The sequence below is a fragment of the Halichoeres trimaculatus genome, unplaced genomic scaffold, assembly GCF_033239565.1.
Source record: "Halichoeres trimaculatus isolate MK-OKI-2021-1 unplaced genomic scaffold, fHalTri1.1 fHalTri1_scaffold_13, whole genome shotgun sequence".
Taxonomy (NCBI): Eukaryota; Metazoa; Chordata; class Actinopteri; order Labriformes; family Labridae; genus Halichoeres; species Halichoeres trimaculatus.
Window position 1 is genome coordinate 29,703,055 of NW_027437191.1, and position 123,361 is coordinate 29,826,415.

Consider the following 123,361-nt stretch of genomic DNA (forward strand, 5'->3'; position numbering starts at 1 on the left):
TTTAAGTGTTGAGCTGAATTATGTAAAACAGTGTTGAAGCAAAATATACTGCCATCCAGAAAATGCCCTTTTCAGGAAAGATCTTACATCTGTCTGTAAGACACAACTCCCAAAGTGCTTTTTGCTCATGTTAGCTCTTAATGGCTCTGTAATAGAAGAGCCCAGCTGGCTTCACTGAAGTCTCAAATTTTTGCCCAATGAAAATCTGTTGCAGGATGATAACAAATATATAACAAAGAATACCTTGAACTGTTGAGCCGCTAAAATATCAAGCAAAAAAGGGAAAACATTATCTTTTATAACTTCAGAGACTATTCTAATTCCCTGAAAGGTTATGAATCATTGTTAAAGCTATGGTCTTCGATCTGAAACCCCATTTGGCTGACGAGACACATTTGAAAAACGCATGGTAACGCTAAAGATCTGTGGCTAACTTATGCTAAAATCTGTTGACAGAGCCGACCTGTTCCGACCAGCAGCGTTCAGTCATTAGCCAGTATAGGCACAGACTAACCAGAGTTATTCAGCTGACATCTCTCACTGTAGTGAACAAATTCATTACCTGTTCAACAAAAACTCATCTGTCTCAGAGTCCGTCTTCAGTTCCGAATCCCTCCGCAGCTTTTTCCACTGGTCATACATTTCTCCAATATTCAGTCTCTGTTGGCACCTGTATCGCTCGTACTTCCTCCTTGCTTCAGCCTTTTCCTTGAAACTTTTTCGTTTTCTTCCCTTCGCTGTGGAGGGTAACAGTAACAGCTTCCTGGTTTCGGTCTTCTCTGGCTCCATGATGCTTCGGTAGCTGAGCAGCTAGCTGACGTGAGAGGGGTAGTGGGGAAGGACGAGGTGGGCCATGGGCAGGACGGTGCTGAGCAGGGGAGACAGGGGATTGAATGGACTCACGCACAAACCCTAAATGAGGGGAATGGCGGTTCTGATTGGTTAATTATTATGCCGTTTTGCAACTGATGTAATGAATGTTTTTTTTTGGTTCTTTTTATATTGCGTGGATCGGACCATCGGACCATAACGGCCTCATAAACGATGTTATTAATAGTTACCAAGCTTCCATATCATAGACCATAGCTTTAAGAGAAGAGGTAATGCCATGTAATGGTAAATATGCAAAGGTACCAACTTTTTAAGGATGTCTTAAAGGAAAATTTTCCAGATTCAGGATCATTACATGAAAAGCATACAGTCATCACGGGTCACATTCTTTCACAATGTTTCTTTTCTTTTTCTGTCTTCTTTTATATAAAATCAATACACATCTTATTACAGCACAAATAAGAGCAGAACATGAGGCGTAATATAAAAATACAAAGAAAGAAAATAAGCAAAATACTTTTTTTGTAAATAAAAAAAAGAAGATGGGCAATTTGGGGAAATACTTGTTTTAGTCTTTCTCCAAATTTACTCAAATGCACTGTCTCTTTTACATTGATTTAATACATGATATCATTCTCCTTCTTGCAGTTTCCACATCAATATGTTGTCATTTGACTAATTTTCTGTTCCATTTTACAAAGTACTTCCAACTTTTTGGCATCTGGGTTGCAGAAGCTCTGCAAAAACACAGTCAGGTCCGTCTGATTTTCCTCTTGAAAGAGCGTTGTGTTTATGTCGTAGAACCTTCAAATCTAAAATCACACACTGTTTTCATCCTAAGAATCTTCTGTAGAGAAATTGCAGTATAAGATAATTTTCTTGTGTGTGCAACATCAAAACAACCACCTTTAGTGATTTTTAGGGGCTTGGATGATACAGAATGACAAAAACAAAATCTAACTGGGCACATTTTGTCCTTCACAGCTGCTGCTGATACAAAAGAAAAAGCCAAAGCTGGAGCTGCAAAGAAAGGTGAAAACACACCAGAACAAACTGATTTTACCTGAATCAGTATGAACAGTAATCTCAGGAAAGATGTTGTAATTATTGTTTTGTTTTCTTAATGGTTACAGAAGCAACAGTGAAAAAAGACAAACCAAAAAGTGTTGCAGTGGCCAAGAAAGGTAAAGACCAGAGGAAGAAAAGATGGCAGCTATTGTATTTTACTGGAGTAGCTTCAATGTTTAAAGGTCAAATTAGTTCATATTTGGTTTTGTTGTCAATTATATTTGTGTTTTCGTACAGAGCCAGCTGCAAAAGAGAAAACAAAAGCTTCTGCAGCTGCTAAGAAAGGTAAGAAACATCAGGCCAGAGGAGAATAGAGAAACAGCAAAAATAAAAACACACCAATACCCTCCAGCCTTCAAGTGAAGAAGCAGCTTAAATTTGACTTACCCCCCCTCTTCCCAATGATTCAGGCCGGTAATCACGTCTTTTTCCTCATTATATCAGAGCCCGCGGCTACTCGACAGAAGAGGAAAGCAGCCTCTGAAAAGACAGGTACATGCACACGCTGACTTTCTTCATTAGCATAAAGTCAATCATTTGAATAAGTGACATGAAAGATGATTGCAAACTAATTGGTTTTGCGTCTCTCAGAAGCAGCACCTGTCAAGAGTAAAGCCAAGGTGTCTGCAGCCAAGAGAGGTAAAACCTCACATGCACAAAGTCTCTGTTAGGAATTCTAGGATGTTTTCTCGCTTGCCTCAGTCGTCACTTTTTAAGCAGATGCTTGTAACCAATTTAGCGTGAGTAATTTCACAAGTTTGTCCTGAGCAGATGCAGAGCCCCGTCTACAGCCGATCCGCCTGAGACCGAGGCTGGAAGCTGTGAGGAGGGCGAATGTAACCTCTCAAGCGAAGGAAGAGAAATCTGTAAAATCTGCATCTGAAGCAGGTAAAATGTTGGCGTCCTCCAGGCTGTTTACGGTCCACAGAACGTTAATGATCCCTCATGAGCATTGAGCTGCGTCCTGCACCAAAAACCTACAGTTTTCAAATCTGTGTTTCCTCACTTTCAGCCAAAACAAGATCCAAATCATCAGCAGAGAAGAAAAGTAAGTTCATATTTACATAGATTAAAGCTTATATGTAGAGATATTGTGTGGCTTTATCTTTTGTCTCTTAAGGGCCTGTGTCCACCAACAGCATTATTCTTGCTTGCAGCACCTACAGGCTGTACAACCAATGCAGTTTAGAATTTTCAGTGCTCACCGTCTAAAGTGAAAAACCAAAGTCTCTTGTTGTAATAGAAAGTTCAACGTTTGGAGCTCCCGTGTGCATTTCAAAGTCAATTTACTAAACCAGTTAAAAAAAAAAACGGGCAGGACTTTGAATATCAGCTTTGTGGTGGAGGTAAAAATGACCAGTCTCATATAAAACTTGGAAATTTGAAGGGATAATTTATGGGCCCAGAGTTCTTTCTAACTCTAATCACATTTGATCTCTAACTAAGCCCCGCCCCCAATGAACATTCAGTGATAGGCGCTATGGCAGGTGTAGGAGAGTAGGAGACCATTTTTGAAGACAAAAAGATCAGATATCATCAAGAAGTCATCAAAAGGGTCTAAACTACTCTTTTGAGGGATAAATGAATGTTTCATTGGTGAGAAGGTCAATAAAAAAGCTTCAGTTACAAGACAAAAGAGCAAACATGGTCAGCCCCTTCTTGTTGCCATCACCAAGACCACTGGAGTTAAGGTTTTTGGCTCAGAATATGAGAAAAATATAACATCCTTTTTACCATCTTTATTAAGCGTGAGCCTCTGTGAGTTAGGTTTCCCAGTATTTACAATAAATCATTCAGCCTAATGTTAGCCAACTTTCTCTCAGCTATTACAGACAAGCTAATGGAGCTAAGCTCCAGATGTTAACATTAGTTTGACTGGAGCCCTTTGGACAACAGCTAACAATGATGTGCGATCACTAAAGTACAAAATTCACTTTGAGTTGATGTTGTGGTCTACAACACAACTTTATCCAAAGCAGACCCTTTTTTTTGGTTGAGATGTGTTTAAGGAAATGGGAAAAAATTACACTCTGTCGTACATTATCTCAAACAACTTGTGTTGGAGTTGCATAAACACCATTTGACTGTATTTAAACTAAAAATTAAAGAAAAACTGAAAAACTGACTTTTTTTGATACATTTTAATGGACGTCTAGGCAGAGGATGTTTTACGAATGGGGCATGACTGTACGCCCTGTGATTGGCTCATTACACTTGAGGGCGGGACTTAGCTGCTGGTCAATTGTTTACCAATATTTTGGAATTTCTTTGCCAAACTTCCTTGAATCAAAGCAGTTTTAGAAAACAGAGACAAAAATTTAGTTTAGTTTAGTTTATTGGTTTAATATACAGAGAAAATGCACATTGATAACTATTTATTGTAAATATGCCGGTTTTGCCAAGTTGGCTAAATTTCTTTTTTTTTCCTCTCTTTTTTTCAATTTGGCTAAATTTCTTTTTCTTTTTTATTCTTTGAATTGGCTAATTTTCTTTCTTTTATTTCTTCTTTTTTTCTTTCTTTTTCTTCTTTTTTTCCCCAAGTTCAACCACAGCCTCTGGGGCAGGTGACATGAGCACTACCATAAAATGCAGTGAAAAACAGTACTGTGAAAAAACATTACAAAAATTCAAAAAAAGTGAATTACATTAAATTTAAATTTAATTTTAATTTAATACATTTAATTATTTTTATCTTTATTTATTATTATTATTTTTTAAATATTTCAATTAAAATTATCAAATGTAGAAAAACATTTAACATTTAAAACTCAAGACAACTCTTTTATTATTAACTTGGAAAAGACAGGGCTCTGGACAGTACTGTTAGCACAAACAATGTTAGTGGACACAGGCTCTTAAAAATTAATATTGTTAGACTGTAAAAGCACCAAGAATGAAAAAAGCAAATCTGTTGAAAAATAGACAAGGGGGTTTCCTCTGTCTGTTTTTTGAGTACAGAACTACAATACTGCCTAAGCCAGTTGTTCCCTGCCTTTTCTAAATTTTTCGCGGCCCACAAGAGGTGCATGGTCCACAGGTTGGGAATCACCGGCATAAACTACTCTGAAGAAACTGGACCTCAGCTCTTGAATGCATCTGAGCCAAAACCAGTCATATTGACCATACCAAAAGTTTTTTTATTGGCAATTCATGGTCAAAAACTTCTTTTACACCTTAACCAAAGGTGATTTGAGGGGAGAATAAATCTACATGTGTTAAAGGGCTTATGGGAACGTTTCGGCAGCAGACTGGCTCTTTTTCACTGTTGGATGCGCATGGACAGTGTTTTGATTTCATCAGTATTCATAACATCTGTGTGGAGCTGCATTACAACAAATTAGAATCAATTATCCGCTCATGTTTGCTCAGCAGCATGTGAAGCAGATTTATGAAGCTTTTACCACTCATGGGGAAAAGGAACACCAGTCACAATGTGACGGAGTTAATTCTCTGCCGACATCTTTCAGGAGAAACGACACATGTTGGAAACATAGTCGCAGATTAGAGATTAAATGAGCTGTTTAATGCTTGATAAACGTTGTAATTAGGGACATGTCGAGCTGTATTACCCTGAGAGTGGGATCATTTTTGCAGGAATATTAAACGCACAGTGCAGTTATGGAGAGTTGTTTGGCAGGCTGTAATAGGGCTGTCTCTCCTCCGCAGGCAAAGCCGAGAAGGCTGACAAGAAATCTGTCAAAGAGGCTCAAGGTTCGTATGAGCTCTGAATAGGAAAGTGAATCTAACATGAGTGTGTGTGTCCGCTTGGTTCTGATCAGTTCCTCTCCCTGTCTTCTGCTCATTTTTCAGATAAAGAGAAACAACCAGTACAAGCCAGTGAGTATAAGAGCATCGTGCTCATTTCACTTTAGAGCAAATTCATCCAGAGAAACATGAGGACTGCTCACAATTCAGGGTCCACACAAATGATGGAGATGGATGGTGTTTTTATTTTCATGTTGCTTTTATTTTATCTGAAAGTATTTTCAGTGACAGTGGCTCTGGGAGTTGATAACAAGGATTGGAAATGGAAGGAAAATACAGAAACATCTTTGTTGGTTAGATTGGAAATGCACGCTTGAATGCTGCTCACCATGCTGGGTTTTAACTTGCATAACCAACCATTCATTATCCAGTGTTCAAACTATTACCTGGTAAACAACAAAATGCATAAATCAAGACAGAAGACTGATAACAGTTTCTAAAATGAGCTTTTCCTGTGGCTAAAAAAGTACCTCCAATTCCACCATCGATGACAAATAAAAAAAAAATATATGACACAAAACTGAGATTTTCATAATAAAGATGTGAATTAAAAAGTCTCCCTTCTAGATATATGCCTGATCATAATCCACACTTTAAAATGAGATTATCAGCACCAATATTACTAGTTACAGCTTATTTCAAAACACTACTTCTGAGAACAACTTTTTGAATTAATTTTGTAGTGATGGTGGACACTGGAGCCTAACTGTCAGACAGAAAAAGGACAGAAGAGCAGAAGAAAGATAAACAGGAGGGAGCTAGCACATTGGCTAAAAGCTAACACAGGGGCTAAACTGTTTGTGCTAATGTTGATTCCAACCCACAGTCAGCAGTTATTCTGCAGTGGTCTGTTCAAACTTGAGAGTCTATCAATAAAATGAAGAGTGAGGTTACGTTAGCTCTGATTGGTAGATGACTGACAGGACATAACGTTTCACATTACAGACATGTCTAAGAGCACCGGGCTGCTAGCTGCGCTAAATATAAACAGCTACTAACCGACAGTGTTTAGTCGTTGTCACATTAGCCTACAGATACATTGGGGCACCGGGCTGCCAATAGCACTACATATAGCCAGCTAATAAAGTGTTTGCTTGTATCATATTTCAAACCGTAGCGCTATGTAACTGTACTGATAAATACCTTACCTTGGAGCGTTGTATCCAGTAAAAAGTTGTCTTGAACAAAGAAAATTTGTTTCAATCTGATCTCCATTTAATTCCAAAACAAACACACACCTCGCTTAAAGTAATTTACGACAGTGTGACTCTGGACAGATCCTCCTCATAGCATCTTTAATAAAGATGGCCTTGAAATAAAGTCACAAATTTATAAGAATGAAGTCACAATCTGTTTATGTCATAGACTGTGGAAAACATGGACGTAGTCTCGCCGATGTTACCCGTCTGTTTCTGAAACGGAAAATGAAGCACATTGGCTATAGCGGCCATATTGGTAGTGGCAAGGGCTTTGTGTATAGCTTTAGGGTGTCTGTCGGTCACGTGACCCTCAGCTGTGCCTCTGATTGGGGGAGCTTGCGATCTTAATATCCTCTGAACAGCCAAGTTAGAAAAAAATTCACCCCCTGTACAGTGGGAGCCGGTAGTAAAATGAGCGACTCAGACAGGAGGCGTTTTTTGAACCAGGCTGTAAATAGGTTAATTTCTAATTTGAAAATGGCTTTTTTTGGCTTGGTGTGTTTGTGACTTCCGCTACTTCTGGAGCCAGCCTCATTCGAACACTCGAGAAACAGCAGATTTTAGCACTTTCACAAGTGTCTCATATTCTTAGACCGGAGGTTGCCGCTTGGTTTGTGTACTCATTTTATTCTCATATAATGACAGGTTTACTCTAACACTCATGTCTGAAATCTTTTTTGGATTCAAGCTAAGTTTCTACCTTTAATGTGAAAAATAAAGAAAATTTCACATTTTTTTCATATTTCCACATATATCACTTCTGTTTCTGGTTAAAGTTACTTTGTAACTTGAAGAAACTCAGAGCCACTGTCATGACTATTAAGACCAGCCCGTGGTGGACGCTAATGTTTTTGCCACAGTGTCAACAGGCAGAAAGGAAATATGCTGGGCTCTGTGTGTGATCAGGTTGTTGCTTTGCTTTCGCTGCAAAGAGCTAATAAGGATCACAGCTGGATAAAGACCAAAACGATAACTTTCAGCTTTTACACCAAAACTGTGACTGAGATTCAACACACTGTACAAAAAGAGACATTTGTCTGATGTGATGTTTAACACCATATGCTTGTTCCTAGAGAGAGGAAATAGAGCCTCCAGAAAAGCCTGAAGGTATTCAGTCATTTTCACCATCTTTCCACTGGTTCACTCATTATGAAATGGCGTCTGCTTTAAGGACATTATGAACAGAAAAAGACTTTAATAAGCTGACCTGATTGAGACAAGATTACTGTCCTTTTGAACCGCTCTGAGTCATACAGGGAGATTATGGCCTTTGATGAATACAGCAACAATAATACTTAGCTGGACTGATTAAATCCATGAACCAAAACCTATTAAATTAGGGTATTAGTTCTGTTCTTAATGAGTCATCCAGCGGAGAATCAACACTTCCCCCTCCCCACCCACAGCACAGAGTGACTCCACACTTTCCTCATCTTAGAGCCAGACGCAGAAGGTCAAAAAGGCTGTTTTCTCTCTTTCTAGTTTGATACATAGACTTTTCACTTTGCCACAGACACCACAAATCCTTAATCCTGGTCAGCATTGGCTCTATCCAGAGATGGATGGTGCTCCTATCACCTCTTGTTGCACAAAAGTGAAGCCAAAATCATCCACACCCTCCACATTATACCACATTTACAGCATGAAAATACATACACCAGGGTTTGAATCTGCATAATTACAAGTGTAGAGCAAAAATAAAGCTCAGTTTGCAGTTAGCCCTAGGTTGATTTGCAAGGTGCATCTACAAATCATTCGAAGCTAATCATGGCTAGCAACCGTGGCATAAAAGTCTGAAGAAAATGTGCCCTCCAAAAAAAGGTCAAAAGTCCATTTAATGTTGTTTGGCATCATTTTAACCCCCCACAAATATTTTCAAGTCATGGTGGTGGTGACTTTTCAACATCAGGTAGCCATGCCTCTGTTTAGCCCTTATTTTGCTCCCAATCGATACATAAGTCACTAAAAGATCATGACGGTGTATAGGAGACTTTGGATTTAGACTATGAGATCATCGGGAAAATGCTAACAATTCCATAGACTGTACATAAAGTAGACAGCGTGGCTGTCATTTACTATTTTACGGTTTTGAAGCCAAAAAAAACGTGTCACAGTTGCCGCCATTGGCCGCCAGCGCAGTAAAGACTGTGAGGGACTCATGGGAAATATGAGTGGAGTTGGGTGACCAAAATGAAAAAGATTTCTTTCTTTTTGCGAGTCTAATCAATTCTTGACTCTACCTCCAGTCATATTTTACAATCCCCGACAAAAATACAAAAGAATGGCGGATGTCAATCATTATTAAACGTAACGTAAAACCTCGTTTTTAACCTCTTATAACTAATAAAAACGAAACTTTTCAGAAAAAAATGAGGACTTGAATACAAGGCAGCGAAATAAAGTCTTCAAATCACCACAACAATCAGACGTGAGAAACATTTCTCCGAGGTGTATTAATTTCTTTTAAGTTTGACCACAGCCCAGTGGGGACCTCACTTCAAGCTAAGCCGATGACGTCCAATTTTTTTAAACAGTCTATGAATGATTCATAGACTTCTTGGCATCCTTGCTTCATTTTGCTAACTAGCTGAGTCGCCCCCTTCTGGTTGTTGCTTAAAATGCAGGTTTACAACACTTCCCAATTGGCTTTATTTTTAGAGTTGAAACAAACCTAGGGTAAAATGTTGTAATAATTTGGCAAAATGAAGTCCAGCTCAAGCTGAAAACAAAGAGGAAAAGAACGCCACCGCTTGCTGTTTGAATGTGACCTTTCTTTCACTTTCTGAACTGTCCTGCCTCTTCCCCTCACTCACATGCATGAAATCACTCGCCATCTCTCTTTAGAGGCAAAACACAACAGCTTGTTTGACCCTGCATGTTTTGTTCTTGCAGAAGAGCCCCAAAAAGAGGAAAATATAACAGAAAAGAAGAAACCGGGTAAGAGACGCTGGAATTTTGTCACACTAAAACAGGTTGCTTTTTAACGATTAAATTTGTTTTTGAGAAATGAAGAGATACTGAGACTGACAAAGTATAATTCCCCCACTCTGAGCCACTTTCCCATTTTATCTTTTTGTCTTTCCAGGCCAGAGATACTTCCAGTGTGTTTATGTCCCTGGTAAAAATGCACAGTACCCGTTACGACCTTTCACCCCGGCCATGTCCCCCGCCATGATGTCCAGCCCCATGATGTCTCCTGCCATCAAAGCCATGTTGGAGCAGCAGAGAGCAGCGAGGGCGGCAGGACAATAAAGCAGCCTGAAATAATTTCACCTCATTTCTGAACGCACTGTACTGTATCCTCTAGTCCAGCAGGGGGCGATATTCAATTCTGTGGAGTCCTTCAACTTTGAGGAGAAACACAGACACAGATAAGAGTGGACACAACTATTTTGTCTTTAATTTATTGATGTATTTTTTCTCTTGATGTGGTCGAGCTCCTGGGGTTTTTGTTAATATTTTTCCTCTCTGCAAAGGCTTTGCTGTTTTTTGCTTTGTCAGTCGTCGGGGAGGGCTCAGCTGTTATACATTATCACCATTAAAACAAGGAAGTATTATGTGAATATTCTTTCCTCAGTATGATGTACATAATATTTTGAATCCAGTATGGAATATATGAACACAAACTGGGATGTTTTTCAGTTAACTTTAGAGGTCCAGTTTATCGTTAGCTTGATGGGATTCATGTTTCTAATCAAGCAGAAGTCACAAATGAGTCACTTGTTGAAAGCCCTGAAAAATCTTGGACAGCCATATTGAAATAAAAAAGGTATCAAATAGTTGTCGGGTATGTTGCCAATTTAAGAGGTTGTTTCAAATAAAAACAAAACTGTTTTGGTAAAGGAGACAGCTATTCAATTTTTTTTCACTCTTCTATTAAGTCACAAAAATATCTCACTATTTACCTGCGTCACATGACAAGGCCAGTCGTATTTTGCTGCTTAGCTACGCTTGCTCCAGATTAGCATGCTAACAATGATAGGGGCTAACATCCCAGGAGCTCCCACAGATGATCCAAACAGCCTCCCTGTCTCTGATCATGACTGTTAAAGGATGAATGGAGATGAGACACTTTCTTATTAAATGAACGCTGCAGGGCAAGCTACTGTTAGCATGCTAATGACATCATCTGACTTTATTTTGTTTTTCAAAATATGTCTTCAAGAAACATTTCCAATTGAAAACTTAATTTCTTCTAAGTTAAAGATCAAAAAAACTTTAGCTCTACAATTTATGGAAGTCAAAATCCAAGTTATGTTAAAGCTAGGACCCCTAGTGGCTATGGTAAGTACAACAAGAGAAAAGACAGAAGCTAGCTGCTGAAATTTCATGTGTTTTTTTCTTCTTTATTTACCATTAATTGCCATCTGGTTTGACTAATCGGGAAAAAAAAAACAGATATTTGTGTGGAATGACTCAACTACAGGTATCTTTACTCAAACATCAACGTTTTCAAAATTTAGATGACATTTACTTTTCTTACCTGAAAAACTGAAACACTCAACATGCTGTTTGGCAGTAGGGGTAAATGAAAACAGTTACATGAAGTGGTTGCAATCAAGACTGAGTCAGTGCTGTATGAAATCCATGCCTTAACCCAATAATCATTCAATACTTGAATAAATTATTTTAGCTTTGCCTTTTGTTTCTGTTGTGTTAAAACCTGAAAAGTCCTTCGTGGCATTTCATCTTTCTCATTTTTTGTTATTTTTTTATTTTTTTAAAGTTAGCATGTTGAGAGACAGGGAGTCATGACAGGATACCTTTAACGTGACCAACTGATGAGACATTGTAATGTCCGCTACAGTGGATAAATGTCATTTTATGTCAGACTTATCATCAGCTTGTTCTTTTTTTTTTTTTTTTAAATCAAGCTTGATGTTTTGTCAAAAGTCAAGATACCTCACTTATTCACAGCTCTGGTTTGTGCTGTAAGATCAAGGCCTGATGCCTTGTTATAGCTGCAAAACAGGTTCTGTGTGCTATCAGCAGTTTACTGTTGTCTTACTGAAAGAAAAGTGAAGAGGGTTTTCACACCGGGCTTAATCCTGGGATAAGACCCACAATTAAGTCTCACTTACTGCTCCTTTGGAGTTTATTAACCCTAAGAAGTCCTAAAATACTTTAAGATGTCTTTTTTTTATTATTTACTATTTTGGGTCGGTCTCACCTCAGAGTAAGTAGTCACACAGCATTTGGAAGATAATCTTACAGTTACACACCTTTCTGACTTACCTGGAGCTGTTATTTTCCTGAAGATTAATGTCTGAGATGTAGTAGCAATCTGGGGCTACCTCATGTTTACTGGTCTTCATTGCACTGCAGGTACAGAGTGTTTAAAAGTCTTAAGGTGTGTTCAGAAACAAATGGTACATTCAGTTACAACACAGGTCAATAAACGATAAGGAATATAAATGGTTTTAAATTCAGATTTAGCGAACATTGGTTTACTGGTAGAAACTGAGATAAACTGTTGCATAATGAGCAGCATAACCTTTATTTACAGCCTCTGCTACTGCAACAACAACCAAAAAATCATGTCTTGAGTTGCTACATCAACTGCTAATGCTTTAACTGTGTTACTTTGCTGCTAAATTCATTTTAATTTGGCCAGTAACTCAGTAAACAATGTAGCTTGGCTGCCTCAGCTAGCTACCACAACATAAGATGCTAATTCCAGACATAAAAAGTATAACTCACTCTAACAGAATATAACTGTCACCAACACTGCACATAAAAATCTAATAAGCATCTTACATGTGAACAACACAGTCAGTCATATCAGTTAAGTGACGCTATGTTAAGCTAGCAGGTAATAACTACTGTAGGTTAGCTACAGATGCTAGCGCCAGTTAGTTTCCTTGTTTTTCCATCTTAAAAACGCTTTTAACTTGTGAATATGATTTTAAAAATAAAGATAAATGTCACCTAAACTCTTTGTGATAACAGAACGACAGCTTGTGCTAACACATGAAGTATACTGCTGCTCTATTGACTGAGTTAGCTACCAGAGCTATTCTGCTGCTAACACTTGACGGCAACAATGTGTTTGCAGCTACTTCTGACAAAACAGGTGTCGTTCTCCTATTTTTAAGACACAAAATAATCCTTACCAGATAAATAACCATGCAGGGGACCACTGTAACACCCACAAAGGTTGCTAGCAAGTTACAGTACAGTAGCTAGCCTCTGGAGAGCTCGTAAGGATCCATCTGCTTCCACTAACTGCACAATAAAAGAGACACTGCTTCTCTTCTCTAACTTTTCTGCACCTTTAAAGTCGGGGGTGTGAGTCTGAGCTGGCACCAAATAACCGTAATGTCCACTCAGATCTCAGCTGTTAGCGTAATGAAGCACCACAGGCTCTGGTTTTTAAACCGAGGTTTGATGATAAACAAGTCTGAGTGTGAAGAGATGCTTTCTGAGGCCTGCAGGCTTTAGGTCAACAAAGTGTGAATAGTCCCAAAATTTTATGGACAAACAAGACACACTGAGTGTTGTTGTCATGGCATTTAGACGCCGAATGTTGGTGTAGATGAGTTATATTTAAGATTGAACCTGAGTTTTATGATTGAAGCAGAAAGTTTCTGCTTTGTGACGTGTGAAGGACCCGGAATATGAAATGTCAGCCTCAGGAACAAAACACTGAGTTCATGCTTTAAGAGCAAGTAAGATTTTCCTGCAGCAGTTTCTAAAAGGTACACGGAGATGCTGAAAAGTTTTGCAAACAAGTTTGTTTTCAAAAGTTGAATTTTTGCTGAAAGTTACAGTTATTGATTCTCTGCAGAAAAAAAAAAATATGGCACATTTTTTTCTCAGCGACCAAGTGGACTGACAGTCCTCAGTCCTTTGAGTGAAGCTTGGAGGAAACTGAAGTTGCTGTAGGAAATGAAAAAAGTAGAAGAGCTGTGACTGAAATTCTCTTCACCTCTTCACCAAACAGCTCCAGTTATCCTCGGCTCATTTTTTTTACAAATAGTCACAGAAGTGTCTCAAGATTGAAAATCCTTGAGATTTACAGTGATTAAAAGATCTCAAAAAGGAAAGAGCGATTACAGAAGGTGAACTTTGATAGTTTTGTTTTTGAAGCAGGTTTATCCGCTGAACAAATACTGCTGGGAGTGTTGACTTCTTTTACAAGGATCTCTTTTTGTTAGATCTTTGGTTTCTTGTGTAATTTGCATGATGCTGTACTTTCATTTAAAGGCATTGACACAAGCTTTAGTTGGATCTGATGCAGCTCCGGTGTAAACTTAACATTACAGTGATGCAGAGACTGAGTTTTTTTTTTTATTTGTTGCACTCTGGAGCCTCGATGGACCTCACGTCTGAGGAAATCAGATTTAAACCAGAGGAAGTGTGCTAAAAATGTAATTTATTTCAGTTGACACATTTTGTCTTTGTTCATAATCACCAGACTGTATAATGAGCAGTAATGTTTCTCTAAAAAGCCAGTATTAATGACTTGTTGCATGTGTTAGAAAGCAGAAGGGTACAATAAAGTGACAGCAGCCTCGTCCAGAGACAGTTTTAACATTTCAGCAGCTGATTAAATGTCCTGAGAGCCTTTCAGGCCGCTTTAACGACACTGAAGGGACTCGTGTGAGAGTGTCTGCTGTGGTAACGAGGAGGAAACAGAAAATCACAGATGTGCATTTTGTGAGACGTGGTTTCAATAAATGTTTGCTGAAATTTTTAAGGAGTGTACTGTCTTTGTTACATTTAAATTAAAGGTGGAATCCAGCCAGCAATCCACTGTCCACAAGGCATTAAAAGCCCTAAAAATAACTTAGAAAATTCTGCAATTTCACTGGATTTAGCTGACAAACTTTAGAGTTCATAACATGGGAACAAAAAAAAAAAAATTGTAATTTTGTTGTACTTATATCAGCTGTGAAATTCGTACTCTAGCTTGCCGGAGGATTTGAGGGTCGCAGGGAACATCGATATTTTTGAAGCAGGCTTAAGACCCACTTATTTTATTTGGATTTTAACTAAGAGCTTCTTTTTATTTTACTGTTAGATTTATTTATTGAATTTATTTACTTTCTTAGCCTTGTAGCTTTGAGTTTCTACTTTTTATTTCCAGCGGTGTTATGTTTTTGTTTTTGCCACATGTTTTTAAAGCCACGGTATCTTTGAGTGTCTGTGTGTGCGTGTGGGTCATAGACTAAAAAAAATGTCATCTTGCTCAGCTTGAAGTAAAGTTGCTACAAAAACTCCCCCTGGTGGTTGGCTGCAGTGTAGGTCAAAAAAATTAATCTCCCCAGTCATTCCAGATGGGCTGTGGTCAAACTTTAAAAAATTGATACACCTCATAGAAATGTTTCTCACGTCCGATTGTTGTGGTGATTTGAAGATATCATTTGGCTGCCTTATATTCAAGTTTTCTTATATATTTTGAAAAGTTTTATTTTCATCAGTTATAAGAGGCTAAAAACAAGGCTTTACATCACAATTAACAATGATTGACAGCCGCAGTTCTTGTGTATTTTTTTCTAGGATCGTAAAATATGTCGGGAGGTAGAGTCAAGAAGTGATTAGACTCTGGAAAGAAAAAAAAATATATATTTTAGTCCCTCTGCTCCACTCAGACTCTCTCCTAGAGTGGATAGGCAAGTATGTGTGTATGTGCTGGGGTGGGGGTCTGGGTGGGAAGCACTTTGTGCTACCTTTTTAATGTATGAAAAATGCTCTATAAATAAAACTTGATTTTATTTGATTACATGACTACTAAAACTAGCTGCACGCATTTACAGACGATACAGAATCTAATGTTAACAAAAGGTCAAAGGGCGAAAACCATCGACTGTATATAGAGTGGACGGTGTGGCTCCGCCATTAACCATTGTACGGTTTTGAAGCCAAAATACCCTGTCAAAGATGTAGCCACAGTCTGCACAGTAGAGACGATGAGGGATTCTGAGAGAATCTGAGTGGAGCTGGGTGACAAAAAAAAAATAATATATATATATATATATATATATGTTTTTTCTTTCTAGAGTCTAACCTCTTCTTGACTTTACCTCCTGACATATTTTACGATCCCCCCCCAAAAAATACACAAGTCAATCATTATTAAACGTTACGTAAAACCTCATTTGTGACCTCTTATAACTAATGAAAACAAAACTTTTCAGAAAAAAAGAGGACTTGAATACAAGGCAGCCAAATTATATCTTCAAGTCACCAAAACAATCGGACGTTAGAAACATTTCTACAAGGTGTAGCAATTTTTTTAAAGCCCATCTGGAATGACTGGGGAGATGGATTTTTGACCTATACTGCAGCTAGCCACCAGGGGGAGCAGTTTTTGTGGAGACCTCACTTCGAGCCGAGCAAGCGGACGTCCATTTTTTTTACAGTCTATGGTGAGAACAGGGGCTCACTTCATGAATCCTCAGGGACTTTACAAAGACTCTGGTTTGCTTCAGACTCCAGGTTTAGTGACTGAACTATTTTGTTGTAATTTCCATTTTGAGATATAATTTTCCTAATGCAACATGTAGACATCATGAGAGTACAGGACAAGCTCTCCCCTGCTGATTCTCTGCAGCTGCCAACAGCAGCATTTTCATCCAAGTTTGGATCCCTCCTGTGAAACATCATGTTGATGTTAAAGGAGAGCATCACTGATCCAGTCAGACAAAAAAAAAAAAAAAGAAGAGAACTGTGAGCAGTGAGAAACCTACATGTGTCCGTATTTATTTTGCTCGTTTTACATGATGCATTTCAGCGAACTGTCTCTGAGGACATTTATACATTAAACACCTGCTAACTGAACAGCTTCTGCTCCTATAATAAACCAGCTCTTCATAATAACGTCACGATTCAGTTTGGTCTCCCAACAGCTCCTACTTCACTGGAACTATACAATCAAAGAAGAGTGATATGAAAATCAAATCCATACATCAACATCTGAGAAATCTGCATCCACGTCAGGAAATTAAACATCATTCACTGTCCAAATCCTCGAAACACGTGTGATAAAGAAATACATTTCTTACGGAAGAGGAGGCTTTGGCTGAGGAAATATCGAACACAAGTCAGAGTCAGCGAGGAATGAATGTCATTAGTTCAATCTCTGCAGAAAATCAATCATAATTAAACCGCGGCACACTGACTAAGCTCCTGATGGAGCCTAATTAGAAAATTATGCATTATCATGGAGACAAGTGCATGGAAATTTATAAATAAATCAGATAAAGATGACTTATTACTTTAATTTTCCATGTCTGATTTCTTCGCAGGTTAATCAGCTCAGTCTTGTGACATTTAAAGTAACGACATGGTGTATCTAATGTCATCCGTCTGATTAAAAATATATTCATTAGTGCTGTTCAGGCGGCCTGGGAATGTAAAGAACATTTACAAAATATAAATAAAACATCTATAGCTCATCTGTTTCTTTTTTTATACAGTCATTTAGTGATAAACAGAAGAACGAGGTGAATTCAAACAACACATGCATCCCAGAATACTGAAATTAAGTCAAACTGAAAGACAGAAAATTAACATTTTTCTGAGTTTCTGCCGTGTGTTCAAGAGCATGCACATATAAAACAACTTTAAAATGCTTTACTGGATGTGGTGTCTGCTCTGTTTTCCTCCCACACAAGGTGATTTATTCACACAGAGGGTTTGATGCTGGAGCTGCAGTTTAAACTATGCCAATGCTCCAGTGTGAAGCAGTCAAAAAGTTTGATTTCATTAAGCAGATTTTATGCACATTTCAAACTGGGCAGAGGGATAGCCGAGTGGAAAAGCTGTGATTTAAAAAACAAGGTGAGAGATGAAAATTAAACAGACTAAGGGCCTGTTTATACGACGTTAAAAACCCAAAATGCAGTGGAAAACTAGAAAAGCACTCAGGGAGCACAGACCTCCACCAAGCATATTGTGATTGTCACCAACACTTTAGTCCTACTTTAATGTTATACTTCCTGTCAGCAGATTGTCTGCTAGAATTTGGTGTTAGTTGCAGGTTTGTATGATAATTTGTTTCCTGACAGTGTTGAAAATTATGATGACCCAGTACATATTTCATATTCCAGATCTTAGGATCCAGAATATTGCCAGGATCTGGATCGTACTTTAACACCTGTCAGAAATTATGGTGACCTTGTCTTGTATTGTTTAGCAAAGCAATCTGACCATTTATGGTGGAGTTATATACACATATGGTGAAAACAGCCCTATCTCACAATGATAAAGAATCCTTTAAAAAAGTCCTGAATCCAGACGGTGATCCAGATCACCTCCAGAATTAAATCACTTCTTTCTCATCCCATTTTGGACATTTCCTGAAAATTTCCTCAAGATCTTTTTTTTTTTTTTTAAGTTATGTTGTTCACAAAAGTTTGCCTTTTTGGTCGGCTTAAATGCTGTTTCAGTATAAACGAAGGGCTGAAGCACAACAATACTTTTGTGGTTCATCCTAAAATCATTGTCCTGTAATTAGCCCCTGAGAGCACCTCCCATAGATACTTTCTGTTACTAGATCATGAAAGTTTTCTCAGATCACTTCAGCTTTTCTTGGTCCTGATCATTGAATCTTTTTGAAATAGCCCTATCTGCTTTCAGGTTCTTTGCAGACATTTGTTTCTGGACATTTTTTAGAGTCACAGAAACGTAAGTAATAGTGATTGGCTGAAGGTAGAGTACAATTTCATGGGCAGCCAATCACAGCAAGGGTCGGGTACACTGTAAAAGTGATTTTGCACATTCATTGTTGTAACATGTTATTTTAAGTAATGTTGTGATAACACATAATTAGAAGTTGGCATCATCTCAACTACAAAATATGTTTCAACTTAAAATTCAAAGTCCACAAAAATCTTTTTTTTTTTTTTTGTGATGGTGTTTTATAACCATGAGTGAGGAGGAAACACTGTGGATTTTAGACCCTGCTGTATGTTGATATGTTACACTGCAAGGGAAACGGTCTGTCTGTGCTCCACGTGGCACAGTCAGGTAATCTGTACTCCACATGGCATGGGCCCATGTACTTAATGATTTTTACAGTGTTTTTATTGTTTATGCTAATAAATGAGATAAGGACAGACAAGACAGCAGATCCGGCCATGCAGCATAAACAGCTTCGTCTGTGCCACATACAGCCTATGCCCTCTGTGGAACAACTCAATGTACAACAGGGTCTTATATCCACTGTGTTCCCTCCTCACTCATGGTTAAAAAACACTATCACAACAAAAATTACTTTTCTGATAAAACTTGATGAATTAAGTTCAACCAACATCTTTTGTAGTTCTCTTAACCTTTTTTTTCTAGTTCAGAACATTTGACACTTCATGTTAAATTAACTTATTTCAGTAAAAGCAACAAGTTGGCTTGAGTGAGTTAAGCTGAATTGACAAATTATTTTTTAAAGTGTGTGAAATGTACAGAGCAAAACCTGCTCAGAAATCTGATGTATTTTATTTTATCATTTTATTTTATTATTTTATATTTTATTATTGCATTTTATTTAATTTTATTTATTATCTATTTTATTTTATTATTTTATTTCATTTTATTTTATTATATTTTATGATTTTATTTTATTTTATTTTATTTATTTCATTCTATTTATTTTCTATATTTTTTAAAATTCTTTTACTACGTCAGTTACTATTTGTGAAAATTAACGAATAGCAACAACTGACTACTCTTTTTTTTATTTTTATTTTTTTAAGTAATTTGTCCAACACTGCTTGTCGGTGTGTGTTGTGACATTTTGGACCCAGGTAAACCTCCCTGTAGTCATTTTTCTCTTCAATCTAGCACTGTAGGGACTTCCAAGTTTATTATGTTTTGGCGATAACAGACAAGTGAGCATCTTCCAACATCTGTCAAAGGATGTGAGCCTCAGCTACACACCATGTGTGATGTATGTAAGATGCTATCATGACTTGAAAAGAGTAAACTGTGATATTCAGAGAAGTGGACAGCTAAATCCTGGTACGCTGACAAGAATACCCAGTATTTCCAATGTGTAAAGTTCAAAAGTGTCAGTGTGATGCACAATCAGCTCATTTAAAGCGCTGGTTTTGTGTAGAGAAAATAAGCTTTACATGAAACTAAATTGCAAGCACTGCGTAGGGTAAACTGCTGTCACATTTCACATGTTTGCAACTTTGATACTATTTTGTCCTTCAGAGCTCAGAGTGCATAAAATCAATTTTACATGGGAGGAAAACAGAACATGGACACTGCATTGACTTTTACTGAAGCTGGAGTGAAAAATCATTGAGTGTGAAATCATAATACTGTGTGTGCAGGTCAAAATCAGCACAGAAAGATAGAAAAGATGCTTGATATATGACAGAAGGTTGGATTCTGATTCTGGTTTAAAAGAAGTTTCTAAAATGTTTTTTTCAAACACTCAAATCCAAGGTGAGCAGGACAGACAGAACAAGATCACAGAAAGAACATTCAAAACGCTGATTTTTTTTTTCTTTTTAAAGAAAACAGACTCTAACTCCATAACTCTGTTTACAATTCATACAACAAATCTGTCTCAAGTGTAATAAACAAGGTAGAGAACAAGTTTGATAAAATACTGACAAAAGAAAAACACTTTAAAGTCTTGAACATGTGGCATCACTGGATAAAGTCTATTTGTGATAAATTAAAATGTGTCTCTGTGTTTCTCTACGTACGATCAGTTTAATAAAAGAACAGAGCAGCCTCTGATACAAACCTCTGACACGGAAATCTTTAAAATACTCTGCACCACCGTCTGTGTGAGACTCAGGTTTGAGATATATGTTCAAGCAGTACACAGAAGTTCATGTAAACTTTGCATCCTAACAACTGGAAGCATCTACAGTGAGTGTGTGTATGTGTGTGTGTGTATGTGTGTTCGTGCATTAAGCCCAGACACTTTTCTTAACAGAAATCTGTCTCAAACATCTGATCAACTTTGAACCACAGTTAATTTTACAGTCTCTCTTCTATGGTCTCAAAACTGGCATTTTTACTGTGAGAGTTTGATAAAAGCTTGGACAATAAATAATCTGATGAAAAAATGGAGTCTATTCAGTCAGCTGATAAATCTATGGTGTTGTTTTTAAAATATATAGATAAATTGAAAATATTTGAAATGATGTTATAGAGACTCAGCAGAAGTCAGTCGTTTAAGATTGATGCAAAGATTATTCCTTTGCGTTTCCAAAAGCCTAGTGCTTTTACATGAGGACGGCGCGAAAAACAATCTGTGTTCATACGACTCCAAGAGGACAAGTTACAACGATGTAGTGGCCATGCCAGGCCAGTAGTTGGCGATGTGGATATATGTGTGTATATATGCTACTCGGAAATCAGCCATCATTGTTGTGGTTGTTCGTTCTTTTTCTGCTGTTTTATTGTGTGAGACGGTTGGCATTCCAACCTTGAGGCGCATTACTGCCACCAACTGGACTAAAGTGGAACCAACTGGAAGTTGTGGCTGCGCACGGAACCTTCACCTGAAACTGTGAGTGCACATGCGGTGACGTCAGCGTTTCATTGTGAAACGCTCTGCTCTGTGTTTGGACGAGGCTAGATGGAGGAGCGTTTTGAAAACTCTCCACTCTGGAGAGCGTTTTCAAAATTTTCCGTTTTCGGACAAAACGCAACGTGGTCTCATGTAAACGCAAGGCCAAAATGCAACGAAATGTAATGCGGCCTTAGGCTGGAGGTTGCAGCTTGTTTAAAAAATATCACTCTATGCGTCACTGGAATGGAAGGGTACCGAATTAGGTACTTAATTAGGTACTTACAAATTCTAAGGTACCGAGTACTGACTCACGTTAAGTCAGAAGGTACCATGTTTAGGTTCCTAAACACATCCTTGTGACTGTGAGGGAGTGGAAGAGTAGGCGATTTTCCATACTGGACATGAACACAGCATTGCAAGGTTATAAATTGAAGAATAAATGTGTAAAAATGAAAAGCTTTGCGATTTATTATTTAAAAAATGATATTTTTCATTACCACATAAACTCACAAAAGTACTAAAATTTTGGTATTGTTGAGTACCTCTAGGGTAGTAGATTTTTGAAAAAATGTTTTAGTACCTTTACTTCCTTTGAAAAGTTGGCTATGGGCTGAAATATGTGCACCTAGAAACTGAATTTGATTAATTATACTGAATTGGAAATGCTCATTTTGAATAACTGCATTAAAAAACTGAGCTCAGATTGCATGCTTTTAAATTTTGAAAATAAAACAAACATTCATCTCTCTGTGTCCCTAAAATCAAAACAATTAAATATTCAATTTCACTTTGCATAATTCAGATTCAGATGATGAAATAAGGAGTAAGATGAGTTTTTGCACTGTGTCTTAAAACTGAGAGTTCAATCTCAGACGGGTTTACTGGTGCAACTCCAGTGCTTACGTCCCTGACGGCAGATTGCAGCCACATGGCAGAGTAAGGGTTATTTTGAGTTGTTGGCTTTGATTGACTCACAGTTATATGAACATGAATTAAAGATGCTCTGAGGAGGATCTGTTTTAATTGGACTCCCTTGCCACCTTCTGGCCTGGAGTCTCCGCACACTGTCGCAAATTACTTTTAGCGAGGCGTGTGTTCGTTTTGGAATTACATGGAGACTGGATTGAGACAAATTTTTTTTGTTCAAGACAACTTTTTACTGGATAAAACGTGCCAAGGTAAGGCATTTATCAGTACAGTTACGTAGCGCTACAGCTTGGAATGTGACATCAAGCAGATGTTGTATCAGCCAACTATGTAGTGCTATCGGTAGCTCGGTACTCTGACGTATCTGTAGGCTAACGTGACAACAAGTAAACACTGTCAGTTTGTCAGTAGTTTAGTAGCTGGCAATTTGTAGCGCTAATAGCAGCTCTGAGACATGTCTGTAATGTGTAACATTAGTGAATCCTAGTTAGTTATGTCCTGCCAGTCATCTACCAATCAGAGCTAACGTAACCTCACTCTTCATTTTATTGATAGACTCTCAAGTTTGAACAGACCACTGCAGAATAACTGCTGACTGTGAGCTGGAATAGACATTAGCACAAACAGATTAGCCCTTTTAGCCTTTAGCTTGTGCACTGTCACCCTCCTGTTTACCTTTCTCCTGCTCTTCTGCCCTTTTTCTGTCTGACAGTTAGGCTCCTGTGTCCACCATCACTACAAAATTAATCACAGAAACTGTTTTCAGCAGAGAAAAATACAGATCTTTTAAACTGTCAGCCAGAAGTAGCATTTTGAAATAACCTATATTGGTGCCTTGTCACTTCTTCATAAGCAGGGCTTGAAACTTCAGTTTTCATTTATTTGCTCTTAAAGCAGGTAAAGCTGGGGCTGGATACAGACAGGCAGTCAGCTGATAAATAGTTTGCAGCCACAGACTCTGCCGGTCGGTCTCATGATCCTTTGGGAGTCTGCTAGATCTCAATCCCAGTATTGAATTATTGATTCTGACACCGGACCATGCAGCATCCAGACGTTAAAAGCTGGAAACAGGTTTTGCTGACTCATCTGGAGCACATGAGGAATCTAACATTCACAGGAAGCAGATTGTTAAACTCTGACTGAAGCAGCAGTCAGCAGATTACATTGACCCAGTGAAGGAGTCTCTTCAGTCTAACTCCTCTGCACACGCTGCAGCCTCGGAGCTGTTGTGAGCCGGGTTGACATGTCATGTACGCTGGTGTGATAGTTTAACATCCCAGCTGTCTGCTCTGGTTGCAGCCGGCCACCTCACCCTTCCTGCCTGCCGGCTTTTCTGTGATCTGCTCGGCTGCACGCTTGCCAGTCTGGCTGGCTCTTCCTCCGCTGCCTCTGCTCGTCATTATCGCAGTTTTTCCTCTCTGCTGGCCTGTCACACTGCTTCCAGTTCCCCCCTCTTTCCTTTAACACTTCAGCATATAAACCTGAAGTCAATGTTGATTTGTAGAAGTATAAACTGGCGTGTCAAAATCCTTCAGCTGGTGCCAGAGGATTTTTATTTTTGGAAGTCAGACTAGCATCAAAATCTGTGAGAGGAGGAGAGAGGAATAGTGTCTGTCATTTTGAATTTTGGACTTTATCTCAGCTGCTGCAGTAAGATGTCCGACTGCAAAATTTAAACAAAATCCAACCACAACTTGGACAAAATAATCAAAATGTAGAATCACAGACCTGGACACACTGCAAACATTTCTAGCACATACACTGCTGAGTTTAACTGGGACAAAAAAGGATGATCATGTGTAATTTCTACAAAATAAATTGGAATGCTTGATGTGTTCAAGTGCTGTCTGGAAACAAAATCCAAGTCTTAAAGCAGCCTTGAGGATTTTTTTTACCCTATTAAAATAATGGTCTAAGTCATTTTTTGACGAGAATGAGTTTTTGGCTTAAATCATCTCCTGATGCTGGCCATCTCTGGTAAAATCGCGTAACTCTTTAGCTTAAAGGATCATGCTCTTTATGCTCTACAGGACGATAGCCTATATCAAAAGGGTGACTGGGTCCATTTTATTTCTAGCCTAAGTCAAAATTTTGGACTATTTAGGATAAAATGTGTGACTTGGGCAATTTAAAACGCTTCTATGATGGTGGCTGCTTTTAGAAGAAACCGAAACTTCAGTGAACACGATTCTTGAATCAGTTTTAACTGGTGAGTGATTAGGTTCACTATCATAAAGGCTAGGGTATAATGTGTTATAATTTAGTCTAAATTTCACAAGTTATAGTTTATTTCAAATTTAGCTACTTCTAGCTAGCTACCTTTTCCTGGCTAGCCCCTTATTTCTGTAGCCAAACATAAATGAGCACAAGGCAATAACACCCCTCAATGTTTTAAAATTATATAATTGTTTTTGCTTTTTGGTAGGAGATGTGTGTGTGCCTACTCAGCCTTTGATAGACCTTACATTTGTTCAGTTTAGGTTGGAGTTATTTAAGTTTTGAGTTTGCTTTTTGGAATTAAAGGACAGTTAATGGTCAGGTTTCAAAAAGTTGTCAAAACTGAAGTGAAGTTTTTTGTGTTTTCCCAGAAACTTGAAAAAATGACTCAGGCCATTGTTTAATTAGGGTGACGAAGCAAACAAAAATGATCTCTACTCTTAACTTTTATTACCTCTAACGTGTGTGGTTCCGCTTATCTTTCAGGTCAACCGAAAAGGAGCATATGTAAAACACATTTTAAAATAACTGTTTAAAACCATATTTTGCAAACAAGTATGTTGTCCTTTTTTGCTTTTGTTTGCTCACAGCTTTGCCTTTTTTTTGTACAATGTCTTTCATCAGTTTAGTTTGTTCAAGTGTGACACTAGGGACAGAATTGTGAATCACATCACAAAACAAAACAAAATAAAAACACCTCACAAACTTTTCAGAAACGTTGCTCCAGGGCACCCCTAGTGGTCACAAACTCTACAGAGCAGGCTACCTCGCTTCCTGTGGGCTTCTTGGATGATGTTTTGATGATGAGGGAGTAAAATGATTACAGGTCGCGATCTCAAGCCTGACTGGAGTTTATGTTGTGTTCCATTTGTACTCAGAACTGGGAAGTCGGGAGTGGGAAATACGTCATTTCTGAGTTCAGCGTTCCAGTCGCCAAGTTAGAAAAATTTGCCTCAATAGGAGTATTTCTGTATATTAACACCAAATAATACTATATATATGGCTGCTTTACTGCTACAAACACTAGTCAGAAATTCTAAAATAAGAAGAAGATACTGGGAACTCTGGGGGAGTGTGGGTGCTCAAACGTACAAGTCGGAAATTCCGACCTCAGGAGGGCTTTACAGCTGGGTGTTCCAACTCGGAACACGGAAATTCCGACTTCTGAGTACAAATAGAACACAGCATTGGTGTTAATAGGTTCAGGCAGACCAACAATGTAAATATTATTCTTGCAGCTCCTCCAATTCTGCCATCTTAGCAGTAAGCTTACTGTTGCTAATGGCTAGTTGCAGCCATACATGGTTTCTCCAGCGACTTAAATCTGTAGGTCTTTCATGTTAGCAGCCTTTTCTAAAGATGTGTTGTGTTGCCTGTGCTCTGTTATGATCTGGGTTTTATTCAATTGCTCCCTAAGGACTGCAGGGTTTTTCTTGTTGTCAGCCCAAATGCTAGCTCCATGCTAGCTTTGTTAGCAAAACATAAACTGTTAGAGGTGGTTGGGGACTCACCATCAGGCTTCTTAGACTTATTTGTTTCATACATTATGCTTGAAAATATAATGTGACTTGTTCCAGAAGTTTAACCAAGTTTTACTTTTAGAGTCTCTAAAAGTTAGTTTGATGCTCAAGCCGAAAGAGAGGATTCAGGGCAATGATTTTTTTCTGAGAGGTTGAACACTTTTTCTAAAATTGACATTTTCTCAGAATCAATTTTTTGCCCTAAGAATTTAGATTCATGACTGAATGTTGAGTGCAAGGACAAACAAAAACACAAGAGTTGCTGAACTATCTATGACTGCCTTTGGCTTCACTTTTTCACAGCAGGAGGCGATGGAGACACCTTGTCCATCTGTTTACATAGTTAATGATTCATCTCATGGAGGAAGGAGAAGAAACTTTATTTCCTAAAAGCTTCTGATTGCCTTAAATGTTGAATCAAACACTGAAAACTGCAAAAACTTGAATGTGATTTTAAGCGTGGAGCAAAAAATATGCAAAAAGTGATGAAACTGATGTTAAAACACTCACAGTTAAGTTATTTTTACACTGAAAACTCACAGCTGAGACGGATATATTCTCCCTTTCTCTGCTTTTATAAAATGTTATTTACTCTTTAATATTTCTCTGAATGATTTCCCGCCTGTTAGTTTCTAAAAATATACCATCAACTAAACAAAAACTAGAAGCTGTGGGTCATAGTATTTAAAGAGGCTGCAGCTGTTCCTGCCGACAAACCAAATACTGATCTTTCTGATAAATGAGTCTGAAAAATAGAGATTTTCTGAAAGGAAAAACATATAGAGCTAGAGCAAACTCTGTAAAGGGGTTATGCTTTCCCAAGAGATAAGTAGAGTGATAGAATAGACATTATTTCACAGGAAGATCCAACACAACCATTAAACTCCCAGTAAACCCACAGCCTGCCTGTTTGGTGTCCGGGAGGCTGAACAAACTCATCTTCATCACTTCTGCCGATCCTGAGCCGTGCTTCTCACCCATACGCCGTGTTTTCTTTAAAGAACTGTACAAAGAAGAAGAAAAGATTTGCAGCTTGGAGAAACGCTGGCCCCGGACTCTCTCTGGAGTGTGATTTCCAGTTTTTCATGAACTGTACAGCCGTAGGAAATACTGTTTTCACGCTCCAAATCGCTCCTGAACTGCTCCACACTCCGGGGCCAGAGTGATCAAAGACTTTCATTGACAGTTTTTTGAAATTGGCACTTGACAAATAACTAAATAAATAATAAATATATAGAACACCACCAGTAGCTCTTACAGTTTCTTGTCCTGTGTGAAACGCCTCTTTCTTTTCGTCTGCTTTGTCCTCGCTCGTTCTGATTTCCTGGAGTTCAAACATAAAGCAGCAGGAGTTTTCAGAGAGCACGTGTGGCTCACAGTCTGTACACAGCTAAGTCAGTGTGTTTATGTCTTTAAATACTGACTCCAGGAAGCTTTACAGCTGTTGAAGAGTGTGTGGTTTAGTCCAGCGACAGCAGCGGCTGCATGTTGTCCTCTTCACTCTTTACTTTGTCCGGTCGTTTCAGGACGCCTGGTTCCACCACAGACTGGGACCTGTAGCAACAAGATGACCAGGATCAGTTTTTACCAAAGGTTATAAATGTTTCTCTGAGTTTCTAGTGTCAAAAACAAGACCTGACCTGATTGTGAACATGGAAACTTAGTTTAAAGGAGGGGATAGAGAGAGTGGACTAGTTTTTAAAGAGTGATACAATATGGAATAAATGCAACCTCTGAAACTATCAGCTGCTTACAAAACCTTCAATTTTATTTTATGGTTTTATAAAAATAGAAAAGCAATCCGACCATTTATCATGGAGTTATGTACAAATATGGTGAAAACGGCCCTATCTCACAATGATAAAGAAACCTTTAAAAAAATCCTGTATCCAGACAGTGATCCAGATCACCTCCAAAATTTAATCACTTCTTCCTTATCCAATTTTGAACATTTCCTGAAAATTTGATCAAAATCTGTTTTTAACTTTTTGAGATATGTTGTTTACAAACAGGCCAACTCTCCTAAAAGCATAACCTCCTTGGCCGAGGTAATGATGGTAATAATACCAACTCCAACACTTCACTGTGTTTAAATGCCTTTAAGCATTTGTTTATTAAAAAAAAGCTCCCAGGCTCAGCAGCATGTCTTTTAAAGTTAAATGAAAACTTTAAAAAATAAATAAATTTAAAAAAGAGTTTTCCAAAAATTAGCTCTGTGTGTTACCAATCAGATGTTGAGTGATTGTGGGTGGGACAACATTAGAGACAGTAGTGACCGAGACAGAAAAGCGTGGCTGTATCAGAGCCAAAACATAACTGTTTTTAACTGATTTCTTATTGGCTATTGTATTTAAAAAAAGAAAGCCCAAATTTCTCAAAATGCCCATTATTGTCCCTTTCTTCCCCTGAATCCTCCCTGCAGGAGACATCTTTTGAAAAAATATGATGTATCTTAAGTGATCTCATGTTAATCCAGCCTTGATGCCTATTGCGGCATCCCTCAGGGCTCATGCTTAGGTCCTCTTATTTTATCCTAAATTTATCCAATATTGGTAAATTTTTCTGGTGTATCCACCACAGAAAACTGAATCCATCCATTTCTAAAATGGCTAATCAGATTGTGAACAATTACAAAATGTCTTATTTCTTATTAGACTAAAAGAGAATAAGAGGTAAGTTACTTATATCAAGACATTATTCTAGTTCAAACAATTTTTTAAGCAATTTTTTCTTATTACATTGGCAGATTTTCACTTGTTACAAGCAATTCAGACCTCTTTTTTGTCTCTAAGTAACTAAAAACAAGACATTATTATGGATTGTTCAGTTGAATTTGGCTTATATTGAGTACAATAAAACAATTTTACTTAGAATAAGACAAAAAAACTTGATAAGATCTGAGTTTTTTGCAGTGAACCCCACAGGGTGAGACCTTGCTCACCAGGCCAAAGTGTTTTCTTTTCCAGCGCAACAATCAGCTCAAGTACAGCTGGTGTTAAGATGATGAAACGATAATTATCAGGACTTTGATCCACAGTGACAGTCCGCTGTCTCAGCTCTTATTGTTCTCCGTGTGTCGCAGTGAGTCAGCTGCTGTCACCCAGTGTTCGGGGGGTTTCTGTCACTCTGAATCACACAGTATGGAGGCCTATAGGGGGAATGATACTCTGTGAAATGTCAAACACGCTCTCAGCGTCGATTTAACCGAGACACCCCGGCTGAGAGAAGAGACCCCGGGACACACTGAACCTTCTGAGGTCAAGCAGCCTGTTACTTCACGCTCAAAGCACAATAACACAAGAAACAGCAAACTTCTTTGAAAGAGGGAGACGTGGGGATGTTAAAGGTGGAGAAGCTGACCTCTTCATGGTTTTGGGGGACAGGTTTTTCTCCAGGTCTCGCTCCAGGTCTTGTACTGAAAGGGTGTATGACTCCGGACAGTAGTCGGTCTCCTCATCGTAAGCGTGGTCCAGCAGCGTTCGCGCCCACGTTCCCATGTCGTATGGAGGCATCATCCCGCCGAGCTCCGACGGCAGGATCTCAGGATGGATCAGCTGGTGGAGGCTGTTCAGGTTGTTCCCATGCATGAAAATCTGGAGGGAAAAAGATAAAGATGAGTAATTTCTTTACATTCTCATCAACCTAACTTTTGTTTGACTAGATCCAACAACACTTTGAGAAACAGGAGACTTAATTATTACATCATGGCCTCATAGAGACCATATTTTTAGGGCCCAGCCCAAGAATCGGGGCGAAGGTCCTCTTGAAACCTTAAGGGTTATTCTTACCTCTTTTTAACCCCAAATAGCATGCCTTTTGCTTGAAATAAACACAGACGCACCTAGCCACAAAATTCATACGGCTGTGAAATTTATGAATCCAGTACTATTGCAAACAATTATGCGCCATAGCGCCCCCTAGTGGCCCAAAACTGCAGCCTCTCGAGCTACTTTAAGTTACAGCCCTGAAATTTTGCAGGCATTACTATGATGCCTAGACCTACAAAAAAGTCTATTATGACCATGGTGAATTCTGAACAGGAAGTCCGTGATTTGGACTTAAACATCGGATTTTGACTCAATGGGCGTGGCCAAGACAAGGGCTAAAAGTTCGGCGTTTTTTCAATACGTCTGATCTTCACGAAAATGGACACACATGTCCAATTTAACAGCCCTAACACAACCATGTCATTATTTTCACCAGAAAGTACAGCGCCCCCAAATGGCAACAGGAAGAATTACAGTCACAGGGTAGGTATTTCAACCAACTACTCTCAGGTTTTTCATCTAATCAACTCCAAACTTGGCTTGTTTATGCTACACACATTGATGATTAAAATTTATTAAAAGATTTTTTGTAACTCAATAGGCATGGTCACAAATGACCGCAAAAGTTGACCATTTCGGACGCTGCATGAAAACCTTGATAGCTCTCTTGTACAATGTTGTATCAGAACTAAAATGCACACAAGTGTTCACCATTACAGCCTGAGTTCATTTCTATCACTGGTTTTGCAAACATTAATGCTCCATAGCGCCACCCAGGGGTTCAAAACAGCCCTTCCAACTTTGAGATAAAGCCCTGAAATTTTTCACCTATAACTATCATGCCTAGACCTACAAAAAAGTCTCTTAAGACCATTTTGAATTCTAAACAGGAAGTTCGTGATTTGGACACAAACATCGGATTTTGACGATTTTTAGCTTATGTATTTCATTGTTCTACTACTAGGTTTTTCATCTTATCAACCCCAAAATTGCCTTGTGTATGCTACACACATTCACTATGAAAATCTATTCAAGGTTTTTTTGTAACTCACTGGGTGTGGCCATAAAACACAGCCAAAGTTGACCATTTCTTCAGCATCAGGAAAACCTCAATAGCTCTCTTGTACGATGTTGTATCAGGACCAAAATGCACAAACTTGTTAAGTGTGTCATCCTGAACATATCTATATGCCTGTTTTAGCTCAAAGTACAGCGCTCCTTACTGTCAACAGGAAGTTATGTGTTTTTATCTCTCATTTAAAACTGTTTTTCAAGCCTTCATAAAGCATCATGTGCTACGTCGTGTTCTATAGTTAAAGGGTGTCTTTGGAGTCTAGTCAAACTCTGATATCTAGCCATGAATCAGGAAGTCATTGTAACCCCCTGCATGTGGGGCGAGGGCCTGCTAATCGCTGCTTGAAGCTTTAATTTGTGCTTACTCTCTTCCTGGTCTTGTCTTTGAGGAAGGGCCGTATCACGGTGTACAGAGCGTGGATGTACCAGGGCTGGTTCACAAAGTGGATCCCTCCAAACCTGGCAGGAAAACTATCCTGTAGAGAAAAGACACAAAACAAAAGAGGTAAATAAAAGACCCACAGTGTTTCAGGCACATTGAGGTAGGTGAAAACTGTACCTATGTTTCTGTTTATGATTCATTTCCCAACCAGTTAATTCAGATCTTTAATGTGATGATTGTAGCTCTTAAAGCACAGAGCTCGCCGCAGTCGAGAGGATTTTTTCCCGTCTTCTCCGACTTCCAGCAAATGAAAAATTACCTCTGTGAGTTCCCCGTCCCTTTGCATTAGATTAGTTCTGTAAATGGGCTCTAATCTCATCGTCAATAGGAAATGGTTCGGTCTATTTTGGAGTCAGCGTGGCTCAAAGCCTGAGGGAGATGAGTCCTTGTTCCTGCAGGTTAGTGTGTGTCATCTGGGCCTGACACTGTGTTTCCTAGAACGCTGGACACAATTATGATAATTACTTTCCACTGTGTGTGCGTGTATGTGTGTGTGTTAGTGTGTCATGTTTTGGCTGGGGTCCAGTCATGTAAAATCATGTTATGACATAACAGCGGTGGCTGATGAAAAAGGCTCAGGGCGGCGGTTATTAAAGACTGTTGTCAGTGTTTGGAGGAGACGGAGACACTGAGCGTCTCTGAGAGTCCCTGGGGTCAGACAAGGTTCATAAATCAGAGTTTGACTGATCTAAATCACAAAGTTGCTGCAGCTGACTCTGCTCTGCTGACACGTACCAGACCCCGCAAAACTCTGAGAGAACACACAAAACATCTGCAGCCATGTTCCCGTAAAATATGACCTTTTTATACAGAATACATGAAGCAATTATTATTAAAACTTTTGAAAATATATCAAACAGATCAAACTACAATATTAAAAAAATATGAATTCATAATAAATGACAAAATGAAATATTAAAAATTCAAACTCTATCAGAAGATCTGACCAAGCTAAAATCAGTGGCAGCTAAATCCAGTAAGAGGCTTCATATTGAGACAGAGGCAGCACATTATCCTAACGTCAGACTTTCTTAATACGACAAAAGAGAAGGTAGAGACAGCGACACCCACAAATTATGTCAGTTATATTTTTCTGTAACTAAACCATCATTCATCAGAGTCTCACAACAACGTTATTGGCAGTTTTCCTGTGGAAAAACTTCTTTCTGTATTTAATGCCTCATTACTTTAATTTAAGCAAAGTAAAAGCTTAAACCTAGCCTTTATTGGTAAAATGTAAAATTATAATGTGTACCCAGCCTTCTTTAGCAAAATTTAAAATCATAATGTGTAATATAGGGGTGGGTACCAAATTAGGTACTTCTATAGGTACCAATGTGAAATGTTTTTGTCTTATTTTTGAGTAAAAATTGTCACTTGTCAGACAGTGTTTTTGACAAAAGGCCAATTAAGGAGCTTTTATCAGAACAGCTAACGTTATTTTTCACCTTAAAGCAGGGGTGGTGTTACGGGTGGGCCCAAAGATTCAAGGCCCACCCAAAACTTTTCTTATAATTTTCATATATCTATTTTTAAATTGGTTCTCTGTGTTTTTGTCTTATTTTAAGTAAAAATTGTCTTATTACACTTGATATGAGCCATCAGCCCAGGAAAATTTCTTGTCTTAGGTCATTTAAAGACAAAAATACGGTACGAATTGCTTGTAACAAGTAAAAAAAAATCTGCCAACGCAACATGAAAAATTTGCTTGAACCCAGAATCTTGATACAAGTAACTTTTCTCTTTTTCCATTGGAAGATTTTTTTTAAATTGTTACAAGCAATTCAGACCTCATTTTTGTCTTTAAATAACTTGAAATAAGACATTTTTCTGGACTGGTCAGGTGAATGTGGCTCATATCAAGTCTAAGAAGTCATTTTCCACTGAATATAAGACAAAATAACTTTTTTTTTTTTTTTGCAGTGTAAGGGAGAGGAACACAGTATTGTAAGTTTATATATTGAGAAATCATTATGTTTTATTGAAAACCTTCAATATTTTATAATTAAACAAATACATAGGGTGGTAGAAAAGACGGTTTGAGAAGAGGCTACACATCTGCACACAAACTGCACATTGCTTACTGGAAGTCATCATTTTACAGCTCATCTTAAAAACTGGTGTTTCATTTTCATATTCCAGATTCACTGGTAAATCCTTGTTTTTGTTTGTTTTTTAGCTTGCAATATCTTGAGATATGGTTTATTTTTAGACTTGTCAGGGGATTGTGATCCAGATTAAATTAAATGAAATATTTTGACTGTCATTAAGAAGCACACTGGGTATGGTTTGAGTTTTCACTGTGAAGCACGGATTGTTTATTTCATGTTTGGATTGTGTAATGCTCCCTCTGAAAACCCTGCCCTTAAGGCTAAAAAAGGCCCTGGTTGCACTTAAACTTGCTCTGCTTATGCTCAAACTGTCTGCTTACTTTTAGATACACAATGTATTTCTGCTGGCAAACATAAAGACACACAGATGTGTGTAAGTGTGTGTACTTATGTGTATCTTTCTTGTCTAAGCAGATATTCTCTGCTAAACCCAAACAGATACTGGTTATGAAGTCCAAGAATTCAGCCCATTTGAGCTCAGGTCCAGTGAAATAGCAAAGTGCTTGAGCTGAGGCATGCTCAGAAGGCGCCCTCCCCCCTCGACTGTCAGATCTATCAGACCCTGGACCTCTGGCCTGTCCTCTGCTCCAACACACACACTCTCTTTGATGAAGGGACCTGCTGCATTATACATGAAACACCGAAAACACAGTAAGAACTGCATGGTCTCTGCTCCGCCGGAGGGACCGGAGGAGGAGAAGAAGAAGAAACAGGAGCTTAAGGTTTGATCTGCTCTAACTCGAGTGATGTCTGAAGGAAATGAAAAAGGTAAAAGGAGCGTTCAAACAGGAGCAGAGGAAGCTGTGGTGAGACTGGAACAAGATGAAGGCGATCTGAGACAGAGTCAAAGGTATTCAGAGGAAACACAGTTTTTATTTTTTTCCTTTCTTTCTTTTTTTGTTTTTATATAATAAAGAAATACTTGATGCTGTCATTTAGTTAAAGTTACTTTCTTTGAAACCACACTGATTTTATTGTGAGTAACATTGACACCCACTGAACTGAAAATCGCTTTGTTTCTCATTATAATTATTATTATTTAGTTTTTCTGTAAATATTCCCAATTTTTATTTATATATATATATATATATATATATATATATATATATATATATATATATATATATATATATATATATATATATATTAATCAGATTAATCCCATCATCATGATTAATCTGATTTAAAATCTAAACTCAATTAACTCATCTGCTGTGCAGAATGACCCAAAATCCCTGAAATGTCTCTAGCAACAAATTTTGGGCGGTTTGTTTAAGTAGATTTGAGTACAAACAGAAAAAATAAAAAGTAAATTGATAAATGATAGTCAACCAACATTAAGTATTCCACACACTTTGCTGGAAGAAGTTTTCTTTTCTGCCTCCGGGCTTCAGTCAGTCTACCTCAGACAAATTGCAAAGTGGTTTGCAACAAATTCAAGACTTATTAACATCGTTGACAGCCCTAAGAATATGCATATAGAAAAAAATAATGAAACAAAATAAAATAGAATAAAATAAAATAAAAATTGGGAACCCATTAACATCGTTGACAGCCCTTAAAAAATATAAATAGAAAAATAATAAAATAAAACAAAATAAAATTAAGTTGATAAAACACAGTACAATAAAATTAAATAAAATTGAATTAAATTAATTAAATTAAATTAAGATAAAAATGAGGAAAAACTTTTGGCAGTCCCAATTTTTATTTTTAATTTATTTAAATTTTATTTTATTTAATTTTATCATTTTTCTATACATAAATATTTTTTAGGCCCGTTAAAATGAAAGCATTAATTGGATTAATTTCATTGTCACGATTAATCTGATTAATCTGACTAATCCGACTAAAAGTTTAAACTCAATTAACTTATCTGCCTTGCAGAATGACTCAAAATCCCTGAAATGTCTCAGGCAACAAATTTTGGGCATTTTGTTAAGGAGATTTGAGTACAAATAGAAAAAAAAAAATAACTTGACAAAGAATAGTCGTCCAACATAAAGTATAGTGCTCACTCTGCTGGAATTAGTTTTATTTTTTTGCTTCAGGGCTCCAGTAAATCTACCACAGAAAAATTGACACAAGTGCAAAGTGGATTGCAACAAATTCAAAACCCACAGCAACCCTGAGATTAATCTGATTAAGATTGTGATCGTTGGACAAAACTACTCAAAACAGAAATCAAGTCAATTGAATATTTTTGATAAATTGTATCTATAGACCAAGGGAAAAATCATTTAAGGATGACTTATAACTTCTTTTGTTTGCCCATTTTCTTTCTGTTTTGTAATTTGTAAAGAGAAGTATGGAAAGTCATTAAATAATGCAAAGCAGAAAAAAAATTCAAGTCTTTAAAAGGATAAAATCAATTTGTAAAAGAGTAAACAGCTCAGCTCTTGATTTTCCTGCCAGACCCAGAAACCGCGTCACCCTATCTTTGATTTTTGGCGTCAGAAGGTAAAAGTCAACCTGAAACAAACGACTGACTCAGAGGAGGTTATATTTTTGTCGTCTCGCTGCAGGTCGCCGTGGAGCGTGCTCAGTTACAGTGAAAGGTTGAAGAGGATTCAAGGTGACAGACAGGCGGTCTGTCAACATCCGCGGGATCTCTTAAAGTTTCTGACCCTAAGCCTCTCTGGTCCCCCCTCTCCTCGTCTCTCCATCACCTCGTCCTCCTCCTGGGGACCCTGTGGCGTCACTGAAGACGATAAACACATTAGAAGTGATTTTCTCTTTATAGCTTTAGAAAAACAGCAGCCGCCTCCTGCTTTGTGGCACCGAGCTCTGCTGCAGATTTCCCTCTTAATCTGACCTGGAGCCATTCACGTCTGAGGCGCAGTAAAGAAGCTGTCAGTCATGTGGAGATGATCCTGTCTCTTCAGTAGAAATTAAGAGGATCTTAACACTCTTATTCTGGAGGATCAGACATTTAGAACGAGTTTCTTCACTGTGACGTTGATAGTTTATTGATAAAGAGGATTTATAATCTTCAACAACAGATTTTGCAATATTCATGTTTCGTGGCTTCACATTTAGAGGGTTTCTCTAATATTTAGGCCGCTCTGAAACCATCTGAGAAGATGGGACTTGACAAGAGTGGGTCAGTGTGTGAGCTTGGGATTACGATGTGTTCACATCACATTAAAGTCACTCCAAAATATTGTCGCTGTCAGTTTGGCGTCTATAAAGCGTGCACATAAACATTTGAGGGGGCAGCTGTGAAACCCTGATTCTCCTCCGTGCTCAGTCCATCTACGGCTCAGAGTTCTTCTCAAAGCAACAGCATCAGTCGTCACAAAGAGCAGAAATAAGTTGAAATGCTCTTACACTACTTTCCACGCTCTAAAGGGCTGTAAGTTAAACTCTGCTGCTTTGCTATGAGATGATATGTACATATCTACATAATGATACCATGTAAAAGAAAACAAATATTGCTTTTATGTTATACGATGCAAAAAGGCACAAATTTAGTGATAGCAGGGTCATGTTTCTTCCCGTGTGTTATCTAGTTTGACCATTCATTCAGATGGTTAAATATTTACAATGCTAAAGATGTGTGGCTAATTTATAAATCTATTGACAGAGCCGATCCGTTTTTCGTTTTCTGCCCTTCCCTGTGGAGGGTAACAGGAACAGCTTCCTGGTTTCGGTCTTCTCTGGCTCCATGACACTTCGGTAGCTGAGCAGCTAGCTGACGTGAGAGGGGTAGTGGGGAAGGACGAGGTGGGACCATGGGCAGTATGGCGCGGAGCAGGGGGGGCAGGGGATTGGATGGACTCACGGACCAATCCGAAATGAGGGAAACAGCGGTTCTGATTGGTCAATTATTAAGCCGTTTTCCAGCTGCTGTAGTGAATGGATTTTTTTCGTTCTTTTTGGTTTTTATATTGCGTAGATCGGACCATCGGACCATAACGGCCTCAAAACGGTGTTAATAATAATAACCTAGCTTCAAATTGTAGACCATAGCTTTAATTGATATAATCAATATATATTTGCCAGGCCTAGTACCGTATCGTTCCAAATGTGAAAGGTACTCATCTCTATCTATCACATCAACATATGACACAAATCACGCCACACTTTTGTAGCATAGTTTGAAGATGTCGTTAGCAGAGACTCAGGCCTCTGTGGCACAGCCTTCGCTTTTGACCTTAATGACATTTTCCCCCCTTTGAGTTACTTTTACCTCTATACTTCAAGTATTTTTGAAACCAGAACTTTTTCACTTTTAGTAAAAAGCTTGAGTTGATACTTCAACTTCTACAAAAGTCTTTCTAACCCTAGTATCTATACTTCTACTTGAGTAATGAATGTGAATACCTCTGAACTCTGGTTAACCTCCACAGATAAACTCACACCTGTAGCTTTGTTACAACGTTTCATTCATAAAAAACCTGACGGTTGCCATCTTGGCCTGTCAAGTCACTTCCTCTCTGGACTGTGACATGGACTCTGCGCTCACAGAGACACAAACAGACAGTCTGCCACCACCACTGAGGGTTAAACACTCGGAGCGCGCTCACACGGGCGTTCAGAGGTAACCGCATGTGACGTGTCGCTGGTTAAAGTAAAGAACGGGGGAAGTCGGCCAATCGTCAGAAACATGTGTCTGCCTGGGTTTTAATCTGTTCCCTGAAGGATAAAGGAATGAGGAAGAGTCGCTTCACACACACACACACACACACACACACTGGTTGGTCTGCCTGATTTTTAAAAACTGGAACGATCTCCGTTTGGAAAAACGCAGAAAGACCTCGAGCACTTCTGCTATGAAGTCTGGGTGTTGCAGTGTTTTTCTTTTTGCAGTTGTTTCTGACTTTGCATCATTTATGAGTTTGCAGTTTGTGGAGATATTACAAGTTTTCGCAGCTCTCTGTTGTGCTTAAACACCCCAATATGTTGTTTAACATTTCTGTCTCAACACGCAGAGAGCTTTTACCTCACCAAACCAAGGTAACACAGGTGTCTGATCCAGCGTTCGCATCCAGAGCTGCTGAAGCTCGACAAACCGCACTAATGGATATAAATGAGATCTGGCACATGAAGGCTCATTGCAGAGCTGTGAGTCAGCACCTGATTTATGTGCCAAAATACACCTTTGACACACACACACATAAAAGACGGCTGCCAAAAGCCATCAAAGGATTTAATTGCCCACATTAACAAATAAGGAATAAAAGCAATTAGGCTGTAAACACATTTAACTGGAACATAAAGAAGAAACGCATCAGACGCTGGAATCTGGTTCAAGATAAACTGCAGAGGATGAAAGCAGGATGAGGGGGGGCTGGGGTCTGTTTTTAAAGTGTAACACCAGGATGTAGAGAAATAAGTGAGCCACTGGATGATCATTTATTATTTAGTTTATCAAATGGGAGGAAAGGAGCCAGATGTTAAGAAGCAGATTGACCTGGTCAGATGTAGAGGTGAGAGTCAGAGTGAGTGTCGACTTTTTTGATGACCGTTATATAGATGTTACATCCTGGTTATTTTACAGGAAAAGCAACAAAGAGTGGCTACACATTACTGTTCTGATCTTTAAAACCACAAAAAGACAAAGAGATGTTTGTCTGCAGTCACAATTTGAAGCATCCATCTACAATTTAAAGGGTCAAAAAGAAAAACTACTGTAAAGGGTGTGATGCCTTTACAGTAAGGGAACATATTGATTTTTCAATAATATAATATAAACTTGCGATGCTGTGTTCATGTCCAGTATGGAAAATTGCCTTCACCTCCACTCCCTCACAGTCACAAGGATGCGTTTAGGTACCCAAACATGGTATGATTTGATTTTATATGAATTGATACTTTGATACCGCCATTGATATTTCACTTTCATTAATACAGAAAGTGAACAGGTTCCATCATCTATTTAGCTAAAAATGCAAATCATGTGTTGGAATTTGCAGTTTTTGTGCTGTCCAATTTCTCAAATGCCAAGTTTGCTCTTCAAAATTAACTCTAGATTACATGTTTGTGTTTATTATTTTCAGTATTATTTGTCTAAAATAATCATTAAATATGACAAAGGTGTTATAAAAATTATTTTAATAATTTATGTAGATAAAATAATTCATTTTGAGTGTCCGAGAAATCAGCATCAACCATGTTACCCGTTGAAAAAACCCTATAAATCAGCAGTGGTTTGCTCCAAAGTCACATGACTTATATACATTTTTGGTGGGAACCTTGAAGACAGTGTGGCATGTTTCAGCTCTTCCTCGTCAATATTTAATCAGAATGATTGTCTGTACATGGTGCGCATTAATTGTTTGTCAACTGCGTTACCAACATTTTCTGGTGTTCTTCCTATGTAAAAAATTAAAAAAATAAATAAATAAAATTGTGTAAATAATTACCCTTTTTTAACCATACAAAACTTAAAAACCAGAGTAGTAAACTACAAAACAGACCTAACAGGACTGTGCATACTACATGCAAAAGCAGTAGGCAGTATGCAGTTTGGAAAACAACCATAGTCTTCCTCCCCCCTAAAACACTACCAACTCCGACCAAAGGTGTCACTGCAAGCAGCGTCAAACGGTTAGTTCTCACAGAAACACAAAGAAAACACCCAGCAGCTCTTTACAGCTCAGTCCAAAAGGGTTTTAACATAGGTCTTATATTTTCATGGCAAGTAGCCAGTCATAAATTGATTACCTGGGCTGGCCAATCAGATTTCAATAAGACCTGTTCCACTTAAAACACATCCTCCTAGTGAGAAAAGGCGGTAAAGACGGGCAGCAACCTCTGGTCTAAAACTTTCTGAATTGCTAATTTCTTTAACAGCACAAACAGTACAGGGAGTGAATCAGTTAATGAGATACAAGAGGTTGAGTTTACCCAATCAGAAGCACAGCTCGGCTGATTGACAGGCGGGTGACCTATGGCTGTTAATATGGAGAAGTAAAGCCCGCCCCATTTCCAATATGGCCCCCACAGATGATTTGCTTCAAACTCTGTTTCTCAATGAGTCTGTGGGTAAAACCAGCTGATACTGGACAAAATGACTCTGTCTCAAAATGTCTCATTAGCTGTTTTTTCTGTTTCCATCTGATTGTTATCACTGTAAGAAAAACAAAACAGAAAATCTGATGTGTCTGTGCTTTTTCCTCTGCTCTTAATTCGTTAAAATGACTCAGCTCTTGGGGCGTCTTTTTGGCTCGGATGGTAGGACGGGCGTCCCATTTCTGGAGGCTGTGGACCTTAATGGACTGATATGATGGATTCTGATCCCAGAAGTATTTCCTGCATGTCCCTCACTTTCTCCTGACATTTCCTGTCTCTTTTAAACCGCGCTGTCAAAATAAGGGGTAAAGTTCTGCAAACTGAATCACAGTTTCATAAGAAATCTTTAACTTCTGACGTTTTTGTTGAAACAAGCGAGTCCACCAGGGGTTAGTCTGTGAGCAGCTGATGTTACAACATCTGACACCTCCGTCTTCTGTCTCCGTCGTGGGTTTTTCACTCTTTGTGCAGCACATCAGGCTGATGAGTTCTCCCTCCTTCGCTCTGCTCCTGTCACTTCACATCCACAGCACCATGAGTTTACGTGTCCTCCAGTGAAACGGGGCAAAAAGTGAGTTCAAGGAATAAAAAGATGACCTCCATTCAGCGCTTTTTTCCTTTCTCCTTTCTGACAGAAAGTGTAGCCTGGAGTGATGACATTGTTTCGCTGGCGGCTTGTTCTTTACAAAGAGCACCTTTCTGGGCTGACTGAACTTCAAAACGAGGGTGAATCAACAGTCTTATGAAAGCAGCGCTGCTTCACTCGTCTCTCAAAGCTGAAATTTTCAGCCATACTTTACTTCAGGTCAGAAAATCCTCAGAGAAAGTCAAAGATCAACTTTTGAGTTCATGATTTTAAAGGACAAAGCTGCTCACTTTGTGAATCTTTCTGTAGCGTCAGATCCAACATCCCTTTTCTTTCTGCTGTTTACATTGTGGTCGGATCTTTCTTTTTAAATTCTTATTTTGATTTATGTGCACACTTTGTCATTTCTGCAGCTTATTGTCTTTTAATCACAACATTAACAAAAGATTCCACTATTAACTGTACACCAGTGTTTTTCAACTGCCGTGCCATGAGATACTGTAAGGTAAGCCGTGGGAAATGAACTAATTTCACCTAATTGATCTAAAAAACTAATAACATACCACTGTTGAGTGGCTGTGCTTTAAAAGTTATGTACTTTCTTCCATGTCAGTAGGTGGCAGCAGGGAGCTAATTGCCTTAATACTCTGAGACAGGAGAAATGAGGCAGCTGTAGTGATGAGACAGGCAGCCGTGACAGTGATGGAGAAGTTTTATTAAAAAGGAATAATCTAAACTCCAAACAGGGCCCAGGAAAAAAAATTCAGACCCTTATGAAGAATCTAGTATGGGAGGTAGTCGAAAGAAAGCAGAGATGGTGAACTCAAGACTGTACAGTAAAAGCGATTCAGGATGTGATGACACTTACTCTGGTGTGCTTGGTGTGTGGCCAAAAGCTATCCAACAGTGCCATGGTCCCAAGTAATATACACCATTTCAAAATGAACCACCTAATGCTTCAAACAAGCAGGCGTGAAAACACATTGAAACCATAGACAGTAAATAGAGTGGACAGTGTGGCTCCACTATTTATCATTTTACAGTTTTGGAGCCAAAATTCCCCCGTCAAAGGCGCAGCCATTGGCAGCCAGAGTCTGCGCAGTTAAGACTTCGAGGGATTCTGGGAGAATCCCAGTGGAACCGGGTGACAAAAACAATAAATTATTTTTTTTCTTTCTAGAGTCTAATCTCTTCAGGATGACGTCCATTTTTTTTACAGTCTATGGTTGGAACAGCCAACTTTTGTGGGACAAACCGAAAAGATGAATAAGCGAGCCCTTATGCCGCGGCCACACCAAACGCGAACACGCGAATTTACTCGCGCGAATGGCCTGTCACGCGCCGCGTGAACGCCTGAGTCTCGCCACTGGACTTTTTTGACAAGCTGAGGGGCGAACGTGCGTTGGCGCGGTACTGCGCATGCGGAGTAGAGAGCTCGTTCATCTAAAGACCGAAAGTCCAAAAGAGCATCTGAAAAACAATGAGCTGTGGTTTCCAAAGCATGACAGGAGAGTGTGTGAAAGCTTTGGAGATCACAATCAATGCCTGCTGCCTCTCCCTGGTAATCCACCAGCCCTGCTTGGCTGTTCCCTGCGATCTCATCCTCGATCCCCCGAACCTCCGACCCCCCGTACCCCCGACCACCCGAATCCCCGACCCATGTTCCCGGAGGTCTCCCTGGGGATAATGAAGGGGTGGAGGAAAGGGAGGAGCACAGAGAACTTCCATCTTTTCCCTCGCTCTGCCCCTGCCCCGCACTTTTCTCCTCTCTATCAGGCTCAAAACTCCGCTGAGGAAAACACAGTCGGACTCAGTGATAGCCCGTGCAGGCAAATCCAGCTGGGAACGAATGTTTTCAGAACTTACATTCAAAACCTGTCTCCTCAGAGACTTTCAACCAAGCCTGCTCCTGTTTTTCTGGTCTCTGTAGAGTACACACGTCGTATCGTATAACTCTGGATGATGACACCGCACAGATTGTTTCTCCCCCATCCTCCGGCGGAGTTGGAGCCGGAGCAGGCGGCAGTTGCCCCCCAACGTCGTCAAAACAATGACGTCGTGGGGGAATATTTTGAACTCGAGCGAATTCGAGTCTACCGCCCAAACGCGTGAACGCTCCAAACACGCCGCGCCAAATGCGCAAAACGCGCCGCCCGAGGCAAATCGGCGGCAAAACGCGTCTTTGCATTGACTTTGTATGTAATCGCGCCGCAAATTCGCTTTTGGTGTGGCCACACCATAAAAGCAAGATACCATGTTGCTGAATTTGTTTATTAAATTTTGGGTTGGTGGTGTGCCGTAGGACTTTTTCAATGTTAAAAATGTGCCGTGGCTCAAAAAAGGTTAAAAAACAATGCTGTATGCTAGCATGGAGGCTAACTGATCTGCTATAAACCAGACAGTCTTTGAGAGGAGAAACCCTGACCAATCAGAAACCTTGATGCAGGAAGAGACATGACAGGAAGAAACTACATTCAGTGTTAAGTAGGGGTGGGGAAAAAAATCGATGTATCAAAGTATCAGGATTTTTTGGTTTGACAAATTTGAATAATGATAGTTTGTTCAGAAATCTTAGTCTTTTCTTTAAAGCTGGGATGGAAAAAATTCGTCAGATCCCCTGAATAAATCCTGAAAACTGACTCATGTGATGAGCATTTTTGGGGAAAATATGGCTCCTGAAGTAGTCTACAGACATTGTCATCATCATTAGGGCTGGGACGATACGCTATTTTCTCGATTAGATTCTATTATGATTTTTGGGGTGCCGATTTGATTCGATTAAAATTGCGATTTTTTGATATTTACGATTTTTTTTTGTTATTTTTAGTTTGCTTTTTTAACACCAGACCATGGAAAAAGTTAAATGATGATGATAATGTCTACAGGCTATATCAGGAGCCATAGTTTCCCATAAAATGCTCATCATGAGAAACATTTTGCCCTCTGCTGGAGAAAAGTGGTAACATTTTTTTTTTGCAATCCAGTTTGAATAAAAAAAAAAAAAAAAGGAAAAAAAAACTCAGTTTCGGGAAAAACAATCATGATTTTTATATGGTCTAACAAAAAATCCCAATTGTTCCTTTACCAATTTTTCGGCCCATCTCTAGTCATCACCTTTCAACTTTTTCACATGGTGTGGTGTTGAAAAAGTGAACTGAAAATTGCAAAATTTGGAAATATTGAAAAGTCGTAATTTAGTTCGAATTGGCACCCCAAAAATCGTAAAAGCATATTTTCCCAGCCCTAGAGTTCACATGAGAAAATGTTTTATTACAACAGTTACTAATGTTAAAGTAATATCTTTACGGCCCCAAACCCCCTTCCCTCTGATTGGCCAGCCCTCAGGAGGCCTGTTCAGGCAGACCTTCGTGTTTAAAGCCCACTTCTCTAACTTGTTACGAGCAACCCCAACCTCATCAATCCAGCACGTCTCATGAAGATCTTTTAAAGATATCATGCTATTTTTAGAATGGACTGCGGTAAGCAGTTCAAAGACAGACTGAGGGATTTCTACAACATACGGATCTGCACAAGTTTAGTCTGAACATCCAGCTTTGTTACTTTACATCCATGCTCAAAAATACCCTCTTTAAAGGTTACCCGAGCAAATCAAATCAAAACTAGTGCTGTGAGGCGATTAAAAAAATTAATCTAATTAATTACAGGATTTGTAATTAATTAATCTAATTAATCTCATTTCAATCTCATATCTGCTTAAGGTCACAAAACAAAGAATTTGAATTCCAGGACATTTAAATTACATTAAAAGACATTAAAAAATAAGGTGGTACCCTGAGGCATAAGGAACACATGAACCTACCTTAACCCTTAACAAAATCTACACAGTCCTGCACCTAAGATAAGCTGATTTGATTTTTAGGACGGTTTTTGCTTCTGTCACATTTTACTCACTGTGGACTCAACTGTCACTGCAATATGAACTTCTATACTTCTCTGAGGTCAGGAGAACCAGGGCTAAAGGCTAGAAACTGTGAGGAACTCTGTACAAAACACTTTATTCAAGTCTTGGATCAAAGAAAAGTGAAGTATTCTCAGTTTAACATGCTCTGAACACACAAACTGTTGCTGATTGGTGCAGAGCAGCCCCAAGCTGAAACATGACACCAGGAAGATGGAAGGAACTTTTCAAAGGATTCTTTAGATTTAAATATAGGACAAATATCGATCATTCAGAGCTTATTTAAAGCAGTAAAGAGTGTAAAATTATCTGTTTTTTACAGAATTGAGCTAGAGCAAACAGTTGATTTTCGGCAGCTTTTCAAAAAGGACGTGTGAATAAACAAGACGTGGACTGTATCACCCTTGCTTCCCCCGGTTTAAAGCATGTTGCTGACGTCAGGTGTGATACATTCAGGGACCGTTGGAAATTTGAAGATCTGACGAGAACACCACTTTTTTCCAAGTAGGACAAACGGTTTGCAAATACCAGACATTTGAAAATAAGTGTGTCTTTGAACGCCCCGCGGGTTTGGAATCCAGATTTATCTGCGTTAATTTTTATAACATGTTAATTTGCGGTGTAATTAATTAATCTAATTAACGTGTTAAAATGACAGCCCTAATCAAAACTAATCCCTGATAAGCAGCAGTTAAAATAAATCCTAATATCTTTCATTCAAGAGCAGTTTCATCCAACGTAGTATCTGTCAGTCTGCTCTCTGCACCGTGAGGCCCCTTGTCCTGGTTTGACTTCAACCCTCATGTTCTCAACTCACCGAGAAAATCTTTCGTTATAAAAACTGTGCCCTGGCGTACGTAGATTCCTGCCAAATGATCTGACTGGAGGGAAACTGGTTCACTCTCAAAGCAGAATTTAATCTTTTGAAGTCCACATCAACCTCTTTTGAAGCACAGAGTAGCATCAAACGCTTCAGTTGATTTCTTCCTCAGAGTGAAGCTCTGTTACAAACACTCAGACTTGTTTTACCAGGTAAATCACGCCAGGTGAGGATATCAGAATGGCAGAATGAAAAGAAAAAGAGCTCAGAGGTCTCAGGGATCAGCATGTTTTGTGTCAATTTCAGTCAAATGAGTTGAGTAATTAGAGTCATGATTCCCGACTGTAACTCACTGCAGGTCTGTTTTAGAAATCTGCAGGTCACAAAGACGCACTAAAGCACATTTAAAGTGGCTGAATATCAACGCTAACTTAACATTTTCTTTCCTGTTTCAGATTCACACTGAGCATGAAGGTCACACCAATTAAAGCGGAGCCACCGCAGGATATTAAAATATCGGCAGCTCTGCACAGGAGCTCTGAGAGGAGAGGAGTAGAGAGACAAGGCTCCTTCACATTTAAGTGTGTGAAAATCTATAAACATGGCACAACAGCTCCTCAAAGTGAAGCCAAAGCATTGAGAGCTCCCCCTACTGACAACCTACATTTAAAAAGACCCAGTTATGCAACAACAGCTGCATAAAACCATGGACAGAACAACAGCTACTCTGAGTGAAGCCAAACTATTTAAAGCTGCCTTTACTGGCTGGTTGCAGGAAAGAGAGAAGAGAGAAAGAAATCTGGATGGCCTCCCTGTGTGTACATTTAAACCTCTGCAGATTACCCAGAATGCAGCAGCACGTCTGGTCTTTAACCAGCCCAAAACAGCACATGTCATCTCTCTCCACTGGCCTTCAGTGGCAGCTCCAATCAAATTAAAAGCTCTTCCTTAGACGCCCGGTGCTCCCAGTCCAGCGCGGCTCGAAATCACTAGCCAGACTCTTCTCCTCTGTTGTGCCCAAATGGTGGAATGAATAACCCAACTCTATTGGACTGACTATTGACATGTTTAAAGACTGGATATGCTCTTTATAATCTTTGTGTTCAAATCCGAATCTTGACAAAGCTGCGCTAAAGGAACTTAAACCATACTTTTCAAGTAAATTTAATGTTTGCTCATGTTTATCATACACAAAGCTCTTCTTCTGGCTCACAAAACATTGACAGGAACGACTCCTGTCTACCTGGGGTCCTTCATCCAGGTTTACTCTCCTTCTCGCCCACTACGCTCTACTTGTGAAAGACGCCAGTGTGGCTCCAAATCTCTAGCCAGACTCTTCTCCTCTGTTGTGCCCAAATGGTGAAATGAATTATCTAACTCTATACAATCCACAGAGTCCCTTTCTACTTTAAGAGATGTCTGAAGACTCATCTGTTCAGGGAACACTTAGGCCCTTAATCTGAGCCTTCTCCTCTTTGTCCTCAGGGGTAGAATGAGTCAGAAGGTCTCAGACCCAGCTCTTGGTGAATTTTCAGCACTAAATACTGAAGTTTTTAAAGGTTGAACTTAGGGATGCACCAATATGAAAATTTTGGCCAATACCGAAAACAAATATTTACCGATATCAATATTGGTAAAAAATCTCAACATAGATGATGTTTAGAGGTAGTTCAGATAGAAAAAATGGCGCGTTTGTGAGAGAAGACAACCATGGAGAGGATTAAAGGATGGAACATCTGAGATAAATGTGATCAAAAAAAAAAAGGTTTTGTCTGTTTTTTGGACCAGGAAGAGAGACGTAAGAGAAGAGAGTCCACTCTTCTTAGGTAGTTTTGGTGTTTAAATAGTCAGAGAAAAACAGCATCATTTGTGTTTTGAAAAATAGTTCAAGATGTTCTGGAAATGGCTGGCAGCCAATGAGTAAATGTTAAGCGGCAGCCTCCGGTCTGAGAATATGAGACGGTGCGGAAGTGCTAAAATCTGCTGTTTCTCGAGTCCGCTTGAGGCTGGCTCCGGAAGTACAGGAAGTCACATACACACCAAGCAAGAAAAAGCAGTTTTCAAAACAGAAATTAACCTATTTACAGCCTGGTTCAAAAAATGTCTCCTGTCTGAGTCGCTAATTTTACTAACCGCACACACTGTTTTCAAACTCGGCCGTTCAGAGGATATTAAGATCCCAACCTCCCCCAATCAGAGGCACAGCTCAGGGTCACGTGACCGACAGGCGCCCTATAGCTGTAGGTGGAGCCCTTGCCACTACTAATATGGCCGCTATAGCTGATGTGCTTCATTTTCCGTTTCAGAAACAGGCGGGTGACGTCGGGGAGACTACGTCCATGTTTTATACAGTCTATGGTAAATATCGGCCCATTTTTACACATCGGCCGATACCGATATGTTACAAAAATGACCAACATCGGCCATTAACGATATTGATACCAATATATCGTGCATCCCTAGTTGAACTACACTGTTGCAGTGATTAATTGACACTGCTAGCTAAAACTGTAGAGCTGTAAACTGTCAAGCAGGTTGATCTACTTTGTTATTTCAGGACTTTACACCAGGTGGAGAAACAGTTATCTATATCTTGTAGGGTTTTGTTCTGGGGTTTGTTAAGAAATATCCTCCAAAAAAACATTCAAAGTCAGAATTCTTCTTTTTTTCACTTCAGGAGTATTCAACACTGCCAGGTCTCTGCCCTTTGTCCACGTCTGACTGTTCCTGCTGTGTGTGTTTGGTGCAGTCGACCTGAGCGTCCAGATTTTTGCTGAAGCTCAGCAGATTCTGTCTTCCTGCCAAACACACGCAGAGAAGCAGAAAGACGAGAGGCAGGGACACAGGATTGATCTGGACAACGCCTCCTGTTTCATCTCTGCTTTTGTTCCCGACGCAAGAAAAATACAGCACCTTTAAACGCTGGAGTCAAAAAGCAATTTAGTATAAAGCCTGACTGGACTGCCAAGGGGTGTCTGGATAGAAACTGAAGTCTCATTTTATGGACTAGACAAAGCCGTTGAATTTTTAAAGCATTTCGCAACCCACACATATTAAAAAATGATGATTTAAGAAATGTTTGTTTACCAAGAGCTGAAAAACTTTAATGGTGACAACTCGTGTGTCCAAATAGTTTTAGTATCAGCTCTGTTGGGTACAGTGGTATTCTTCTGAAAGGGTGGTTAAAAACAGAATCCAAAAAGCAGCCATCGAAAAATAAACAACAACCACAGTCCCACAGTTCTCTTCAGAGAGACTCTACAGAACAACATCAGACAGCACACGAGCAAAGTGGTTGGTTTCTGGTGAAGACACAAGGAAAACACACACAGACATACAAAAAAACAAAAAAAAACAAAACCACACATCTAATCCTGAACATTGGCAGAGGAATGATCAGCTGCAGCTTCTTTTTAAACCTCATATCAGTCAGACCTGCGTGTGATCTTGGTTATTGAAGAGGGGAACATTCAGATGGACAGACGCTGCAGAGACGAGATAACGAGGTGGACAGGATACAGTCTGAATCCAAACTGCAGGGTCTGTAACCTGGTTAAATGTTTGATTACTCACCAACAAACATTTGGCGTGTTGCTTTTACTGTCTGCAGGGAAAACAGGGACTGACCAGTGACATGCTCAAAGACAGTAACTGACTTTTGAGTTTAAAGGTAGAGTCTGCAGGATTTTCCTAAACAATAAAATATTAACTTTGACAGAAATTATCCTGCTCAATAGTCTCTTCTGGGCCTCTATACTGTGTGTCAGTGTCTGTGTCTGCCTTAAACCCTCTCCTCTGCCTGCATTTTGATGTTTTGGTTGTTTCAGGATGTTTGTGGGCAGAGAGTAAGCGTTGTTACCTCAGCCAATCACAGTGCGCTCAGTGCGCAATAGGGATACCATTACCATTACCTGGGCTTTGGGTATCGACTGATACCGATACTGATCCGATACTAGTGTTACATAATAACCTGCATGCTCTACTGTGGGATAAGACTGGTAATGTTTTGGGTAAAAGACAAAAATGAGTACATATGGAAGGCAGTATTTATTTAAACTTTAAGTGTTTAAATGTTTAACAGCAGTTAGATTTTTTTTAAAAATGCTTCAAAATTCACAGAAATTACTATTTGATTGTTAGATTTTATACCTTGTAGACTAAATCATTTTAGCTCTAGTGTCAAGTTTAGACCGATCCTTACCCACCGATACCCGATCCAGCTTTGAGGGGCTGGATCTGCACTGATACCCAATGCCAGGATCCGATTGATGCATCCCTAGTGTGCAAGTGACTTTTTTTGTTGATTAGCAGGATGATAGTGGATGTAGCACAGAGAAAGAAAAACAACCAGAGTGAAACAAAACGCCAAACAGATAAAGCTTTTTCCCAAATGAGAGTGAAGCTTGGCTTGACTTTCACTTGCTTTCAAGAACTTGAAGAGCAGTGTGAGTTAGCTTTCTGCTAACCAGGTATAGGTCAAATACCCGTGATTAGCTTGCGCTAACATGCCAAGTCGGGTGCACGGCTCTTGAGTCTCTTCCATGTAGACAGGTGATGCTGCAGGTGACTGCTGGGCTAGTGAGTGTGTTTACATACTCACAGTTGGAAGCAGTGGGTGTGCGCTGCTGCTGGCACTGAGCCAAGCAGGAGGAGCCCAGTTTGGAAGTTGTTTACTAACAAATAAGAACAATTCCTGCAGACCTTACCTTTTAACCTTGCTAGCATCCAGTTTTAACTCAAGTGCTACATGCTAAAGGGAGGATTATCAAACTATTTTAGCTCAAATACATATAATATCTGAGCTAACATGTTAGGGTGAGCCAAGAAGACTGATAAGCCGCTTTTCCACCAAGCAGTCCGGTTTGGTTAAGTACGGTTTGATACAGTTAAAGTCTGATCCTGTTTTAGTTTCCACAGCAAACTGTGCCCTCTCGTGGTAAGTAGTGTGTTAGCTGGATGCTGAAAGCCGCAGCTGTTAAACAATAGAGTGACGCCCTAGTAGCGAGGCACAGTTTACCCCACTAATAAATCCAAGAAAGAAGAAAACGTGACACAGTAAACAAAGAGCAAAGATGGAAGACATGCAGCATTTCGTCCTCTCTGTGATTGAAATGTAGCTCTTTGATACAAAGAACAATCAAGCTTTGTTTCAGAGAAGTCTGTGTGCCGCCAGGAGAAATGCAGCCACTGTCGGGGTAAGTGACAATTTTTTTGACTAATCAATGGTCTGCAGTGTTGTAGCTCCACCTTCAGAAAGCGGATCGATTCAGTCTGGCACCTATACAAAAGGATCCCAAAAAGTGGGACAGTTCGTCTCGGTTATTTGGGGATCCGTCCCGGGATAAGTCAGTGGAAACGCCACAAAATGAGCGCCATACCGAGACAAACCAAACCAGTCTGCTTGGTGGAAACGCGGCTATAGTGGAGGTCACAGTGAGCATTTACAGGAGTAGTGAACAGATTTTCTATTGCTAAAGAACTTTATAGGATGTGTTTGGCTTTTCCAGGCTCTCATTAGAGCCACAGGCAAAACAGAGGGGAAAATTTATTGAGAATGCACTGCAACCACTAACAGAGACATTCATCTACAATATCTATGATAGCATACAATGCTTATGATGTTGAAAAGAAAACATGCCACAAAGTTTATCAGCATAGTTTTGCGTCTGATTGTGGGGATGAGCTGTCGGTGTCTCCACTTTCTGCTGCACAGAGCTGTGCTGTGTGCGCTCATCGTGGAGCTCAGAGCTCAGAGTCACAGATAATAACGGGTAATATTAACAAACTTAATGTACTGGTTTATATACTTTTTATGTCACCCAAAACTCAAAAATACCACAAATTTCAAGTGTGACTTCCCCTGTAAATACCAATACACAGCTAATGCTAAGTCTCAGGAGGTGGTCGAAATTCCACTCAAACCATGTTAGCGCTGTTTTTAACCTTTTCATTTTTTAAAAAAATTTGAAATAATTTTTTCATTGAGGTTTGTTTTGCAAAAGAGAGCATATTTTCTGCTAAATTACGGCTTTTAAACTCCTCTACATGTCTGTAAATGGTGGGTTTACTCGCTCTGCAGCACAGCGTGCTCATGAGTTAAATGATTACTTTCAAGCTCATTTGCACAGCATTAGCAGCCAAACCGTGGAGTCCTTTTGTTTAACAACCTCAGAGATTTGTCCTCTTGAAAACTTTTCATAAATCATGACAAATCATAACAACACAAACTAAATTTGTTTCCCTAACTCAGGGAAGTGACGGCGATAATCCTCTTTAAGGTGTCCGTTGTTGGGATTTATCTGGGGTGTTGTGTGAATCATCCTTTAATTCTTCATAATGGACACCTCCTAAAGCATTATACCTTACATTAGCACCTTTTAGTCCACTTAAACCCATAACCCTTTAATTGTTCCCTCCCTTTAAAAGCATATAACACTTCAGCTGTTTGTTATACTACCCAAGGGGGAGCACTACCCCATTATCCAGCCACGCCAACAGCAGCACAATAAAGCTATCTTTATCTTTAAGACGAACACCTTTTATCATCAATCAGATGAGACAGGTGGAGGATTTATCAAACTGAAATGATCCTTAAATGTGTCAAACAACAACCTGTCACTAAAGCGAGGAGATATTTTCCACATTAAGGGATTAAAAATACGATACAGTAGGTCAGAAGCTCTCTTGTGTTTTCTGCAGACGTTGTTGGCACAGTTTTCTCTGGAGTCCCACTTATTCTGGAGCAGTCTGCGAGTTATGTAACAATGCTAATGCAGAGTGAGTCCACAGAGGGAGAACAGACTGGAGCTGTGTTACTGTATGTGATAATGTGGACTAAATATCTGCAGATTTTCAGGCTGTTAAAAAGGAGCACATGCACTGCTGCTGATGTAAACAAAAATAAGTGCACTGATGCACATAATCTGGAAATGATCAGTGTTTTACATCTAATCAAATGATAAAAAAAGAAAAATCTGTTCCAAAAAAGCAGTTTTTACATCAGGTATCATGAGAGTGTAGCCCTCTGATAACGCTCCTGGTAAAACAATTCATCATGCAGTGAATTAAATCTCAGATCACTGTGAAAAATAACCAGAGGATGATGAAATATTCAATCTGACTGTGATCAGCTCATCAAAGACGTGAGACTGGAACAAGCTGTGTTCGACAATTTGGAAATTAAGCCATTAATCACAATCCAAGATTGCTGGGAGTTAATATTGTGTTGATTACACACACAAAAAAAAACTTAATGAATACAAGCCTCCTGCTGGCAGGACAGAGTGACAGCAACAGAAGCTAATCACTTCATTTAAGGTCTTACATTTATCGACTTGTTGTGCCAAAATTAACAAGAAGAAGCTGCACAGAGGGTAATGGAAGTCACCATGCAGAAAGAGTTTCAACAGAATCTTAGACACTGATGTGACCTATATTCTAGAATTTACGGTACCGTATTTTCCGCACTACAAGGCGCTTCGGAGTATAGGGCGCACCGTCAATGAATGGCCTATTTGAAAACTGTTTTCATACATAGGGCGCACCGCATTATAAGGCGCATAGAATAAGCTAAAGTAGTGGCTGGGGTTGCGTTATGCATCCACTAGATGGAGCTGTGCTGAAGGTAATGTCAACAAAACAGTCAGATAAGTCAGTCAAACTCAGGCTACATCCACACGGAGCAGCACATTTTCCTATCCAACTGTTTTCTGTGCCGTTTTCAAAAAAAGTGCGCTGTAAAGACGAAGCCGTTTCTGCCATCCACAAAAGCCGTTTCCAGAGATCAGTTCAAATGCCAGACCTTTGGGGGGCGCTATATTGCTCTAACAATAAACAAGAGAAGAAGCCCGGGCCAGCCTGTGAGCTAATGTTGGCACTTAGCAGAATTCCTCTTTACAGGTTCTTACTGCTTACCGCTGTTACTCCGGCGAAGCCCCCTAACTATGGTAGCCATGATTAGTCAATATCGATCCATATATAAGGCGCATTGGATTATAAGGCGCACTGTCGGCTTTTGAGAAAGCTGAAGGCTTTTAGGTGCGCCTTGTGGTGCGGAAAATACGGTAATATTTTAGGGCCAATCCCATTGTACCCCATGTGTAGTGAAGGGGTGTCCCAATTCTCCCACAGCCCTTAAAACAAAAACAAACCGAGACCTCACTTGAAACCAACAGGTATGAGAAATTTCCCATGATATTGATTTAAAAAAAAAAATCAGATATCCAATCCTTTGGTACTTCTCTTGATTATTAGCCATGTTTTGAATTGTTGTTCTATTTGAAATCGGTGGCTATAATGATCTATCTAATGTTGCTATAGCCACAACTACAGCGACACTGACGTCAGAGGGGGGTGACTTCACTGTGGTGGGCTGCGTTTCATCAGTGATTGGAGAGATAAGCTGAGTTCAGGAGCTGCATCATCTACACCAGGGGTTCTCAAACTTTTTTAGACCAAGGACCCCCTTGTTATCATACCAATGATACTTCATAAGAATATATTATGTAGTATTTTGCAATGATATTATTAAACTTTGATTAAATGTTACCTCCGTGGCAGTGGTGTACACAAAGGGGGATGTGGGAATCACCCCACTGCAAAAAGCTAAAATCAAGTGATTTTGTCTTGACGAATAATGTCTTTCTTGGACTCGGTCACACTGGCCAACCGTGCCGTGCCTAAGCAAGCTTCAGCCCTGAAGTATGTTTTGAATGGCCAGTGTGACCGCAACTGTGCCGTGCTCAAGCACGATTCCCTTCCGTGCTTTGGCACGCTTCTGAGAGGTGGGCTTCAGCACGGTTTACTTGGTGCACAAGCACAAGCACGCGGACAGCGTGTGCGATCCATGACGTATGATCGCCGTTAGCACATCTCTCGACAATCATTTTAAACAAAACGGGGGTGTTAGAGGGCTGTGTCAGGCAACAACAACTTACTCTAAGACCAAAAGCCTCTAAAGTTGTAGCAGTGCTCTCTGTGTCTCATTGTGCTGATTGATGAGATCACACTTCATGTAAACAGATGCTTCACGATAACGGAGGTGGGCCATGTGCGTCTGTGATACCCGCTAAAGTCTGGTTCATATAGGAGTAGTGTGACCGCTGGCTGTACTCTCTAGCTGGGGAGGGACAATTGCGCTTAAGCACGGCACAGTTTGGATAGCCAGTATGACCGCGCCCTTAGACTTAATACCCACCGCACTGACCAGTCCAGAAAAATGTCTTGTTTCAAGTTATTTAAAGACTAAAATGAGGTATGAATTGCTTGTAATAAGTTTTAAAAAATCTGCCAATTGGATAAGAGAAAAAAAAAAAATCTTGTTCCATTGGCAGATATTTTTGTTACTTGTTAGCACCTGGCTAACATTTAGCCGGCAGTTACAACGTTTGCTTGATGTCACGTTTCAAACCGTAGTGCTACGTAACTGTACTGATAAATACCTTTCCTCCACACGTCATATCCAGAAAAAAGTTGTCTTGAACAAAGAAAATTTGTTTTGATCCGATCTCCATTTAATTCCAAAACAAACACTCGTCTCACTGTAAGTTATTTACAACAGTGTGCGGAGACTCCAGGCCACAAGGTGGCGAGGGCGTGCATCAAAACAGATCCTCAGAGCATCTTTAATCATATACTGTTCCGTGGTTTTGCACAATATTTTCTGAGACTTGAGTCCTTTTATATTTTTGTAATGAAAAAGAAATAAAGGGACACTAATACTCCAAAAGAAGAAAAAAGTTCCTTATTTGTGAAACCTACATCTCAAATTTTCTTTCGTAATATCTTCCTAAACCTGTGCAATGTAAGCTAAATCATATTCTCTTAAAAAAAAAAGTTATTTTCATGAATTTGATTTAGATTTGGTTTATATTCGGCTTGTTGTGCTACATTGAGTTGTCTCATGTTGATTTCTTGAATCTTAACACAATTTTACCGTAATGTCTGTAATATAGGGGGAGTTCTTTTCAGTTTATTTATGCAACAGTAAAGAATTGTGGGAACAAAAAATCAGTGATACTGTAAATTATTCTACAATAACTTGTTGTAAAATTGACAGCAGAATTTTTTACAGTGTTACAGCTACTACAGTTTAAGCGAAACATTTTATATGTCCTCCTGACAATTGCACCCTGAATTATACCCCACACATAGTAAACATGCAGTATTTTGTGGTGCATTCACTGACCGACAGAGCATCTTGGGAGCAGAAGAAGAAGAAAAGGAAGAGGAGGGGAGAGAAATGTGTTTCTGTCTGAGACACAAACACACACAGACACACAACAAAAGGGAGCCCATCTGGAGGAGAGGGCAGAGCAGATAGCGCGGCAGGCCGGCACGTTGCTGTGGCAACGCAGCAAGGGTGGGATGGAGCAGGAGGGAGGCGGAGAGGGCGAAGGAAGAAGAGGAGGAGGCGGATGCGGTGGGGGGTACGATGGAGCACATTGTATCATTGCATCACCTGCTGATGATGAAGACAGTGAGGTTTCTTTGAGAGGATGAGGAAGAAAAGGGGGAGAGGAGATTTTTAGAGATGATGATGAAGAGTTTTTGTAAAAACTGATGATGTCAGGGTTGATTTTTAAACAAAGGGATGAATAGCAGGAGGCACTTTTTCAGAAAGACGTCACAGAAACCACCCGGCATGTAACGCCTGCGCTGAACAATGATGGAGTGACTGGTTTGAGAGAGTGCAAGGAGAGCGATAAGGGGGAAGGGGAGGATGATGATGTTGTTAAAGAGACAGAGGGAGGAGGGGGAGGGTCAAGATAACAAAAGTGAGAAGGGTGGGGAGGCCTGTGGGGATAGAGGAGGAGGAGGAGGAGGAGGAGAGCAAAGCAGGACGCCTGGTCTCTTTATGCTGTTTTGACAGCGTGATGCTTTTTTTGTTTTCTCATCCAATAATCTGACATAAATGTGGGTTTATCGGTCTAAAATAAGAGATGATTTCTTTCTTTTGATATTTTTCCTTGCTAAATAAACACCCCACATGAGACCTGATGGAAATGTTCAACAACAAATCAATATTGTCCTTAAAAAGTGGAGTCAAAATTTGTCGCAGACACGCTGTAAATGGAGACGTCTCAAATCTTTCCATCCTCACAGAGAGATTGGCGTGAGAAACAGTCAGCAGGAAGGGACAGGTACGAGGAATCCAGCAATTTTTTCACAGCTGTTGCAATACAATGGCATTAGAGAGGGGATATTCTGCCTTTCCTTATTTTTAACATGGAACTTAAGTGGCAATGTGGATGTTCAAACTAGGTGTGTGCAGATTTTCAAACAGCTACTTATTCAAGTGTTGTAGGAATCACTGAATCTGTCTGTGAACTGTTTAAAATGCTCTGTTCTAAACAAAAAGATAATAAAATAAATAAATTAAAAATAATGAATAAATAAATAAATGAATAAATATATAAAAAATAAACAACAACAATGATAATAATTAAATAATATCAATACTACTACTACTAATAATAATAATCAAAATTGAAATAATAATACTATAATAATAATAATAATAATAATAATAATAATAATAATAATAATAATAATAATAATAATAATAATGTGCAGCAAAATGTGCAGCAAAATCTGCCTGCAATGACTTCCTGGTTCATGGCTAGATAGTTTGACCAGACGCCAAAGACACCCTTTAACTATAGAACATGATGTAATACTTGATGCTTTATGAAGGCTTGAAAAACATTTGTGAGCACAAATGAAGAGCAAATCCAAAGAAATGTAAAAGTTTTAAATGACAGATAAAAACATATTACTTCCTGTTGACAGTAAGGGGCGCTGTACTTTGAGCTAAAACAGGCATATAGATATGTTCAGGATGACACACTTAACAAGTGTGTTCATTTTGTTGGTTAAGTTTGGAGTTGATCTGATCTAAAACCTTGGACTAGATCGTTCAAATACAAACCCTATAAATTGTCAAAATCCAATGTTTAAGTCCAAATCAAGAACTTCCTGTTTAGAATTCACAATGGTCATGAGAGACTTTTTGTAGGTCTGGGCATGATAGCTAGGCCTGCAAAATTTCAGGGCTCTAGCTCAAAGTAGCCTAAGGGGCTGCAGTTTTAGGCCACTAGGGGGCGATATGAAGCATTTTTTTTGCGCCAATACTGGATTTTTATGTCTTCATGAGACTTGATGAGGTCATCACATAAGGATCTTCTTCTAACTGGTTCATGACCCACTGAAGAGGTGGGCCTCAAACACCAAGGTCTGCTCATAGCTCTGCCTCTCACAGGCCTTCAGAGGGCTGGCCAATCAGAGGGAAGGGTGTTTGAGGAACGTGGAGCCACAAGGCTGATTTATGCTGGACACATCCACGGGGTCCGTGCGGCATTGAATGACGTTATTTATGCACCTACGCCCCCAACTGGAGATTATCACAGTGCTCCTGTGCTGAGACGATACAGTATTTTCCCCAAAAACAATATATTATGGAACATAACTGACATAAGATTTTTTTCTTGCTACACAGAGGCAGCAGGATGAGAAAGGTGTTATATTTTGATAACATATTAAAAATGTCTTTCCATTGGTCTTTAAGGGCCCCAACACTGACAATAGCTGGGCGAGACTGTGGACACTATACGTACAGTAGAAAGTTAAATTTTTCCAAAGTTTTGATACGTCTGTTTTAAGGAACAGCAACAATATTTTGGACTTGACCACAAGGCAACACAAAATTAAAAGCCTTACCCTGGCCCCAGATTGGCTCCTGCTCCCTGGTTTGCACCCAGAGGGAAAGTTGGACCTTACAGTTAAATGTGGAATTAACTTCTTCAATACTCACAGACCACCCATATCCATCAGCCTGTGCAGTACAAATGTAATGAATTACCCTTTAACTCAGCCCTAACCCAGCCCATGCTACAGATATGAAATCATCACATGTTGCCTCACCTGGGTTTTATACCCCTGAGGCCAGAATGTGAGTGTCACATTTCTCTGGTGATTACTGTTCACAAATTCAATTGACCTGGTGTAATTTCATTCAGTTAAATCAAAATAAAAAATAAAATAAACATTAAAAAAATAAAGGACCTCCTTCCTTTCCCCTGAACTACTGCTCCACTTGTAGGATCAACACTTGCAGCGGGAGCCCGTTGACTGTCAGAGCTCCATGACGGCTCATTCATTACTACCTGACAGGTAGCTGATCTGAGGTCAGGAGGTGACAGGCCGTGACAGATCACCTTAATGAGGTGATTTACAACACACACACCACTGACAGTGCATGTCTATAGACCACAGGATGCAGCACAAGTGCTTGTCCAGAGAGATCAGATGGGAGGGAAACCACTGAGACACATTACATAGACACAGATCACTGTGGACACAACATTCAGCATGTGTTTTATGACGTATTTTCTGAAGTGAAATATCATAAAACTAGTTTATTTCCCTTTTTGGCAGCATGTTAAGATATTAATACAAGTTTTAGAGCTTGTTCTTCTGTTTGAGGTGATGTGATATCATTATACACGAGTTAGGGTTAGCCTGCTTTATGATGTGGAAAATTTTAAGGCCCATTTATGCTCAACATTACGTACAGAAATCTGTCTCTTTCAAATAATGCCACCGTCGCTGTTCTCATACTTCCATATATCCTTTGTGTTGGCATTGCAGTTAACCAATACATCCACCAGGGGGTGCTTCAAAAATCTAAGCTTCATGGAAACGTGCAGAAGCATGGACAAAATGAACGCAGTGCACAGACAGTAGGGGTGGATATTGGCAAGAACCTCTCGATACCACACGCATCACGATCCTCGACTGTAAAAAAATGGACATCATCGTGCTCAGCTTGACGTGAGGTCTCCACAAAAACTGCTCCCCCTGGTGGCTGGCTGCAGTATAGGTAAAAAAATCCTTCTCCCCAGCCATTCCAGATGGGCTGTGGTCAAACTTTAAAAAACACACACCTTGTAGAAATGTTTCTCACGTCTGATTGTTGTGATGATTTGAAGATATCATTTGGCTGCCATGTATTCAAGTCCTCTTTTTTCTGAAGATTTTCATTTTCATTAGATATTAGAGGTTAAAAACAAGGTTTTACGTCACGTTTAACAATGATTGTCAGCTACTGTTCTTGTGTATTTTTTGGGAGATTGAAAAATATGTCTGAAGGTAGAGTCAAGAAGTGATCAATAGAATCTCGAAAGAAAAACAATAATTATCATTTTTGTCACCCGGTTCCACTCAGATTCTCCCAGAATCCCTCACAGTCTCTACTGCCCAGACTCTGGCTGCACAACTGTTGCCAATGTCTGCCCGTGGAGGAATTTTGGCTTCAAAACTGTACAATGGCAAAAAGTGATCAATTTTACCACATAAACACAAAAAGTACCGAAAATTGGTACCTTTGAGTACCAGTACCAATTGCCAGGTACCAGGCATTGGTACCGTATCGTTTCAAATGTGAAAGGTATCCATCCCTACATACGATCATAGTATCATGACGTATCACAATGCTGTGATATATTGCGATATTCTACACAGTTAACTAAGAAAAAAGTACAGATGATGTTTATGGAAATCAAAATATTACTCAAAATTAAAAGGACCAAGGAAAAAATTGTTTTTTATGACTTGCTCAGTGTAACAAAAACCCACATTATCAGGTTTAAAAGTTAAAATTTTTAAGAGGATATTTATGATAAATTCTATTGGCAAAATACAGGGTAGTAGCTCTTCAGTGTCATCTACTGCAGTTGAAGTATGGGAGTTGTATTTTATTTCCAATTTGTCTAAAATATGAATTTTTATATTGATATTAAGAGCTGAAATATCGAAATTGTATCGTAAGTCAGAGTATCACAATATATTGCCGCATCCATATTTCTAACACACCTCTAATGGACAGAAGGCTCTGTCCGCATCCAGATTCGTATGTAACGTTGAGCATAAACGGGCCTTTATGGATACGGACCAAACAGAGCAGTACCACAGGAAACAAGGGGGGGCAGTGTTGCTGTTACTACCTGATTCAAAGCTTTAGTGAGACACAAAGAAGAAATAACGATGGCAAAACTTTTGTGACTTTTGCCTCACTGACCACCGCTTACTACAATGCTGTCTCCATTTTTGTCTTTTATGCAAGCGGAACATTGTTAATACCTCCTCCTTCACAGTCGCCATGCTTGTTTTTGAGTATTGTTGTCATAAACTTTTGACTCTTGGCGGCTCCCTCTGGTGGATGTATTTTGGATATATTTTAATTCGCAAAGGGAGAAATGGGCCTTTAGGATCTTTTCACTGTGATGAAACAAATTTGTGGAGTAAAATAAAAGGAGAGTCCAGATCTGTAAAACATAAGGTTTACATAAAAAGAATAATGAAAGTTTTAGCTTTTGTCCACTCATCTTCTTCTCTCATAGTGAATCAGAGTTTGTTTCTTTGAACTCCTGAACTCAAACTGCTCTCTCATGTACACAGCTTAGTTTACTTGAACAGAGCCTCTTACTTGGAATCCTGTTTAAAACATTCTCTAAAACTTGCTGACAAAAGAAGCTAAAAGAAGGTTCTGCAGACGAGAAACTTTAATCCCTCTCTCACATTGTAATCCTGGAGGATTATGACACACAGTCTCACCTCCTTAATATAATCTCTTTTATGAGAGCATAAAGAAATGTGAGAATAAAAGTGGTAAGTGGAGCATGTGGTGTGCTGCATGCACTGTGCGTAACCCCAGACAATACCGTCAGGCAACAAATTAAGAGCAACACAACAGATAGGGTCAGTTTGAGGACGCAGACGCTCCACTGGATCGGTTAGAAACACATCCAGTCTCTCTCTGACTAATGGGCTCATTTCGTTCCTCCATATTTAGACATAGATTGAAGCAAAAAGCAGCAGCACAGTTGTTATTTCCCCACTCTTCAGAACGCACATCGCTGACGTCCTCCAGTCAATCTGTAAAGACGTGTCAATAATATTTGATCCCGTCGAATTCAGAACAGGATGAATTTCTGCGGGATCAGCTTTTACAGTCTGACGTGCCTCCGTTAGGGAGGTCATGACTAAGAGTCGACTTCCAGCAACGTTTTGAAGTTTTGGTCAGCTGTCTTACCGTCTGAGCAGGCGGATTTCCCTAACGGCTGCTGTCAAAAGACAGTCATGTTTTTTTCTTTCTAGTGCTGAGGCTTCTTTGATAAAGAGTAGAGTGCCCAAGGACTGAGCATGAAAAGTGAAATGAGGTCGTACTTTTATACTTCTGGTTTTTGAAAGAGGTTAGGGTGAGAGTTTGATCAGCTGTTAAAACAAGATAAGAGAGTCGGAAGCTCTTCTACATGATACCTTATACCTTTGAGCACAGAGTTACAAGAGGGTTCCCCTTCTTTAAAGATACAATGAGTAGTTTTTTTAGCAGCATACTCACTGCTATGCATTAAATCAGTGTATAACCCTCTGACATATAAAAACCCTTTGCTGTATTAACTGAGGATGGACAGCTTGATGAGCCTCTCTTCATCCATGTTGGGCTGTAAAACCTCAAACCTGTTGACTCAGTGGCCAGGCTCCGCTCTTTATGTGAGTTGTTTTATTAGTTGGTAAAACCAAATACCATCTAATTTTGACATGGTGTGTTTTATTTTGAAAGTCACTGGCTCTTTTCGGTAGTTTTTGTGCATGACTTCCTGTCTAGCTTGATTTGACTAAAGGTGAATTGACACGTCACAGCCCCAGCATCCAGCAAAATAAGACGGCTGCGAATCTGCTGCAACCTGCCGGAGCAGGGACGCAGCTGGGCCATAATGGTGCGTAACCAGTGTGAGTTATATTTGCCTGACTTGAATAGAAACCCAGCTGCAACCTCTGGTCTAAGAACACGAGGCAATGCTTAAGTGCTACAATCTGCTGTTTCTCAAGTGTCCCCTTGAGGCTGGCACCGGAAGTACTGGAAGTTAGTAGGGTCATTTTGGACCAAAATGTGTCCGCGGTGAGCAAAGGTCCATTTCTCAATGGATTTATCATCTAGGAGGGTTAAAAACAAATTTAGCTGAAGTGAGGCTCGACCTACAATGATGGACAATACATGTTATCAGACCCTATTTTTGTTCAAAAAGACATATTTCAGGGTTACATAATGATTTGACCTTATTCTAACCTCCAAATTCAAGATGGTTGCCACTTTTGGAGGAGTTTTTGCCATTTTGGGGGCATTTTTTCAGTATTGTTACAGACTCTCTATAAGGTTATAATGAAAGTCACGATGAATTGAATATAAAGTTAAATTTCACAGAAATAACACCTAAAGTCAATAAAGTAAATGTTTATGTGTGAACAACACTTGTTAAGTGCACATTTACTATTAAAAAGGACCATGCGGCTATGACTTTTCAGGTCTATATCTTTTTTTTTTTTTTGGCAATATTAAATTGTTTTGAAGTTTCAGACCAATAAAAACAAATAGATTCCTTAATTTGGCACCCATTTAAATGAATGGAGATTTACCATCACCATGGAAACCACTGGAACAAAGACATATGTGTGTTTTCGCACAGGAAAAGCAGGCTGTTTTTGAAATCACCTCCAACATACTGTGTATGAAAGTAGTATGTAGTAGGCACTGCGTACTGCCTACTACCCTTAAATGTAGTTTGTACTATGACTGTTCTGCTTGGCTTATTTTATAGATTTTATGACATTCTAGATGAAAAATCTATTGAGAAATGGACCTTGGCTCACGTTTTGGTCCAAAATGACCCTACTAAGTCACATGCACACCAGGCTAAGAAAAAGCTGTTTTTATAGCAAAAAATAACCTATATACAGCCTGGTTAAAAAATTTCACCTGTCTGAATTGCTTATTTGACTATTAATAATACAGAAGAGAATAAGGGCCACTAAAAAAAAAGAAGTCCAATTTTTCCTTTTACATTTTTTTTTTTTAAAGTCTGAGAATTCTGACTTTGATCTCACAAAAAGTAGTAAATTTTTTCGTCTTTTTTCTTTCTTTTTTTTTTTTTTTTTGTAAAGTGGCCCTAATCCTCTTTCATACAACATACGCTGTATGGGGTGAATTTTTTTCTACCTCGGCAGTCTAGAGAATATCAAGATCACAAGCTCACCCAATCAGAGGCACATATCATCTCACATGACAGACGAGTGCCCTATGGCTGTACTCAAAGCCCCCGTCACTTCAATTGCCATGATAGCCAATCTGCTTCAAAAATCAATTTCAGAAACAGATGGGTGACTTCGAGTGGACTGCATCCATCAATTATACAGTCAATGGAGGAGTCACAGCCTTGGCATCAGACAAAAATGAGACAGCTGTATATCTGCTGCGACCTGCCAGAGCAGGGACACAGCCGAACCATGACAGAGCGGATTCAGTATGAGTTAGATAGAAACCTATCTGATCTGTTTTTTCGTAATGAAGCGGAGCCAGACCGGATGTAATCCTGGCGTAATTTGTAATTTAATCTTTGTGATAAAACCCTGACTCTGCAGCTGTTTGAAGTCGGCTGTACTGTACAATCAGCTGCATTGTTGGGTATTTCTATTAAGGAAAAAAACCTACACATAGAGGATCATACTTATCATGCATCATAGCAGCTCCTTACCCTCAAAGGTCGCCATAGCTTCACAGATGAAAGATGGGATCAAATGAATGTTTCAGCGTAGAATCTGGCCATTGAGTAATGTTAAATAGTCTCGTTTCTACGCAATGTACCTTTAAAGTAGGTCAGAGTGGGAAACCTTTGATCAGGTGACTCCAGCTGACGGAGCAGCATTGATGTTGATTGACAGGGAACAGACCAGAGACCAATGTGGTGGAAATCAGGTGTCATGTTCATCAAGCTGAGGGCTGTGATCAAGAACAGTTACTCTGTTATTGGGGAGGAACTTACAAAAAATGATGTTAAAGTATAATTTCTGTTACTGAACTGACGCATTGTCGTGTACTTCAGCTGTTATTGTTGTTGTTTCTCTTTCACATCTGTAGATACAGAGAATAAAACCTCATAATCCCTGAAACAATCCCACCCAGGGACCTTCACTACACATCACTTCCCATCTCTTAGCCCCTAATTTTCCAGCCCGCCTCTCAACTACACACAAGTATCCCCCAAAATAAGCCCCAGAAAGCTGTAAACAAAACAACAGTGGCCTATTCTGGGCTGTAAATAAGTGGTGCGTCCTCTCAGGGCTGCTAGCAGGGATCCACGCTAACAGCCTCTCCGCCGCTGTGATCTGTGCAGCATACTGTGCTACAAATTTGGATCCCAAGGCATGCGGCCTACATGCTGTTTGTATTTGCTTCAAATGAACATTGTTAGGGCTGCCATGACAAAGATTTAATCACAATCGAGGCAGTTTGAGGAGCATTGGCACGGATAAGACAAAAGAAAGGCAGGCAGATGAGTCATAACCAGAGAAAGTGAAAATGGATTTATCTTTTCTCGCATTCAAAATGGACAATTCAGTATTCCTTTGTATTAATTTAAGAAGGTTACTCCCTTTTTCCCTTGTTGGAGATAAGTGATAACGTAAAACATAATGTGAATTACATTATAGATTTATGACCTTGAAGCTTTTTAGTAATCTTAATACCATTTTGCTGTGGTATCTATGGTAACTTACTGGGCAAGGTCTTTTCAAGATAGCTTCTCACTAATTTATCACTTAAAGTAGGAGCTCGTCTGAAGCTGATAGTTGGAGTGTCAGGAAGGGCTTTTCTAAGAGATGTGTCACTTTCCAATTTCTTTTTATTATTTGTTTGATTTGCTTTGCTTTGCAGCTTTACTGTGTCACAAAATAGACTTGATTAGATGGATATTGTTGTTTTTTGACTTTGCTGTAAGCAGTATCTAAAGTCTTCTATGAGTAGCCTCTCCTTTCAAATCTGTGTCTCAGGTCTAGTGCATTTTTTTCAAAATCATCTTATAAATTAGATTCTTTTAATTCTCTGAAACTGGCCAAAAGGGATGTTATCAATAAGCCAGGGAGAGTGAAAACCGTCTGCTCTCAGAATGGTGTTGCAGTCAGTTGTTTTTCTGAACATGGTTGTATGCTTTGTTTCAGAGAAGGCTGTGTGGTGCCAGGAGAAATGCAGCTGCTGTCGCACGGTAAGTGGCGATGTTTTCGACTAATCAATGGACTGTAGTGTTGTAGCTCCACCTTCTGGGATTGGATCAGTTTAGTCTGGCACCCCGATGGAAGGGTCCCAAAAAGCGGGACAGCTAGTCTCGGTTATTTGGGGATCTGTCACAGGATAAGTCAGTGAAAATGCCGTAAAATGCGTGTGGGACAAACCGAACTGAACTGCTTGGTGGAAACTTGGCTTTAAGATTGCTTTTCTTTTGTATCATAACGCAGCAATATTTTGTGTTGAGAAATGAAGCTAATGTGTAAATGCAAATACTGCACTTCCTTGAGTGTCCACTTGGGGCTGGCTGCAAAAACCAAAAAGTTACCCATAATTCAAGCCCCTATTTAAAGATTCCTTACAACATAGTGAAAAATGTGATTTTGATATTTGTAGATCTGTTTTTTTCTGTACACAGTGTAAGGGTTGTACAACATTTTTCTTAACTAGAGGCGCAGCTGGTGTTACTGAAGTAGCTAGCTGTTTTTGTTCTAGGATGGTCAAAAGTTAGCATTTCCAATATAGCAACTCCCATTTCCTGGAGTCTTATGGTGCGGCCACACCAAACGCGAATTTGCGGTGCGATTACATACAAAGTCAATGCAAAGACGCGTTTAGCCGCCGATTCGCCTCGGGCGGCGCGATTCGCGGGTTTAGCGCGGCGAGTTTGGAGCGTTCACGCGTTTGGGCGGTAGACGCGAATTCGCTCGAGTTCAAAATATTCACCCACGACGTCATTGTTTTGACAACGTTGGGTGGCAACTGCCGCCTGCTCCGGCTCCAACTCCGCCGGAGGATGGAGGAGAAAACAATCTGTGCGGTGTGTCATCATCCAGAGTTATACGATACGACGTGTGTACTCTACAGAGACTGGAAAACAGGAGCAGGCTTGGTTGAAAGTCTCTGAGGAGACAGGTTTTAAATGTAAGGTTTGAAAACATTCGTTCCCAGCTGGATCTGCCTGCACGGGCTATCACTGAGTCCGACTGTGTTTTCCTCAGCGGAGTTTTGAGCCTGATAGAGAGGAAGAAAGAGTGGGGCAGGGGCAGAGCCAGGGAAAAGATGGAAGTTCTCTGTGCTCCTCTCTTTCCTCCACCCCTTCATTATCCCCAGGGAGACCTCCGAGAACATGGGTCGGGGGTTCGGGTGGTCGGGGGTACGGGGGGTCGGAGGTTCGGGGGATCGGGGATGAGATCGCAGGGAACAGCCAAGCAGGGCTGGTGGAGGTGGATAACCAGGGAGAGGCAGCAGGCATTGATTGTGATCTCCAAAGCTTTCACACACTCTCCTGTCATGCTTTTTAAACCACAGCTCATTGTTTTTCAGATGCTCTTTTGGACTTTCGGTCTTTAAATGAACGAGCTCTCCACTCCGCATGCGCAGTACCGCGCGTTCGTGTGTTCGCGCCTCAGCTTGTCAAAAAAGTCCAGCGGCGAGACTCGGGCGTTCACGCGGCGCGTGACAGGCCATTCGCGCGAGTAAATTCGCGTGTTCGCGTTTGGTGTGGCCGCGGCAGAAAGCCTTTTGTGAAACCACCAATACCGAAGCTCCATCGTTACTATGCACAGTCTGTTTTTTTTTTTTTTAATTATTATAATTTTTATTTTTATTATTATTATTATTATTATTATTATTATTATTATTATTATTATTATTATTATTATTATTGAAATAAATATTAATCAATTAATTAGTTATTCAATTCTCCTGATCCTGAATTAGATGACCCTATATAGTGTTGGGGATTGCACATCTAATGGAGGTGTCAATCAAAGCATAGTTTGCAGTGTCTCAAGCCCAAAATGATCTGCGATCTTAACCAGAGTAGAAACTGAATGTGCTGCCCCCTCCAGCATAAAGTTTTTTTAGTTTTTGGTCAAAGTTGCCTGTTTGTTGTTGTTTTTTTTGTTTTTTGTTTTTTTTTAAAAACATAATTTGGCACATTCCCATCACTTCATGTAGACATCAGATAATCTCCCGCTGTATGAAAACCCTTAGAAAACAGAGAGAAAGAGGACCGAGCAGCGGAGGATATGAAGTTGCTGATGCAGACAGAAGTTAACGGAGTGATGCGATCAGTGTAAATCAGCCATCAAACCACATCAAACCCTCATGCAGAAGAATCTCCGTCTTTGCCCGGCAGATAAAAGTGAGTCAGCTGCTCTTAAACACTTACTGGTTTTCTGCTTCAGAGGCAGACCTGCTCAGACTGACTGCCGTGACTCACTGAGGCTGTTTAACAATATTTAGACCTCAGTGTGTTGGTGGTTGAGGGATGACTGCAGTTGGGCCTTTATGTGCACAAATACTGTACAGACAGTTCAACAACAATGCTCACTTCACAACCCTGTGACTGTTTTGCTAAACCTAGCTAAAATGTACTGCACCCTTGATGATCGCAGTGATGTGTTTTGAGCTTTTTATTTGTCAAGCGTAATCAGATCATTGTCATTATGCCTCTCCGTATGTTTCCTGCTCCCATTGCTGAGCCATCGCTCCGTTGGGAATGACTCAGGGCTCGGCAAATAGCTCTCATCAATAATTCAGCCTCTAATCTGTGTCTGGAGACCCGTCACTGATGTGTTATATATGGACACGTCACAGTGATGCACCGGCTTCGGTTTAAAGTTGTTTCCTCAGTTTGGGAAAAGAAGATTTTTATTTTTCCTACTTGCCAACAAACCACCTCAGCTCTGTGCTGACACCGCAGGAAACTAATGCTCACAGGACGAGAGGAGGGGGAGGACTGACAAACGCTTTAAGCATCCTGCCAATGGAGAATTTTTTTATCTATTTATTTATTTATTGCATATTGTAGAGAAGTTGTGCTTTAAGCTCCATATGACTTCTCTGCTGTTAGTCAAGTAATCAAGTTAAATTTCATGGTGTCAGCAATTTTTTAATTACCATAGTGTTTATGGTTTTATCTCCGCTCTTAATCGTTTTATTCTGATACTTCAGTTTAATGAGTGTTTGCTTTGTTATTGTGCATGCAGCTGCTTTTGCTCTTTTATTCTATTTCACATTTATTGATCCCCATGAGTTCTTTATAAATGTGCTTTTTGATCTGATACAGCAGCCTCACTGTGATCATCTCAATGCTCAGAAAGATGTCTGGTAAATTTGAAGTTAGTTTGATAAAAGGGAGAAGTTTGAAAGGAAATTAAAACTTCAATTCACCGACTAATGAAACGCTAAGCCAACATCCAGAAATAAGATCCTGGGGTCTGCAGGTAAACAATGTCAAAGTGGTCTGCAGGATATGGCTACCATTAGCAGAGCTAGCACCAACAGCCTCCAGTCCACATGTGCTGAAGATGAGTTGTCGTATGTCAGTGTAACCAGACTCAGTATATGTACTTTTTATACGGTGGTTCTCTACACTGCAAAAAAATGAAATCTAATCAAGTGTTTTTGTCTTATTTTAAGTAAAAATTGTCTTGTTACACTCCATATGGGCCACATTCAGCTGATCAATCCAGAAAAATGTCTTGTTTTTAGTTATTTAAAGACTAAAAGAGGTCTGAATTGCTTGCAACAAGTTAAAAAAAATCTGCGAATGGAACAAGAAAAATTTGTTAGAAATTTTACTTGAAACTAGAATAATGGCGAAATACAAATAACATTTCTCTTGTTCAGCAATTTTTTTTTTACTTGTTACAGCACTACAAACCTATTTTTTATCTATAAATAACTTAAAATAAGACATTTTTTCTGGACTGGTCAGGTGAATGTGGCTCATATTGAGTCTCAAAAGACATTTTCTACTGAAAATAAGACAAAAACAGTTGATTGGATTTCAGTTTTGTTGCCGTGTAGAACAGTAATTCCCAATCAGGGGTACCCAACCATATTGCAGGGGGTTCGTGGAAATATTTCATGATTTATTTCCAACTTGGAAGTACTGAGAAAAGTCTGTCAATAAAATGGTACATATGCACTAAAACTAGTTTTTGTAAGTTTAAATGCCAGAGCTCAATTTTTTGTGATAAATGTTACAAGAGTTGTATGTAACAAAAGCAGGTTGATTATTTTAATTTTGTGCTTATTTATATTTCTTTAGCCTATTATTAATTTATGTGTTTAATTTGAGTTAAAAAGTAGAAAATGCCAGGGAATTAAATGTTAAAATTAAGGGCATAAAATGAAATTATTTTCTTTAATAATTAGTCTTTTTGTTGTTATGTGTTGTTGAAACAACAGCGCACATGAGTGAGGGGTTACTCATAATATGACAAAATAAATTAGGGGGTTCACAGGACAAAAAAGGTTGAGAACCACTGCTCTTGAAGGTAGTACATAGAAACAAACCAAACTACGCTACAAGATGTCATCAGTCATCTGGGCTTGTTTAAATCTAGGTAGTAGAGAATTAAAAGCAAAGTGGCAGGAGACGTTACATTGACAAGAATGGCTCCTGCCAGCCTGGGGTCCCTCATCCAGGTCTACACTCCTTCTGGCCCACTACGCTCTGCTTTTTAAACACACCTGGTGCTCTCAGCCCAGCACGGCTCCAAATCTCTAGCCAGACTCTTCTCCTCTGTTGTTCCCAAATGATGGAATGAATTACCTAACTATATACGATCCACAGAGCCCCTTTCTACTTTAAGAGATGTCTGAAGACTCATCTGTTCAGGGAACACTTGGGACAAAGAGGATGAGGGACATGATTTAAAAAAATGAATCAATTGTTTTAGAGATGACATATTTTGGATTGGGTCAGCACGACTTGTTTCCCCAAAATTGGGTCACCTGAAAAAAAAATGGGAAACACTGGGCTAGGTTATTCTTCATAATTTAATAAAAAACATAATAATAATTCCTGAACTTAATGGCAGCACCTGCAGCCAAAGGACTTAAGGACTTAGCACTTTGTTCCACTAACCTGTTTTTTTAAAAAATAATAATAATAATAATAATAATAATAATAATAATAATAATAATTATTATTATTATTATTATTATTATTATTATTATTATTATTATTATTATTATTATTATTGTGAAATAATTTATTTATTTATTTATTTATTCATTCATTTTTTCCATTTTAAGTCCTTCATTTAAGTCTTTGTTCATAAACTAGGTTGGAAAAAGTTGAGATGTCAGATCCCCAGAATAAATCTTAAAAACTGACTCACATAAGATGTGAACTTTGGGGGAAAATATGGCTCCAGATAAAGTCTGTTAACATCATCATTCAACTTTATTTTCACTTGGTCTGGTGTTAAAAAAGCAAACTAAATATCGAAGAATCGCAATCTAAGTCGAATCGTAAAAAGGTGTATAGTGAACAGGTTGTCCAGGCAGAGGGAGCCATATTTAACTGCTTTCTTTCCCCCTGACAGTAAGTTTCCCTCCTCATATTTTGTCATCCTTGAGAAACAATTTTGGATGTATAGTCGTGTAAGATTCAAGGAGAGCCACGCTGACGCTTTGGCATCTATCACGCACAAATCAGATAATCTGTCCGTCCATGCTGCTGCTTCTTACTCAACACTTTGCTCGTAGAAACACTCCCTTGTATCTCACTTCAACTAATGGAGCCCAACACGAATTGGCAGATGATTCACAAGGATGTTGAGAAAGCAATAAAACAGCTCCCCCTCCACACACACACACACACACACTTAAACACACACTTACACAGCGACATTCCCTCCTGGGTTTGGCTGCTAACCAGAGGACAGCTGTTCCCTCTTCAGTCTTTTATCTGCAGCTTTATTTCAGTAATGACGCTAAAGGTGCGCTGATGACAAAGAGCGGCAATCTGTGCCTTAAAAAAAACTTCAGATCCAAACCCAATGAGCGCTGCTTGATCCGTCTGATTCTCTGATTTCTATCTTCCACGGGAGAATAAACATGAACCACAACTCTCCTTAAAGAAAACCAAACAGACAACTACAAAGAATCGCTTCTTTGCATCATCTACCTGCCCAACCAGCCTTGACAAAACCACCCAGCAGTGTGAAATCAGACTGGAAATGTCATTATTCCTTTTCATTGCTCTTTAAATAAGCTCACAGCTCTGACACGCTGCTCCATTTGTTCCTAAGTGGAACATTTCAACGACTGCAGGGAGGATGAGAGAGCTGGAGGTTTATTCTGCGTGTTAGAAGATAAGAAAAAGTCATTTAGAGTCCATTTAGGAAGAAGTTTTCCGCTTCTTTCACTCAGCTGTGATGTGAAAGTGAAGGTGTTGGAGGGAAAAGAAGGCAGGTTTGTGTTTTATAAGATAGTTTGGTGGGAGTTGTCCTAAAATGAAGGTTCAATCAGTGAATGATAGGGATAACTTTGGGAGATCTCTGAGCAGAGGATCAGACATATTCATGCCAGGATTGGCTTCAAATATTCCCTGACATTTACATTCGCAATCGCAACAAAATCAACATCCACAACGCCGGCTGAGCGTCTTACCTGCAGCCCCTCGATGGCCAGCCGCAGCATGCTGGGAGTCAGCTTGGACGCCTGCTTGAAGGTGAAGTTACTCCAGTCGATGATGAGGATGAAGCCGTTGACCTGAAGCTCCGGGTCTTCGATCATAGACTCCAGAGAGAGCAGGATCGCCCGCAGTATGTCCACAAAGGTGTATCTGAGTGAAAATACAAAAAGAATAACATGGAAATTTAAGTCTGTGTTTGGAAGTGACCATTAGTCCTAACCTTCTGTTATTGGCTGCAGCGTTAGCGGCATGCACGACTGCAAAAAATCGTCCAGTTAACTAATTACACTAATTGGTGGCTGTTTCTGTCTCCCACAAACAGTCTTTTAAAATAAACATGCTGTGATCAGTCAGTGCATCACCAAAACCAGGTTTTCATAACCTTAAATATCTGCTTCAACCTCCACAAAACCCACTGCCCCTCAGACTTTAAATAACCAACAACTATTGATACCTTATCACCATCTTTCCAGTCACTTCCAAGTCAAAATGCCTCCTTCAACAACTCCTCAAATCTGGATTTGTTACTTTTTCTTCTTTATACTAGTAAAAAGTAAATAAATGTGGAGATAGGACATTTGGTTGCAAGAGAAATCCTTTGGCAAACACCAAAAGTGAACAAAACAATTTCCTTATCATTAAAAAATGTCTGGAACGTGGCTTTAAAGCAGGTACAGAGCCAGGATTTTAGTTTTGGGTGGACCCAAAGTTACAAAATTTGGTAGATCATTAATTTAGTTAATAAAAATGACAGATTTTGTTGCTTTTTTTGTACATTTTTATAACCTTTTTGTGCATCAGATGGATCTACCTGCAATCGCTCTCCATGGTACTGACCAAAAGGTGGCGCTTCAGCACACCAGTCAGCTGCACCACTACAGCTTCTTATAAGCTGTAAGAGCAAGGATGTTAACCAGAGTTAAATAAATGAATAAATCAAAATCTACAGTCTTTCCCAAATTAATAATCTGATTCTGCCCACATGAAACTGATGTTTCATGACCTTTTTTTCCCAAACGGGCTAAAAAAATATGGCTGATTTTACAAAGTCAGAGCATCTAACGCAAACAAAACAATCATGAGGTGACAGAATTTTTTTGCTCTTTTTATTCACTGGAAAAAAACTGAAATCTTATCAAGTGTTTTGTCTTATTTTCAGTAGAAAATGTCTTTTTAGACTTAATACGAGCCACATTCACCTGACCAGCCCAGAAAAAAATGTCTTATTTCAAGTCATTTCAAGACAAAAATGAGGGCTGAATTGCTTTTAACAACTTACAAAAAATCTGCCAATGGAACGAAGAAAGTTACTCGTATTATTGTTTCGAGCTAATTTTTCTTGTTTCATCAGCAATTTTTCTTTTTACTTGTGAAAAACATTTCAGACCTTAATTTTGTCTTTAAATGACTTGAAACAAGACATTTTTCTAGACTAATAATTTTGATGTGGCTCATATCAAGAATAATAAGACAATTATTACTTAAAAAATAAAACAAAAACACTCAATGAGATTTCAATTTTTTTTGCAGTGAACCAATTTAAAAACAAATATATAAAAAAAATATTTTAAAAAATTCAGGGTGGGCCTGGGACCTCTGGGCCCACCCATAATGCCGCCCCTGCTTTAAAGACTAAAAACAACATTAGCTGTTTGTTTAAAAGCTCCTAAATTTGTCTCGTGTCAAAAGCACTGACTGACAAAAGCAGGATATGAATGTTTTCATCAAGTGGATAAAAGTTTAAAAAGAATAATAGAGTTTCATGAATAACATAAAAGTTGTCAGTGTGGAGAATACTCAAATGTAGCAGCTCTATGTGTGTGTGTGAGTGTGTGTGAGTGTGTGTGTGAGTGTGTGTGTGTGAATCTTTCAGCTGTGACGGTGAGCTGACTGCTGCTGCTTCTTCGGCGCTCTCTGCCTCGTTGGGTTTTCATCCAGCTCTGATGATACTGGGGATACTTCACTGTCCTATTAAAACGAGCCAGTGTTTGTCTGATTTGTTTCGCCCTCATTATCTCGTCTCCTTCTTTATTTCCCTCTGATGCTTCATCAAGAAACCTTTTGCCTCCCTGAAGAGACGATAAATATTCAATCTTAGTTTTCTTAATTGGCAGCTGAACAATCGCAGCTGAAACAAGAGAAATCACAGAGTGAGTCTACGACTGCAGCTTCAACTCTCACTCGCTGAAGAGCTTCTGCTGCCCGTGTTGGCTGGATGAAACACGGATAAAAACCACCACATGAGACAATCAATAATGTTAATGTATACATTTATGATCAGGAAAGAGAATGTATCACTAAATCTAAAGATCTTGTGATTCATAGGTTGAAAACTTGAGTTTTCTCTACCCTTAAAGCTCCTACCCGAAGCGCGCTGATTGTTCACACAGAGGCCAACGTGGTGGTCAAATTTTTCAAAACAATCAGGACATAACTGCATCCAAAAGTCAAGTCTTCATCACCTTGTTTTTAAAGGTAAGTCACATTTTAAATATGTTAATACTCCAATCAGATCATAAAATACTTAATTGGAACAACTTGATGATTTAAACTGAGTTTTAGATTTTCAGACAAAAATATAACAGGTGTGAGTAATTCATTGGCTGATGTTTAACAGCTTCCATTGGCTGAAATTATGGTTCAAGACTTTTGATATGATGAGAGAAGTTTGCAGTTATAAAAAAATATATATTTTACAGGATGAGCTAGCCCAAGAAGATTTACAGGGAAAATTAGTGTCTGTTCATAGAGATTGCTCAAAGAATTAAACAGGAGGTGGATTGAAACTAAATTTTTCCTGTGAAGCAAAACCACGTTAGGCAAAAAAAAAAGAAGAATACACTGTGATGAAAGTGGGAATACTTTACAAAAGTGCTCCTCTTGCTCATCCAACCTGCTGGTAAATTTATGGTGGCCTTTTAGGACAAAAATAAGTACCATCCTCCATTTTTATCTTTATTTATTCATTTATTATTATATTAATTATTATTTATATTTATATTTTACCATCAAAAACCTGTTATTTTGCATTTAACTAAAATCAGTTTCTTCTTTGATCCTCCATTATTATTATTATTATTATAATTATTATTATTATCATTATTATTATTATTATTATTATTAGTAGTAGTAGTAGTAGTAGTAGTGGTAGTAGTGGTAGTATAATAAAAAAATAAAATAATAATAATAATAATAATAATAATAATAATAATAATAATAATAATAACAATAATAAAAAATAGTAATAATAATAATAATAATAATAATAATAATAATAATAATAATAAACAGTAATAGTAATAATAATAATAATAATTATGATTATTATTATTATTATTATTATTATTATTATTATTATTATTATCATTATCATTATCATCATTATTATTATTATTATTATTATTAATTTTATCTTATTATTATTATTATAAGCATCATTATTAGCATTATTGTTATATAAATATTATCATTATTATTGTTTTTTTTTCTTTTTACCATCAAATACATATTTTTTTTTAATTTAACTGAAATCAGTTTCTTCTTTGTTGCCCTAAAGGTGAATCACTGTGAGCCACTCCCTCAAAACAAAACAAAACAAAACAAAACAAAAATAAACCAAGTATGTTACTTGTTAATTCAATCGGTCCCGTTATCGTGCAAGATGTAACCATAGTATTCTGGTGTTAATGCACTTAAATTAACCCTGTAATGCCTGTCCCTTTTAAAAATACCCAGCAAATCTTTTTGTTTTCCCTTCGGGGAATTGAGACGTTAATGTTTTAACAAAATCCACAAAAAATATTGCTATAACATTCATTCATTCATTTTGTCAACCACTTATCCTGTTCAGGGACGCGGGTGGCTGGAGCCTATCCCAGCTGTCATTGGGCAAGAGGCTGGGTACCGGAGAGAGAACCTATGCATGCACACGGAGAACATGCAAACTCCACACAGAAAGGCCCACCGGCCAAGCTGGGATTTCTACCGACCCTACTCTGAGTAAATACTGCACACTGGGTCTTTAACTTCTGAATCTGTTACCCTCCTTTATAGACAAAAACCTGTTAGTTCCAGTGAGACAAAAGTTTTATATAAACAAAGTGAGCCTCAAGCTTAGGGGAGAAAAAAATCTTTTACAGTATCAACATGTTGAGTCTCAACTGATTCATGAAGAAATTATTGCCCACACTGCTTTAACACAACTGTCTTTTTTCTCCTTCACTTCAGAGAAACTTTCACATTTCTGAACTGGAGGGTTTGTTTTCCTCAAGATTAAAAGAAAAACATGAAATCCATTTCTTTAATTCTTAAGTTTGGATCAAACTGACTTCACTTTCTCATCCATGAGGCCCTGACCTCAACCCCATCCAAAACCTCTGGGCCAAACTGGACCCCATGTGTGGGCCAGATCTCATCAGTCTGTTCCAGAGCTGGACAGCACAGTGGCTGAATGGGAACAAATCCCTCCAGCTATGTGAAAACATCTGCTGAAAAGGCTGAAAGCAGCACGTTGGAGGCTTCAAGCAGCTGCCTGGGTGTTATTTCAGGGTGTCCATAAACTTTTGACCATGTTGGCGTTAGTTTTTCTATTCTGGCTTCAACTCCTACAGCTGATTAGAGAAGGAACATGGGCTGAGGCTTTAAACTTACTGCGTGGTGCTGAATGGACAGCTCCATGATCAAACTGTCATTTTTGCTCATAATGAAACTTTCATTTGCTCAAACCCTCCCCTCACATCCTGTGTTAGTACCTGCTCTGGTCCCAGTTGGCTGCAAACAGCACCAGAATCTTCCTGCCATATCTGTCCAGGTTGGAGAGCACACCTGGGAAGCCGTCCTTCAGGGCCTGTTTGATCCCCGGGTCTGTCGCCTTCAGGTTTTTGAACATGTCCAGGTTCTGCTGTCGGTACTCAAAGTACTGAGCCAGCAGCCGAAACGCCTCGAAGTGGTTAAACTTCCTCGCCCGGAGGAATCTGAGGATGAACGCGTCATCTGTCCTGAGGAACCCGATGTCCGGCCGCGTAATGATCATGTCCCGGACCTCCTGGATGTCCTGGTGTAAAGTCTCCGGGTTCTCTTTCAGCTCCACCTTGGCCTTCTCCAGGGTCTCTGGAGAGAGGCCAGCCTGCAAGTGAGTCATCTTTTGCAACAGCTGTCCCTCCACGGGGGACCACAGCAGAGAAACAACACGATCAATAGTTAGCTCCAGCAACAGGGTGAAGAATGTTCTCTGCTGTTCTCTCTCCTGATCAGAAGCTGGCTTCAGATGGAGGCCTGCTGCTCTGTAATCCACCCTGAACTGGCACAGACGCTGCTGCTGCTGCTGCTGCTGCTGTTGTGATGCTCCTGTGATGCTTTATCATCATTTGTGCACAATTCACTTTTACGCACAGGGAACAAACAATTCCACCTTGAAGAATTCAACTTGGCTGTGATTCTGAGCGGAGTGTGTGTCATGCCTCTGCTCCTCCGGGCTTCAGGCGGCACATCCAACCTGCTGATCCGGGCGGCCTGAGCTCAAACAGCCGCTCACTCCCTCCATGTCAGAGCCTCTCCTCCCTCTTTCTGTTTCTCTCCCTGTTTGTGGCACAATGACGACGACAGCATCACCCGTCTTTCCGGCGTCGCTCGCGGCAGCCAAGCAATGCGGCACGAGCCTGCAGCACCTGCCTATATCACCACCAGCATTCCTCCGCCTTCATCTCCATCCGCCGACCGACTGATGCTGATGCTGCTGCTGCTGCTGCTGGTGGCGCCGACACGGACCGCTCCGTCACCGTCAACACAGGCGGATTTTCTCGCTTCTCTCCGCGTCTATCTCCCGCTCTCAAACATCCCCACTCCTCATCTTCATCATCCACCTTTCAGCTGTGATGAGGAGCTTGAACGTGGTCTCTAAAGCCCCTAAAGAGGGGTGTCCAGCATCACAGGTGTCCCGCGAGGTTTAGTCCCCCTCCTGCCACCGGTCTTTTTTTTTTTTTGGAGAGGGTGGGGTGGACTGAGAGGGTGGGGGGATTACCGACTCCGCTCCTCCTGCTGCTGCTGCTGCCGTCTGTTCGCTGGGAAAGTGACGGACAACAAGAGAGTCTGCGCTCCGGTCCGTGTATGGACGCCACCGGCAGGAGGAGGAGGGAGGGAGGGAAGGAAGAAAGGAGAGGTTGACGGGTGGGAGGAGGGGTTGGAAAGTGAGATGAAAAGGCAACAGATATCCAAAAGAGGAGGAGGGGAGAGTGCAGAGGAAGGGGGAAAGTGACAGGAGGATGTCGAAAAGCAGAAAAAGTGTAAGCGAAGAAGGAAGGAAAGGATGAAAGGATGAGGAAAGGATGCAAAAGGAGGAGAGAGGATCCCAGGGGTGCAGGGGGAGGGTGTAAGGATGAAGGTGGGGGATGAAGATGGGGTTGGATTCTGTGCTTTTAAAGCCTGAGGCAAAACTAGGGGCCTCTGTATCACCGTTTCCTTCCCATTTTCCGAGTATTTTCTCCAGGTGCTTGCTCGGCTTTTGTCCCCCCTAAATATCATTCACTTTTGCTTTCAACGTTTTTTAAAACAGCAAGTTAAACACTTCCTGGTCCCTTTAAAGAAGGCAAAATGGTTTGCAGTTTCAGTGGTGTCCACTGGGGGCTGGTTCCAAAAGTGAGTCCATCCCATTAAGTTCCATATTAAAATCTAAAACTTTACAGCTAAATGAAATATAAAAAGCCAGGTAAGAAAAAGGTTGTTTTTTTCATCTCATTCTCTCACATCCTATACTTTTGTTTTGCCTCTTGTGATATTTTTTTTATTTCAGGCTGGACAAATCTGTGAGCTTTGTTTTTGTTAATAGTGACCAATCAAGTAACTTTTTAAATTCTGACTAAACAAATATGTCAAGCTGGACCTCCCTTTTCCATTAGAAGAACCAGATGCTTGTTAGGTGCTAGTGCTAGCTAGTGTTTTACTGATTCAAAATCACATTCCCCCTAATGTAACAGAGTTAAAGATTCCACTTGCCACCTCTTTTTATGTGATGTTCTTGTTCTGTTGGATGTAATGTTTAAGCGTTGTTTATGTTAGCAACTGATGTGTATTCACAGGGACCTAATGTGGTGTCAGCGCCCTCTATTAGCACCAGTGCGTCCATGTTAAGTCACTAAGTTATTAAGCGCTGATGAATGTCTGTAATAAGTTAGTTTTATTTTAGTAAATGTTGTATATCTGTTTCTGAAGTGTTTAAAAGTTTTTCTGGCTTTGTTTACATTTTTCTGTGATTGTATTGCCGTGTTTACAATATTTGGGCCATCACATGCTGTATTTCCTAGCTAGAATGTGGCCGATCTCTGTGGTGTGGCACAATACAAACTGCCAGAGATGCTCTCCATCAGATTAAAAGGCATGTTGGTGCCAAAGAGTTCAAGTTTTCAGTCTAATTCATCACACAACAGGCGAGGTAGAGTACACAGCTGCTACACTAAGAACCGGTTTGGTTTTACATTAGTAAAAGCTGGAGCCAGATCATTGTGTCACTAAAATGGCTATTTTTCACTACAACCATTGGTCATAGTCAGTGGTGTGCGGTCAGGGGAGGCAGGGGAGGCAGTGTCTCCCCTAGGATAACAAGAAAAAAAAAATGTATAAAAATATTTGTTTTATCTATATATTTTTTTTCAGTTGTTCGTATACAATTTGTCATAATCAAAAAATGAATAAAGGAAATTGCTGATTTGTCAATAAGAGAGAGGCTTACAGAGGGGACGGACAGCGTTTCGCGCTGGCTTCATGTTTGTACTGTGCGTCGGAGGCAGAGACTCCGATAGGGAGAGAGACTGTTTACTTGAAATCACAACGTTTCGCAGGTTCGCGCATGCGTACTAAGGTCTCACGCTGATTAACGTGGGCATGATGATGATAATGATGAGGCACAGCGCTTCTCTGCCTCCGCAGGTTGTAGTAATGCACCTTCTTTGAGGTCTCGCGATAGTTTGTTAGTGCAGACGTTTAATAGAGTGTACTGGAGGTGCCTGACCTGTGTTCTTATGTTGTTGAGATACAAGTTATTTTTGTTCGTATTTTTCTCTTTCTCCTGTGATATAAATCCTGTAGAAATGCAGGTGAACATATGTTTCGTGTTTTAATTGGCATTTCGTCATGTTAACTCCGGGACTTCAGTCTGTCTCCGGACCGTTGATGGGAAGCTAATTAACATTTATTTACTTGGCTTGTTGCTGGTAACCGGTGTCTAGGAGTCCGGGCCAAAGCGAGGGAAAAGACTAAAGAGGAGGAAAAAAAGGTGCACCTTGTGCACAACCGCACATTTACTGAGGAAACAAAGACCAAAATAATGTACTCCTGCCCCACACACACCGACGTGCATGCACTCAGACCGTCTCTCCTTCTCGTGCCATGTCACACGCGCGCACATACGCACACACAGCACAGACTGTCACCGCGTTAAAGGGGCAGGGCTGGCCAGCAATAGTTTGTGTTAGCAAATGTGAGCAGTGCACTGTATATTTAACACACATATAGAAATTTCAACTTTAGCTGGGTGCCTGCCTCCCTCGTTATGGACCTCACCGCACGTTACTGGTCATGGTAACCCCGCCTCAATGCCTGATAGTGGGTGCTTCGCTTGGGCCCAGCAAAGAGTTGGTGCTTTCTAATCACCAGTTTTTAGTACCTGGAGCTGGTGCTTTGTCGGTGGAAACACAAAGAGGGCACTAGCCTGGAACTAGCACTAGCTCTGCCAAAGGTAAGAGTGTGGCTAACATTGGCAAAGCTAATAAAGCTAATAATTACAGGTGGGATTTTTCAGGTGGAACCTTGTTGGTGTGTTCATCCGGAAAGGATTAACAGTATTTTGACCGCTGTACGCTAAGGCTGCAGACTGAAGAAACAAGGTGAATGTTTGTTGTGTAAAACAAATCAACTGATCATTGAGAAAAACAAAGAAAACATGGAGTTTCTTTCATAAAGAAGGAGCAGGGAAAAGCAATGTGTCAGTTATTGCCAGGTGTAGTGCCAGGCTTGGCCTCTACAACAACTAGCACAGTTGGTTTTGGGTCCAACCTTCTGGTACATTGCTCCATTAGGGCGGGTATGACCCAGTTCAACCAAACACAAAACATAATCTCTGTTTTCTGGATCAAAATACTGATAAATATCACTCTACAACAGTGTTTCCCAAACTTTTTTTCAGGTGACCCACTTTTTTGGAGGGAACATGCCATGATGACCCAATCCAAAATATGTCTAATCTATAAATTGATTGACAGGATAAATGTGCAACGATAGAAAAAAAAGGTTCTTTAATGATGTTTTTGCATCATCTTACATATTTTTTACCAGCTAACAGGCCTAAGAGACAAATCTGACCAATGCATTACAGCTTTGTTAGGCTTACACTCTGAAAATACTTATATCTTTACTGTGATGGGTTAGCCTGTTAGCTTTCCAGAATTGTACTCCAGTCATGTGTACAAACTTGAGAGAACAACACATGCATTGAGCGCAGCGTCCATTTTGTCTTTATTTTTATGAGAACTCCAATTCATATTTGTGTTTGTATTTGTTTTATGGAGCCTTTCAAAGTCAAAGTTTGAGCTCTTGGCTTTAGACTGTTTCAAAGCAGCTACACGTTTCCAGTTACAGTAAACATTGTGGGGATGTTCCTTTACGATGAGAAAATAACTAACTATGACAGCGTGAGGAGCCAATCGTCTGTAAACAAATCGGCAAGGGGAGACTTCCTCTGGTTAAGGAATGAATTTCATGTCAACATTCTTGAAACTAATTTGGCGACCCATAAAAAATCTCTGGCGACCCACCTTTGGGTCAGGACCCAGACTTTGGGAATGACTGCTCTACAAGGTGCACATCTGTTATCCAGGTATAACAACATGGCAGTGGCAGTAAAAGAAGCACAGACTGTTTTAAAGGTCTGTGCTTCCGATTTTTGAATGAGTGAAATTCTAGATTGTACCTGTTGATATTTTTGCACCAGGTTAGATGATGTTAAACTCAGCAAACCTGGATGTTGGGAGTTGTTGGTTGACTTTTCAAAAGTTAGGAGTCGGTTATTTTTGATGACCTGGTTCGATAACTCCCAACTGTCTCAACCAAACTTGAAGGCAAAGCCGCTTCATGTTCACCATGTTCCATAAATTCTCTGAGCCTTATCATCAAATACATGATTGACTCCAGCTGTCCTCTATAAGAGGCTCAATATGCCTGAAACAGTCATGGTTAACCAGCTCATTACAGCCAATGATTAGCGTCTGATTTAAACCGCACAGCTCCGTTCAACAATGACAGAAATACACTGTGGCTCACTCCCCTTTGTTGCTCACTCAAAAATCAAGAGACAGAGGAGAGCTGAGTGGTTTCACTTCAGACAGAGTGATTGAAAAGAGTGAAGGACATTTTCTATCCTCCATTACCTTCATCAGATCATACTTCATCCAGCTAACAAGCTGCGTGCACGATGAGGATTTATCTCAGCTGCTGACAGCTGGTCACATGAAGAGTGTGGAAATAGAGGGGTGGGTGTATGAATAGATGGATGCAGAGAGTGGGTGGGGGCATGGGGGTATGTTAGGGGGCGGGTGGGCGGCACCTGCTCAGTGCTGGGCAGACAGCTGCACTTAAACATACTGAATTAATTTCTATTGTGTGATTGTGGAGTGTACTGCTCAGTTACAGCTTCGTCTGTGGACTAATAAATCCAAACAGGCTGGACTAACTTTTAACAAACAAACAAACAGCTTTGATGGGAAACGGATTTGATTGGCTGCTCTGTTTGTGGCCATGTTTTTCATACTTGGAGTTATGTTAAACCACATTAATATTTATTTAAACTCCTAAAAGGGATCTCTGAGGTTAATGGTATACTTACAAAGCATCAAGGGCTCTGAGGTGGTTTATGGTGCAACAACTTAGACAAAACAACAGTCAGTGCCACTGAATTATTGTTTGATTGATGATTTCTTTATGACAAAAACTAATGAGATGAAAACCAAATCACAACAGGATCCTATAATTGATTGATGATGTGTGTGATTGATGTTACTGCTGCTTATACTTTGGATGATGATAACGTTCATAAATTAAATCAAAGAAAACAGGAAACTGTTTCAGACCACCCTTATACTTCACCCTATAGCTCTGCACGTCAGTATCTGTGTGAACCAGACTGGGAGTAATTAGCAACGGTTGCTAATGTTGTTTCTCATATAAGGATTCTTGCTTCTGTCGTTCTGTCGTCACTTTAGGCAAAAGTTTCCGCTTAATGAAACTATAACATGATACCAATATTATCTAAAATGGTGCCATCCATCTACTTCTTTTAGCTTTCATATTTTTAATATCCATTTTTCTTTTTAAGCTTCTTTCGAACTGTTTCTAAACTATGTTTGACTATGCTCCTTGGGTGCCTTGAAAAGCGCTTTGAAATAAAAGGTGTTATTGTGATTATAATTATTATTATTGTGCTTACACTTGTATTTACAGTATTTTTTTCTGTATATCTAACATCTCATGTATGTACGAATGTGTAAATGTAAATAAGTATTTTTGGAGCTGGAAATGGGTTGAAGGGGGTCGGGTGGGAGGGAGGTGTTCTTGTTTCTGTGTCTGTTTTGTTTTGCGTTGTTTGGCTTTTTGTCTGATTGCATTGTATTGGTTAATGTTTCTTGTTCAGACCCCCTCGGAAAATTAAAATTTTTAGGAATATATTATTATTATTATTGTTGTTGTTGTTGTTGTTGTTGTTGTTGTTGTTGTTATTATTATCATTATCATTATTATTATTATTATTATTATTATTATTATTATTATTATTATTATTAATGGTATTTTATTATTATTATTATAAAGATAATGATGAAAATGAAAAAATAAAAAACTTAAGTTTAGGACATTTTTCAGAATTATGAAAAAAAAAAAAAAAAAAAAAAAAAAAAAAAAGCCCTTATGGCCCCTGATTAATAAATTAAATTAAATCAAAGTAGATTAAATTAAATTTAATTTAATGAAATAAAAAAATATTAAATTAAATTAAATTACATTAAATTACATTAAAGAACAAAAAAGAAAAAGAAAAAAAAGAAAAAAAAGTACTTACAGTGCACCTCTTCTTCATGTCTGGATAAAAAAACTTCTGTAAATCAAAAATCATTTATATTCCTGCATGACCCACCAGACTTTAGATGAGACAAATAGAACAGAAGTTGAAGCCTGCACCACTAAAGAACAGAGCAAAGTCTGAACCTATGATCATCTCTTTCTCACTATGGTCTAGAACAGAATTCTTAGGTACAATGGCACCCTCTGCAGGAGATAAGGCCCAAATACAATTTTCTCCAACAGTTTGAACCGACACTGACTTCTTTTTTTACAGTTTCAAAGACCTGAAACTGTTTCCTAAAATGAATAATCAGGTACAGAATCAGATGTCGTGCGTGCACCAACAGGATTCTATGAACACGCACTGATAAAGACATGAGAGGGCTGAACATGGATGAGCAGCTGGTGTTTGGTGCCTTGCTCATGAGCATAAAGCATGAGGAAGTCAAGTCAAGAAACTCAAGAAGTCAAGCAAGAGCTACCATTTTGTCATGCTACTATAAAATGTTTAAACCACCAGCAGGGGGCAGTATTGCTCCAGGTGATGAAACACCCTGAAGCCTCGGCCTGGATCTTGATACGTGACGTGATTACAGCATTTTATCTTATATGCAGCCTGTTCCAACTTATCCTTCTAGATCAGTATCGACATCTGTTTTTTACTCTTTCTGTAGATAGATTTTTAAAAGTTTTGACGCGAAAATAGTTAAAAATGGCCTCCAGGTGCATGGAAAAAAGCGTGGTCAGCGTTTAATTTGGTGTGTTTTAGAGATACAGTAAGAGCATATCAGGAAGGACAAGACAGAAACTTTGACCTTCTCAAATAAACTAAAACAGAAAAACAGGCTTTGAATAAATGTTCTCCTTGTCATCATCGTAATGAATCTATTATTACGTTTTAAGGTTGTTTCCATGCAGTGCCATGTGTTACTCGATCAGAGAATATAAAAACAAGAATCCTGAAACAGTTACAAGATGAAAAAAAAAAAAAGTGGTGGATGCTTCTTTACCCCGAGCTCCTCCTCTGAGGCCCTCGTGCATTAGTGTCTCTGCTGGGGGTGGGACCACGGGGTCAGTACAGTGCTGATCAGGTGGAATAAAAGGGGCTGTAACCCCCATAGCGATCAAAGACGGTCATCCACAGGCCACACCCCTCGACCCCTCTCTGCCTGTAACATGAGGGCAAACTCGGTGACCCTGCAAGCACAGCAGACGGGGTGAAGATGAGGGCGGGGGGATGAGTGGGGCGATGGTCTGGATGATCCTGTGTGGACAGGGTGGAGGGTGGATGGAGGGAGATTAAGACTTTACAGATTAACCTCCTGGATTTCCTCAACGATGACTGGTTGTGTGTCTTTGCAGTAAGATGGGAGATAAAGTAAGGAATCGTGAGATATCATGCATGTTCCTCATGGCTGCATATGGAATAAGTATGGAGAGCAAAAGCAGCAGAGCACAGACAGCTTAAACTAGATGATAAAATGACTTTTTGTTGCATATTTTCCATTGGGTCTCCTTATTTGTCCTTATATGTCACCACATCACAGCCTCTTTTTCCTTCTCTGTAAGAAAACAAAAGCCTTGGATCTGGTCACTGGCACTGAGGAAAAGCCTTTACACACCAACAGCAACACGAATTAACGGCAAGAAATTGCAAAAAAAAAAAACAGCTATTCTTCTCCTAACAATGTCTTTGTAATTGTTGTTTTTGTAGTTTTTATGTCGTTTGTTGTAAAGAACTGGGTGCTGGGACACAAACACAGGTTGGATGTGTGCTCGTCGCAAGCTAAACTTTGGAAAAATCAATCTCAGTCCAAAAAAATAAAAGCCGCAATTTCACTCAGCAAAAGAACATTGCTAGTGTGAAAGCTTGCATTGAAAAACAGAAGGTTCAGAAAAAAATAACCTGCATTCATGGTCTGTTAAGAATTTGCACTCCAGTGCTTTTTCTCAAGATAATAGTAAACAATGAAATAAGGTGAAAGTCTCTGACGAAAGTTCTCTCTATCGCCAACTACTGGCAGTGCAAGAAACCCCCAAAAAGTTTCTGAAAGACAGTGATGGACAGCTTTTTTTCACAGATTTTTAAGAAGATGTTTTCTAAGATGCTTCGGTTTGGTACTTGTAGCATTTATGCTGATGTTTCAACAAATGGAGGAGGCCATCAACGCTCTACTATCTGGGATGAAGAACTTGATGCAGAGACAGCGCGGCGCTCATGCCAGGCAGTGCCAGGTTGTCTCCAGGCTACGATAAAGGCAAAGGGAGGCCACATTGAGATGTAGATCATTTTGGTGACAGAGAATAAGGTATAGAAACTGTGTTCAATGTTTGTTATATTTGCCTGCAAGCATTTTTTGATAGTGCCAAAAAAACGATGGGTTAATCTTTCTAGCTCAATCTGTAGAGAGCAGCTTCTCTTGTGGATCAGAATCTCAACAAGGTGAAAAACACAGACGTGGGGCAGAAGGAACCGGTCTCTAAGATAATATCTCGTTTCTAAGCACGCTGAGATGATCCGTCTTGGTAAAAAATGCTCTGATACACTTTACATAACAATTTCTGGTTCCATTCTTGCAGATTTCACTTTTGGATGATAGATATTTTCTGCGTAACATGATAAAAACAACTCGAACACCAAATCCAAACTTGACTTCCAGCAGAAGTAGGAAGATTTCTCAGAGAATAACTGGTCTAAATGCAAAACGTAAAAGTGTATTACAGGAAAACCTTGGATGCTGAGCACTATCATCACACTTAATGTGAAAAAGTGCTTCAACTTTTTTTTTTTGCTAATTTCTCCAACATTGTTTGCAGCACCCTGTCACACACAAACACATTCCACAACATAATGAAACACTTTTGTTCAATGGCAGCCACCTTTTGTGTCCATTCATAAATTCATCAGCGCCACCATAATCAGAGCTTTGTGCGCTCAGACAAAAGCTTTACTCCAGTGGGAAATGTACGAGTCCCGTTTCTGGGTGAGGCTTTAATTGGAAGAGGAGACTCAACCGTGCTGCCGACATGTCAATGGTTGGCCTCTTTCCAGCCCGCTCAGACTGAAAGCTCACACACACACAGTTAAACACACTCAAACAAAGACAGAACAGCCCTGACTTTCCTCGACAGCGGCCCGCCTTGGGGGGATTGTGCGGAAGTCATTCACCTTTAAGGTTATGAATGTTTAGCCTTTAGCAGCAGCTTTCTGTCCAAAGATGAAGCTGACACTTCCTCATACTCCTCCTTTTTACACTTTATCCAGCTAAAGCAGAGACCTGCTCAACACTGCCCCCATCATTTCTGCTGGTACTGCAATGATCGTCCCGTATCTTTACCACAGGCTGTATAAAACATGGACGAAGCATCCCCGACGTCATCCGTCTGTTCCTGAAACCATGAAATGAAGCCAATCTGCGAACACAGCCACATTCGCAATGACGCTGGCTGTGATTTTTCTTTGAGCAGCCACAGGGCGCCCAGCAGTCACGTGACCTGAGCTGTGCCTCTGATTGGACAATCGAACGATCCTAATAACTTCTAAACCGCAGAGATAGAAAAAAATCACTCACCATACAGTGTGTGCCGAAAGTGAAATCAGCGTTTCAGACCCAAGCTGTTTTTTGAACCAGGCTGTAAATATGTTTTTAATGCTGCAAAAGTCTGTTTTTAAGGCTGGGGGTCTACATGACTTCTGGTCTTTCTGCAGCCAGCCTCAAACGGATTCTGGACGATCAGCGACTTTTAGCACTTCCGAATAGGCTTCATTTTTACGGACCAGATGTTGCCCTATGATCTTTACACTTCCTGAAGACACACAGAAATATGATCAAAATTAAAAATTAAATTATAAAAATACGTGATTTCTACGGTGGCATGGCATTCACTGAAAAATAAAAAATATCCTCGAGATACTATCTCGTAAAAACAGGAATTTGAAAAGTAAAGGAATTCCTGAAAATCTCTAATTGTTATCTCAATAAAGAAACATGAAATATGTAACTGTTAAATTAAACACATTAAAAAGCCTATCTTGCCTATATTGGCTCCACACCTCTGATGAGCCGCAAAAACACGCAGCAACAAGTCATGCTGCAGAGCATCATGGGAAACTCTAAAATAAATAAATTACTGTTTCTATGAGATAGTTATGTCATAAAAATAGGAGGATTTCTTTAAAGTGAATGCAATATGCCCCCGTCAATTTCCACTCAACAGTGGCGTCTGTTAATCGATAAAAATACAGATGGTGCCTCCAGTGTCCGACTGGAGGTACTGCATTTCCTCATAGATGGAGAGGAATCTGAAAGTAACTGCCTGTAGCTGTGGCAAGGAGTCTGATTTAGTCTATTCTTAACATTCAATAGTTTAGAAAATGCTCTTAAGACATAACCTAAACAACATGGAAGCAAAAAGTTTTGTATGTTGAGGATTTTAATGTGAAATGGCTGCAGTTCCTCTTACGTCCACCAGAGGCGGAGTCCAAAAGTTGGGAGATGCCCCATTAGAGCCCATTATGATGTCAATTTCACAGCAGCAGTTATGTTTGTTGTAAATTTTTTGGTCTTTTGCTCTTCCTCTAAATATGACAACTGTATGTCAGGTATGTTACGATGTCACTTCCTGTTTCAGTCATTTTATTTTTAACTTTTTTCTTTGACAATATCATGAGCAGGATTTAAAATCTTTTAGTTTTTGTTGTTTTGATTTTTTAAATCTTTTACTGCTTTTATTTTACAAGCATTTCCTTTGTTTTTTGGTGGTTTTTAGCTTTTTGTACTTCGATATTTTTCTTCACATTTCTCTTTTACCTCTCTTTTACTTCTTCTCTTTTTTTCCTTTTACTGTTTGTTGTTATTTTGTTAAGTGCTTTGTGACATTGTTTTTTAAGAGTGCAATATAAATAAAGTTTATCATTGTTATAATTATTTTTGTAAAATAATAATAATAATAATAATAATAATAATAATAATAATTTATTTATTTACTTATTTTTAATTAATTAATTAATTAATTAATTAATTAATTAATTAATTAATTAATCTATTTTTACCTCGGCCAAGGAGGTTATGTTTTTGGGAGTGTTTGTCTGTCTGAAAGCAACATAACTCAAAAACTAATGAATGGATGTAGATGAAATTTCCAGGAAATGACAGTTTTTACATATGTGTTTACAACTCCTTGATAAATGGTCAGATTGCTTTGCAAAACAATACAAGACAAGGTCACCATAATTTCTGACAGATGTAAAAGTATGATCCAGATCCTAGCAATATTCTGGATACTAAGATCCAGAATATGAAATATGTACTGGGTCATCATAATTTTCAACACTGTCAGGAAACAAATGATCGTACAAACCTGCAACTAACACCAAATTGTAGCAGACAGTCTGCTGAAAGGGAGTATAACATTAAAGAAGGACTAAAATGTTGATGACAATCACAATATGCTTGTGCTGACCTCCATTTATAAAGGGTGTGATCTATCTGATAAGGGGTTGACATTGCTGACTGAGAACAAAACCGCAACACCACCAAGTCTGAACTTCTTGTCGTAGTTAGGTCATCATCCGGAATGTGAAATTTATTGTTTTGAAGTTTTTGCATTATGTATTCAGCTCACGGTGCTTGATATGTTTATTGTTTTTTCATGTGTGAGAGTCCAGGTTGTTGAAATTTTCCTCTGATTTTTATGTGTTTGGTAAAAATGTGAGGTTAAGAAACTGTAACTCTTTTATTTCTGGATTTCCAAAGAATCCCTGGAGACTATTTTCAGCTCTGAAGTGAACTCTCTTTATTCACACTCCTCTCTTCTTTGTTCTGCTTCCCTGCTCTGCTTAAATTAACCTTTTTTTTTAGGGTGGATTTTGGTCCAACTTGGCACGACCTCCATCAGACGGTGAAGTAATGAGTTCTCTGCATTCTGATTGGCTGCTGAGGGAACTGCATATGGTGGGCCCATACAAAGGAGCGAAGAGGCTTTAGAGCAAAACCTCCAGTCTGAGAGCGGACCCCCACTAGTGTGTACACACACACACACACACACACACACACACACACACACACACACACACACAGGGACTCTCATTGCTTGTTGCTGTCTCCACTCTCTGATGAAGGAGTCCATTCATGCTCGCTGACAAATTACTACTGAAGCATGAGACTAAAGGGACCCCCCAACCCTCCGTCTCCGTCTCTGCCTCCATTATAGAGTGTGTGTGTGTGTGTGTATGTGTATGTGTGTTTGTGTGTGTGTGAGATTTGGGTGTGAGAGAATATCACACGGGAGAGCTCACTTATGAAAAGAGCTTTATGTTAACTGCTACAAAACAATTTTATACAGTTAACTAACTCCTCTTTTGAAGTTCACTTTATCTGATACTATCTTTCAAGTCTTCAGGTCTCCTCTACTCCTATTCTGTTTTATCATTAGTTCACTACAAAAAACTGAAATCTTATCAAGTGTTTTTTTCTCTTCTTATTTTAAGTAAAAATGTCTTAATGTACTTGATATGATATGGTCAGTCAGGAAAAACATCTTTTTTAGGTTATTTATTGCTGGTTGTAGGCACCACCCTGTTGGCTATGGCTGCTTTTTGCAGTGGCTCTCTCTTCTTTGTCCATTTCTTGGGGGGGGGTTGTCTCTTTTTCGTCATCTTTGTATTTGGAGTGGATCATCACTTTGTTTGGCTCATTTGTTGGTTGTGGACACCAAACTTTTTGTGGCTTCAGTGATATTTTTTACTACTTTTGCGCCTGTGTTTGTCTGGAGATCCTACATGTAACCATGGCTGCATTGTTTACAAGTGAACTCAGCTGTTGGCAGCCTGTAGCTTGTCAATGCTAACTGGTGCAAGGCCTGATGTTTCCCCAAAAGGCTAGGAGAAGGAGGTGAGGACGACGTGCTGGTTCTCAGGTGTGAGCTAAGAAGAGACGACATGGACCTGTCCTTCCATCCATCGTTATTGGGAACATAAGATCTATCTCCAATAAGATGGATGAGCTAGCCGTGCTAACCCAGCAACAGAGGGAATACCACAAGGCAGAATAGCATCATGCTATTTACAGACATGGCTAACAGAGCCATGTCTGTAAATAACAGACACCAAAACAGACACCAAAACCACATTGGAAGAGCTTCACCTGCTGTGAGTAGACAGGATCCAGGAGACAGAGACTGAACAGAAGAAGCTCAGTCCTGGACCCTGTGGAGGTGGAGAACTGGACAATGATGGACAAGCTGTCAGCATCTGTTTTCTTATGGAGCTTTTTGCACTTTCTATACACTTTCTTACTTTTGTTTTCTTGATTGCTGCAGTGACTTCAATTTCGTTGTACTAGTTACAATGACAATAAAGTTCTACTCTATTCTATTCTATTCTATTCTATTCTATTCTATTCTATTCTATTCTATTCTCTTCTAACAGAGAAAAACACAAATCTCTCCTCTCACTACTAAACTTCGTCAGCCGGTGTGATGTTGTAATAGAGACCTTGAATCAATCTGGTCCTACTACAAAGTATCGGTGACAAAGCATTTCAAAATAACCTATATCGCTGCTAATAATCTTATTTTAAAGCGTGGATTACGATCAGGCAGATATCTAGAAGGGAGACTTTTTCAAGATCACTTTCACACATCTCTAAATAATCATTTCTTTCTTCAACCCTGAGCACAGCAATAACAGAAACACTTCACATCCATACTAGATCAGACCTCAGTCTATGGATTGTTTTTTGTACTTGTTTTGATTGACCCCTCTTTGCCAAAGTGTTGCATTAAACTGAACAGTCTGATAAATGATAAGCATTTTGAGTGTTGAACCCAGTTTTTTAGATTTGCGACATTAGAACAGATTTGAGCTGTTCTCCACCCTCCAGATCTCTTAATGAGATCAGATTAGTGGGCGAAGTTTAAACATGATGAGGGTGAGGGGAGTGTGAGGACAGTGTTTTAGTGTATGAAGCTAACAGCTGAACGTCATTTCTCATGAGTTTGTTTTACTCCACCTGTACCTTTAAATCAAACTGATGATGTTTCTGAAAATATAGCAGCAGATACTGAATCTGCAGACAGAAGTGAAAATAACGGCTCCTCAGCTCCAAAACAACAATAATCACTTCCTGACTAGATGAGGACAGTTTTATACAAAAAGGATTAGCAGAGTCCAGAAGGAGGAGGCCACCTCCGGTTAGAGCCCACTGCTGACCCTGCACATGAGGTAAAGAGAGTCCTGTCGGTGTCAGCATTGATGAGACGACCCTACTATGGAACCCAAAAAGATTTATAATTAATTAAATAAATAAATAAACAACAGCATTTTGAAATAAATTCCAGATTCCATTAAATTGTAAAATATGGCAATATTCTTATGAAATATTTTTAAAATTATTTTTTAACATTTAATTATTATGATTTAATATTTCATGATTATTTTAACAATTTCTTATTTTTTTTGATGATTTTTTTTTTATTTTCCAAGCTTTTATAGCATTAAAAAAATGTTTTTATGAAGTAAATTTTTATTTCATAATGTCCTTTTCAACAATGGACTTTTAATTTCATAATGTCATCTTTCAGCATAATGGCTTAGTGTTCGTTTACATTTTACTTTTTTTTCTACTACTAAGTCGTCTCCTTCTTTTCCAAATTTGGGTTTTTGTTCCTCCTTTTTCACTTCTTTCAATTCGTCTTCTTCTGCCGCTTTTTTTTCTCCTGATTTTTTTTTTCTGATCATTATCATGCTACAGCATCACTACGATCTTAACCCAAATAAAAGACTGCAAAAATACTTTTCATTTGAGTCTGTGTCCATAAATGTCACTTATTTTATTTTCTTTTGCTTTGTGTATTGGAAAAGCACAGTAAAATAAGTGTTTTCCCCACAAAAATAAATATTTTTCTTAGTTTAACCTGTTTTAACAACAGTAAACGCAGAGGATGTGTTGGATCTGCAGGATGCAGAGATGCGTGGCTGGTGGGGAAATGATTCCAGTTTCAATGAGCTGTGAAGTCTTCTGTAGCTTTAATCTTCAGGTTAACACAATGATGAGGTTAATGCACAGATTTTAAGGTTAAGGTTTTACCTGCTAATCTGAAAAACTAACAAGATGAACCATGAGAGGAGAGAAGAGCCTGATGTGAGCTCATCGGGGAAACAGCACTCTGATACAGGACGTAAAGAAAAAACCTCGGTTTGTACACAACACTCCTAAAGTTTCTCTGAAATTGTCTTCGTGACCTTCAGAGCAAACAGCTGAATGTTTAACCCTGGCTGCTGGATTTTTACCTGCCTGCCTCAAGTTAAGTTAGTGCAAAGTTGGATAAGCCCAAACTGGTGTTGTCCCAGTGGGATTTTGCCTTGTCAAAATTGAATGACAGGTATCTTGAATTAAAATTCACACTATCCAAAATGTAGTGACAACTATTTAGAACTACACTCACCGGCCACTTCATTAAGAAAACCTGTCTAACTGCTCGTTAAGGCAAATTTCTAATCAACCAATCACATGGCAGCAACTCAATGCATTTAGTCATGTAGACATGGTCAAGACGATCTGCTGCAGTTCAAAGGTGATTTAAGGGACTTTGAACGTGGCATGGTTGTTGGTCTGAGTATTTCAGAAACTGCTGATCTACTGGGATTTAAAGGCAACAGTAACTCAAATAACCACTGGTTACAACCGAGGTCTGCAGAAGAGCATCTCTGAACGCACAACACGTCCAACCTTGAGGCAGATGGGCTACAGCAGCAGAAGACCACACCGGGTGACCCTCCTGTCAGCTAAGAACAGGAAACTGAGGCTACAATTCACACAGCAACACCAAAACTGGACAACAGAAGATTGGAAAAACGTTGCCTGGTCTGATGAGTCTGGATTTCTGCTCCACATTCAGATGGTAGGGTCAGAATTTGGCCTCAACAACATGAAAGCATGGATCCATCCTGCCTTGTATCAACGGTTCAGGCTGCTGCTGGTGTAATAGTGTGGGGGATATTTTCTTGGCTCACTTTGGGCCCCTTAGTACCAACTGAGCATGGTTTAAAGTCCACAGCCTACCTGAGTATTGTTGCTGACCATGTCCATCCCTTTATGAGCACAGTGTACCCATCTTCTGATGGCTACTTCCAGCAGGATAACGCTCCATGTCATAAAGCTGGAATCATCTCAGACTGCTTTCTTCAACATGACAATGAGTTCCCTGTACTCAAATGTCCTCCACAGTCCCCAGATCTCAATCCAATAGAGCACCTTTGGGATGTGGTGGAACGGGAGATTCTCATCATGGATGTTCAGCTGACAAATCTGCAGCAACTGTGTGATGCTATCATGTCAATATGGACCAAACTCTCTGAGGAATGTTTCCAGTACCTTGTTGAATCTATGCCACCAAGGATTAAGGCAGTTCTGAAGGCAAAAGGGGGTCCAACCAAGTACCAGCAAGGTCTACCTGATAAAGTGGCTGGTGAGTGTACGATGTTGATATCTACACTGAGAATTTTGGATAGCCAAACTTAGCCTTTAAACGCTTTGATTTCTCTGCACGTCATGCAACCAGCCATGATAACCAGGCAAAGCAGATCAGTGACGTGACTCCACCTCATTAGCAAAGGCTAATGAGAGACACTCATTAGCTAAGGAGGAAAACATCCTGGGTCATGAAGGGGCTTCGAGAGACTTGACTTTAATCACACGGTCAATAAAGTCTTGTTCAGATGTTTCTAAGAGAATGAATTCCTGCGATGACACACAGAGACTTTGATAAAATATAAAATGTTGTTAAAATGACTTGATGCTCCTGTCGTGTGCAGGAAAAGGCTGAAGAAAAGATCTTAAACCAAACAAAGCAGTGATTATATAACTTCAGAGAGGGGCAGTGTCTGAAAACTTGAAGATGTTTAAAAGGATTAGACAAAGAGTATGCTTGAGGGGTAACACACACACACACACACACAGATTCCAGCTCCCCAGGAGAGGGCCGTTGGATGGCTGTACTATCCTGACAGTAATCCTCAGATTAACCGGTTGTGGGGCTCCGACAGTCAGCCGGACAGCCGGCCAACTGGAACAAAAGCAGAAATGTATGCCGAGCTGAGCACGAGGGTCAGTGAGACAAACACAGAGACGGACATTTAGTGAGACGGACAACGCTCCGGCCAGAAACCAGCTCATGGGGATGTTTCTACAGGGTTCAGTCTCTCCTTTCTTTGACCCTGCAGCATCAGTCTCCTGAGCTCTGCTGTCACAACTCAAAATAAAGATCTTTAACTGTCGATTGTGTCGCTGTAACAGGAATAAAAGTGTTACAATCACTTAAATCATACAGCAAAGATTCACAGAAACATGTAAAACTCTTAAACTGCACATCATGTGAGCAAATCTTCAAGCGTTTGAATTTCAAACGGGGTTTGGTTGAAACCTGTCACTTTGTGGACAAAGGACAAGGTAAAACACACACACACACACACACACAGAGGCTCAAATTGTGCAGGATGGATTGGGAGGTTTGGGAGCTCTGCTGCCGTTACTGTGGAAATGGAGTCCTCTCCATCTTCATGCACGCCACAACTTCTGTCTCCATGGTTACGCTCTAACAGGCACTGATTGGAGGGAGGCTTAGAGGGGAATAATAATGGCCGAGGGGGCAAATGAGGGGAAAGATCTCCACAAACACACAGAGAACTTTTACAAACTCAGAGTTTTTTTATTTAAACACTTCTTGAAGTTTGGCTATCGTAGATAACTGTTAATACAGTCTGTAAAGCTCTTTTCGAAATGTTTTATACGGTTATTCTTCTCTTTTTGGGGAGTTTATACAACACTACCAGTCTCTAACTTCTTATTATTCACATTTTGTCACCCTATTAAAATAATGGTCCAAGTCATTTCTTAACGAAATAAAGTTTTTAGGATAAATCATCTCTTGATAATGCTTGCCATCTCTGGTTAAATCGCGCAAAGTTTTAGCTAAAAGGATCATGCTCTTTATGCCCTATAGGACAACAGCCTATGTCAAGAGGGTGACTGAGGCCATTTTATTTCTAGACTTAATTAAAATTTTGGATTATTTAGGATATAATGTGTGACTTGGGCAATTTAACGAGCTTTCATGATGGCGACTGCTTCAAAAAGAAACCGAAACTTCAGTAAACATGATTCTTGAATTGAGTTCTACTGGTGAGTGATTAGGTTCTCTGTCAAATGATGTGCCATAATTTGGTCTAAATTTCACAAGTTATAGTTTAACTACAAATTTAGCTACTCCTAGCTAGCTACCTATTCCTCGCTAACCCACTTATTTCTGTAACCAAACATAAATGAGCACAAGACAACAACACCCCTCAAAGTTTTAACATTAAAGAAATGTCTTTGCTTTTTGGTAGGAGATGTGTAAGTATGCTTACTCAGCGTATGATTGACCTGACATTTGTTCAGTTTAGGTTTGAGTTATTTACGTTTTGAGTTTGCTTTATGGAGTTAGAGAACAGTTAATGGTTAGGTTTCAAAAAGTTGTCAAAACTGGATGTTGGAAATGGGTTAAGTTTGAAAAAGAAAAACAATAAAGAAGACCTGGAGAAGTGAGGAAAGAGACTGCGTCTTTAACTCAGGGTATTTTCAGTTTTGAGTTTGCTCTATGGAAGGAAGGGACAGTTAAAGCCAGGTTTATTGTTGCCTAAGTCACTCTAGTCTTTGATGCTTCGTGATTGACACACAATGGTCTCTGCATGTCAACAGTCATCCACTGTGAAGGCCTTTTAATTGAAATGATTAATAAACATCATATGCTCTGTATTTGGTTAAGTTTGTTGTGTTTTCCCAAAAACTTAAAAAAAATGACACCTCCTTTTTCCAAAGATTGTAAGAATAATACTTCTGATACAAAGACTGATGACCCGACCAGGGTGAACCCAGATTCTTGCCCAATGACAGCAGAGACTGGCTTCAACAGCCCCCTCAAACCTGAAAGGGACAAGCTGCAAAGATGATGGATGGATGGATGATACATGAAGTCATTAATTCTTACACTGTTAAAAAAAAGTTGTTGACTCAACTTAAGTCACTCAAGTCATCTTGTTGCTTTGAATGAGTTGAGCTAATCCAAAATTTAAGAGTCAAATAATTTGAACTAGAAGAGATGTTGGTTGAACTTCATTTACCAAGTTTTTAAAGTTAAGTAATTTCTGTTGTGATGGCACTCTGTAACCGTGAGTGAGGAGGGAACACAGTGGATTAAAGACCCTGCAGAACATCAAGATGTTGCACAGAGGATATACACTGTCTGTGTTCCAAATGGCACAGACCAGCTGTTAATGCTAAGTGGTAATGACCTGCTGTCTTGTCTGTCCTAACCATAACTCTTTATACATCTCATCTATAACACTAAACTCACTGTAAAAATCACTGGGTACCTGGGCCCACGCCCAGTGGAGCACAGATAGTCTGTCCGTGCAGTGGAGCACAGACGGCATGTGCTCCCTGCAGTGTAACGTCTCACTGTTACACTGGGTCTTAAATCCACAGTGTTTCCTCTTCACTCATGTTTACAGAACGCCATCATAGAATAGAATAGAATAGAATAGAATAGAATAGAATAGAATAGAATAGAATAGAATAGAAAAGAAAATACTTTATTTATCCCCGAGGGGAAATTCAGGAGTCACCGCAGCATTTAAGAAAACAAAAGTAAGAAAGAGTATAGAAAGTGCAAAAATGTCCATAAGAAATTAGATGAAGACATCCCGTCCACCACTCGTCCACCACTCTCCAGCCCAGCCAGTCTCCACCTCCACAGGGTCCAGGACTGAGCCTCCCCAGAAGTCTGTTCAGTCTCTGTCTCCTGGATCCTGTCTGCTCACAGCAGGCGAAGCTCCTCCAATGTGTCGCGGCGTCCGATGTCAGCTCCGTCAGCCACGTCCGTGAACAGCACGATGCCGCTGGGTTAGCACAGCTAGCTCATCCATCCCCCGGAGCGAGATCCCACGTTCCCAACAACGATGGATGGAAGGACAGGTCCACGTTGTCATCTCCCAGCTCACACCCGAGAACCGGCACGTCGTCCTCACCTCCTCCTCCTCAGCTCGAGGGAAATCATCAAGCCCTACACTAGTTAGCATTGACATGCTACAGGCTGCTAACAGCTAATTTCGCATGTAAACAATGCAGCCATGGTTACATGTAGGATCTCCAGACAAACACAGGAGAAAAGTAGTAAAAAATATCACTGAAGCCACAAAAAGTTTGGTGTCCGTGACCATCAATGAACCATACAAAGTGATGATCCACTCCAAATACAAAGATTTTGAAAAAGAGACGAAAAAATTACAAGAAACGGACAAAGACGAGAGAGCTGCTGTAACAGGCAGCTACTTGGGTAGCGCCTAGCAGAATCTCAGAATCATAGCAAAAACATTTGATTTATGTGAACATAGATTTTTGAGTTGAGATGATACCAACTTATAATTATGTGTTATCACAACGACTTCAGTAATCTTTTGTCATACTGATGTAAAATAATATGTTAGAACAAAAAAATGTGCAAAATCATTTTTTTACAGCGTAGGGCCACTGGGAAAAAAAACAATTATTAGAATTAGTCAGAATTCTGACTTTAATCTCTGAAAAAAAAAAGAACATTAAAAAAATGTGAGCATTGCTTTTCTTTTTCCAGCGGCCCTAATCCTCTCCCATACTATTGTTGTCCTCATGAAAAAGTAAGTTCACAGTATTAGAATATTTCCTGTTTTGGCTCAACTTCCTCCAACTTCTTGCTTCTTATCTTGATCATCATCACAAAAAAACATAAAAAATGACCTTTGTTCCCTCAGGGGCTACGAAGTTCCAAACCATTCTTACTGTGGATCAAAATTAATGTTTGCATTTATCGTGTTTCTGTCACTTCTGGTGATTTCTGTGGATGCCTGCTCTGCAGTTTGAGCTTTAGAGGAGGTGTAATGAAATCAGCTTCCTAAGGAGGGAGGCCAGGGGACAAAAGAGTCAGGGGGGCGGAGAGAGGAGGAGGAGGAGGAGGGCGAATGCTTGAGGTGGTGGCTGAGAAACCGGAGGAGTTTCTCGAAAGTTTGAAGAGGAGAAGAATAAGATCTGAAAGGGGGGAGTGGGTGATGAAGGTGGGAGGGAGGGGAGTGGAAATGAGCGGCGGGTCAGGCGAGGTAGCCACTGTTCCCGTTTCTGTCTGGTGGAGACGAACGAGTTCACACAAGTTTTAATTAGTAATTCTGAAACATCAAGACACTTAATCCAACAACCTGCTCTGAAACAAACAAAGTGCAGGGTTTAAACTCAGAGTTTGAATTGAGATATTTATTAAGTAGAAAAATAATCTGCATAATTACACCAACACACTCTCTGTGATATGAAACAGGCTTTCAGTCTGTATTAATGTTTCAGTCCCTCCAGGTTGCGAAGCAGCTAAAGCTGCCAAGGACTTTACTGACTTTATGACAACTTAAAAAAAAACCTGCTGTGTTTTCAGGTTTTTATTCTGTGGAACGTGACACCCGTTTACCAAGAGGACACAACCACTCAAATAAAAGCCTCAAACTTTTTCTTTGAGGCTTTGGTTGGTATTTTCTTTGGTCAACTCCTGTGTCGACGAGATATGAAATAAAAAAGCCAGGAAACACTCACTGGCCTTAAAAGGTGCATCATATGAACATATTTCATGAGCAGGAAAGGGGATTCATGTGTCACTGTCCAAACACTTGCTGAGATCTGTGCTTATTTATGTTTGTCACCGAGTCTCTGGCCATTAGCAGTTTGGCACAAAGCCTGTGATTGGCTGATAGACTCCACACAAGGTACCTAAAAGTTATGGTGCGTTCCATTTGTACTTGGAAGTCGGAATTCACAAGTTCCGAGTGGGATATTTCAACTAAAATGCCCCCTGAGGTCAGAATTTCCACCTGGGAAGTCGGTGGATCCCCATCACCCTGAGTTTACAATCAAAGATGGCTGCCCCGGATGTAAACAGTAATTTAGCTCCTGTAATATTCTGTTTATTTTAGCATTTCTGACTAGTGTTTGTCACAATAAATCAGTCGTATACATCATATTATTCGATGTTTATGTAGAGAAATATTGTTACGGCAAATTCTTCCAACTTGGCAACTGGAACGCTTTTAATTCAGAGATGACATCATTTAAGCCAGGATCACTTTGTCAAAAAATTTATTACAATTAATTCAGTAAAAGCATTACCATTTGGAATTACAATTACTTTCATAACAATGAAACATCAAGATTAATTACAAACGCTTGCATAAAATAACATGACAATAACACTGACCTGAGTAAATGATGACCAATGGAATTACATAGCTTAACATAACAAATTGAACTTTGGCAGTGTGGGTCTGTTCTGGGACCTCCCTCCCCTTCCTCGCGCCTGCAGGGACAGCCTGAGGCAGGGAGAGCACTCCTCCCTGCCTTTCCAAGTGCCGACTTGGAGGAGCATGAGGGAGGGAGAGTGGTCAGCAAGAACCCCGGGAACAGAGCAAGGATTAATGACAACGTCGACATTAGTAAGTCAGAACGGAAAAGGAGGAGCTGGGGAGGAGGTGGTTTATTAGCAGCGTGCAGATGAGCAGCCAGACACTCAGGTAGACTGGGGCAGTTTGAATAACATCGCAAATAGATCAGCTGATCTGGCTGGGAGGGGGGACTGATCAGCTGACGTGAGACCGTCCGATAAAGTCGCCCCCATTAGCAAATGAGCAAGAGCTCACCCAAGCAGATTGACTCCGTGCCTGTCTGAACTAACGCTTTGCTCAATTCCTACTCCCCACTTCCACTTTCCAGTTCTGTCCATAGACTATAAAAAATATGGACGTCATCTTGCTCGGCTCGAAGTGAGGTCTCCACAAAAACTGCTCCCCCTGGTGGCTGGTTGCAGTATAGGTAAAACAAAATCCATCTCCCCAGTCATTCCAGATGGGCTTTGGTCAAACTTTAAAAAATCAATACACCTCATAGAAATGTTTCTCACGTCAGATTGTTGTCGTGATTTGGCTGCCTCGTATTCAAGTCCTCTTTTACTGAAAAGTTTTGTTTTCATTAGTTACAAGAGGGGCAGCAAGAAGGTCACTGGTTTGATTCCCAGCTTGGCCGGTGGGCCTTTCTGTGTGGAGTTTGCATGTTCTTCCTGTGCATGCGTGGGTTTTCTCCGGGTACTCCGGCTTCCTCCCACAGTCCAAAAACATGCCCACCAGGTTAATTGGTCACTCTAAGGCCCCGTTTACATGACGGTGAAAACGGTCGATGCCGCAAACATTTCGTTGCGTTTTGGCCTTCCGTTTAGACGAGACCACGTCGCGTTTTCAGTGAAAACGCGAACTTTTGAAAACGCTCCCCAGAGTGGAAAGATCTGAATCCGCTCCTCCATCCAGCTTCGTGCAAACACAGAGCGGAGCGTCTCAGGGTGAAACGCTGACGTCACCGCATGCGCACTCGCAGTTTCGCTCAGCCACATTTCCAGTTGAGCCAGTAGTTGGCGGTAATGCTACTGGTTGGATTGCCGACCGTCTCACACAACAAAACGGCAGAAAAAGAAAGAACAGAAGAAGTGACTTGTCCTCCTGGAGTCGTATGAACGCGGATCGTTTTCACGCCGTCCTCATGTAAACGCGGGTGGCTTTTGAAAACGCAAAGGAAGAATCGTTGCGGGAGTCTCCGTGTAAACGGGGCCTAAATTGTCCATAGGTGTGAGTGTGTGCGTGAATGGTGTGTAAGCCCTGTGATTGGCTAGCAACTAGTCCAGGGTGTACCCTGCCTCTCGCCCAATAACAGATGAGATAGACACCAAACAGGAGAAGCAGTTTAGAAAATGGATCGATGGATAGTTATAAGAGGTTAAAAATGAGGCTTTACGCCGCGTTTAATGAGTGACAGCTGCCGTTCTAGTGTATTTTTTTCGGGGATTGTAAAATATGTCGGGAGGTAGAGTCAAGAAGAGATTAGACTCTCATGATGATGATGCAAAATGAATCAATTACACTTGTTTGGTCGGTGAAGCTAGCTGCTGCATTTCCCTCAAATGTTTATGACACATTGCTGACCAGAGGAGATCGGCAGATTATTTGGGTTTGATTTAAGTGAATTCACTGCATTTGCAGCTTCGCAACCTCCTGGAGGGACTGATCTGGAAAGTGATTATACTTAAAACAAAAATGCAGGTTATCTCAAACATGCAACATAAGTTTAATGCTTATTCACAAAAAGGAGAAGTGCAACATTTCTGCATTATTTGGAAATCTATTTGTAAAAAGCACGAGTGCAACTTTGGAGAAATCTCAGACATGAGAACAATCACATTTCAGCTAAAAGAAACCTCTTACACACACTCATTTTCATTTTAAACATACATGTATGTCACATTTTAAAGGTTTTAATGCCCTGTTTCTTATTACTGTAAGATGCCCCTGAATGAAATATTGCACAATCATTGGTCTTTATTAATCAGCTGATTGAGAAAAAAAAACAAACATTAGTCTAACGCCTGTGACTGTGGTTGCTGTCGGGATGTTCAAAATATATTTTGCAGCTCATAAGTCAATTTGCTTTTACTAAATGCTCATTGAATATTGAATCCTGGAGTTTGTAATGTGAAATGCATCACAATTACTATTATGATCAAAAAAAATATATTAGGTAAAAAAACAAGATAAAAACAAAAAAATAAAGGAAAAAATATTGCAGATTTTTTTTTTATATACTTTTTTTTTGTGAGCAGCGACTTGATCCCTGATATTACTGCATTGTTTTCTCTCCAAGATAATTACTCCCTAAAATATTTTCTTTGAATCTCACATTGGAGTAGATTTAAAGATGTTTGTTAATGTGTAATGCAGTGGTTTCCAACCTTTTTGGGCTGTGACCCCATTTTTACATCACAAGTTTCTGGCGACCCCAGACACCTAAAACAAACTTTTTTTTTGCTAAAAAATTGTTTTTCTTTATATATATATATATATATATATATATATATATATATATATATATATATATATATATATATATATATATATATATATATATATAAACCTTAATTTTAACCAACACTAAGGCTACATAATGTATACTATTATGGATGAGGTTTATTATTATCATAATTATTATTATTATCAGAGAAAATAGATAGATAGATAGATAGATAGATAGATAGATAGATAGATAGATAGATAGATAGATAGATAGATAGATAGATAGATAGATAGATAGATAGATAAAATACTTTATTCATCCCCAAAGGGAAATTCATGATTCATGAAATGTGTGGTGTTTTGATTTAAATGAAATATATATTCAATCATTAAAAAATATATTAGTATCTTTTAATCATATTTTTTTTTATCAATTGCTGGAAATTCCAGGCGACCCCATTTGAATTCCAGGCGACCCCATGTGGGGTCGCGACCCCAAGGTTGAAAAAGACTGGTGTAATGTGTGCTTTAACTGGTTTTCTGGATTATTTGTACCAACACAGCAGCGCAAAAGTTAAAAAAAAGTGGCAGTTTTTAACCTGCAAAACTTTTCATTCCTCATTTTTCTGGTCTAAGCACAATCAACAAGGAGAAAGAGTCAAACATTCACATAAATCCAGAGAAAAACCTCCACCATCTGTGCTACCACCCTCCCCGTGCGACACACTCAGAGTACGACACCTGGTCCAGGTAGAGCACGGCACACACCTGGCTGATCTTACAGTCCCCCTCACAGGTGATGCTGTTGTCGTACCCCACCATGTAGTGAGTGAAGTACCTATCGAAGGATTTGCTCTGCGGCAGCCTGAAGCTCAGGCCCAGCTGGAGCAGGCTCAGCGGCTGCAGGTCAGTCAGTCCAAAAGCCTCCGTCATGATATATTCACGCCTCCAGTCCGATCTTTGTTTCTCGTTGGCTTCCGTCAGATTCAGATAGTACTGCCAGATATCCTTCAGAGGGGAGAAAAGCACCAGAAAGAGGGGAGAGGGGGAGGGGGAGAGGTCTTTTTGAAAGCGAGAAGCTGTTTTTGTGCGTTGATCGACAGCGTGATTAATCATCAAAAGACACTTTCTTCTTCTGTTGCTGATCAGGGGGAGAAAAGTCAGAGTCGGCTTTTTTTTTGGCTGCGTTGAACAAATTGTTTTGGAATAAAAATGAGCTTTTCACGTCTTAACTCTCTGCTGTTTCTGTAAACTAACCAGGATATCTAAAAATTAAAACCAAAGCTCAGATTTGAAACAAACAAACATGGATTTACCAGTGGATCATCTTAATGCTGAGGTGAGCTGTTGTTTTTAGTTTTTCTTACCATCATAGAGAAGTCCGTAGAGTCGTACAGGTACATGCGGAAAGCCGGGTTGTTGGAGTACGGCTCCAAGACGTGTTTGATGGGTGTAACAGCCGGGGCCACAAACAGAGAGTTCAGAGGTTTACCTGGAGGAGGGAACACACAAACGTGATGTGTTAGAGCAGCCTTTCCCGAACTATGGGTTACAAGCTACTTTGGGTCACGGACTGTATTTGTACGGCAATCACAAGATTTATTTCCAGACAATTGCACAAGTCCCTCCGATCAGAGTCCCAAGCGAGTAGCAAGTAATTTGGTCCAAGTCCCAAGCAAGTCTCAAGTTTTTCTTTTGTGGGCAGGTCAAGTCAAGTCACAAAGGTTGGATGTTTTCTCAGCTTGATGCTCGCCAATGATTTGACCCTTCTCAAACAGACCAACATCTTCTCCATAACCACGAGACGTGTCTTTCCACATGGTTGTTTAAGACATGAGAGGCAGCTGTACCTCCTGACACATGCGGGAGGATTAAAGGAGTTTTTCCAATGCATATGAGGCAATAAAGAGAAAAGGTCTTTAGTTTTCTTCTTTGTTACTGTCTCATACATGAACTCATTATTTTAAACAGACCTGCCAACACTCGGACATGGGAGGGAGTCTCCAGCTTTTTAACCCTTACTCTTTCTGTACTCCCGACTTTTTGATATTGTTTTGAAGTCAAATCGAGTCCTGTACTTGTGCTTTATGTTGAAACTAGTGCTGTCAGGTGATTAAAAAAATTAATCCAATTAATTACAGGATTTGTAATTAATTAATCTAATTAATCGCATTTTAATCTCATATCTGCTTAAGGTCCCAAAATAAAGAATTTAAATACCAGGACATTAAAATTACATTAAAAGACATTCAAAAATAAGGTGGGAATATATACAACACATTTTTAGGTACCCTGAGGCATAAGGAACAAATGAAAAAGAAGTTTTATGGTTCTATCTTTACAAAATCTACACAGTCCTGCACCTAAGATAAGCTGATTTGATTTTTAGGACGGTTTTTGCTTCTGTTCACATTTTTACTCGATGTGGACTCAATTTTCACTGCAATATGAACTTCTATACTTCTATGAGGTCAGGAGAACCAGGGCTAAAGGCTAAAAACTGTGAGGAACTATGTACAAAACACTTTTTTCAAGTCTTGGATCAAAGAAAAGTGAAGTATTTTCAGTTTAACATGCTCTGAACACACAAACTGTTGCTCGTTGGTGCAGAGCAGCCCCAAGCTGAAACATGACACCAGGAAGATGGAAGCAAATTTTCAAAGAATTCTTTAGATTTAAATACAAGACATTTTTCGATCATTCAGGGCTTGTTTGATGCAGTAGAGAGTGTAAAATTACCCATTTTTTTACAGAATTGAGCTAGAGCAAACGATTGATTTTCTGTAGATTTTCAAAAAGGACGTGTGAATAAACGAGATGTGGACGCAGTCCCCTTAAAGGATAAGTTCAGTTTATACAGCTTTTACATTGTTTATAGAATGAAGTAGAACAAAATACTCACCCAGAAGGCTTTCCTGATCCAAGCTGTGCTTCGGGAGATATTTAGATCCAAAATCGTGCAGCGGACGTCCGTATGATGGGATCCATCAGGGCAGAGACAGCGCCGCTCCTAAAACTGCATTAGTCGTCCAGAAACTCGTGTTTTTCACCAATATTTCATCATGGTCCGCTCCAGGTTAGTCCTCTGCTGCAGTCTGTGTCACTCCAGACAGCGCTGTGCAGCTGTACTGACCTCTGAACTGACGAAGACTTTGTTTACGCTTGCCCCTCAAAGAAAGGAGTCAGTGCTCCAGAGAGTACTGCGCAGTTTCAGGAGCGACGCTGTCTATGCCCCGATGGATCCCATTATACGGACGTCCGCTGCACAATTTTTGGATCTAAATATCTCCCGAAGCACTGCTTGGATCAGGAAAACCTTCTGGGTGAGTATTTTGTTCTATTTCATTCTATCAACAATGTAAAAGCTGTATGAACCGAACTTATCCTTTAACCGCGCTCTCTATTCCCCCCGGTTCAAAGCATGCTGCTAGATGTGATACATTCAGGGACCGTCGGAAATTTGAAAATCTGACGAGAACACCACTTTTTTCATATAGGACAATAAAATAAGAAAATAGGTGCGTCTTAGAACGCCTCGCGGGTTTGGGATCCAGACTAATCTGCATTTATGACGCATTAATTTGCGGTGTAATTAATTAATCTAATTAACGCGTTAAAATGACAGCCCTAGTTGAAACCCAAAAAAACATCCACCCCTCTCCTTGTAGTTGGTTTGATCCAAACACACATTAAACCCTCCCTACTGCAGTCGCTCAAACATACAGAGACAGCAGGTGGCTGTGAGACGCTTGTTACTGAAAAAGCTCCAATAACCTTGGATTCAGGTGTAAGTATGATGACATGCTGATGATCCTCTGATCACAACTGTTGAAGTTTGTCCAAGGTAAACAACAGTAGTGATAGAAGGGTCATGAATGGTCAAGTACAAAAGAAGTTTTAGTTTGGGTCCCAGGGAGACACCAAATTTCTGTTTTGGGTCTTGAGCAAGAAAAGTTTGGGAACCCCTGGTTGAGTCACATTAAAAAGGAAAATAGGGCTGCAACGTCTTTGTCTTCAGTTTTTTTCGTCTTCTTCCTTTTTGTTGGATTATTTAGTGGTTGGCAGCTGGCTGAAGATGCAATACTGCCACCTACTGGACTGTGTAGATTACCTGGGCTGTGTGGCTGTATGCGTCACATGTAAACAGATTAGCATAGCGGAGGAGAATCCGAGCCAGCAAGTGAGGGAAACAAGTGAATAATGGCAGAGCCGGAGAAGACACTAGTCCCCAAAATTTTCTGAGTTTGGGAGTATTTCACACTGAGTAATTGACAAAAATGACCTTGTATGGCACGGCAGTATGACTGCAACGATCCAGCTCTTAAACCACAAACATGTTGAGCTCAGCGATGACGAGCTGGGGAGCTCAACAGCAAGTTGAGGAGCTACAAAATCCCACATACACTCCTTTTATATGTTGTGAAATGCATGGTATGTCTTTTGAAAACCACAAGGAGTTCATTAAACCAATGTTAGCATTAGCGCTAGCTGCTACAGATAGTGGCAGCGCAGAGGGGGTGAACTGTTTGACCTGCAGGTGAAAAGATTGATGATTTTTTTATTTGCCTTTTTGGACCACTAAGTTCTTAATTTGATGACATAACAATGTATTTTCTATGATTTTGACCAAACTGTTGATTCTTTAAGTGACAATACATTCATGTCATTTGTTATACTTCATAAATGGTCAGTTCAATTATGATCAAATAGGTTGTTTCTTTGTAAATATATTTTTGAGCAAAAATAGTCATCAACTAAAATAATCGCTAGTTGCAGCCCTAAAGGAAAGTAACAGTGATAGACTATCCGTGGGGAGTTAGGTCTATGTCAAAGTGTGGTTTTTTTTACCTTGTTGGTCCAGCAGCACCATGATGCTGTCTCGATGCGTGTGTCCGTAAAAATGTCCCGCAACAACGTGACTGTACTCTCTGAAGATGGCGACCAGCCGCTCGTTGTGGCTCTTTCTCACAGCAGTGGTTTTTCTGGCAAAAGGCAGGAACCCCACAGGAACATGGGCGATCACGTATCCCTGGATGAGAAGTTAACAACATCCAAATCTTATCTTCAGAAGTCGAGTGTCTGATGTGTCAAGCTGTCATCCCTGCACGAACTAGAACAGGGGTCTACATCCTGCTGCTCTGGAGCCTCATGCGTCTGTTTAACTTGCAGTGGCTACTTGTAGCTTTAAAAAATATATTATTAAAATAAAATAATTTTATTTTTTCTTACCGAAGGTATTAATGATTAAAGACATAGACATTGAATTAAAATCATGGTTTACACATCTTGCAATAAAGCTTTACATTTTTTTGAATTTTTGCACTTTCTATTTGACTCTTTGCAAATTTTGAATTTTTTTTTTTTTTAATTTTGCAAGTTTTTGAAATTTTTACTATTTCTTTTTTTTAATTTCTAATCATTTTTGCAAATTATTTAAATTTCAATATTTGTTTAATAAGTACTGTTTTTAAAATACAGCAAATATTTGGAATTTCAATTTTTTATTTTTAATTTTGCAAATCTATAAAATTCCATAATTTTTGTAGTTAAAAATTTTGGGATATTTTTAAGGACATTTTCTTTTTTCTTTTTTTTTTTTTTTTTGAAAAATTTTTGAAATTTTAAATTTTTTGAAAAATTTTTTCTACTTACTGAAATGTCTAAAAAAATTGTCTGGCAAATAAAAATTATAATTACAAATATTTCAATTTTTTCTAAGTATTTGCAAAATTGATTAAAATTAACAAAAAAAAAACTAAGACATCATGCATGCAATTCTATTAACACAAAAAACTTCTTGTTTAGATAATTATTTACTAGATTTTAGCTATGTATAGAATTTTATACAGTTTTGTGTCTTTGTTGTGCAGATTGAGTAGATTTTGTGGCTCCCAAATGACTTTAATCCAGGTGAGTTGAGGCAAAATGGCTCTTCTGAAAATAAAGGTTGCAGACCTCTGAACTAGAACAACCAACAACCTGTGCTGTCAGGATATGAAGGATAAAGTTTGTTTGACCTTCTCTTCGTTCTGAGCAGCTTTCTTCAGAGTCGTCTGCAGCCACTCAAACTGTCCAGCAGGATCCGTCATGTTCTCTGTGGCTTTGTCAGGAGAGTAGTACAGGATGGTGTTGAGGCTGACGACTCGAAGTCCGGGCTTCACCAGCTGAGAGTAAAAACCTCCTGCAGGCACAGAGTGAAATACAGACTAATGCTCATGTTGTAATAAAGATAGAGCATTAGCATAACACGCTACAGCTACCTGACTGCTATAGCACACACATTTGGAGGGAAAAGCTTTACATTCATTTTCAGAATCAACATGTAGAAGTAAAAACTGATATTTGATGACTTCATGACTTGATTATATTTCCACAGAAGCTCCATTTAACTGAAGTACAGACATGTCACCTTGTGAGAGTGTGAGTAGAGCGTCAGGCTGCAGCCAGGGTTTCCACAGCTCTGCGACGGCTTTGTAGATCGCATTTGTGGAAGTGGGCATCTGGTCCTAAGAACAACACAAACATAAAATGCTAAAAAAAACTACAAACATGAATGCATCTTGAAGCTCTTTCCTCTGAGGTTTACATTACAACGGCTTATTTTTCCTTAATAAATGAAATGCCAACTTTTACAGAAATATTCCTGCTCAGTCGTCACTTCTGGGCCTCTATACATGTGTATCAGTGTCTGTGTTTGCCTTGAACCCTCCCCTCAGCCTGTACGTTGATGTTTTGTTCTATTGGAGACGTTTGTGGGCGGAGAGTTAGCGTAGTTACCTCAGCCAATCACAGCACGCCCAGTGCGCAGATAACTTTGTGTGTTAATAATAGCGAGTAGAGGAAGCTATCTTGAGCGGTTATGATAGTGGATGTAGCACGGAGAAAGAAAAACACAACCAAAGTAAAACAAAACACCAAATAGATAAAGCTTTTTCCTAAACAAGGGTGAAGCGTTCTGGCACTTGGAGAGCAGCACGGGATAAAGAGCAATGTGCTTTAGCTTTCTGCTAACAAGGTGTATGTCAAATACCCATGATTAGCTTGCGCTAACATGCTAAGACAGGTGCACAGCCCTCAAGTCTCTCCCCCAAGAAGCGATGCTACAGGTGGTTGCTGGGCCGGTGGGTGTGTTCACGATCATAGGCTGTGGGTGTGTTCATGTAGTCACGGCCAGAGGCTGTGGGTGTGGGCTGCAGCTGGCACTGAGCCAAGGAAGAGGAGCTGTTGTGTTTACCAACAAGTAACGAAAAACTCTTGCAGTCCCACTTGACATTGTGTGCATCAGAAAAGTTTGTTTGACTAGAGGAGAATAAACGTTACCTGTGGCCAGTAGTCGTGGTTTCCCAGAGCTGGATAGACGGTCATGTTGGGGAAATGTTCCCTGATGCTCTGCGTCATGTTTCTGATCACCTGGATCACCAGGTCGGTCGACAGCTCATCTGGGGGGACGTGAGGTGGGCTGTCTCTGTTGCAGGGAGGAAAAGTGCTTCAATGAAAAAGAAATAATCTAACAAACGTAAATCTCTGTATTTTCCGTGCTTAGTTTAGCTCTTTTGTTAATAAAAGCTCAGTGACAAGCTTTCAAAGTGAAAGTATAAAATTAAACCCATGTCGCCAGAAAACACCAAAAACTAAGGAAGAAGCATGAGCGGTTGCTATGCTTACATGTTATCACACCAGCTCAATACTTCCTGTATTGTAAAGTCAAAGAAAACCAGTCAGAAGTTTATTTATAAAACATCTACAGTGGGTCAGAGTTATTATCAGCACTGCCAGTGAAACCAAGAAAACACTCATTTCCCAACGCACTGCATTTCCGATCCGTCCCATCACAGTTGCTGACTGAGTGTTCTCGTTTCAGCAGCGCAGCACTGAGCTGTACTGTCAGTAGAAATAAAGTGAATTCCACCCTACAATGGATTTCCCCTTTAAGTGAAAAGTGGAACTCGTGCAGCAAAGCTCAGCACAAAGCAGAAATCTTCAAACAGAGAAGAGTCCCTGCAGTGAGGGATTAAGAGGTGGTGTGCTTTACTGAGCATGTTATTAATCTCAGCGTGGATAACTAAACCTGTTGCTCATTAATAAAAAGAGTAAACCTACTTTGACTGATGTTTGGAAAAGAGTCCATGGTTTTTTCTGTGATTTTATTAAAGAGCAGGAAACTCTCAAGTTTCCAGGATCTCAAGGAGTGATAAGCGGGTCCTAAAGCTGTTTTTAGTTTTAGGCACATAATTCAATCAAAGAAAAGTATACAATTAAACTACCTCCACATTTAACAAAAGCAGCTGAAGTGTAAAAAGACGTTTGATCAGTAACTACTTTAATGCCATTTAGTGGATAAACAATACATTTTAGATCAAGTTAAGATCAAAAATTCTTAAAAAATGATTTTTTTAGTGTACAGGAGAAAATGAAGGTAGAAGTGATATTATGTCATATTATGTCATAAGTATGTTTATACATATATATACAAATATACATATTTCTTGTTATTAATTTTTTAATAAATAACTATATATATATATATATATATACATATATATATATATATATATATATATATATATATATATATATATATATATATATATATATATATATATATATATATATATATATATATATATATATATATATATATATATATATATATATAAGTGTAAGCATTGACTGTATAAAGAGCTAGCCTGGTGACAAAAATGATAAAAAATAATATTTTCTCTCGAGGGTCTAATCTCTTATTGGCTATCCAACCAGACTTTTTTTACAATTCCTGAAAAAAATAAACAAGAATGGGTACCGAATCAAGTACTTTTTTAGGTACGGACTGAATGTCAAAAGTGCCGGGTACTGATTCATATAAAGTCAAAAGGTGCCATGTGTGCCATGTTAAGGTACCTAAACCCATCCTTGTGACTGTGAGGGAGTGGAAGTGGAAGAGTAGGCAATTGTCCATGCTGGACACTAAAATAGCATTGCAAGGTTATATACTGAAGAATAAATATGTTAAATAAAAAATATATATATAATTTATTGTTTTACAAATTTATATTTTTTAAAATATAAGCACAATAAAGTACTGAAAATTGGTACCGGTACCAATTGCCAGGTCCCATCGGTAATGTATCGTTTCAAATGTGAAAGGTACTCATCCCTACACAAGCACAGCATCTGTCAATCATCATGTGACGTAAAGCCTCATTTTAACCCCTTATAACTAATGAAAAGGAAACTTCTAAGAAAAAAAGAGGACCTGAATACAAGACAGCCAAATAATATCTTCAAATCATCACAACAATCGGCAAGAGAAACATTTCTACGAGGTGTATTAATTTTTCAAAGTTTGACTACAGCTCATCTGGAATGACTAGGGAGATTCATTTTTTGACCTATACTGCAGCCAGCCACAAGGGGGAGCCGTTTTTGTAGCAACCTCACTTTGAGCCGAGCAAGATGACACCCAGCTTTTTATTTTTATTTTTTTAAAAGTCCATGCGTATGACAAGTAGGCAGCACCAAGGTCAATATTCACATGATGCATAACTTGCAGAAGTAGCGTAACACCCACTTTATCTCCTCATTAGGTCTGAAATCTTGTTTTTTTTAATTCTAGTTACACAAATTATATAATTCATCAATATTATTTCAAATTTCCCTGAACTATATGCTGTCTTTTGCCACTGTGATTCTGTAGGTACACCCTTTTGAGGAATTGAAGAATAATCCCATCGTATCTCATCTTATCTTATCTTATTTTGTGACTTTGCTAATAAACACAGGAAAGCACTGAAAAAATTCTTATCACTGGAAATCCCACATTGCTTTAAAACCTCAACCTGACTCATCAGCAACTTGTGTCTTGTGGGAAAGCACAGAGTTCAACAGTCTGCATCAGTGATGGTTTTGGTAATACAGATTTACACATCTGTGTATGCATTTTTACTGCTGAAAAAATTAGATTTTCAAACAACAATTACCACGATCCATTCAACTCTTTTTTTAAGGGAGAACTTAATAAGTTTTACCAAAACAATGCCAGACTACATTCACCTCAATTTACAACCAGCCTGCTTTCATTCCTGACTTATCGCCCCATGAAAAAGAAACAAAAACTGGCACATCCAGAAAGAAAACTGCAACAAAGAAAATATTACCCAGTCTGTTGAGTTTTTGAGCCAAGTGTTGGACAAGCCAGGATGTTTATGCAAATTTTAAGTTTAAAATAAACTCATACTGAAGCTTTTCTGCAGTCAGGTGTTTATAAAAGTCAATAAAATGCATCATTGGGTAAATATTTTGGATTACACTGATTTAAAAGACCATTTATGTGATAAATATCAGTTTTAGGGCCACTCAACCATGAAAAACTTCCACGAGGAAGTGGGGAAGGTTTGATGAGAAGGCACTTACCAGAAACTTCCTCTACTCATCAGTCTAACCTCAGTGTGGTTTGGTTACATTTATATACACTCACACTCACACACACATTCAGAAGTTTCACAACGGGTAAAAAAAGGAAATGAAACTACTGAAAAGCCACAATGACTGTTTCTATAATCACTGAATCATGCTTCTGATGGCTTAAATAAAACTTAAAGTAACTTGTTCAGCATTTCATCATCAAGGTAACTCTTCAAAGCCTGTCAAACAAAGACGAAGACAGTGAACTGACCCGGTCCATATGATGAAGTCCTCCGGCTGTGTGAGCGGAGCCATGTGAGTGAAGGCTGACTGGATTAGAAGGTAGGGAGAGTCACACAGGAAGTCTCCGTACACACCAGCGTGGGTGGCTGGGACCCCTTTGGAGGAGAAGCAGACCTTGGTGGGGTCTGGGGCCAGGTGGTAGGTGGGGTCCAGGTGGAGGTCAGTGATGTGCCAGAAACGGCCTGAAGAAGAAGATGATGACAAGGAGATTAAAAATAATTAGTTCACCACTACTATGCACAAGAGTAAATTAGTTTTCTTCAGTTTCAGAAAATGTTATAAATAATTCACTTTGGAAAAAGTCAGTTACAAAACTCATGCATTTAATTATATGAGGGGGATGACAAGAGTTGTTTTTGGCAAAAACATTCACGTAGAGGTTAAAATGTGTCAGAAACAAGCAAAATAAGGACGTATGTAATTTTTTTTCTCATGTTCTGCCTGAAAACGTTTTGTTCATAGTTTTTTAAATAGTCTAGAGATGGTCAGACCTGGAGCCTAAAGCCTAAGTGCCTAAAAGATATTAACCGAATTCATGCTCATGCAACACATGAGGTAACATTAACCTCTATTTTTTTCAACTAGTTTTGATGATATAAAGTTTATTTTAGCAAGTTGAAAAACAAACTCTCTAACCTGTTTGTACTTAAAGCATAAACCTTTAAAATCCATAATAAGCACCTTTGAACTCCCCAGAAACACAATGTGTGAAACGTCTGTCACCAAACTCCATTTACAAAACAACGAATTCATTTATTTTTGACATCTAGAGACAAAAATATCGCTTCTGATACACTTAGAGACTTGATATCAAATACCATAGTGTCTTGGGAGAAATTCGGCGCATATTTGACACCCAAAGAAGGAGGAAATTTAGGAAGAAATTGTAAATTAACTCCTAAAACACGTTTCATATCAACACCGCTGAAGGAGCTTAAAGGATATAACAAACTCTGCCCTGTACAACTGTTTTTCAGGGAGCTGTGACATTATTTGTGATAAAATATGACATTTCCATCTGAGCTCTGATTAGTTTCCGTATAACTCCTGCGTGCGTTTCCACTCACCTGTCCCCGACAGGTGGTCTCTTCCTGCCGGAGCCGCTTCAAGCAGAGCCGCCCCGGACACCAGCAACACAAAAACCTGAAGTCGTCCCATGTTCGCTTTGTTAGACTCCAGCAGTCCTGTTATCACAAAACAAAGACGTGAAGTAAAGAACTAAAGTCACAAACTGTGGGTCATTCTCCTCTGATGTAAACAAGGAAGTGCAGAAGTGGAGTGGTCACGTGACTTCTTGTGTTTTTGGGAGTCAGGGGGCGGGGCTTAGGAAGAGCTGTGCAAGTTTGTAATGCAATCAACTACTTGCATGATGAGTGATATACTTACATTCTGATTTTTTCGTTTGTTTGTTTTTATACAGACAATTTGCTCAATTCAGAACAAGTTCCCCCCCTAGTGCTTCTAACCAACCTTTATTTTTCATTTTTTGCTTATTTCATAACACATTTGTGAAGTACATGTGCATTATTCTAAAAGTACACCAAAGAAAAGCATGAATTATGTCTCTAAAGCAGCACTTTTATCAAATGTCAAGAACGCATTAAGCGTATTTCAAACTTACATTGCATCTTTTGTTACTTTTACCCTGGATAATAAAACTAAAACTCACTGTCACTTCTGTTTGATTTTCAAGAGCTTGTTTATTGTCTTTTTCTCAGTAAATACAGTTTAATTACATGAGGACTTGTTGAGTGGCATAGAGGGGGAAAAAAAGATGTGTTTTTTCTTTTTTCTTTCTTTTTTTCTTTAAAGAATACAAATTTATAAGGCATGTTTGCCTGCAGCTGTTCTGTTTTGTTATTTTCTGGTATTATTTTAATGTGATTGATTTGTATCCTGTAAAAGAAGGGGCAGCTACAATAAGAGTTTTTCTTCTTTCTGCTCCTTTTCATTCAGTTTTGGAGATCTTTTATTTTTTCTTTGTGTCGATTTTTATTTATAGAAGAATGAAATAAATAAAATAAAATAACTAAAAAAAATATTCATCAAAAAATTCCCATCAAAATAACAAAATTTAATAAATCAACCTAATAAATAGATATAAAAATAAATAAACGTAATAAATAAATAAATAAATAAATAAATAAATAAATAAACAAAATTTAGATTATTATTTTTTTTTAAGTAAAAAAATCATGCCGGAACGCAGTGAGATTAATTGATAATTTAAAGACTAAGTATGTAATATTAGGCAAAATTGAGAAGAACAGACTAAGAAACAAAAAAAAATATTCAGAAACATGTGACATGTTTTAAAAAGTGTAAAGGTTAATTTATTTATTTATTTATTTATTTATTTATTTATTTATTTATTTAATATTTTCAATTTACTTTTGGACTTAAATAACTACAATTTTTTTAATTCATCAGGTTCCTCTTCAAAAAAAAAAAAAAAAAAAGAAAGAAAAACTTAAGAATGGAGGATCCCATTAATTATTTATCACAGCAGCTTATTGTCCTCAAAGGCCACCGTAGCTTTTTAGGAAGGACGAGCAGAGGAGTGTTTCATTCCAGCATCTGCACTTGACATTGCTTTATATTTCCAATTTCCATGCACTTTAAGCTCGTTTAGCTGTTGTTTCTTAATGTGTTGTTTTTTATTAAATCAGAATGAGTTTACATTCATTACGGGGCGAAAGCATCTTGCTGAAATTTTCAGGTGTAAGGACTCAAAAACCTTATAAGTAGACGTTTGGTCAACTTACACACATGGCTGTTTGAGGGGTAAAGTATTTCAAACACACACTTCACAGGAACACATCTCAAAGTGTGTGAGACTGAGTGAAGTGATGGAATTTGGCCAACCTGTCGTTTTAAGGTCAGTTCGGCCTCATGCAGAGAAAGTTATTCTGTCCCCCTTTCTTGTGGGTCAAAGGTCAAGATTTAGAGCTGTTGGGAAGACTTAACTGCTGTTAATCATTCACCATCTTCCAGAAAGATAATTTGATTTTAGTCATCAACGAATCAGCAACAAAACAGAGAAGAGGGGTGAAAGGTTAGCTTGGTGGTTGACTCATGTGCCCCATGTACGAGCTGCAGAAGTTTGACTTCCTCTCTCAGCCCTTTGCAGTGTCTCAGTTTTATCTCATTTTCCTTGTTTTTGACTCAATTTATTGTCGAATCTCTCATTAAAATCATGGTAAAGTAAAAAGTAAAGAATCAAGAGGAGTAAAGAGTCACACGTGAAGTCTGTGTTTTTTATTTTCATGTTTTCACACAGGTTACAAAGACGATCCATCCATCACGACAGAAATGTTTCATATAAAAAAAAAAAAATTCTTAAAAAACATGCGCAGCCTGCGGAGGGCGCACACGTGGAGGAGGATGAAGTGCAAAGAGAAGCAAAACAGTCAATAATAATTATAAAATCAACACTTCTTGGCCGGTTTGGAGAGCTGTCGGTCAGAGCGCTCATGCTTTCTCGTAGCTTCGCACCGCATGGACGTCTTCGAAGGTCAAGTTCTGCAGACGAAAAGAGACAGTTTGTGTTTGTTTAATATGACAAAAACTATGTTTACACACCAAATTTTGTTATGGTATAACATAGATAGGCTCATTTTATTAAAAAGTGTTAAAAAGTGTTTATTTTGAGTGAGATAAGTAATAACCCAAATTGACTTTGGCAACTTCTTTTAAACTTCAGCTTCTTTTCTTAACTTGTGTTTTATTTTGAAAGGTATAGAAAAACTTTTAATACAAAAGTTTCCCTCACAACTCAATTATGATATAAATTAAATAGCCCTTTTTTAACTAATTAGTACAAAGTTGAAGTCGTGTTTTCAGCTAAAAGTGAAGGAGAAGAAGATTCATTCAGCCGCATTTGTCTCACCATGACCAGCTTGCCGTCCTTGATCTCCCTGACGAACTTGGTCTCTTTGCCGTCCCACTTCTGGACGTGGACCAGCTTGTCTCCCTCCATTGTCACTGTGGACTAAAAGACAAAAGACAAAGATTTCTTTTTTTTTTTCTCTTTCAAGCCAACTGAAGCTGAAAATCAACGCATTATCAAGCTGCCAAACTCTGGTCTATTTCCGGAGGTCTGGAGATGCCAAAATCTTGTCACTGAACCAATGATGGAAACAAAGAAACGACCGACTTCGAGTTTATGCAAAACCTCATTGAGAAAAATGTAAATAACAGATTTATTTTCAAAACATAGCCAAAAACAACTTATAAACGTACTGAACAAGATTATTTTAGGGTGAGTTTCAAGTGTAGCATTTCAGACTATGAGATGTTAAATATTTAGTGTGATGTTTTGCAACAAAAACTGTTAAAGATGTGTCCGGCCTCAGATTTTAAAACACATTTCATTGCTTAAAAGTTGTGTTAAAGTTGGTGTTTGGTCTCTTACTTTGCAGTTTCTGTCATCTGCAGTGGTTTCATCGAACTCCTCTCCCAGCTTGAAGGAGATCTCTGTGTTTTTGAAGGTGCTCTGGGTGCGGATCACCACCTTGTCGCCCTCCTGGCTGATGATCACAGTGGGCTTGGTGACATTTCCAACCTGTCGGGTGGCAAAACCCACACCTGTTGGAGGAAAATAGTTTATCATTTTGGTTTACAATTAACTTTAAATTGTCTTATAAATTCAAAAGCAGAAAAAATGAGAGAATCAAAGCCCTGGACTATCTCTCTTTTTAGTGCAAAAACATGAAAAGTAATCAAAAAGACAGGAAATGTCTTCTACTCACCGAGAGCTTTCATGTACTCATCAAAGTTCTCGCTGTCGACCAGTTTCCAGGTGGCACAGAAGGCGTCAACCATGGTGAAGTTTTGCAGAGAGGCAGAGTAATCTCCAAAGTGAAGTGAACAAGCTGCAGCTTCTGAGAGCTTCCCCCTGGAGTTATTATTCTGCTGCTTATTATTATGCATGTAGGTGGGCGGAGCAAGCATCCTATTGGCTCAGGAGATTTTCTCTGAGATTTTATTGGGCGTTTGAATTGGGTCATGGTCTTATACAGACCCCCTTAAATTAGCTCATTTGTAGGACTAATGATGTAATCACTCTGGTTTATGGGTGTCAGTTGAGTTTGTTGGGGTGAAGTTGGGTGCTTGCTGCTTCTGAGCCCGAGACAATTCACTCACCAAGGAAAGACATAAAGACAACTTCTTTAAAATCTAATACTATAAAAGCTTACAGTAGCCACTCTGATTATTTAAGTATCTTGTTGTCAAGAAATTTTACTGGTATCTGTATTTTTAATTTACCCTGAATGCTTTTCAAAAGTTGGAGCCGTCAGAAGATAAAGAACAAAATCAGCCATAAAACAGAAAATAAGGAAATGACAAAAGAATATTTAAAAAAAAAGGAATAAGACAAAAAAAAAAAATAGTGCATAAAAAATGTCAACATGAAACTTAACAGAATCAATATGAAAAAATTATATTATTACAAAAAAAATTATAAATGCATTTAAAATGTGCAAAAAAAATAACAATAAGGACCGAACAGAAGACATACTAATGTGTAAAAGAAAAATAAACAGGGAGATTAAAAATGTTTTAAAAATAGGAATATTTTCATATATAGCTAAAGCAGGGGTCAGCAACCTTTACTTTCTTAGGAGCCATGTAGCCTCAGCTCACCTAAATAAAAGACACTCTGGATCCACAAAAAGTACTTTGTCTTCACAATATAAACAAAAGAGTGTATGAAATTCTAAACAAAGTAAAAAAAAATCTAGTAAATAATTGTCTCTATAAGTTTTTTTTGTGTTTATAAAATTGTACATGTGATGTCTTAATTTTTTTTCAATCTTTATTAACATTGCAAATATTTAAAAAAAAAGTTGTGTTATAAATTTCATAAATTTGCAAAATGTATGAAACTCTAATGAGAGAAAAATTGAGAAAAAATTCAAAAATTTATACATCTCAAAAAATTTACAATTAATTTTTTTTTAAAATTGCAATTAAAATTATTAATCTAAAAGAATTGCGGAAATTTCATTAATTTGTCATAAATAATACAATTTCAAAATTTTGCCTATTTTAAAAAAGGAGGTTTAAATAACTATTTCAAAATAATTTGTAGGAATCTAAAAAAAAAGTGAACTTTGCAAAAATTTCAAAACTTTGCAAAATCTTCAAAAACCTGAATTATTCTTATTAATCTAAAAATATTGTAAAAAAAAAAAAAAATTGAACTGAAAAAACTTTAAAAATTAAAAAAAATTGCAAAAACCACAACAAAATTAAAAGCTTTATTGCAAGTGGTGATTCATATTTAGTAAAAAAAAAAAAAAAAAAAGTAAATGCATAGCCTATTTCTATTAAGCTTAAATGTCTCTTATCATTAATTCCCTTTGTAAGAAAACAAAAATTCTTTACTTCAATAACATTTTTAAAGCTTCAAGGATCCCCTGCAAAGGAGTCAAAGAGCCACATGAGGGTCCAGAGCCACAGGTTGAAGACCCTTGAGCTAAAGGGTTAAATTCAATAAGCAATGAAGTGTTGGAATAAAAGCAAAGCTCATTAGGAATAATAATAATACAAAAAAAAAAAAAAGAAAAAAAGAAAAAAAGAGAATAGGAGAGGACTTAGGAAAGATAAACAGGGAAATAGGGAAATAAACCTAAAAAATAGAATAAAATAAAAAAAATAAAATAAAATAAAATAAAGTTTATATAAAAAGGTTGCACAACCCAAGAGACAAACGTGAATTTAAAAAAAGTTTACATAATTACAGGAACATTGAAATTTGGGAAAAACACACATTTGTGGGAGGAATTAATACAAAAATCAATACATGAACAAAGATTATGTGAAAACCCAAATAAGACTCAAAAAGAGATTAATGAATGTTTGTCTAAAATTTGTCATGATCATTGAAGAACGATAAAGATGTCAGATTATTTGTTGAATCTATGTATAAAATATTTTAAATATTTTTAAAAGGTCTTAAAAATGTACAACATGTTTAGAAATCCCCTTGTTTTGCATTTGAAAACTGTTTTAATTCCATACTAACAGTGTACAGCTTTTATTCCCTGTGTCTTAAGATGGAAACCATTCAAACGCAGGGAAATCTACTTCTTGATCTTGACTTTTAGATTTATTACTCAAATAAACTTCACTGCTGCACCACTGTGGTCTGAAACTTTAACTGAGGGACAGCCAACAGCTTCAAAGCAGAGTTTGCACTCTTAAGGAGCTTCAGTTTAATTCTGTCTTTGTTTACTTTGATTCAAAGCTCAAACTGTTGCTGTCTCTGAGCAGCCATTTAAACAAACTGACCTTCTCCTGCTTAGGCTTCAGACCCTAAATTACATGATGCCTTTTACATATTTTGCATTTATTAAAAAAAGAATCATGTTAGTGATCCTCTGCTGGGCTGTGTTAATGACGGGCCGCGTGTCTGCTGTGAGGAATGTGTCCTGTAGGGAGCGTCACTGAAGCAGAATCACTATGTTTGACAGCTCTTTGTCCTAAACCTGCATTAACAACCCCCCCACTGCAATTCCTTCATGCTCAACACACACTCTAATTACTGTCCATTAACGTATGGGAGTGTGTGTGTGAGAGAGAGAAAGAGGGTGTGTACGCTCTGCTGTCTCTGCTTGGAGGTTTGTGAAGAAAGTTTGTTTTTGTGATGATTAGAGGAAGCAGAGGTTTGTGTTGCCCTATTAGACCAGTTTCACCTGATGCTGTTTCTATATCCTTCTTTACAGAGGATTTAAAGAGACAGTACGCTGTTTAAAGTCACTTCAAAAGAGCAGTTTGACCTGATTTTCATCGCACCACATAAAAGAGATGTTTTTAGGTGCACTGGACCGACTTCTTCATGTTTAATGCAAGACAAACAAAAAGGGCTGCCATGTTTGGACTCTTATGGCCACCATAGCCTCTACCATTATTAATTTCATTGTGCAGCAACAATAAATTTGACTGATATATAATGATGTCTTGTTTTTTTGGACATTATTTCATGCACATTCTGCAGATGCATGATGCACACTTGATATAGTGGGCATCTCCTGCTGTGGAGGATCTCTGGTGCCCCCCTCTGGTGACAAGTAGAAACATTCAGCATCTGTGCTTTACCATTATGTAATTTCTTTTCTTCAGCTGAAGGCTTATTCAGTTTTTTTTAAAATAAAGGTGCCTGTAGAGTTTGTTTGAAGGTTTTTTCTTTCTTTTTTTTTTTTTTTTTTTTGTTAGAAAAAAAAAAACAAAACAGGTTTATTTGCCAAGTACATGTACAATAAGTCAGACTCCAGTTTGTGAGCCTCACTACAGAAACTAAAACACAAAGACACAAATAAAGATTACAGAAACTGGACCTGACAGGTTTATGTACAATTACTATCAAACAAATCATAATTACGCACATTTAATTTCATTTGAATTTTTTTGCAAATATCTCTTCAAACCTTTATTCCCAAAATCTAAAATCTAAAAAACATCTATTTTTAATCCCTCTTTCTCATAACTTCCAAGACGTCCATGCCCACTAAACAAACAATGTGGCTGCCTGTTGCAGCAGCTCTGTCTCCTTAGTCCGTTTCTTGTAATTTTTTCATCTCCTTTTTCTCATTTTTGCATTTGGAGTGGGTCATTACTCTGTATGGCTCACTTGCTGGTCATGGACACCAAACTGGTTTTGTCTTCAGTGATATTTTTACTATTTTTTTCTCCTGTGTTTGTCTGGAGATCCTACATGTAACCATGGCTGCATTGTTTACATGTGAAATTAGCTATTAGCAACCTGTAGCATGTCAATGCTAACTGGTGCTAGGCCTGATGTTTACCACAAGGTGAGGAGATGGAGGTGAGGTCAACGTGCTGGTTCTCAGGTGTGAGCTAAGAAGTGACGACATGGACCTGTCCTTCCATCCATCGTTATTGGGAACGTAAGATCTATCTCCAATAAAATGGACGAGCTAGCTGTGCTAACCCAGCAACAGAGGGAAAACCAGAGGGCAGAGTAGCATCACGCTATATGGCTAACGGAGCTAACATCAGACACCAACGCCGCATTGTAAGAGCTTCACCTGCTGTGGGCAGACAGGATCCAGGAGACAGAGACTGAACAGACTGCTGAAGAAGCTCAGTCCTGGACCCTGTGGAGGTGGAGACTGGCTGAACTGGACAATGATGGACAAGCTGTCATCATCTATTTTCTTATGGAGCTTTCTGCACTTTCTATACACTTTACTACTTTTGTTTTCTTGATTCCTGCTGTGACTCCTCAATTTCCCCTCATGGAGAAATAAAATAGTCTCTTTTTCTGTCTATTTTTATTTCACACATTTTCAG

At 39.1% G+C, this 123,361-nt stretch overlaps 2 protein-coding genes across 3 annotated transcripts; both read right to left on the bottom strand.

Moving 5' to 3' along the window:
* Window positions 1–22,491: 22,491 nt before the first annotated feature.
* LOC141801989 (cyclic GMP-AMP phosphodiesterase SMPDL3A-like) lies at window positions 22,492–115,316 on the bottom strand. 2 transcript variants are annotated; one of them, XR_012599447.1, is made up of 13 exons: window positions 115,111–115,316; window positions 114,012–114,225; window positions 110,660–110,804; window positions 109,749–109,845; window positions 109,357–109,520; window positions 108,188–108,368; window positions 104,707–104,831; window positions 104,178–104,347; window positions 72,276–72,450; window positions 31,213–31,323; window positions 29,367–29,599; window positions 27,265–27,560; window positions 22,492–27,009 (listed from the first exon to the last, which is right to left on the bottom strand). XR_012599447.1 is itself a non-coding variant. In XM_074685363.1 (12 exons), the coding sequence occupies exons 1-12, from the start codon at window positions 115,199–115,201 to the stop codon at window positions 27,467–27,469; spliced, it is 1,800 nt and encodes a 599-aa protein (XP_074541464.1). In that variant the 5' UTR covers window positions 115,202–115,316; the 3' UTR covers window positions 22,492–27,466. The 2 variants fall into 2 exon arrangements, 1 of the variants encoding a protein (XP_074541464.1); XM_074685363.1 differs by having other exon boundaries at window positions 22,492–27,560.
* Window positions 115,317–117,286: 1,970 nt separating this feature from the next.
* LOC141802222 (fatty acid-binding protein, brain) lies at window positions 117,287–118,952 on the bottom strand. The gene is made up of 4 exons (XM_074685732.1): window positions 118,795–118,952; window positions 118,458–118,630; window positions 117,933–118,034; window positions 117,287–117,565 (listed from the first exon to the last, which is right to left on the bottom strand). The coding sequence occupies exons 1-4, from the start codon at window positions 118,865–118,867 to the stop codon at window positions 117,515–117,517; spliced, it is 399 nt and encodes a 132-aa protein (XP_074541833.1). The 5' UTR covers window positions 118,868–118,952; the 3' UTR covers window positions 117,287–117,514.
* Between the last annotated feature and the right edge of the window lie 4,409 nt (window positions 118,953–123,361).

Coding starts and splice junctions, on each gene's coding strand:
- LOC141802222 (XM_074685732.1), bottom strand. CDS start 118,867: ATGGTTGACGCCTTCTGTGCCACCTGGAAACTGGTCGACAGCGAGAAC. Junction 118,631..118,794: donor TGAGTACATGAAAGCTCTCG/GTGAGTAGAAGA, acceptor TTCCTCCAACAG/GTGTGGGTTTTGCCACCCGA. Junction 118,035..118,457: donor CAGATGACAGAAACTGCAAA/GTAAGAGACCAA, acceptor TTTGTCTTTTAG/TCCACAGTGACAATGGAGGG.
- LOC141801989 (XM_074685363.1), bottom strand. CDS start 115,201: ATGGGACGACTTCAGGTTTTTGTGTTGCTGGTGTCCGGGGCGGCTCTG. Junction 109,846..110,659: donor ACCACGACTACTGGCCACAG/GTAACGTTTATT, acceptor TGTTGTTCTTAG/GACCAGATGCCCACTTCCAC. Junction 31,324..72,275: donor TGGCCATCGAGGGGCTGCAG/GTAAGACGCTCA, acceptor TTTTCTCTACAG/GATAGTTTTCCTGCCAGGTT.